The sequence below is a fragment of the Bidens hawaiensis genome, unplaced genomic scaffold (assembly GCF_021521415.1).
Source record: "Bidens hawaiensis isolate Kalapana, Puna unplaced genomic scaffold, B.hawaiensis_p1.1 tig00015443_1, whole genome shotgun sequence".
Taxonomy (NCBI): Eukaryota; Viridiplantae; Streptophyta; class Magnoliopsida; order Asterales; family Asteraceae; genus Bidens; species Bidens hawaiensis.
In genome coordinates this window covers 95,929-225,954 of record NW_027492375.1, presented here as the reverse complement: position 1 = coordinate 225,954, position 130,026 = coordinate 95,929, and the positions used below count along the sequence as shown (strand labels likewise).

General features: G+C 38.1%; 8 protein-coding genes, 1 long non-coding RNA gene and 2 pseudogenes across 12 annotated transcripts; 3 read left to right on the top strand and 8 right to left on the bottom strand.

Moving 5' to 3' along the window:
• Nucleotides 1–7,416: 7,416 nt before the first annotated feature.
• LOC143549096 (peptidyl-prolyl cis-trans isomerase CYP21-4-like) lies at nucleotides 7,417–11,316 on the top strand. The gene is made up of 7 exons (XM_077040091.1): nucleotides 7,417–7,615; nucleotides 7,727–7,766; nucleotides 7,946–7,996; nucleotides 8,124–8,209; nucleotides 10,714–10,851; nucleotides 10,929–11,079; nucleotides 11,156–11,316. Exons 1-7 carry the CDS (start codon nucleotides 7,464–7,466, stop codon nucleotides 11,240–11,242), a joined length of 705 nt encoding a protein of 234 aa, XP_076896206.1. The 5' UTR covers nucleotides 7,417–7,463; the 3' UTR covers nucleotides 11,243–11,316.
• A 40,570-nt stretch (nucleotides 11,317–51,886) lies between these two features.
• Nucleotides 51,887–52,164, bottom strand: LOC143549095 (uncharacterized). Its single transcript, XR_013138080.1, has 2 exons — nucleotides 52,069–52,164; nucleotides 51,887–51,978 (listed from the first exon to the last, which is right to left on the bottom strand). It is a non-coding gene; the product is annotated as an uncharacterized LOC143549095 (long non-coding RNA).
• A 4-nt stretch (nucleotides 52,165–52,168) lies between these two features.
• On the bottom strand, nucleotides 52,169–53,345 carry LOC143549113 (eukaryotic translation initiation factor 3 subunit B-like). Its single transcript, XM_077040102.1, has 4 exons — nucleotides 53,152–53,345; nucleotides 52,553–52,790; nucleotides 52,317–52,467; nucleotides 52,169–52,197 (listed from the first exon to the last, which is right to left on the bottom strand). Exons 1-4 carry the CDS (start codon nucleotides 53,271–53,273, stop codon nucleotides 52,169–52,171), a joined length of 540 nt encoding a protein of 179 aa, XP_076896217.1. The 5' UTR covers nucleotides 53,274–53,345.
• A 16,462-nt stretch (nucleotides 53,346–69,807) lies between these two features.
• On the bottom strand, nucleotides 69,808–73,185 carry LOC143549094 (flowering time control protein FCA-like). Its single transcript, XM_077040090.1, has 12 exons — nucleotides 72,964–73,185; nucleotides 72,400–72,458; nucleotides 71,893–71,971; nucleotides 71,551–71,633; nucleotides 71,405–71,462; nucleotides 71,166–71,236; nucleotides 71,015–71,081; nucleotides 70,805–70,884; nucleotides 70,659–70,723; nucleotides 70,523–70,583; nucleotides 70,281–70,412; nucleotides 69,808–70,173 (listed from the first exon to the last, which is right to left on the bottom strand). The coding sequence occupies exons 1-12, from the start codon at nucleotides 73,166–73,168 to the stop codon at nucleotides 70,090–70,092; spliced, it is 1,044 nt and encodes a 347-aa protein (XP_076896205.1). The 5' UTR covers nucleotides 73,169–73,185; the 3' UTR covers nucleotides 69,808–70,089.
• A 3,608-nt stretch (nucleotides 73,186–76,793) lies between these two features.
• LOC143549093 (uncharacterized) lies at nucleotides 76,794–80,200 on the top strand. Of its 2 annotated transcripts, XM_077040088.1 has the most exons (5): nucleotides 76,794–76,845; nucleotides 78,088–78,396; nucleotides 78,486–78,903; nucleotides 79,122–79,399; nucleotides 79,849–80,200. In XM_077040088.1, exons 2-5 carry the CDS (start codon nucleotides 78,088–78,090, stop codon nucleotides 80,185–80,187), a joined length of 1,344 nt encoding a protein of 447 aa, XP_076896203.1. In that variant the 5' UTR covers nucleotides 76,794–76,845; the 3' UTR covers nucleotides 80,188–80,200. The 2 variants fall into 2 exon arrangements, with proteins under 2 accessions (XP_076896203.1, XP_076896204.1); XM_077040089.1 differs by lacking the exon at nucleotides 76,794–76,845 and having other exon boundaries at nucleotides 78,053–78,396.
• Nucleotides 80,201–80,888: 688 nt separating this feature from the next.
• Nucleotides 80,889–86,299, bottom strand: LOC143549092 (long chain acyl-CoA synthetase 1-like). Its single transcript, XM_077040087.1, has 18 exons — nucleotides 86,051–86,299; nucleotides 85,674–85,763; nucleotides 85,023–85,079; nucleotides 84,451–84,499; nucleotides 84,294–84,370; nucleotides 84,186–84,225; nucleotides 83,672–83,766; nucleotides 83,350–83,517; nucleotides 83,169–83,279; nucleotides 82,998–83,085; nucleotides 82,841–82,907; nucleotides 82,680–82,755; nucleotides 82,468–82,585; nucleotides 82,014–82,259; nucleotides 81,767–81,906; nucleotides 81,432–81,614; nucleotides 81,231–81,350; nucleotides 80,889–80,998 (listed from the first exon to the last, which is right to left on the bottom strand). Exons 1-18 carry the CDS (start codon nucleotides 86,255–86,257, stop codon nucleotides 80,951–80,953), a joined length of 1,980 nt encoding a protein of 659 aa, XP_076896202.1. The 5' UTR covers nucleotides 86,258–86,299; the 3' UTR covers nucleotides 80,889–80,950.
• Nucleotides 86,300–91,407: 5,108 nt separating this feature from the next.
• On the bottom strand, nucleotides 91,408–97,762 carry LOC143549111 (uncharacterized). The gene is made up of 8 exons (XM_077040101.1): nucleotides 97,310–97,762; nucleotides 95,987–96,397; nucleotides 94,805–95,083; nucleotides 94,410–94,649; nucleotides 93,459–93,816; nucleotides 93,123–93,343; nucleotides 92,909–93,035; nucleotides 91,408–92,375 (listed from the first exon to the last, which is right to left on the bottom strand). The coding sequence occupies exons 1-8, from the start codon at nucleotides 97,760–97,762 to the stop codon at nucleotides 91,408–91,410; spliced, it is 3,057 nt and encodes a 1,018-aa protein (XP_076896216.1).
• A 1,997-nt stretch (nucleotides 97,763–99,759) lies between these two features.
• Nucleotides 99,760–101,481, bottom strand: LOC143549110 (uncharacterized; annotated as a pseudogene). Its single transcript, XR_013138082.1, has 5 exons — nucleotides 101,266–101,481; nucleotides 101,074–101,195; nucleotides 100,113–100,302; nucleotides 99,978–100,029; nucleotides 99,760–99,895 (listed from the first exon to the last, which is right to left on the bottom strand). The product of XR_013138082.1 is annotated as an uncharacterized LOC143549110 (transcript).
• A 4,643-nt stretch (nucleotides 101,482–106,124) lies between these two features.
• Nucleotides 106,125–108,584, bottom strand: LOC143549120 (shaggy-related protein kinase alpha-like). Its single transcript, XM_077040109.1, has 11 exons — nucleotides 108,425–108,584; nucleotides 108,222–108,314; nucleotides 107,782–108,114; nucleotides 107,618–107,692; nucleotides 107,398–107,454; nucleotides 107,167–107,307; nucleotides 107,029–107,079; nucleotides 106,847–106,942; nucleotides 106,691–106,774; nucleotides 106,511–106,613; nucleotides 106,125–106,404 (listed from the first exon to the last, which is right to left on the bottom strand). The coding sequence occupies exons 1-11, from the start codon at nucleotides 108,539–108,541 to the stop codon at nucleotides 106,322–106,324; spliced, it is 1,233 nt and encodes a 410-aa protein (XP_076896224.1). The 5' UTR covers nucleotides 108,542–108,584; the 3' UTR covers nucleotides 106,125–106,321.
• A 5,859-nt stretch (nucleotides 108,585–114,443) lies between these two features.
• LOC143549090 (putative protein phosphatase 2C 2) lies at nucleotides 114,444–116,288 on the top strand (annotated as a pseudogene). The gene is made up of 3 exons (XR_013138079.1): nucleotides 114,444–114,587; nucleotides 115,067–115,278; nucleotides 115,747–116,288. The product of XR_013138079.1 is annotated as a putative protein phosphatase 2C 2 (transcript).
• Nucleotides 116,289–116,484: 196 nt separating this feature from the next.
• Nucleotides 116,485–120,083, bottom strand: LOC143549109 (uncharacterized). The gene is made up of 7 exons (XM_077040100.1): nucleotides 119,880–120,083; nucleotides 119,703–119,802; nucleotides 117,037–117,132; nucleotides 116,917–116,969; nucleotides 116,788–116,836; nucleotides 116,651–116,698; nucleotides 116,485–116,574 (listed from the first exon to the last, which is right to left on the bottom strand). Exons 1-7 carry the CDS (start codon nucleotides 119,897–119,899, stop codon nucleotides 116,485–116,487), a joined length of 456 nt encoding a protein of 151 aa, XP_076896215.1. The 5' UTR covers nucleotides 119,900–120,083.
• Nucleotides 120,084–130,026: the final 9,943 nt, after the last annotated feature.

Sequence of the window (130,026 nt, the reverse complement as noted above, 5' to 3'; positions counted from 1 at the left end):
AATAAACTTGTTTATTAAGCGGCTTGTAATAGAGTTTGTTTTATTAAATGTGTATTTGTTTTATTAATCTCAACTATTATTTTTGGTCGTTGCTGATCTCAAGTAATAAATTGACTGATAACGATACCACATTTGATCATATTTGTTCCTAACGGTCCATGATTAATAAAATTTTAATGCCGCTAACTGTTGGTAGCCCAAAAAACACATTTTTTTTTCTGGAAAACTCAACATTTTCGTCCATAACATGTTTGTAACCTTAGATCGGATCTTTAAGAACTTTTTTCTTTTAAAACCCTCCAATTATTGAGGTTGCAATAACCCTAGAACCATTGTCGGATTCGGTTGGCGGTACTCAAGTGATGGTGGTGGTGTTCAGGTTGAGTTTTCTGACAAAAAATGCGTCTTTTCCGGCCAAATGCATTTTTCCGGCGACCTGCAAGTAACGAGGTTAAGATTATGTTAGTCATCGACCGTTGGAAACAAATACGTTAAAATATGGGACCGTCAGCAGTCAGCTCGTTAGTTGGGACCCCCAACGATCAAAAGATGATATTTGGGATTAAAGGGACTTAACACATGCACATTGGCCAAAACTTATTAAAGTGTCAGATTACCAAAATATGCTTGGAATGCCTTAGGGGCCTTTTTTTTTTTTCACAATATGTAGTTAATAATATTCTATACTGCAAACTAATTCAAAATTAAAGAAAGCAACTCACTTTAATAGTCTAACCCCATTTGTAATTTCTTTCACAAAACCGAAGGATTAAACCCCAATAACCAGAAATAACCCACATCCCATACCAATATCCCACGCAGGCATTTTTCAACAGGACAGAGGGGGACTAACAAAGCTTAGCTGGCGGCTGACGGTGGAGAAGGACCGATAGCTTTGGCTGGATGTCATAGAATGAATCCCATAACAAGGGCCACTACTTGTATCATGAATCCGGCCGATATGCCTAGCCCAAGATACCTTAATTGTATATAGTTTGTTTTTGAAAAAAAGGCAAGTATGAACACGAAGCTCCCCCGAAATGTCATGATCACCACTGTAAGCACTGCATTACTTTGGTGTAAAATTTTGGGTTCATTACTCCTAAAGTAATGCAGGGTTTACGAAGGTGATCATGGCGTTTTTGGGGAGATTCATGTTCATACTCATCAAAAAGAGAAAATATGCACTAAAGGTATATCTTGTGCTAAGTATTTCCACCGATTCATGATACTAGTAGTGGCCGTTAAGGGATTCTTCTAGGATATACTACAAAAGTTCCCTGTCCTCCTCCACCACCAATCGCCAGCTGAGCTCTGTGAGTCACCCTGCTGTCCTTTTGAAAATGCATGCGTGGGAAATTGGGATGGGATGTGGGGCATTTCTGGTTATTGGAGTTTCGTCCTTCGGTTTTGTGAAAGAAATTGCAAAATAGGGTAAGATTATTAAAGTGAGTCGCTTGTTAAATTTTGAATTAGTATGTAGTTTAGAATATTATTAACTACATATTGTGAAAAAAAAAAGCCCCTAGTCTCTTGACCTGGTAAATAAGGAAGAACAACAAACAATCCGTTAATCATACAATATATATAGAATATAATATATATAGGATACCTGTTATCTTAAAAAATACCATATTCTGGAATTATCCTGACTATATTGCTTGTTAAAAATACTGAAAATCCAAGGAAAACAAAGTTCATAGACACCTTAGTCTTCACTATTGCTCATTTTGTTTTATGATTATATATTAAAATTCTATCTGCTTTGAAAAGAAAAACTACGTGTCACATATACACGTGCATTTGAGTCAAGTGCACATGTGCTAGCTTGTTTTTTTATTCGTTTTGTTTTGCTTTGGTTCTTTTTTTTTTTTAATATTGCACATGCATGATGCATCACTTTAAAATTAATGAAAACAATCAATCAATCAATCAATCATACTCAGTAAAATTCCACCGACAGCAGAGCTATAGGTAGGGTCTGGGGAGGGTGGGATGTAGGCACACCGTACCTCTATCCAAAGGAATAAAGAGGTGGCTTCCAGAGAGACCCTCGGCTCTAAGAACATGTGTATGAAGCAAAAAAAGGAAATCAAAGTTTAACAGTTATATAAAAAACTACTACTAATTATAATAATATTAATAAAAAGGTCACAGTTTAACCGCAATATAAAAGCTAATAATAATAATAATAAAATATGTAAGGGAAATACCATTATGGTATGTGAACTAAATAAGTTAAGTCTAAGCCCTAAGGTATTCAATTCTCTCTAAAAATCCTTAACTTTAATTCTACTTCTCCACGAATTCCTATCCTCAACCATGTCCTCGGAGAGGTTTAGGTCTATCAAATCATGTCTAATCCTCTCATCCCAAGTCAATTTCGGTCGTCCTCTACCCCTCCTCCCCTCTATAGTAATGTTTTCTACGGATCTAACAGGATTCGTCGTCTGTTTTCATTAAAATTAATGAAAACAACATATCTAAATAGGAATACTATGGTTGAAAAAACAATTTTGCATAGTACAAGATCAGAGTATGAGCAAAGATTCATCAATGTGGTTTCAAATTTCAAATTTCAAATTTAACCCTATTGAACTACAAAACAGCTTGTTGGCATCTGGTAACATATTACACTAACAAATTACAAAATATCCCTATAAACCAAGTCGATTGATATTAGAAAGGAATTGGTAATTTAGGTTCGGGTTTTAGGTCTTAATGGAGAATACCCATTTTTTTGCTCATCCTACAACGTTGTACTAATTAAATCATTAATTATTTTGTTTAAATCTAACGTCTCATTGCATAATGCCATAATGTGGATGCAAATGGATATTTGATGGGAAGCTTACATAATAAAACAAAGGCTGCCATAAAACATTTGTTGGGTATCTTGTGACTGATGTTTACCAAAACTACTAAATAAAGTTTTGTTGCCGAACTAACTACTTCCAAAGATCAATTTGGAGCTGACACTCTATTGAAGTACTACTAAAATAATGTTGTTTGTTTTATTCAAGTCATATAGAGATAATTTTGCAATTATTATATTAAACCGCCGCAATCGGATGAGTATAAAAAATATGTCAATTGATGCATACACACATACACTAATTTCAACCAACTATATTTTGGCTAGAACCTTTTTTTACCCGAAAATAATTGATGTTTTTTTATAAGGATCCGTTTTGACACGAACTCATTTTGCTTAGAATTTACGTTGACTCGATTCAATATAATTTTTTTTAAATGGACTATTTTGACCTCGATTCATTTTGTTAGAATCTGTTTTCTCCCAAAGCTCACTAGTACCAAGCAAATTTGCGTTGCTTTGATCATGAGCTGTATATGTTTTTAAATATGTTAATTCTTTTATATTGCATGCAATACGACTATCACAGCTGTATTCCACCTTGACGAGTTAATGTCTTCAATTCAGTTTCGGTATCGTAACGAAACTCGTAACTCATACCAATCAACTTTCCTTTTCAAGATATGATATTTACTTTATGCAGGAAACATTTGGATTAGAGGTGCATAAAAAACCCCAACTCTGGAACCAGACCCCAAAAAAACCCGAAACTGGGTTTTTTACTATTCGAACCCGTATCCGACTCTACTCGTAAGGTAATTGATAGGTATGCATTTCAATACGAAAACCCGTATCCGAAACCGGGCCCGATTTATACCAGTTAATACCTAAAAATCAGAACCGGTTCCATACCCGGAGCCACGCTTTCCAATACATGAAACCGGTTTTTTTTCGAGTGTAGATCGGGTTTTCCATACCCTGAAAATACCTAAAAAATACCCAAAATTAGCCAAAAAGTACCTAAAAAAAGTGCAGCCCTTTAAAAACCTAAAAAATACCCGAAAATAAGGTTTTATCAATACCTGGAAATAGGTATTCAAATACTCGGTTTTAGAATACTCGCTTCTATACCCAACCCAGGCTGAACCTAACGCATAGTATATAGTTTTTAAGGACAATACTTGGACCCGAACCCGCCCCGGGTATGACCAAATAGCCAATACCTGGTCATACCCGTACCCGGAACAAGGTATTAGAAAAGGGTCATACTAGGGACACCCACCACACCCATTAACATGTCGCGTATAGAGCTATACAAACCCAACCAAATTTGTCTTATTATGTTTTTTTTTTCTTTTTTTCTTTGTTTTCTTTTCTTTTGTTATTATTATTGTTATTTATCATTATTATTAATATTATTTATTTATTATTCGAAATTTGGCAAAAGGCGTTCGTTCTAGGCTTCTATACTTCGACACGGTTAGACTGGCGCCGCCGAATCGTTGGTTAAGCGTACTCGCTCACGAGCACCTGGTTGCAGAAACATACGGATGTGTGTTAGTCAACCTACACGGCAGTGACATCAAATCTTATTTCCCGTTGAGAGTCGGTCCTGACTTGATTCCGAAGCCAATGGTTATAGGCATCGCTAATTGGGGAGGTATATATCAAACTGGAAGGGGATTTCCCAATACCGACGCCGGACCGTAATTGGGAAAGAAACGCGGAACCAACAACGTTTGAACGAGTACAAACAGATAAGCCAGTCCTGGTTCAGGACAGCCCCTACGATACATCTAGATACCTCGTCGTAATAGCATTTGTATCAACGTATATGTATACACACACACACATATTTATATAAGACAATATATCAATGTATATATATAGATGATGCACACACAGATACATTGAAATTTGTTTGACAATGTTGGTTTGACAATAATACAAATAACAATGCTTTTCTCCTCCCATGCTATTAATTTTTCCAAATAATAATAATAATAATTAGTAATAATAATAAATAATAAATAATGATAATAACTAATAACAATGATAAATAAATAATAATAATATATTAGGCCCCTAAGGGGCAGACGCCTCCTTATAAGGGGCCTAATACGCCGCATATAGAGCTATACGCGGCGTATTATGCCCCTTACAAGGACCCTCATTATTGTTATTATTTTTAAATTTCAAACACCCCTTCCGAGCATCGACCCTATCGATGAATATTTATGCTTGTCGGATTGTTGGGATGATGGTCACTTACCATTTGCCTTCACTTTCATCTTCCACACGCCACTAATAATCAGAAAACAAAACGCCGCCGTTTTACCGGATCCAGTCTGCGCACACGCCATCAAGTCACGTCCAGCCAACACCACCGGAATCGCGTACGTGTCAAAGAAATTGAATGTTGGTTTGACAATGTTTATAAAAAGATGTAGGGAGCTTAACATAAAGAGATGACTTCATAGAAAGCTTAAGAGCATTAAGTTACTAATTTAAAATGTTGAGGCAAGTTGCTATAATAGTATTATACATATATTGAAAGTTTGTTTAATAATATCAATTTTCCTAAATAAGCCCTGCAACTGAACGCTACCGTTAGCGGAAACCACAGATCCAAGATATTCAAACTAACCAAACTAATATCTCAATCTGGTGCTAGTTATGTTGGAGCAATGACCGAAATTATATCTTATGCCTAAATGCATATATTATCAAAAAGATATTGATTTGACCTTTTGTGTTCTAGTTACTTATTTACATTTGTGTTGCTATAGTTCCCTGCATGCTCTACTTTTACTAGCCACCACTAAAAAACTTCTCGTTTGAATCTTCCTCAAGAAGCTTTCATTCCTTAACCAGCCATCACAAAACAAAAAAATAAACAGACGGTCGTGATATTGTGTCATATTGTTCAATATGAAGCATATTAGCATCTTCTAAAATTTTCAACTTACTCGATATGAAGCGAGTGTACACACCACTTAAACAAGACAAAACTTTCAGGTTTCCATGTACTTACACCGGTTCTTAATATTATCTTTCAACACCGAACCTACAAAACCCCCCATGCTAAACATAAAAACAATACTAAACTTAAGTTTAAGCTTAGTGACAACAAATATGTGTTAAAGTGAAGACAACTATGGTTGGTGGTGGTGGCCGACGGTCAAGACAGTTGGAGTTTGAAGAAATCGAGAGGAGTTTCGAGATGCCGATAACGAAAGCAGCCAAAAAATTGAAAGTTCGTTTTGGCAAAGTCAATTTTCCCAAATAAGCCCTGCAACTGATTCAAGATGCCGATATCGAAAGCAGCCAAGAAATTGAAAGTTCGTTTGGAAATGTCAATTTTCCCAAATAAGCCCTGCAACCGAACGTCCTTTGCCAAATTTCAAATAATAATAATAAATAAATAAATAATATTAATAATAATAATAATGATAAATAACAATAATAATAACAAAAGAAAAGAAAAAAAGAAAAAAAAAACATAATAAGACAAACGATTTGTGCAACTCTACTTTGGATCGTTGAGCAAGAGCCAGCCCAAGTTTTAGGGTCCGTATGGGCCCAATTCTAATTTCTAAACACGAGCGTACGGAGTGTGTCAATGAAGATATCGTTAACTCGTAATTGAACTCAGATCGCATGTCTGTTTTCTGTTAGAAACCTAACCACACACATCCAAATCGCTATTTTCAAACCCTCCGATCGATCTCTAATAATCTCTTCGCTACAGCACGATTTCATCCAGGTAATAATAATATCTAGGGTTTCATATTTTAATTTTTCAAATTAGGCTTGCGAATCTGTCAACTGTTTGAAATTGAGAACATAATTTCACCTGATTACGTAACGGACCGGCCTAGCTTCGTAGTTCGTACTGTATGCTGCTTACTTTGTAAATTAACCTGACGTATATCCTTTGCTTTGATTGCTAAAGATCTGTTATGTTACAGTTTGGGCAAAATATGGAGATCTCGTAATTTAGATATTAGAATCTTGGTTTGATTATTTGTTATGGTGATTATCGACTTATATATTGTGTAAACAACACCTGGCTTGCTCGACTAAGCTTGTTCTGACTTACGAGAGATTCAGCTCGAGCTCAGCTTGTTTCGAGCTCTTTTTCTAAAGCTCGAGCTCGGCTCGTTTATTATTTATTAATTAATATATATAAGTTTTTAATTATTTTTGTATATTTTGAGAAATACCTTAACAAGCCTAAGCGCACTGTCTTTATTAATTTATTTATATAAGTTTTTGATTATTTTTGTATATTTTTGAGAAATACCTTAACAAGCCTAAGCGCACTGCTCGAGCTCGTGTGCAGTACCTTAAACGAGCCAAGACTCAGCTTGAGCTCGTTAAAACAGAGTTAAAATTTATCAATACACTAGGCTCGATGAGTCTAAACGACCTTCACTTCTGGCTCGATAACTAAACTAGCTTTATGTAAGGCTTGGCTCGTTTCAAGCTTTTTATCGATTAAATTCGAGTAGCTTGGCTTGTTTGCAACCCTATTATTGGGGATTTTGTTAACTTATGCTTAGGTGTTGATTGAGATCTTCATTTTGTGCAGGTGTGTGTTGAATAACTGTGATAGTTTGCGTGAGGTTGAATTTATAAAGGTTTGATGGCGCGTATTAAACCGCAAGCTTTGTTACAGCAAAGCAAAAAGAAGAAAGCACCTAGAAGTATCAGTGTCTCCACAATTGCATTGTACAGTGTAGTTGCTGTTGTTATGGTGTTTTTCCTCTTTGCTACATACAGGCACTGGTCTCAAAGGTTTGTTGATACGGTTTGCTTATAAATATTGCAAAAAACCAGGTCTTTGTCGTATGTATAGTTGTATACAATAAGTGCTTAACTAACGAGTGACATGTATGTTACCTATAGGTCGATAATTCCGACAGAGGAAGGAACATCAAACTTTCAGGTACACGTGTCAGCTCATTCTGTTGTTTTCGTTTGTTTAATGACATTTATTTCGTGTTAATTGTTAAATATGGGAAAGTAGCGTTGTAAGTTTATAACATCTTTATGAGTAATGCAATTCGTTGATATGCTGTTCTACTAATTATATAAGCCAAAATTCGTTTCGTTTATCTGCCACAGGTTGAAGAGGAATTTCAAGAATCAAAGAAATCTGACGTTCCTAGATACGCGGTAAGTTTTAGTATTTTTTTTCAAGTGTTACAGATATTTGGCTTTTATTCATCTTAATTGTTGTGGTTTTGATAGTTTAGTATCTTGTTGTCTATCGTTGTTTGTTTTGACATACTTTTGTATCCAGATTTTTAATACCTCTATTGGTTTGATTACCGTGGAGCTTCACAAGGAAGGTTCACCTGAAATTGTGGATGAATTTATTGAAGCCTGGTGAGTGTTGTTATTACCTTAATACCTTATATTGCTTATTATAGACACTAGTGAGTACTTTAAAGTTTAAATCTTTGCATTGAAATGCTTGTGTTTGTGCTCTAAAAATGAATTTTTGATAAATGTTATGAATGAATATTTTAAACTAGTGTTTTACTTGGCGCGTTGCGCCGGGCAGGTCAGTAAAACTCGGACGGTGATAAATCCAAGTGTTGAGGCGTTAATTTAACGCGAATTCGGTCGGTTTCGGTTACGTGCCTTATGATACTGAAACTAAAAGCAAAAATAAAACAAAACAAAAAAATGAAAATTGAGGTGGACCAATGAGGTGGTGTCGGTAGGTAAAACTCGGGCATTGGTAAAACCGAGTGCTGTCAATCCCGGACGTTAGGTGGGTGAGTCTACTCAAATTCAGTTGGTTTCCGTCACGTTCGTTACAGTACCAAAACTACATAAAAAAACAAACACAAAATTGTCATTCGGTCGGTTTCTGTTATGTTCATTACGGTACTAGAACTAAAATAAAACGTGGTGAATCTGCGCGAATTCGGTCGGTTCTGTCATGTTTGTTACAGTACCGGAACTAAAACAGAAAAAAATGGCATCCGGTATGTTTTCATTACGTTCATTACGTTACCGGAAGTAAAACGAAAACAAAAAAAAACACAATTCAAAATGTCTTGACCAATATGGTGCCGCTAAGTGGCCCAATTGAGACTTAGGTGGTGTTTGTTTTTTTACAAAAGATCTTCCTGGCCTCTTTTGTCTGCAGCGCGCAGACCACGCGCAGATATTGCCCTCTGCAGACTGTTTGTTTTTTCGAAGACGTTTCATTAAAAAACGTCTGCGCGCCCTCTTCTTGGTGCAGATTTGGACCATAGTCTTCCAACCTCTTCTAAACTCGTTATTTCCATCAGATATCAATTAAGTTATTAAGTTTTTGTTAATTGATTTGTTCAATCGAGTTGTTAATTGATTAGTTTTTTTCTTTTTTGTTCAATTATAATTTTGCATAATTGTTCAAGTATTATTAGTTTTTAATTGAAAAAAGTTTGTAGAAAGTTAAGGATTATAAAAAGTCTATAGAAAGTTTTTGTTGAAAAAGGTTTGTTGAAAGTTTAGGTTTATGTCATCGGCTTGTGAGTTGTTTTAAGCTCGAGTTTTGGCTCGTTTCATTCGTTTGTATGAACTATCTACTTTCGAAAACAATTGAAGAAACTTTTGGAGGAAAAAACATTCATGTGGAAAATTGTTTATGTAAGTTTTATAATTTGCTAGTTCAGAGGTATAAAATTTGGATTTATATTTTTAATTGTTGCCGAATAATTTGCGTTTTTGGTATAGAAGCTTATATTGAAAGTTTTAGTAGTCTGCAGACGTTAAAAAACAAACAGTCTTCTTCTTGCAGAGTGCAAAGGTTTGGTCCACCTCTTATGCTACAGATGTCTGCAGATGTGGTCCGCAGACTGCAGACATTTTACCTCTGAAAAAACAAACAGCACCTTAGCGAGTTAGCGGTTCCAAAGTTCCCAATTGTATTATATAATAATTACAAAATTTCAGTTTATGTGTTTTTAAGTAAAAAATATTTGACGTAACTTGTAATAAATATTCATTGATATAATTTAAACATCCTAAGAACTTAGTTTTAAACACTGCGCCTAAGGTCCGAGGCGATTGGAAGAACACCTCAGGCTCTTGAGGCAACACTTGATGCACTCGTGGTTCAAAGGTGGTCAAGTTTAGCGTCTCAAGGAGTATGATATGTAAAAATAACCGAAAGGATGAATTGCTTGATTAAAAGGTTAATATGTAAAAGAGATGAGAGAGATGCAACTTTTGGTTGTACATAGAGCAACGCCTCGCATACGTTAGGCTCTCGCCTCGGCTTTGGGTTTAAAACCAAGATAACCGCAAGACTTGCTATAACATTATTACATACAACGATAATTTAAAATTATTAACTACTTTAAATATCATTATATAAGTCAATTGATTACTGAATATTAGCCGATACGATACAATATTACAATTCTTGCTTTTTTATTGGGATGCTTTTAAGAAGGCCAGAAGGAATGCAATTAAAGCCTAATTGACCCTTGCATATTTAATTTAACAAATAAAGAAACCGCTCTTAAAGTAACCTTGTCATTTATGTAGACATTCAATTCTCAATGCTATGCAACCATATTGTACTTCTAAAGGTGCTGAATTGAAATTTCAGAATTGTATCCGGGCTGTTACGTGTTCAGTATACAAAAGATGTTTGCTATTATATTTCTAGTTGTTAATGATGTAACAGTATATCATATATTCGTTGATATGATTTAAACATCACTAACAACTTATGATATGCAAAACCTCTATCATTGAGACACTTGATATATGAGTATAACACATGTCAGGTTGATGAACCTGGCATTTGATCAAACTTGTGGTAGGCAAAGAAAATCGACGGTTATTTTTCCAGATAAAATTTTGAAGTTATGAAATTTGTTTTGCAGCCAGAAGGGGCACTTTAAAGGGATGCTATTTCAACGTGTAGTGAAACATTTTGTAATCCAAGGAGGTGACTCTGAAAATCAAGCAGTTATAGAGGACTGGACTTCTAGAGAGAAGCACTACAATCAGCTTGACAAAAGGTTTATTTTCAAAAATATAATTTAGTCAGTAGCATTTTTTATTATTTGTATGTTTATCTGTTTAATTTTCCATCCAGACTAAAGCATGAAGCGTTTATGCTTGGTACATCAAATACGAAACATGAAAAAGAAGGATTTGATATTTTCATTACAACAGCACCAATTCCAGATCTAAATGCGAAGCTTAATGTATTTGGACACGTTATTAAGGGGGAAGATATTGTTCAGGTAAATTTAATATTTTGGTTTATCATGTTTATTCATTTTATAAGTTAAAATGCAAATAAGCAATTCCCTTATCTAGGAAATCGAGGAGGTGGACACAGATGAACATTACAGACCTAAATCTCGAATTGGGATAATTGACGTCACACTGAAACAGAAGATTTAAGGCTTTTGGTTTATTTGCATGTCGCATACCTGAAAAGTGTTTTTTGAATTTGTTTTTGTGTGGGAGACAGAGCTGAGAGTTAACCGGTTGTTGTTTTGGTTGTGCAACCAATGGACATAATGTTTGTGTATGTGTTTGTTCTGCACACAGTGCAGAACTTATGATAGTAAGTTGGTTTAATTAGAGTTTTTAGGTCAATACAATTGTCTTGGTATTTGTCATTAGTTTCATATGTTTTTTTGTTGTTTTGGTCCTTTTGGATGATGATACTAACTTGGTGGCTGCTTTCTATTGTTTTGAGCTTTTCTAGCACTAAGTTTTAGAACAGAAACCCATTCTTGATGTTTCATAGGATCAAATCCATGCTTGTATTCTTTTGTTTTCTATAAAATGACAGCAGGCGCATATTTCAATCATTTGTGTTAATCTGTAATTCGAGTTTCAGTGGAAGCGGCATCCCTATCTTCCGGGATAGAGGAAATGTTTGGCCCCATCTCACCCTCTTTGGATCCTGCGCAGTTTACGGTTTTAACAGTCAGTAATTAGACTAGTAGTGGTGGGTCTAAAAAAATTCTTACAGGTGTCATGTGGCACGTGTCCAGCATTGCTCCTTCCCTTCTAATGTTACAAAAACTTTTACATCAGAAACATAGCTGCCAAGTGCTGACAATTAGGAGATTCAAACAATGCTCACATCAACTATGCTTCCATCTCTGTTCCTATCCTTCATCCTTTTGCAAATAGATGTTGTCAAAGGGCTTTAGGCAAAATATATATTCATCTCATTATGTGCTCATTATATATATTATATACTTTACACGCCCAGGATGGTTACATTTGTGAAGACAATAGGTGTGTTCCGGATCAGAATGTTGTTTTTTTGTTGCAATGACAGTTGGAAAGGAACACCCCGATATCCCTTGTGATGGTGACTGGTGAGTACACTTCTTGCTAGGGGTGTTCACGGTCTGGTTTGAACGGTTTTTGAGTTAAACCGTGACCAAACCGTTAGTACCGGTTTTTGGAAATTGAAAACCGAAACCGAACCGTCAACAATCAAAACCGAACCGTTACTAATGGTTTGGTCCGGTTCGGTTTCACGGTTTAAAGTTTTAAACCTGTTATGTCTTTATAATAAAAACCCACAAAAGATAAAATAAAATATTATCCAAAATGCATAGAAGAATCTTGTTATAAAAGCATACTACCCGTTTATAATTATATGAATCTCATCATTCAAATAAAAGAAATAAAGTATAAAAACAACTATCTTATGAAATAAATTAAAAACACAAGTCTTAAGTTAATATTTAATAACTACAGATTGTGGTATGCTACTACACTTTGAAGCTAAAAATAGATTTAGCCTATATTCATATTAATTAATCGAATCAAATATTAAATATAGATAACTAAATATTGTTGGACTCGGTATGCCCAAGACACATACTATAATTGATGTGGCTAGTATGTCATGATCCAAGTCGGGTCATACCCAATAACAAACTAGAAAAACGCCAATAATATTTGTTTATATATGATATGATTATGATAAATAAATATTAACACTTGAGTTATTTGGAAATGGTTTTTAAATATAATGTACTTGTGTAATAAATAAATCATATGGATGATTTATATTTTATAAGAGAACATTACATAGTATTATTTAAGTTGGTTAAATAACAATATGTAAACCTAATTAACCTTGCATGTTTCTTAAGTTGTGTAACTTTTAAATATTGAAAGTTAACATAACTATTTATAACAAGTTTTATGTTATAAAATAATTTTTTGAATTTGGACAAGGTGGAGAGAGGGTGCCCCCCCCCCCCCACCTCCCTTCTCTTTCTCCTTATTATAAACTTGTTAGTGGAGACATGCAAATGATTTTATTGGTTCCATGGATGGTGTTATATTTGAAAGACTATTTGTTTCTTTCTTTCATTTTTTCTCTTAACATAACACAAATATACAACACAAGAACACTAGAGGAAAAATCCTCTGCACACTCTCCATCTCTTTTCTCTTTTGGACGGCCAAGAATAAGAACAAGAACAAGGAAGAGTTGTCAAGTGTTACCAAATCCTAGCTACAAGTGGTGTTTGTTGGAAAGCTTGGGGTATGCTAGCTTGAGGAGCTTCATATTCAAGTTCTTGCCTTCTTCATCATCATCTCCTTCCTCTTCCTTGGATTTGAAAGGTAGCTTTAACATGCATGGACTTATAGTGACGTGCATGTGTTTAATAGTATGTATTTCGTATATGGATCCGGGCTGGGTTTTGCATGTGTAAAATATGTTTTACACATATGAAATTAACAAGATTTAAAACTAATTTCCGCTGCGTTTTTCATAAAATTGAGATTTTATGACTTTGATAATCTTGTTAAAACCCAACAAATATATGCATTATAAAATATATAACAAAAACTAAAATATATCATCCAATCCTACGGTCCGGTCCGGTTTTATTCGAACGGTTTTTTGTATAAACCGTAAACCAAACCGTTCATTACGGTTTGAAAATTTTCAAACCGACCGACCGAAAGTTAAAAACAAAAACCAACCACGAAACCAAACCGACGACCGGTTTGGGCGGTTTCACGGTTTAAAACCGAACCATGAACACCCCTACTTCTTGCTGCAAATCTGGTGATGTTGCCAACATTACTACTTTTGCAGAGGTCGTTGGTAAGCAACATCCCAACATCCCTTGTTTGTGACGGGGAGTACACTTCCAGCTGCAAAACAGGGGATGTTGCAGTTGCCAACATAACTACTTATGCATCGGTTGTTGGTCCGTAACTCAGTAAGGGTGCTGTGAAAAAAAAGGCGCCTCGTGTTGTTTCAGTGATTAACTAGTCCTTGATCACGTGATCAAAAAGTTGGTTTTGAGTATAACTAACTAAGAACAGTCAAAAACCCCTTATTGAAAAACGAGTACTAGGTGACAGAGACAACAAATACATATTTTTTTCGAAACGTAAAAAGGAGCTAACCTATTAGATTGGCGGTGTAGTCAAAGATCAAATTGTGTTAAAATACCATTTTTGTATCTGGTGATACTCGTTTTAACAGCATGACTTACGTGGGTTTATAGTTATGCTTTTTTTTTTCTTTTAATGGCACTAATCTAGTTCCACTCTACTCCAAGCTAAATCAACTTCACACGTTAATTGAGGCACGAACCCAACACCTCTTGGTTGAGAAGCATACACCTCTGCCATTAGGCTACTGTAATAGTGGTTGTAGTTGATAGCTACTTTTTTTTTTTGAAACATAAAAAAAAAGGTGATGATTCTCTCTTGATTTAACACCCCAATTTGATTTGTACCGATTTATGCTTACTATTTAATGAAATTAATACTTAAAATAAAATTGTTTATTAGGTGGATAATTTATTTATAGAAATTGTATACTTGACATCCTATGTGAATAACCTAGTTAAATGATATGTGGAAAAAATATGTTGCTTTAATAGTATAGTAAGATATGAGAAATATAAGTATTAAAAGGTCATAAATGTTGAAGTTAACGAGTCAAAACTCTAAATAGTCAAAGTGGCATACAAGGGTTATTGAAAATTCATAGAATGAGTGATAGGGGAACATATATTTGTGTGGTAACCGGTAAGGAGTAGTTTCATATTAAAACGGTGAGAGCTCAAATCCTATAACATGTAGGTTAGATGATTTTAGTTAATAGGATAGATTAGTTGCCGATAAAAAATAAGATGAAGCTAAACAGTCACCTTCATGCCGATTTGATGTTTATGTAAATTGATCTTTTAAATTCTATTTAATTTATTTTCAATAAAAATGTTTTATGCTATAGTACCATTTCTGTATTTTGTGTTAAAATTTAAAAGATAACAAAAAATAAGAATTATATTTAAAAATTTTAAATGTTAATAATTTATTAAAAAAACAGTTTTTCTTATCATAAGTTCATAAGAGTATTAATGTGTAAAAATATAAAAAACTTATGTCGTGTTAATTCGGGTAATTTTATATTTATCCTGTAATTCTATCATTAAATATAATGAGATGAACCTTCATTTTTTTAAATTTACCTTACGTTGTCTTCATTTACATAAAGTAATATATATGATCCCAAGTTGAAAATTTCTGGCTGTTTTAGTTATTACTAAGAGTAAAGCGCTATTTTCGTTCTTATGGTTTGGCAAATAATGCAAATTTAGTCTAAAAAGTTTATTTTTCGCATATGGACCATCCACGTTTCTCAATTATTGCCAAATCACTAACGCTGTTAAATTCAATCGTTAAGTCGGTAGACATGTCTTTTCACTTTTTCTTTATTATATGAGTAAAGTGCCAAAATCGTCCCTAAGGTTTGGTCACATTTGCAAATTTCATACAAACATATTTTTTTCCCAATTAAACTCTCGATGTTTCCCAAATCGTTGTCAATTTCGTTCAAATTGTTAGCTCGGTCTAAATTTAATAAAAATAACACTTTATTATTACTAATGATGTGATAAGCTCGATTGACTATAATCCTAGGCTCCTAGTACGAGGAGAGTAAAAAGATATTTGGTAGTTACAACTTACAATAATATAATCCTAGGTAGGCTAAAGATGCCTTCTACGTAGCATGCATGTCTTTTATCTTATCCAAATTCATTTACATAAATTAAGAAAGCATAACCATAACCATAACCATAACCATAACCATAACCATAACCATAACCATAACCATAACCATGTTTCATGTTTAAGTTGGAGTTGAGTTGGTAGCTAGCCTACCCAATAATCACGGAATTAACAAAATACCTACCCCATGTGACAACTTATTTTAGTACTAGGTTAGAGCCCGTATTTTATACGATTGAAAATATAATAAAAATAAAAAATTATTATATGTAATATTTAAATTTAGTTATTTCATATATTAATTTTTATTTATGACTTTTTTAATAAGCTTTTGATATAAAACAAAATGTTGGTGTTAGATTTATTTTAAAATAAAATATTCATATCGATATTGTTATATTAAGTATTGTGTGTATAAAGATGATATTTATGACAAAATGTTGTTCAGATTTAAAAGCTAAATTTACAAAGACTAAGATTTCGTTGTAAAAGAAAATACATAAAAATATATTATATTTTAAAGTGAAAAGAGAAATGATGAACAATCTTAAATGATTGTGTTTAAGAGATATTAGAAGACAACATGTTAAGTAAAAAATTTTAACACAATTACCACTTTAGTAGGGTTGGTAAGCACATTTTGTTTGAAGCAGAGGTCATGAGTTCAAAACCCATATCACACAATAATTTATTTTTTAAAATTTTATAAAGCATTAGGGGTCATATGCTATGATATAATAGGAGATGGTGCCATGACATCTACTTGGCATCCTATATGGAATGTTTGGTTGGATGATATGTGTACAACTTGTTTTGCTTTAATAGTATAGTAGTTAGATTTGATTAATTTATGTATTTGTAACCTAATTATTCAAAAGTTATCACTGAAAGCATTTGATTTTTCTAACAGCGTTTGGAATCATTCCTAATACTTGTATGAGCCATTTCAGAGACGGAATGTCAACCGTTCATACTGATTTTGAAGCTTTAGGCCTGACTCACATAAGCACTCGATCAAGGAGGAAATCCACCAATGCGAGTTTTACCCCCTATTGAGCCATGTTTTGAACCTGAAACATTAAGATCTCAAGCCTTAACTATCAATGTAACTAAATTTAACTCGGTTAGTTTTATGTTGATTGACGGGGAAGAAATAGTAGAAAATTTAAAACGACAAAATACTACTAATCTAAAGCTCTAGCTAAAACTATCAATTTAATTGTGAAAACACGCTTAAACATATTTAAAGCTAGTGTTGTTATTTTATAGTTCTAGAGGTGTCAAAACTTTAATCCAAGAAAATATATATGTTACTATATAGTTTTCTACCAAACGTTGATTAACTTGATACTTTCGTTAACTTGATACAAACAAATTATATTTGATACTTTGACAGTTTGGTTAACTCGTAACGTTATTTGAGAATTTGAATAACATATTATTCAAAACTCTAACAAAGTAGGATTTAGGATACTAAGATTCTTTTTTAACGAACAACGAATAAAGTCTGGCTATTGGGGGTAATCCAAAGATAAAAGATGACCCCATATGCCTGCGATCGCAGGCAACACTGGATAGCCAAGCCCCCATCTCTTTTTCTAGAGATACCCGCTGCCTGAAGGATCACAGTGATAAAACCGAGTTGAAATCGGATTAAATTTGAGATCTTACGGTTTCCAGCCCAAATCTTTACCTCCCTCTGCCTGGTCATCCTCAACAATTTTTACCCCCTCTTATTGTATATGTTTTTTTTAAAAGAGTTACATATTTAATTATTTTTTTAATGGCTTTAAAACTCGTTTTGAATTAAATCATTTTAAATAGTTTTCTACTTTTCTTAACATATCAAATTGTAATTTATTTGCTAATTTTCATATCCTAATTTTTGGATTTTAGTAACTTAGTTATTCAAATCTTAAAAGTTTTGAATTTTGTTATATTAGCTAAATCTTTAATTTTTAAATTTTAAAAAATTTAAAGCATATTATTCAACCGATGAGATATAGAGTTCTAATCTAGTTTTTTTAATATTGAAGAAACACTAACCGGACCCCGGACAGATTACTGGTAACCTGGGGGTTGGATAGCTGTTTCCCACGAGGGGTTAGACCCTTGGAAGATGGTTCTTCTGATAACCTGCAAAACAGACACCGTGAGCTCGTCACTGAGAAGGGGGGGGTTCCTCCTTGTGACCACCCTTCGGCGTGAGAATCAGACTAGATTGCTCTTTAAATATAAAAGTATATTAAGAGATTGCTAGAGCAGATATCAGGTATAATATGATGATAATGTGATAAGATATGATAAGATCAGATGGTCATACCATTTGGGGTATTTATAGCCGAAGGTAGGTTTCCAAGGAAGTATGGCCGGCTGCTACAGTGTTCCTGTTCATCAACAGTAGCCTACGCACGTGCCCTGCTGGTAGTTGGTGGGTAGGCAGCGGCTGATAGTGACCAGGCCTGCTGTGTACTATTCCCTTTCCACCAACTGCCGGCTACGCACGTGGTATGACAGTAGTTGGTGAGTAGGCAGCGGCTAATAGTGATACAGTACAGGAGCATGCTGCTCGCCATACTGTACCAGTGAGCTGTCGTATCTCTGATCAGATCTTTCGCCCATACCTCGTCAGGTACAGTAAAAGATCCTTCAGTATACGGACTGGCTTATTTGGGCGGGAGTATTCCCCCTCCCGCCTCTGTGCGGGATTGCTCCCGGCTTGGCTCATTCCTTCAGGTGACACTGAATGATCGAGAGCTAAGTGCCTGGTGCGTGTAGCCATGCTGCGCGGGTGGCCTTCCCTAATGGCTTGTATCCGAGGCTGCGGGGACAGGCGGAGTCCTTCACCATTGGGAGGCATTTCCTGCGGGACCAGCTTGCGTACTGAGCGTAAGGACGTCACGTCTCTGAGCATGGTTGGTCATGCGGATCCAGTTGGTCTCTGCGCAGACGTCCCTGTTTAAGGTGAGTCTTGCGGGTCCAACTGGGCTCTGCTGGGACCTACCTCTTCAAGTCCCCCCAGTCCAATGTTCTTCTCATGCGTGTTTAATAAAGTGAGGTGAACTTTTGGACTTAAGCAAAGGGTTTTGAAAAGGGTTTTGTAAGGTTTTCCATGGGGATTCTTTCCGCGGAAGTCCTTGTCACTTGCAGAAATGCCCGAGTTTCCTGCTTGGTCTTTGGGTATGATGCGGGTAGGTCTGTAACCTCCTCGCAAGTCAGGAGCATTGAGTCCCAGTTGTATGTATTTTCCATGAGGTTTTGGTAGTTTTGAACATAGTGATCAATTATGTTAAAACCACCAATTCCATTCTGGAGCTTCAAACAACGTAGTTCTCGACGTTCCTGCTATGCGGGGATGTTATTTCCGTTTCCGCAAGCATTGCCCAGAAGATCCTTCCTGGTTTCAATTCCCAGCGGAGCGCTAGGTATGTGAAGGGTTTTGCCTTAACACTGTACCAGCGCTCGTCTTACGGTTACTTTACTTCCAAGGTATTCCTGGCGTCAATTCCCTGCGGGTGCTAGGTATGTGAAGGGTTTTGCCTTAACACTGTACCCGCAGCCGTCTTATAGTTACTTGGTTGCCGAGGTACTTGGCTTCAATTCCCTGCGGGTGCTAGGTATGTGAAGGGTTTTGCCTTAACACTGTACCCGCATCCGTCTTTCGGTTACTTGTTCACCAAGGTTTACTTGGCGTCAATTCCCTGCGGGTGCTAGGTATGTGAAGGGTTTTGCCTTTACACTGTACCCGCATCCGTCTTACGGTTACTTATTTGCCAAGGTTCTTGACTTCAATTCCCTGCGGGTGCTAGGTATGTGAAGGGTTTTGCCTTTACACTGTACCCGCATCCGTCTTACGGTTACTTGTTTGCCAAGGGGTAAGGGGTATTTTCCCGCTTACTTTTTAATATTTTCGAATTTTTGAATTTTAAAATTCGAAGAGTTGGTGAAAAGATAAGAACAGTCCAAACCTCTGAAACGTCGTGCGACGGTTTCTTCTGACTGTGTCAGGACGTGCAGGAAGTTATGGTGACGTGACAGAACATGGTCATTCCAGTCGCTTTTTCAGGCGCGTGGGCGCGATTTTTCGGGCGCGTGGCCGCGAAATTACTGGCATACGTCCTTTCAACAGCTGTTGCCAGCTTGCTTTTTGCCACGTGTCATAGTTTCATTGCACATTCGATTTCTCTCTCCTCCGCATTAAATTCACCGCATTAATTGCGATTACTATATAAAGGGGGAGAGGGTTATTTTGCAATTCACACTTTTCACTCTTCTCTTCATCTTTAAGGCGATTTCCGGCGAATACTCCTTTATTCAATCGAGCATTCTCTCGAAATCGTTCTCTTCTTTCTCTGCAAGATGTCTTCTCGTGATGCTGAAGCTATAGCTGACGACAGGGGTACTGCTGGCGAGTGCCAGTGTGCTCTGCCCGGCGATCAGTACCGGTATGTTGTCAGGAAGTTCATGCTCGATCATCTCGAGCATGAGTTTCCTGAATCCCACCAGACCGTGTACGATGCCCCCAGAGGCAAGATCGGGGTTTATGCTGCATTTTTTGTCTATGGGAATCTTAGATTCCCATTGACAAAATTTGTTTACCGTGTCCTTGAGAGGCACGGTGTTCATTTGACCGAGCTGCACCCCATGGCGATCGCCAAGATTCGCCATTTTGAGTGGGTGTGCCGGATTTTGGGCATCGAGCCCCATGTGGACCGCCTGATGACCTTCTATACCTGGAGGTGCATCCAGGGGTGGTACACCTTGACGACCCGTATTAAGGGTCTGAAGATTTGCGACACCGAGCGCAGTCTTCGCGCGTGGAAGCAGGAATTCTTCTACATTTCTGCCCGCGCCATCCCCCTTGCCATGAAGTTTAAAAATGGCCAAGCGATACCGAGCCTTCACGCCCCCAACTACCAGGAGGCGGAATGGTTTTCGAAGATATCCCGGATCCAATCTCCGGTTTACCGGTTTGCGGAGTCCGGGATGGTCATGTTAGGGATGAGCCGGGTGTGGAAGGATGCGTCTCAGGTTCCCATCCTTCTCGAATACGGTTTGAACTCTATTCCCTATGGTATGTCTTGTCTTTCTTTTTGATACGCGTTTGTCTTCTAACTGTTTATTCTTTCAGAAGGAAATGATTTGGAGTCGCTTCTGTACCCTCGGGAAACCGACGGTCCTGCGCGGATGGGTACTCGTGCTCTGGACGAGGGCGAGTTGCCCATCCTGGAGCAAACGGCGGATCGGTTTGTGGAGGTCTATCCGCTGGGCCACGAGATCCTGAGCCACCGGCGGCCAGGTAAGGCGATATTCTTTCCTCAATCCCTCAATGCTGTACCCGCTGCTGGAATTCCTGACCCGTCTTCTTCTGAGGAATCCTCAGATGCTCCTCCGTTGGTGCGGAAGAAGAAGGCTGCTGCCGGCGTGAAGGGGAAGGAGAAGGCCTCCACAGCTGATCCAGTGGTTCTATCTGACTCGGAGTCAGATAGTGAAGAAGTGGCGGGGAAGCCCGGTGGTGAGAAGACCACTGCTCCGGAGGCTACGACCGTTACCTCCGGAGAACCAACGAAGACGACGGTGACCGGTACCAAGAGGCCGGCTCCATCGGGTTCCTCCCCGCCCGTCCGTACGTTCAGGGTCAAGAAAACCCGTAAGTACAATCATAATGTCTGTAGATTTATCACTTCATAAATTTATCCAACACTCTCCTCTTTGTGCAGGCGTGGATGTTGACGCATTCCGGGGTGAAGCGCAGAGGAGTACCCTTCCGCCAATGACGGTAGGCTTGGTCAGCCTACCTGAGGCGTCGACCCAGGTGACCGCGCCTGCTTCCGCTGGTTCAGTTGCTCCTGAGCCGACTGTTCCAGCTGAGATGACGTCCCCGCCGGCCGTGAGTGCGATTTTTACAGCATCCTTCACAGAGCCGGCGGTTACTGCTGCTGCTGACTACGAGGCGGCGACCACGGCGGCGACCACAACGGCGACCACGGCGGCTGCCACCATGCCCGCGCCACCGGCACCGATGGCCGGATCATCAGGTACGCGCAGGGCTTCCCGCCGATCTTTGCCACCTTCCCGTCTGCCTGACCTGTTGGATGGATTTCCTTTAGGTTCAGGTGATGGGTTTGGCGGCTATCGGCCTGTCATTGACCCTACAGGTGCGTGGGGTTCCTTTCTTTTTCCCTTGTTTTTTATCATCTTTTCCTTACTGCCTTTGTTTCTTTTGCAGTGTCGGATTCCAATGAAGTGTATGTTCCGCGATGGAACATACGCCGAGGAACAACCCTTCGTACCCCTGTGGAGTGCGTGGACTGGGCTCGCCACGCTGCTCCTCATGGTGCGTTGGGGGAAGCCATGGCTAGCTACCAGGAGGGTAGGCTAACCAATGAGCTTCGGGTTCTCCAAGCCCGGATGCAGCCGCGCGTCGAGCTGCTTTGTCGTGAAAACGACAAGTTGAAAGCAGCTCGCGCCAAGGACGTATCTGAGGCGCGTGCTCTTCGGGAGGAGAACCAACAGCTGGCGGCAGCTGCCGCCAACAAGGAGAAGGCCTTCAAGGCCCTCGAGGTTGAAGTTCAGGCGCGCCTAGAGGCCCGCTCCAAGGCTGCCCAAGCTGTGAATGAACAGCTTCGGCTGGCCAGGGAGACTGCGCGAAACGCAACCGAGAGGGCTGCCAAGGCTGAAGCCGTTGCTGAGCCTTTGCGTGTGGAGAATGAGGAGCTCAAGGCCAAATTAGAGGCTCTCCAACGCGCTCATGATGCCTTGGCAATGGAAGATGCCAAGAAACTCCAGGAAATCCTGGACCAGAGGGGGGTGCTTGACCACACCGAGCGGAAACTTAAGGGCGTCGAAGAGGCTGCCGCAAAGGAAGTTTTACTTGCCAACCTTAACAAGAGCGAAGCCGAACGCGCCCATAACGAAGCTCAAGCTGCCCTCCAATGGCTTCTTCGAGAAGCGTTGCCTCAGATATGTTTAGTTTTATCTTCACGCTTTTCTTTTGTAAGAAAAGGTTCTAATACTTGTGTTTTCTTTGTAGGTTGTGCGTCGGGTCTTTTCAGAGACCTCTTACGATGATGCTATGACCGCAGCCCTCAACGCTTCTCATGAGGATGGGGAAAAGGCCGGCTTCCTGCTTGGTCTAGGGTTTGTTGAGAAAGGCGTCCCGCCTTCCAACTTCCCTTTGTTCGATGTGGATACCGAAGCCATTTATGACCAAGCATTGAACCAATACGCCGCCTTCCCGCATCCAGTGGTGGAAAAGGTGGACGAAGTAGCTGCTGCTGATGATAGGTTAGCTGTCCTCAAAGCGTTCCTCGAACCACCCCGTTCTTCTGACGGAGCGGGTCCAAGTGGAAGCGGCCCTGAAGCTTGATCCTGAAGATCCCTTCCCATTGCTAAGATAGACTTGTATAGTTTTATTCTTTTAGGCGGGTAGTTACCCGGCCATTCTTGTAATATATTCTTGAAATATTAATCTTTTTGCGTATAAGATTTATTTCCTTCTTTGGGTTCCTTGCTTTATAAACTTATGACTTGCATACTTAGTTTAAATTAGCAATTTTCCAAGTGTTTAGAATAAGAACCTTTGAACGTGGTTGATAATGGGTTAAAGTTTCGCTCCCTCCTTCGTGATTGTGCGGGTAGAACCGTCACTTGCACTTGGTAGGATGGCTAAACTTTAACCTTCATCTGACCTGCGTGTAGGTTTTCCTTTTCGAAATTTCTAAAGCATTAAGATAAGTTAACCTTTGAATGTGGTTGATAATGGATTAAAGTTTTCGCTTCCTCTTTCGTGATTGTGCGGGTAAAACCGTCACTTGCACTTAGTAGGATGGCAAAACTTTACCCTTATCTGACCTGCGTGTAGGTTTTCCTCACCTTTTGAGGATAAGTTAACCTTTGAACGTGGTTGATAACAGGAAGTCTTGCTTCCTCTTTCGTGATTGTGCGGGTAGAACCGTCACTTGCACTTAGTAGGATGGCAAAACTTTACCCTTATCTGACCTGCGTGTAGGTTTTCCTCACCTTTTGAGGATAAGTTAACCTTTGAACGTGGTTGATAACAGGAAGTCTTGCTTCCTCTTTCGTGATTGTGCGGGTAGAACCGTCACTTGCACTTAGTAGGATGGCAAAACTTTACCCTTATCTGACCTGCGTGAAGGTTTGTCACGTTATTGGGTTCGTGCGGGTAGGACCGCCTTCCCATGCAATGACTTCACGTAATTATGCGGTGAAAACCGGCATATTAGTGTTCAGAAAAGTATAAATGTAAAATCATCAGCTTCGATGTTCTTAAAGAGAATCATTTCCATTAGAAGTGGCTCTTGGCCTTTTCTTTACAAATTGGAATTGATTTACATGCACTGTGTAAATGAGCTCCCTTCCATGTTGGGATGGGAGTGCCATCGAGCCGATACGCACCTGGTTCGGGATCTCGTTCTTTACGCAGCATGTAGTCTCGATTTTGAAGCTGGAATTGATTCGTGTTTTCCCCAGCTGAGGTTCTATACGCACCCGCCTGCTCAGCCTTTATTGTGCCACGAGGTGCGCGAGCGTCCCATCTCTGACAAATGCTTCGACCATGTCCTTTACGTCTATGCATTCTTCAGTATTGTGGCCTTTTGTCTTGTGGAAGTCACAATATTTGCTCCGATCAGCATCGTGACGATGTCGGATTATTGGAGGCTTTGGCCATGGGAGCTCTTCAGTGGCGAATATCTCAGTGACGCTTTTGGTGAGTGGCGTCCATCTGGAGTTCCGGTGCGACTGTACATTATCCCTTCCGCCCACTCGATGTTGCAAGCCGGATGAGGTGTCAAAGTTTACCCTTGACTGCCAAATGCCTAGCTTCCGTTTTTTATTTAGTCTGGCGGTGAGGACGTTGTCTTCTCTCGTCTTCTGAGTGTAGAGGTTTGTGCTCTGTGGGAGATCTCTACCCAGTTGCTTCTCTGTTTCCGCATAGCGTTTTGCTGCTGTCATGATGCCATCCCATGTGGATGGCATGCCATCTTTACCCGTTAGGGTGCGGATGAGCTCTGGGTCATGTGCGCCCTGGATGAAGGCAGCGCGAACAAGATCTTCGCTGATATTGCCCAAACTTAGCTTCTTTGAGTTGAAGCGAGTGATGAAGTTTGGCAGAGATTCATCTTCCTCTCGTATGCATTTGAGGATTGTCCATTGCTCCTCGGTATACTTCCGTTGCTGGCTGAAGTGTTGGCTAAACTTCTGTTGGAAGTCTGCCCAGTCGTAGATGTGGTTGACCGGTAGACGATCGAACCAAGCTCTAGCAGCCCCAACAAGCGTCATTTGGAACATGTAGCACCACGTGGGTTCCGTCCAATTGCTGACGGTTGCCCCCGCTATGAACCTGTTCAAATGATCGTCTGGATCAGATAAACCGTCATATGTGCCTATGTTAGGCATTTGTTTGGCACTCTTTGGGGCGATTGCTTCCGCAATGTCCCTTGCAAACTTGGACGTTCCTGCATTCACAACGTTTGGTCTGAACGTTTTGGAGAAGTCTCGTGGACTTCCACCTATGCTTTTTGGTTTGAAGGCTTGTCCAAAATGCCTTTTCGGTTGGGATTCCGTTTCCTTACGCTTCCCTTTTGCCCTATGGCGAGGGTTCGCGTCGGAGTCGGATTCCTCCGAGTCATCCTCCCAGTATTCGAATTCGTCGACCTGTTGCACGGAACGCAAGCGTTCGTCCAACTCAGCCTGGAATTCCTTTTGTCGTGCCTCCGCCCATGCCTTAACTTCATCGAGAGTCTGGCGGGGGAGTCTTCGTTTCTCAAACTGGGTATCGGTGGATCCCAGTAGGCGATCATTTACTGCACTTGCCCCAGCTTTGGTAAGTGGGGTAGTGTTCGTAAAATTTACTTCACTTGCCCCGGCTTCGGTAGCCGGGGTAGTGTTCGTAAAAACTGTGTTGCCGGTATTCCTCCCAGTAGCTGGGGTTGTGGTTACCGGAATTTCTCTAACCATCTTTGTAAAAGTTTGAAAACACTGGAGAAAATTGTAGTTCTAGCTTTATGCACGGATGGCGCCAATGAAGAAACACTAACCGGACCCCGGACAGATTACTGGTAACCTGGGGGTTGGATAGCTGTTTCCCACGAGGGGTTAGACCCTTGGAAGATGGTTCTTCTGATAACCTGCAAAACAGACACCGTGAGCTCGTCACTGAGAAGGGGGGGGTTCCTCCTTGTGACCACCCTCCGGCGTGAGAATCAGACTAGATTGCTCTTTAAATATAAAAGTATATTAAGAGATTGCTAGAGCAGATATCAGGTATAATATGATGATAATGTGATAAGATATGATAAGATCAGATGGTCATACCATTTGGGGTATTTATAGCCGAATGTAGGTTTCCAAGGAGGTATGGCCGGCTGCTACAGTGTTCCTGTTCATCAACAGTAGCCTACGCACGTGCCCTGCTGGTAGTTGGTGGGTAGGCAGCGGCTGATAGTGACCAGGCCTGCTGTGTACTATTCCCTTTCCACCAACTGCCGGCTACGCACGTGGTATGACAGTAGTTGGTGAGTAGGCAACGGCTAATAGTGATACAGTACAGGAGCATGCTGCTCGCCATACTGTACCAGTGAGCTGTCGTATCTCTGATCAGATCTTTCGCCCATACCTCGTCAGGTACAGTAAAAGATCCTTCAGTATACGGACTGGCTTATTTGGGCGGGAGTATTCCCCCTCCCGCCTCTGTGCGGGATTGCTCCCGGCTTGGCTCATTCCTTCAGGTGACACTGAATGATCGAGAGCTAAGTGCCTGGTGCGTGTAGCCATGCTGCGCGGGTGGCCTTCCCTAATGGCTTGTATCCGAGGCTGCGGGGACAGGCGGAGTCCTTCACCATTGGGAGGCATTTCCTGCGGGACCAGCTTGCGTACTGCGCGTAAGGACGTCACGTCTCTGAGCATGGTTGGTCCTGCGGATCCAGTTGGTCTCTGCGCAGACGTCCCTGTTTAAGGTGAGTCTTGCGGGTCCAACTGGGCTCTGCTGGGACCTACCTCTTCAAATATAAAGGGATTGCTTATCATGCTTCTAAATGAGAAGGTTTCATTCACAATTTTTATTTTAACGAATAGGATAGAATTCATCCTTCGAGTGTCTGGCGGTATAATTGATATAGGAGTGGGTTTGTGATTTTGCGGCATCTCTAACCTAGTCCACTGTCTTGTCTCTCGTTGAGCAAACTCGACGGCCATCGACACCAAGAACCGTCGTTGGGCCACGCTTTTTTGGCCAATCACGGGCCACATCTCACGAACAAAATAAAGCAACCGGTTGTGATGAATGGTGCATTAGTTTGAAACTTTGAATTACCTTTGAGTCACAAGGAATGTGGCCATATGGTAGAACAAACTCAAAATTATGTGAAGGGGGCGCCAGCCACTATGAATTTGGTGATAGTATAGTGGTACCGTGATTGAGAATGGCTGGCATGATATGGTATTTGGCGATAGTATAGTGGTAGAGGTGAGAGACAGGGTGACATGGTACGGTGCGTGGCAACTGAATAAACTCAAGACGACCATGCCATGTCACCCTGTCTCAACCCTGGTACCATTACACCATCGCTATTGGGGGCCGCTTCAATGACACCGTCAATCCTTTAACAGGCATGAATATTGAAGGTGAGATGGGGGTTTCAATACTTTAACCGGTTACGCTTTCTTTATTTATTTCTGTTTTGTAAAACTAAAACATAAGATTAACAATTTAAAAGACGTCCATAAACTAGTGGTGGAGTGATAAGGGGCAGGCTTGGTATTTCATGTAATCCAGGTTTGATTCATGCCTTCATCATTTAATTTCGATGACGCCTTATAACCTTATAATGATGGGAGACAATGCAAGTATGCGGCAATCATTAGTTTGATCCTTGAACCGAACGGGTTTTATCTCACCGCACTATCATGCCTTCGGGTGAGTGTTCACGAACGTCGGCCCTAAGTGGGGGCACTTCTCGGTTCGAAGATATACTCGTTCCAGTGCGGTGTGTTTAGCCAATAACCTATTTGGATGAGTCATTTACCCTAAAAAAAAGCAATTTAGAAGGCGGAAAGTTTTACAAATGTGAAAGAATAACTAAGAGAAGGTTCCGGTGGCAGAATAACTAGAAAACTCAAAAACCGCGTTAAAATCCTCGCATGTGCTCTTGGTAGATTTTGCGGGATTTGGGATAATCTTTACACGTGCCTCCTATTCATTGGCCTAAACCCAACGACGTCTGACGCCCCTTTTATTATTCATCATTGCTTTCATATATCAAAATAAAAATAAAAGAAAATTTAAATATTTAAATTTATTTAGTTTGTAAAAGTCGAATATGGAAGAAAATTTTCAAAGTAAGCTTTCATATGTAAACTGTTGGAATTATGGATCGGTTTGGGTAAGTCAATATGGTCAATCGGGTTATGACCCGTGAGAGTTACACCGTGGGGTAACAAACTATTAACCCGTTTAAGTTAGTTAACCGGGTTAGATACTTTAACGAGATGAAATTACATGGAGCGGGCTTTGGAGCAAGAAGTAGACTTGTTGGCCCATTGGGTTTATAACTAACTAAGTTAGTTAAACATAATTAGAGGTTATATAAACACTTGTTATTGACATAACCTTAACCCTAAACTAATCAACAAGTCCATCTCCTTTCTTCCTCCACCCCATCGCCGGCCAACCTGCACCACCGCTGCTGCCCGACCACCGGCGCTGTCCAGCCACCGTCACCGACGCCAGCAGTCGCTGCCCGTCGTCGCTCACAGCCGCCGCCGCCGCTGTCCGGATACCACCACCACTGATTGGTCGTTGGATCTCGTTGTGTCACTTAGCTCGGTTCGTTAGCCTTCGGTGTCTCAACCGGTTAATTATTAACTGAGGTAAACTTAAATATATTGTTAGTTTATAATTATATATATCTAATGTTTTGTCTCGTACTCGTATTGTTTGTAATCGGATCCTGTCGGGTTTTGTTTTCGGTGCTGATTAACATATATTTTCCGCTGCGTATATTAATTAATGTAATTAATTATTATTTGTCACGTTTATTGAACCGGATTTAATAAACGAAATTTTAACTGACCACCATTGAAACCCAACAGTGGTATCAGAGCTTTGCTTACAACATATGAGTCGAATCCGGTACTTTCACCGGTTCTACATCATAAACTTCAAGGTAGTTGACGTTTTTTATCTAGATAAAATATTAGGGCAATTTTAGTTTGGTCAAAATTTTATTTATTTTATTTGACCAAAATATTGCCCGACTTATTTTTCGTTGAATATGTAAATCTGGCCCGACCTTGTTTGTTTGGTTGAATGATTTTATTTTGGCCATATGGATGGTTCAAAAGTTGTATTTAGTTTTCGGTTTTATTTTATGGTTTTTTTTGCCACCTTGATGGTTCAAAATTGTAATAAAGTTTTTCATTACTTGTATTAGTGTAATTTTGTAGAAGAAGACCCGAAGAAAACCGAGGACGAGGACGAGCTCATGGAGTTCTTGAAGTCAGTGGGAGTTACCAAAGATGACAGGATGCACCAAGAGTCCATCCTTGTGGTTGTTTTGTGTTGTGACTGTAACATTTGTCACTTTTCAAACCCGAAACCCGACCCGGTTATATATATATAATATATATATTATATATATATATATGGATCATGCGAGAAGTGATATTATAGCGAGAAGTGCGAGAAGTCGATCTCAACCATTGATTATCTCTGATTTGTTCAATGCATTAATTCCTCTAATTACTCCTACAATATTCTCTACATTAATTATTGTAGAAAGTTACAAATTTGAATTATCTATTACCTACATATAAAAAAATGTATATAAATGTGAATTGTATTAAATTGATCACATACACAAGTAACATAATAATCTATACATAGCGCATTTTCAATTATACAAATTGTTAGTTATTTTTATTTTTATCAAAATGTAACTTGTATTTACCAACACAACTTATTTTCTCCTACACTAATTTTGTTTCTTTTATTTTCACCAACACATAACTAATATTTACCTACACATATATCGTATTCACCTACATAGCTTGCTAGTTTATTTTTGTTTTCACCCACATATAAATAATATTCATCTACACATAACTCGTATTTGCCTACACATAAAAGATAGATTATAGAATAATTAAAATTATAAAAAAAAAAATATGATGTGTTCCTACATTGCGAATATTTTATAATTTTAGGTTAATACTATAATTGTATGCGATATCATGAATAAGGTTTGTTTGTGTAGGTTAATATTCTGATATGTGTGGTAAATATAAATGGGTAGGCTATAACATGAAGTAAATTTGTATATGAAGGTTATTATTGTGATTTGTATAGGTTAACATGAACTAGTTATGTGCACGTATATAAATATTGTGATCTGCGTAGGTGATAACATGAACTAGTTTTATATGTGTAGGTTAATATTATGATTTATGTAGGTATTTCTTTTTATGATGGTTAATATATTTATATTTTTATAGTATGAGTATGATGATTTTGTTTTATGAATTGTTTAAAGATTAAATCAAATTAAAAAATAAAAATAAATGTATAATCATTTGTAACTTAACATTAATTAGTATTAATTACCAAAAGAAACTCCTAATCTTTTTACTAATATACTTCTACAATTAAATAATCCGAAATTAAAAAGAAAACTAATGACTGGTCAGAATCTCTTCTCACACTAAAAACACTTATGAAATGAACCCAATCCTATATATATATATATAGAAACACACACGAGTACATAAAGTGTGGAATGGTTATTTAGAATTTTCAAATTTATTTTGCTTATAGAATAAATGCATCATAATTTATTTGCTTATAAGTTAAAGGGTTAATTTTGTAAGTAACAGGTTTTATAATTATACAAAGTGTAAGGTCCATTTTGTAATCTTCTAAAAGTTGATTTGAAGATTCATCATTACATCACGTTTTCTTTTCCGGCGACTAATCCGGCCACCGTCTCGTCTTTTCCGGCAAGCATTAAACGTTAAGTTAACTACCGAATCAATCAATTAATTACACCATTTAACTCGGGATCTTTTATCGAACTTGGCGCCACGATTTATGAAACTTAATTTCGTGTTATTAACCTCAATTAATCGACCATAAAATTATGGGATTTACCAAATATATATGTATATACACACACAGAACCCTATTAATTATGACTAATCGATTCTTTTTAAACCTAACCCTCCATCGCTCTCTTTTCTGTCACTCAAAATCATCCTCTCTGTGCCAATTTCTTACGTCGCCGCTACCGTTAGAACTCCGACCAAGCTCCGCCAACTCTCGACCCGAGCGCCGTTCGAGGTAAGAGTTATATCTTTCTATTCGTTTCTGTTGTCCAATTAAAAGCCCCAATTTAATTGTAATCCGTATCTATCAAGAACGAATTTTGAGGCTTAAAGATTTTGTGGTTTAAAAGGTTAATATGGAGAAGATGATGACCTGCATGTTTCCAACGTTTCATATATAGTTTCCTTTTCCCTTAATATTTTTAGGTCTACTACCAAAATATTACTCTATTATTTATAAAGACAAGTTGCCTTACTCTAATCTATTACTATGGATTAAAAAGAAATGAAAAATCTAAATATTCCGTTAGTTTCTTTCTAGATCAGAGCAATTGTAGTATGAGTTTTATAATAATAATAATAATAACAAAATTAATGATAATTAAAAGTATTATAAACATGACTCTTTTTTTTTCAATTGTTAACTCCGTATTAATAATACGTATCACAAACTCAAACTCACATTTTCAAATCATTTAATTATTTTAGTTTTTCAATTATTATACGTGGTCTTGTTATTTAAAAGTGATTATAACTTAACTAGTTCAAATAAAAAAAATGAAAAAAAAATCAATTCTATATTATGTCTTTTATAAATAGTTACTAAAAGGCTTCCTAAGAAAACATGGGTTCGGACACATAAACGTTTCGAATTTTAAGAACCCTTGCCTTTCAACCAATGCTAGAAGGAAATTAAATCGCAATAATAATTGTAGGTTTTCGCAACATTTTCTTCTCGCACAAGGATTCCTTTCGGTTTATCCCTTTTCGTCATTTAAGCATATAGCAACTTCATCATACGAACCAATTACTAGTTCATATTTCGAGGTGAGTTCTTCACAACCCCATTTTTAACGCTTTATAATGTTTTGGGGTGTAGCACATCACAAATTTTTCTTTCGTTAGTTATGCGCATGTTTACAAACCGATTCACTTATATCGTACATGTTAATATTATTCGTGCATATTGTTTATGATTATACGTGAGCTTGCTTGCAACATGTTTATTATTTTTATGGTGGAAGTTACGCAAACGCATACACATAGTGGGAGGGTCCGATGGGACGTATCCGCGTCGTCTAACGTTACGACTTCGATTGTTTACGTAAGGTGGTTCTCATTTCCCCGACTTCAACGGCTTCGGCTAAATGAACGGGAGGACGACACTATTTGATTTCATTTACTTTAAGCTTGAATATTTATTGCATGACGATCGTTGAATCGCGAGTTTTATATATATGTATACGCAAAAACTTATGAAAACTGACCAACATTATTGTTGACAAAATTATTATTATTTTCAACGTGCTACAGGATAAGATGATGTGCAAGGAATGAAGATAACTAATTTGGACTTTAGTATTATTTAAATAAGTTGTCTTCTTTTTATCAATGTATTGTTATTCGATTGATGCAAATGTGTACTTGTGATTATTTGAAATGAAATAAATATATTGTCACGTTAATAGTGTTACGAGCTTATGAGCAATCTTTAATGTACCGCCCCGGCGTATAATCTTGCCAATCTTTAACGTACCGCCCCGGCGTATAATCTGCCTAAGGTCGGGGTGTTCTGTTTGCTATTTTGGTTGCTTGCTTGATTATAATAGATTATAATACCACCAACCTAATACCAAATATATTAAAATAAATTAACCAATCAAGTTTTGCAAAATTAAACTAAATTTAATTTTCCATAACTAATAACTTAATAGGTAAAATTATTAACTTAAAATTGGTTGGTATTATCGCGACAAACTTAGTTTTAATAGGTTATATAAAACTAAGTATCCTGAGAGATGAAATGGTTCATTAAGTTGTCTCGACCAATAAAGTAAAATTAGACTTTTAATCTATTCGTTAATATTTAAAATTGATCCCAATTTAAATCAATAGTCTATGCCATCATACTATAAGTCACACTTGAGGCATACTGCGAAACTTCAAGTGTTTGGAGCTACAACACCGCACTTGATTTCTAGCCTATCCCTTCAAGGTGAAAGAGTTTCGTTGACACATCCGGCCCTTCCACAAGTGACTATACTAGGGCGACTATTACTTTACTCTCTTGTTACGTGCTACAGCTTTCTGGAGACTAAGGTGGGCATAGATGAGGCTAAACGTATCTACTAAGGCAAATGTTGTCTTAATAGGCCTCATAAACGAGAGTTGTGTTCTATCCACAATTGGCAATCGTTGTTTGTCTGCCTAACCACTTACTAATGTTATGTGCTATGATGTTCGGGTATTTTGTATATATATTAGTGTGTTAATTATGTAGTTTTGTTTAGTATATTGTTAGAACTTTGGTACTTCATACGTGCTTTTGTATTTCAGGTTATTGATCGTTAAAGATGCTAAATTGGAGACTTGTACGAGCATGGAATGATATCTCGGGAATACCGGAGCATAAGTTGAAATCTTGGGAAGTGTTAGAAGGATTCGGGAAGAGTTTAGATGAGAAACCTAAAGCCAATGCTAAAACTGAACAAGATGGGTTGACGAAAAGCGACCAAGAAGTAAAACGAGCATATCCTGGGCTAGAAAATGATTTACGGAACCCATAATATATGAATTTTGGGTTTCTCGACGAGAGGAATCCAACAATGAGGTCATATTCCATCGCATAGCGCGATGGTATGGGTATAGGGTCATCGCGCTACGCGACAGGCCTAAAAGACGGGGAAAAACGGGTTTGGCCTATATCTTCTATTTTATGAACCCTAATGAGGGGGAACGACTTCCAGCCATTTTGGGACGACAAGGGGCGATTCCGGGAGCCCTGGATCACCTCCGATCACCTCGGGATTCGTAGTTCATCATCCTGAATCAATAGCCGAAGACTAATCGAAGATCATGAGCGGCTGAATCCTCTTTAGTCATTCCCGGGATGTAAAGTTTGTAATTTTTCAGTATTTTCTTCATGTATTAGAACAACTAATTGTAATTGTCTTTTGTTAATCTATGAATATTTATGTTTAGTATTGCTGTGCATTCAGTCGGTTTAGGTTTTTGTCGATCAGAACAATTAGTTTGCCGATTGCTATAATAATTGCTCGTAGGGTTGTGTTGACTAGTTAATTACAAGAAAGCATACAATTGCCCTTAGTTGAGTCACACTGGCAGGGACCGTTTGATAACCAGTGCCGTGTGTTAGCGATTGTGGATGCCTACGGTTTAGCTTGTTAAACAATCTTTAGTTGACTTAGGATAATTAATCTGTTAGGTTGCATGAGAATACTGTTAATTGCTTACTTGGATTCCCGGGTGTGATTTGTTTTGTTTGATAGAATTTTTGCTTAAGTTAGTTGTTTACTATTAAACCAATCCAATTGCTAGTGTGATCAGCACTTTTGACAAATCTTCATAATTGTTTCTTTATAATTGTTTTGTAAATATAGTTAAATAAACGAACAAACGTATGACATTGACCACATGCTCCTCTGGATTCGATACCTGACTTACCCTGTCTATAGGTAAAATTAGGTTTTTGCATGATCGGTACGACACGGTCATCATGCTACAGCTGCCATTAGTAACTGGAAGTCAGATTCTCAAGTTTCTATTTACTAATGTCATTGGGTCATTAATAATAGGATTAAAACATCGAAAATACTAATAAAATTTACTTTTGCTTAATTGAACAGATGTCTACTGATAATAACTCCTCATTCACCCTCAAGGCTATCCTTGAGAAAGAAAAGTTGAATGACACAAACTTTCTTGAGTGGCACCGCAATTTGGGACTTGTTCTCAAGATGGCAAAGAAACACTATGTTCTCGATGGACCTGTTCCAACCGAGCCTGAAAACAACACTGCTGATGCAGGATGGTTCTTGACAAACATATGGACGACTCTGCTAAAGTCGCCTGTATCATGCTAGCCACCATGTCTTACGAGCTTGCTAAAGGCTTGGAAGATTTTGGTGCCTATGAGATGCTTGAGCAACTCAAGGGCATGTTCCAGAAACAAGCCCGTCAAGAACGCCATGACACCATGAAGCAGCTCATCAGTTGCAGAATGGAACAGGGATCACCTGTTAGTGCGCATGTCGTCAAGATGAAAGGGTACATCGAACAACTAAGGAAACTTGATTATCCCATGTCAGATGAAATGTTAGCGAATTTCATCCTGAACTCTCTTCCCAGCTCTTACGACCAGTTCGTAATGAATTTCAATATGAATGGTTGGGTGAAGACAGTTCCGGAGCTTCATGGAATGCTCAAGACGGCTGGGATGAGTATTCCCGCTAAAACCAATCAAGTTCTTATGGTTCGATCTGCTGGTGTCGTCAAGCATAAACCCAAGAACCGGTGTGACATCTGCCCCGATCCGACCCGACCCAGGTACCCGTTTCCCTTATCCGATCTCTTTCTTTTGTGATTTAATATTTATTTATACTTATATTTTACTTTTAATAATAATAATATATTTTCCTTCCCGCCTCTTTCTCTCTCTTTCTTTCCGCCGTCCCGTCCCTCTTCTTCTCTCTTTCCGCCTTCTTTTCCCTCTTGTCGCCGTCCCGCCCTTAAGCCTTGTTTCCCTCATTTTCTCCTTACTCGTTGCTTGTCCTTTGGTTCTTCCCGCCTAAGGTTGTCTGCGCAGCTCCACGCGCCAGACTCCTTACAAGGAAGCCTGCGTGAAGACCAGTTGTTCCTGCGATACGCGAGGCGAACTGTTCTCGCAGCGCGCTAAGAATTGTAGTTCTTCTCGCAGCGCGCTAAGAACGGTAGTCCTTCCCGCGACGCGCTAAGAATTGTAGTTCTTCTCGCAGCGCGCTAAGAACGGTAGTTCTTCCCGCGACGCGCTAAGAATTGTAGTTCTTCTCGCAGCGCGCTAAGAATGGTAGTTCTTTCCGCGACGCGCTAAGAATTGTAGTTCTTCTCGCAGCGCGCTAAGAATGGTAGTTCTTCCCGCGGCGCGCTAAGGATAATAGTCCCTCCCGCGGCGCGCTAAGGATCGTTCTGTCTGCCTTCGCCCTCGCGCGTGCGCTCGAGCTTTCTCGCGCTGTCTTGTGTCCTTTCTTCTGTTTTGTTTGCTTTTGATATCTTATCTTTTGAGCCGTTGACCTAATCTGCTTTATGTCTAAAAAAGCCACTTTTGGCGCAGCATGCGCACCAACCCCATTGGTTGGCAGAAAAAGTGACTGACATTATCTTTTGAGATCTGCTTTTCCATGCCTGACCAGTACCTTTATCTGACCCGCCCATGCCTGTTTACTGTTCCCTGTCAGCTTTATCTTGCCCCCTGCAGCTGCCATATCTTTTGATATCTTTTGCTTTTGGAATCTTTTGCTTTTTGAGATCTTTTCCCCTTTTTCTAGGGATTGTGTTCCCTAGGGTTTCTCTATAAATAATAATGTTATTTTTCCTAACACTACACACACAAAACACTTAATCTCTCCTGTTCTCTCTTGCTCCTTGCTCTCTCTGCCGTCCTCCTCTCTGCCTCCGTCTTCCTTCCTGTTCTGCCCTGCTTTTCCGGTAATATATGTTATATATAATAATTTACTTATTAATTATGCTAACTTATAATCAAGACTTAAAACCAATCATTAAAACAATAATCTTATTTATAGGTTAACTTGTGCTTGTTTAAAGTTGGTTCTTGCTTTATCTTACACCGCATCGTTTATCAAGTGAGTAATCTCGTACCTAATCCCTTTTTATTTTTAATGTTTTGGGATGTTCATGTGTTCGTACAAACTTAGAGTCTTAAACTTGTTTATGAACTTTAGTCGCGCAGTATCCCATGTGTTGAGGACGTTTACTTGGCTGTTTATTTGTATGTGTGTATCATTAACCGCTTTGTTCGGCCTATTCCGAAGTTTTCATGGATCCATTAGATGAACACGGGAGACCTATCGTTTACGGTTTTCTTTGTTTACACTTGCACAGATGTTTTCTTGTTTTTGTGCTCATTTGGGAGCACGGATTGAACTATGAGCTATGATCTATTTAGGCTTGATCACAATCTGATTACACCCTTGTTAAACACCAGACATACACGTGTTGCGCGCATATTTATTGTTATCTATGTATTGTATTAAACTTGATTTCTCACCAACACGCAAGTGTTTGACGTTTTATTTTAACACATGTTCAGGTTTGCAGTAGCTGTTTTGGAGCTTGAGGACACGTAGGAAGTTTTCTTTATTTTGGACCTAGATTAAAATGTATCAAGACAAGTTATTGCTGTTCGAATATTATGATTTATAATATATTGATTTATGATGATTTATGTTATCTTGTTTACTTTGCGCGTGCGCGAATGAATGTATTTATTAAATATTGACACCCAATAGTGTCACGAGCAATGAAACAATATGTGGCGCCCCGGGCTTAGCTGGTTATTACCGGCGCTTCATTTCGAACTTCTCGAAGATCGCTTTGCCTTTAACAGCTTTAACGCACAAAGGTAAACCGTATATTTGGGGCTCGAAGCAAGAAGAAGCCTTTCTGACGCTCAAGCGTTTGTTGTGTGAAGCTCCTGTCCTTGCGCTACCTGAGGGTAATGATGATTTTGTCGTGTACTGCGATGCCTCCAACCAAGGTCTCGGTTGTGTTCTTATGCAACGAGGCAAGGTTATCGCTTACGCATCGAGACAACTCAAGGTTCACGAGAAGAATTATACAACTCACGATCTCGAACTTGGTGCAGTTGTTTTTGCCTTGAAAATCTGGAGACACTACCTTTATGGTACTAAGTGTATCCTCTACACTGACCATAAAAGCCTTCAGCATATCTTTGATCAAAAGGAACTTAACATGAGACAACGCCGATGGAACGAACTCATCAGCGATTACGATTGTGAGATCCGGTATCATCCTGGTAAGGCTAATGTGGTAGCCGATGCGCTCAGCCGAAAACCCTGCCAGCTTAACTGTATCTTGCCGCGCACGCAGCTTCACTTCGCGCCGATCCAAAGCAACCTTGAATCGCGCATTCGTGACGCGCAGCGCGCATCCATCAGTAATGGTAACCTTCGCGCCGAGTTAGCGTGTGGCGCGGAAGCACATTTTGTGCCTAATCTGAGTGGAATTCTCTGCTATCTCAATCGCATCTGGATTCCCTTTGATGAGAATCTTCGCGCTGATATCCTGAGTGAAGCGCACAAATCTCGGTATTCTATTCATCCCGGCGCTGATAAGATGTACAAGGATTTGCGCATTACTTATTGGTGGCCCGGTATGAAAAAGGATATTGCTATGTTCGTAGCTAAATGCCTGACTTGTTCTAAGGTAAAAGCTGAACATCAACGCCCATCTGGTTTGCTCGAACAACCGGAAATTCCTACGTGGAAATGGGAATGTGTAGCGATAGACTTCATTACCAAGTTACCTTTGACAACAAGCAAACATGATAGCATTTGGGTAATAGTGGATCGATTGACTAAGTCTGCTCACTTCCTGCCCATTCGTGAAAACTACCGTGTTGAGCAACTCGCGCAGCTTTATGTCAAGGAAATTGTCTGCCGCCATGGTACTCCTTTGAGCATCATATCCGATCGCGATGGCCGTTTTATATCTCGCTTTTGGAAATCTCTCCAATCTGCGCTAGGAACTCGCTTGGACATGAGTACGGCATATCATCCTCAGACTGACGGTCAGTCTGAGCGAACTATTCAAACTCTTGAGGATATGCTCCGATCTTGTGTTCTTGATTTTGGAGGTAATTGGGATTCGCACCTGCCTTTGATCGAGTTCTCTTATAATAACAGCTATCATTCCAGTATCGGTATGGCCCCATTTGAAGCACTTTACGGTCGTAAGTGCCGCTCCCCGATTTGTTGGAGCGAAGTGGGAGAAGCTCAAATCACAGGACCCGAACTAGTTCAAGAGACAACCGATAAAATCGCCAAGATCCGTGATCATCTGCTGACTGCCAGAAGCCGACAGAAGAGTTACGCAGATCGCAGGCGAAAGCCTCTCGAATTTCAAGTTGGTGATCTTGTTCTCCTCAAAGTGTCGCCCTGGAAGGGTGTTGTCCGCTTTGGGAAGAAAGGTAAGCTTGCTCCTCGATATGTTGGACCATTTAAGATTCTCGCGCGTGTAGGAAAAGTTGCCTACAGACTTGACCTGCCGCCCGCGCTCAGTAATGTGCATCCAACGTTCCATGTATCCAATCTCAAGAAGTGTTTAGCTGACGAGAACCTTCACATTCCACTTGATGAAGTTCAAGTTGATGAATCCATGCATTTCGTTGAGAAGCCTGTTGAGATTATGGATCGCGAGGTTAAGCAAACCAAGCGCAGTCGCATCCCTATCGTGAAAGTTCGCTGGGAGTCCAAGCGCGGAGCCGAGTTTACATGGGAAAGGGAAGATCAAATGAAGATCAAGTACCCGCACCTGTTCTCTGCGCAACCTACTTCGAGATAAATTTCGGGACGAAATTTCTTAAAGTAGGGGAGACTGTGACATCTGCCCCGATCCGACCCGACCCAGGTACCCGTTTCCCTTATCCGATCTCTTTCTTTTGTGATTTAATATTTATTTATACTTATATTTTACTTTTAATAATAATATATTTTCCTTCCCGCCTCTTTCTCTCTCTTTCTTTCCGCCGTCCCGTCCCTCTTCTTCTCTCTTTCCGCCTTCTTTTCCCTCTTGTCGCCGTCCCGCCCTTAAGCCTTGTTTCCCTCATTTTCTCCTTACTCGTTGCTTGTCCTTTGGTTCTTCCCGCCTAAGGTTGTCTGCGCAGCTCCACGCGCCAGACTCCTTACAAGGAAGCCTGCGTGAAGACCAGTTGTTCCTGCGATACGCGAGGCGAACTGTTCTCGCAGCGCGCTAAGAATTGTAGTTCTTCTCGCAGCGCGCTAAGAACGGTAGCCCTTCCCGCGACGCGCTAAGAATTGTAGTTCTTCTCGCAGCGCGCTAAGAACGGTAGTTCTTCCCGCGACGCGCTAAGAATTGTAGTTCTTCTCGCAGCGCGCTAAGAATGGTAGTTCTTCCCGCGACGCGCTAAGAATTGTAGTTCTTCTCGCAGCGCGCTAAGAATGGTAGTTCTTCCCGCGGCGCGCTAAGGATAATAGTCCTTCCCGCGGCGCGCTAAGGATCGTTCTGTCTGCCTTCGCCCTCGCGCGTGCGCTCGAGCTTTCTCGCGCTGTCTTGTGTCCTTTCTTCTGTTTTGTTTGCTTTTGATATCTTATCTTTTGAGCCGTTGACCTAATCTGCTTTATGTCTAAAAAAGCCACTTTTGGCGCAGCATGCGCACCAACCCCATTGGTTGGCAGAAAAAGTGACTGACATTATCTTTTGAGATCTGCTTTTCCATGCCTGACCAGTACCTTTATCTGACCCGCCCATGCCTGTTTACTGTTCCCTGTCAGCTTTATCTTGCCCCCTGCAGCTGCCATATCTTTTGATATCTTTTGCTTTTGGAATCTTTTGCTTTTTGAGATCTTTTCCCCTTTTTCTAGGGATTGTGTTCCCTAGGGTTTCTCTATAAATAATAATGTTATTTTTCCTAACACTACACACACAAAACACTTAATCTCTCCTGTTCTCTCTTGCTCCTTGCTCTCTCTGCCGTCCTCCTCTCTGCCTCCGTCTTCCTTCCTGTTCTGCCCTGCTTTTTCGGTAATATATGTTATATATAATAATTTACTTATTAATTATGCTAACTTATAATCAAGACTTAAAACCAATCATTAAAACAATAATCTTATTTATAGGTTAACTTGTGCTTGTTTAAAGTTGGTTCTTGCTTTATCTTACACCGCATCGTTTATCAAGTGAGTAATCTCGTACCTAATCCCTTTTTATTTTTAATGTTTTGGGATGTTCATGTGTTCGTACAAACTTAGAGTCTTAAACTTGTTTATGAACTTTAGTCGCGCAGTATCCCATGTGTTGAGGACGTTTACTTGGCTGTTTATTTGTATGTGTGTATCATTAACCGCTTTGTTCGGCCTATTCCGAAGTTTTCATGGATCCATTAGATGAACACGGGAGACCTATCGTTTACGGTTTTCTTTGTTTACACTTGCACAGATGTTTTCTTGTTTTTGTGCTCATTTGGGAGCACGGATTGAACTATGAGCTATGATCTATTTAGGCTTGATCACAATCTGATTACACCCTTGTTAAACACCAGACATACACGTGTTGCGCGCAGATTTATTGTTATCTATGTATTGTATTAAACTTGATTTCTCACCAACACGCAAGTGTTTGACGTTTTATTTTAACACATGTTCAGGTTTGCAGTAGCTGTTTTGGAGCTTGAGGACACGTAGGAAGTTTTCTTTATTTTGGACCTAGATTAAAATGTATCAAGACAAGTTATTGCTGTTCGAATATTATGATTTATAATATATTGATTTATGATGATTTATGTTATCTTGTTTACTTTGCGCGTGCGCGAATGAATGTATTTATTAAATATTGACACCCAATAGTGTCACGAGTAATGAAACAATATGTGGCGCCCCGATGTATAATCCGCCTTTGGTCGGGGTGTTACAACCGGGGTCATAACGGTAAAGGCAAGAAGAAGGTTACTGTTGCTGCCAGGTCTGCCACCAACACTAACAAAGGTGTTGCAAAGGTACCACCGCCGCCTCCTGATGAGCGCCAGTGCTACAAGCAACAAAATAGGACACTTGAAACGTAACTGTCCCGACTACCTTGCTGAGCTGAAAAGGCAGAGGACCAATGGTGAAAGCTCCTCTAAAGGTATTTCTATTTACGTTATTGAACTTTTCACTGTCTCTAGCAACACATGGGTATTTGATACCGGATGTGGTTACCACATCGTTAATGTCTTGCAGGAGCCTGAAAACTGGAAGAAGCTGAAACAAGGCATCATGGAACTCATCGTTGGTGATGGGAAGAGAGTCCCAGTTCTTGCAACTGGCACATATCGTTTTGCTTGTCCGTCTGGCCTTGTAGTTACTTTGGATAACTGTTTGTTTGCACCTGGTTTGACCAGAAACATTATTTCAGTTTCTTTATTATTTGAACAAGGATTTAAGTACGTTTTTAATAGTAATGCTATTTCTGCTTACTTGAATGATATCTTTTATTTTGAGAAACCTCGAAATGGTATCTATGAGGTTGATGTTCAAATAAACAATAATGTATATAATCTTTCTAAACGTATCAAATCTGGCATCAATGATACATTTCTATGGCATTGCCCACTTGGCCACATAAGCAAGGCATGAGTCAAGAGACTTCAATCCGAAGGGATTCTTGAATCTACAGGACCGGACTCTTTTGATGACTGCGAATCTTGTTTAGCTGGTAAACTAACCAAAGGCTCATTCACTCATAAGAATGAACGAGCAAAGGATCTGCTGGGAATCATACATATTGATGTATGCGGTCCTTTCATAACGATGTCTAGGAATCATGAAAGATACTTCGTTTCTTTTATTGACGATTACAGACGATGTGCCTATGTGTATCTCATGAAACACAAGCATGAAACCTTTGAAAAGTTCAAAGAGTTTCAAAACGAAATGGAAAACCAACTCGGGAAAACTATTAAAATGCTTCGATCAGATCGAGGCGGAGAGTATCTCAGCTCAGAATTCATACATTATCTGAAAGAGCGTGGAATTGTTTCACAGCTCACTCCACCCGGCACACCCCAACACAATGGCGTGAGCGAGAGAAGAAATCGAACCTTGCTAAACATGGTCCGATCAACGATGTGTAGAACTAACTTGTCTCACTCCTTTTGGAGCTTTGCCCATTTGACCACCGCCCGCATTGTTAATCTGGATCCAACTAGAAAGGTAAGCAAAACCCCATATGAGATATGGCATGGGCGAAAACCCAATTTGTCTTTCCTTAGAGTATGGGGATGTGATGCTTATGTCACTAGTGATTCTGACGATAAGGTCGATCCTCGCGGCGTAAAAGTTGTTTTTGTCGGATACTATAACCAAAGCGGATATTATTTCTTCCATCCTGATACAAATGTGATTTCTATCAAAAGAAAGGGCCACTTTCTCGAGAAGGAAATTCTCGATCGAGGAACTGGAGATAATATTGTCGATCTTGAATAAATTCAAGAACTACAAACTACCGTTGAGGAAGTTGGAACGTCTGATCAACAAGTTGTTGTTGCTGATACATCGGACATGAATACAAGCGTTCGCAGAAGTAATAGGACTCGCGTACCAAACTCTAAATACCTACGGCGTCTAGATGGTCCCGAGGTCTTCTTAGTAGCCGAGTCAAGCGACGAACCTACTAATTACAATCTGCTATCTTAGATCCGGAATCTGAGAGATGGCAAGATCCCATGAACGCCGAGATGCAATCTATACGTGACAATCAAGTCTGGAACTTGGTTGAGCTACCCCCGAGTGTCGGGCAGTAGGGAGCAAGTGGATTTTCAAGAAGAAAACCGACATGCATGGAAATGTGTAGACTTATAAAGCACGGCTAGTCGTGAAAGGTTTTACTCAAACTCAAGGTATTGACTATGATGAAACCTTCTCGCCCGTTGCTATGACTAAGTCGTTAAGGATATTACTTGCCATAGCCGCGCACTATAACTACGAGATATGGCAAATGGATGTCAAAACTACTTTTCTTAATAGACATCTTTCTGAAGATGTCTATATGGTTCAGCCTGAAGGTTTTGTCAATCCTAAATATCCTAACAGGGTGTGCAAACTGAATAAGTCCATTTATGGACTTAAACAGGCATCTCGCAGCTGGAATCTTCATTTTGATGAGAAAATCAAAGAGTTTGGTTTTATCAAAAATGAAGATGAGCCTTGTGTTTACAGAAAGGCTAGTGGGAGCACTATATCATTCCTCATCCTGTATGTGGATGATATACTGATCATTGGAAACAACATCCCTGTGCTTAAGGAAGTTAAGAACTGGTTGGGATCTTGTTTCGCAGTGAAAGATCTTGGTGAAGCTGCTTATATTATAGGAATTAAGATCTTCCGAGATAGGTCTAAGCGGCTTCTAGGGCTAAGTCAAAGTGCATATATAGACAAAGTAATGGCACGCTTCTCTATGGAAAACTCCAAGAAAGGAGCTCTCCCCATGGCTAAAGGAACCATGTTGAACAAATCGCAATCTCCGGCAACGGACATTGAAACTAAGCACATGCAAGCGATTCCATATGCTTCAGCGATTTGTTCTATCATGTATGCTATGTTATGTACTAGACCTGACGTCTCCTATGCACTGAGCATGACTAGTCATTTTCAGCAGAACCCTGGCATTGCCCACTGGACTGCTGTAAAGAACATTCTAAGGTACCTGAAAAGGACGAAAGACATGTTCTTAGTGTTTGGAGGAGTGGAAGAAGAACTCACTATAAGGTGTTACACTGATGCTAGCTTCCAGACTGACCGAGATGATTCTCGCTCACAATCAGGATATGTACACTCTCAATGGAGGAGCTGTTTACTGGAAAAGCTCCAAGCAGAGAGCTGTTTACTGGAAAAGCTCCAAGCAGAGTGTGGTGGCGGATTCTACCACCGAATCAGAATACATAGCTGCATCAGATGCTGCTAAAGAGGCTGCTTGGATGAAGAAGTTTATCGCTGATCTCGATGTGGTTCCAAGTATTCATAAACCAATCGAGGTGTTCTGTTATAACACAGGTGCTATTGCTCAGGCCAAAGAGCCCAGGTCTCATCACAGAGCCAAGCACATTTTAAGGAAGTTCCATCTCATTCGGGAAATAATGAAACGAGGAGACATCATAATAAGCAAAGTAGACACAGATCAAAACCTAGCTGACCTATTCACTAAACCGATGACTCAGGACAAGCATGATCATCACAGAGATGCTATCGGTTTTAGATTAGCTAGTAGTTTATTTTGATTTAGTATTTGGATGTGTGAACATTTCAAAAAGTTATACTTTAAGTTCTCTTTTGATTTAATGGTTAAATGCAAATGTTGAATGATATAACTGTGTTCGTTTTAATACGTTTAATCCGTGAATATTGTATTCTAGATTATCCGTATTCGGTCAGACTCGTGGGAACGACTCTGAATTAAGACTATTCTGACTTTGGACTCAAGGAGTTGACTTCCAAACTCACAGACCTCATTATGAATGACGTTGGATGTAACTCGCATCAAATCATCTTCATGGATCTTAGTCATAAGATGTTTTGATACTGGTATACTCATTTAGTATCCTTAGACCTGAGATATATATTAGAACTTTTGTTTACTAAAGGTTATTCTTTGATCAATGTCAATCGCTGTCGCGTAACTGCCAGCCAAAAAGGCATTGGTTGGGAATGATCTCAAGTTCAGTGGGAGTTGTATGTATTCAAGATGGGATTCTGTACTCTTACATGATATGTAACAGTTAGACATCTTGGCGCCCTCGTTGATTCAAACTGGTAAAATGTGAGGCCTCACCCAAACTAACTGTGTGTTTGATTGGACCACTTTGATTCTTGATCGAGAACTATAATGATTGAACGCCATATGAGATTGAACCTGATCCTTGTCTCATTGTTCAATTGATGTCTTATACAGAAAGGATAGATGACAACGATTACCATAAATTCGCTATCTTGCAATAGTGTATTCCAAGATTATTTTGGTTAATGAATTTAAAATGTTATAACCTGTTGGGGACAGCTATGTGTAGCTAGAGCAACGTTGGCTGTCAGTATTGAGTAACTTAACTAGAAACCGTCCAAGTGGGAGACTGTTGGAATTATGGACCGGTTCGGGTAAGTCAATACGGCCAACCGGGTTATGCCCCGTGAGAGTTACATCATGAGGTAACGAACTATTAACCCGCTTAAGTTAGTTAACCGGGTTAGATACTTTAACGTGATGAAATTACATGGAGCGGGCTTTGGAGCAAGAAGTGGACTTGTTAACCCATTGGGTTTATAACTAACTAAGTTAGTTAAACCTAATTAGAGGTTATATAAACACATGATGTTATTGACATAACCTTAACCCTAAACTAATCAACAAGTCCATCTCCTTTCTTCTTCCACCCCATCGCCGGCCAACCTGCACCACCGCCGCTGCCCGACCACCGGTGCTGTCCAGCCACCGCCGTCGCCACCGACGCCAGCCGTCGCCGCTCACAGCCGCTGCTGTCCGGATACCACCACCACTGCCGTTGCCATCGTGCACCGCCACTGATTGGTCGTTGGATCTCGTTGTGTCACCTAGCTCGGTTCGTTAGCCTTCGGTGTCTCAATCGGTTAATTATTAACCAGGTAAACTTAAATATATTGTTAGTTTATAATTATATATTTAATGTTTTGTCTTATACTCGTATTGTTTGTAATCGGATCCTGTTGGGTTTTGTTTTCGGTGCTGATTAACATATATTTTCTGTTGCGTATATTAATTAATGTAATTAATTATTATTTGTCACGTTTATTGAACCGGATTTAATAAACGAAATTTTAACTGATTACCACTGAAACCCAACATAAACATCAAAGTTTAAGTAAAAGAAACATATATCTGTAACCAGTAAAAGTGCATCAACGAGTCACTCCAATACCTTTTGTTTTCATGTAAATTTTGAAGGTTACTGTATTGGACAAGTGATAATCTAGTTTTAGATGACGTCAGAGGTGATCCGAGCTAGTTTCACACTCCCACAAGCTTAAACCATTTTACATATCCGGACCTACTTACATAATTGGGCCATGTTACATTGTTACATATTCGAATCTACGACATCTGTTTAAGTTGTAGGGCAATAATCACGAAAGATCCCTCACACAATCATTAATGTTGACGTAAGCTACACTAAACCAAGTGTACGGTGAACAATCTTAGCTCACGTTTGCCAACAAGAAGCATTTATGACGAAAATTGTTCTAACCGTAGCCTTTATAATTAAATACGATAGTACCCCTCAAAGTGCATGCATCTTGCAAATTTATTTCTCCTTTAATATATACTAAATAGTAAATACACATTCTCATGCTAGGCAGCTAGAGTCTGGTCCGAAAACAAATTTCATGACAAGAGGCATCCCTGTCTTGTAGGTCGAATCCTAGAGACACCAATCCAACGTGTTTCAACAATTGCATACTAGGTTCTTTACTCAATTATTTGTGGTAAGCTTGTCGATCAATATATAATATATAGTTTGAGACTTTGAGTTGACTACATTGTTAATTCATTAATGTTTTGTATATGCAAAAGGTTTAGTTCCATAAACCTTTAACATACTCACGCGAGATAAGCCGATACTCACGCGAGATAAACCGACTCACATGAGATGATAATAAAATAACTTACAATATGCTAATCATTGTTATGTATTTAAACATGACTTGGTAAACTCATTTATTAATAAAAGTTAGATGATTTGGTAAGTTGTAAACACATTAAACATGTAATTGGCTTGTTGTAAATGAGTTTGTAGATTAACCTTATAAAATACATTTTCTATTTTCTCTAAACTTAAATTGAGGTGTGAGCCAATATGCCTTATTAAACAGTTCAAACAAGTTACGTATCAACCTAATTAACCACCATCTAGTTATACTATATATAAAAGTATACCTAATGCTACAGTAGAGGTAAATCAGTGGCTGTCATATGGTAGTCACTAAGTATCTTTTTTTTTTTAATATTTTGAAATTTGTTTTTGTATTTATTGAATTGAAACTAATAATACTAACAAAAATGGAAGCTGTGTTGTTGTAAACTGTAGGACCCGAGTTCGAATTTTCATTTAGTTGGTTTTTGGTGTGTTTTTTTTGTTTTTGTTTTCTTTGAATAGAAATAGATTTTATATTTCTAGATTTCATACTAAATCAACCTAAGGAAAAATAAAATGATATGATGATAAAATTATTATAATGTATTATGTTTTATGTGTGTTTGTGTTCAAACTTCAAACCTTCAATCGACGCAGCACGCTGGGGGTAGCCTCTAGTTATGATAATCTCACAAGCAAATTTTATATTATTTTATTGTTCTTTTCTGAAAGCAATTGAGGAGAATTATATTTTGTTTGTTGAGATCTTTGTGTCTCCTCGGGATCGTACAAAAGAGAAAAGCTAACTTCATCACTGGCTTTTCTTTCCGCTTTTCTTTTTCTTTCTCTCTATTTCAAACTTCTTTTTCTTTAATATTACTTGAGAAGTTTCAACTACTAATTTAATTTTACAAAGTGTTATAAAAACTTAAGCAGTTCTGGATTAGATATGTATTCGATCCTCTTTTATCATGGAGCGTTTTAAGTAGGGGGTGAATCACTAGTAGAAAAATGCTTTTTAGATGCGGTGAAATTGATTTTTAGACGCGGTCAAAAAATGGTGAAGCAAAAGCTAGCTTGGTTTTAGATGCGGTTTTGGAAACAGCGTCAAATGCACACTAAACCGCGTCAAAAAAGGGTGTAGCATTTTCTATTAATCATCTTTAGACGCGGTTTTGAAACCTCTCAAAAGAATATTTAACATTTAGAAAAATGAATTGCAATTTAGTGCCAAATCCATATTTAACCTGCCAAATCTATTTCGTTGCAGAATTTTAGCAATCCAAATCCACCAAAAATTACAAAATGAACCAAAATGCATTAAATCTAGAATTTTGCAATATAAGCTCATCAAAATACAGTTTTCTACAAGATAGAACCTATTACAAACTATACTAAAATCTGTTCAGCTATATACAAATCAAGAGTACAAATACTCATTTAAGTGAATGCCTAAGTTAGTAAATCTTGGGAGAAAACAGGAGATATTTAAAAACGCATGTCTGCGCAAGAAAAAAAATTATATTATATAAAATGTCAATATTAAGGGTGTTCATTATTTGAATCACACTTGAAGAAATAGAAATTCGCCCACTCACATTAAAGATAAAGCCTTTAGTGTTTTGCATATGATCAAACGGCCAGTAGTATCTACCAGCCCAAAAGCGTGAGAGTGAATACTTGAGATGATCGCTTGCAACTGCATGAGTCTGTATTAAATGCACAAGCAACTTCTTGATATCAATAAGCTTACCAAACATAAAAGCAGTATAACATGGTGTAACCTGTGTTTCAAGCTCCCTTGTTGGTCAAGTAACAACGCAAGTCCCATTCCAAGAAGCAAAGTGAGCATTATATAACAACTCAAGTTTAGAACCTGCTGTCACTTGAACAAAGCATGCACTTACAACATATAATGACTTCTACATATAAGTAATAGACAGATTAAAAACAAGAAAAGTATATAAGATCTAAGCCTTACCACCTGTAGCCAAGAAAACACCCTTCAACCACTAATATTTCGAAGCTTTCAATAATGTTGTTGCCACATACGAGAACAATGACAGAAGATCAACACTACATAACAAACTACAATAAAGTTAGTTAAATATACAATGTACCTAAACAAAAAAAAAACCTAAAATTTGTTAACCAGCTGTATTGACTGTCACTAAGCAAAGCGAAATACATACAATATATAATAAATTGCATACACCTAAGAAAAAAAGGGAATTTAACGAATGAAGTCGCCATATCAATTAAACTGACCGTAAACATATATAATCTGAAACATCAATTGACCCGTTTATAAACTGTCCTTAACAACAGAGGCGTGGGTAATAGCAAAATGAAAGGCTTCTTGTCCTTCATACATACATACATACATACATACATACATACATACATACATACATACATACATATATATATATATATATATATATAAACACATCATATTTCTGTATGCATATAGATTGGGTTTGCATAGAGGAATATGCAAATGAGCATATCACAAGTACCATAAAAAATAACTTACGAAAGACTGGTTAATCGCGTGAAATAAAAGTCAGTTTGGTTCAAGCATTTTATCGAGTAGGTGGTGTGTGTCTTCAAAACCCACCTTTATACAGCACAACAAGAACCTGTGATTAGGACCAGAAACAAATATAACAAAATCCACTTTTGAAATGTATAACTGATGCTTGAATGAACAATTTAACTAGAAAAGCCTAACCATCGATAATCACCACTGTAGCCTATTCGAGAAGCATCACCATAGCAGTCCTTCTTCTTCAATTGTGGTTCCTCATGCTTGCCCTCATCCATAGAGATTGTATAGAAATAGAGATCGGTGAACTGAACTGGAGTGGTGGGCATGAATTATCAGAACTTAATGAACTTTTGACAAACCTAGTCACAAAATCGAAAACCCTAAAACCGATTTGGGAAAATCAAAACAAAATTAGGTTAACCCAAAATTAGGCAATAAGGGGAAAACACACATGAGGAAGTAAATTGGGGAACAAACGATGATGAAGTTTACCTTTTGGAGATGGAAACAACTAGATGTTCTTCAAAATTGCTCCTAAAGTAATGAATGAAGGTGATATGGCGGGATTTTGGAGATGGTTAAGGTTATGAGAAGATGATAAAAGAAAACTGATCTATGCAGTTAGGGGGTGTTTGGTACAGAGAATGGAATTGTAGAGAAATGGAATTGCAGAGAAAGGGAATTGGTCTGGAGAATGAGAATTGACTGTTCTGTTTGGTAGTACAGAGATTTCAGTAGAGAAATATAGCTGAGAATCATTTCTCTTGTTTGGTACATAGAAAATAAACAGATAATTATATCAACTTTATCATTAACACAAGTATTTTTTTCATAAAAATTATTTATTAAAAAATAAAAAACATATAAAAAGATGCATAAATTCCAACCAAAATATGCATTGATCAAACCAATTCACATACAAAATATAGTTTTTAAGCAAAAAACATCAACCATAGTTAAAACCAATTCACATACAAAACATACTTCAACCATACACAACTATCCCATTGACCCATCGGTATACAACTCGACCATCTCAATTTTCTCTTCTATTGTCAACGCAAGAAAAGAACGTCCTAGATCCACATCTTTACCAATCAAATGAGCTGCTTTGAACCGTTTTTTCGTAGTGATACCTGGTAAAGCTTTCAACTTATCACTAACCTTTTCATAGATTTCACGAGCCTCCATACCTTCTTTGCTAAGTTGTTCACCCACCATCTCCCCAAATCGAAGCAAAACTTCCTTGATATCTTTGCAAGACTCTCGATATATCTCATCTGCATCCGTGCTTCTACCTCTTTTGCGCTTGCTTGTTACACTTCCTGTTTGTCCTTCAGATCTATCAACATTTGGAACGGCTTCATCAACAAAATCAAAGTCTTCAATATCAACAGGTGAGCTTTTTTGCGTCTCTTGAACAACATCTTCTTCTCCAAGGTCAACTGCTTTACTACCAGTAGCTCTATCCTTACCGAATATGGTACACAATTTGTCATAGAAAGGAAATGACTTGTCACGAAAATTCACAGCACCTTTGTGAGACTACAAGACAATTACAAATAAATTAGACTAAAATTTTAAATGTTATATAATAGTTTTTGTATACTTTATTTGAAGAATAATATTATTTTTCATCTATATAATATATTTTTAATTTTTTATTTAAGTGCGCTTTTTTTCCTTAGACCCTCGCTTTTTTTGCACATTGTACATTTGATAACTATGATATATAGCCTTACATATACAACCCATTTACAAATAAACTGGTTGAAACTTCCACCAAATATAACATCATACAAAACTATATAGAGCAGAAAACTTTCTTACATGAGTATCGCGAGGGTTGCTTGGTTCATGGCTGCTATATGTAACCAGATATTTCTCACCAGGAGAGAAATCAATGAATTTAACCTGCGGATGAGCATATCGCATCAGACGGTTAAATGTAGTAGCACCGCCCCAAACAGCAGCACCTTGGCGGTGAACCGTGGCTAAGTAGGTCCCTAACGGAGACCACTGCACAAAACTTTCAGTCCAGAACTGCAGACAAATACAATTCAACATAATCAGAATCCTTTCACAGAGTAAAATAAGTTAATTAAGATACCAAGACAAAGTATTTTTATTTACCGGGCGTTTGTAAACAGGATCAGCCTTCACTTGTCTTGCATCATTTCACAGAACCTCCGTATCTGATCCAGCACGGATAACAAACTGATCTCTACCTTTCTCACCAGTAAGCCAGCGTTGCAGATTCTCCTGCATTAATACACAACGACATTATCATCATTATTAAGTTGCAAGCTATCTTACTAACATTTTATAATAGCCAAAAAAGGCCATAAACAAAAATCAAGTTTCACGCTTCACCCAAAAACCAACCCCTGGTGTATAAGGCTTAATCTCCGGAGGAGCCCACTTGTCTGGGACATTCATAAATTTGTCGATTTCATCAATCATGTTGACAGCAAAAATGTGTGCTCTGTCTAGTCTGTATCCATTCGTCTTTTCCTTAGCAAGTTCAGCTTCCTACAAGAAGATACAGCCACAAAGCAATGAAAGAGATTTATTTAAAACTTGATAAAAATATAACTAGATTTTTTATTGTCAATACCTGTGGAGTATTGTACTCAATGAAGCAATAACCTAGGGTTTTACCGGTGTCTTCATCAACAGGCATCCAAAGCCCATTTTCCTTAATAACTCCAATTTGGCTGTAGATTTTACGAACCACACCTTCAAGCTTATCATACTTTTCTCTAGGCACAACTGGCAAATTATCCACAACAATAATACTCCCAAATCCAGCATCAAACTCCAACTGATCCCCCTCATTTAGATCCTCATCATCACTAAAATATTCAAACACACAATAAAGATACAAATTAATAACCAAAACAAAACACTGATATTCAAAACTCATCATACTAATAATCACTTGTGTACATAAGCATCAAACATGCTTACAACGAATACTCAAATTCAAAACAAAAACACACAAAATAAATCATCATTAAGCAATTAAATACTCCATATGCATACATGTAACCACTTAAATTAGGATTTGCAGCTAATAACCTCTAAAAACACCAACAAATCAATTAGCGGCAAACTATTAGGGTTTTAACGGCCGTCATCATCAATTATTACAATTTCAACACAATACGTACATAAATCAGTGTATGTATCAACGGTTGGTTAATTTATAACTACCTAATGATGCCGCAGTCTTCACCGGGAGGGAGGCGGATGGAGTTCCAATCAACTGCAGATAAATCGATGTTCAAACGAGCGGCTTCAGCTCTTATTGCTTCCATTGACATTACTTCCGCCATGATTTCTACAGGTACCGTAGATCGAAGAAAGGTTATAGTCGGCCGTTGTTTTATCTGATTGATTTAGCGAAAAGGTTATTGAAGGAATAGGTGAATGTTGCAACCGATTGGTGAGTGACTGTCGAGATAACGATTAACAGGAGGCAATTGTGTTGCGGTGCTATCCTTGCTGAAGGAGGAAAATGGGAGAAATGAAAAGGAGGAAATCAATTCTCCGCTTTTTTTAGAGAAACAAAATCAGAGAAATGGAAATGGTTTATTTCCATTTCTCACCTCTTTCTTTCATAAACAAACAAGAGAATTCTTTCCAATTCCATTTCTCACCCCTCAATTCCCTCTACCAAACACCCCCTTAGGGTTAAGGAATAAGAAATCATAGAGTTAGACGTGGTTTTTAAAAACTGCTGCAAAAGTTATAATCTAAATCTTTAGAGGCAGTTATAAATCTTCAAACCCAGTTTGTTGGCATCTTATTAACAAGTTTAAAGAGAAAAACATTTTTAGACGCGGTTTTGGAATAGCACCGTGTCAAAAAAAGAAACCCAACCGCATCAACAGTTCATTTTTCTACTAGTGAATATAGAAGTTTTACATTTCTAATGTGACTTAGCTAGAGTAAATTGTGTTGGGTTTGCAAACTTAATTTGTATTTGTAGTTTTAATTTTAATTTATATTAAATAGATGAGCTTAAAGTTAGATTAATATCAATATGTTATTTTTAATTAGTAAAATATAAAAATCTCACACATGATGATAATAAACTTATGTCATAGTCAGTCACTGCTAATGTGTTTTCGAATTGAGTTAAGGAGAAAAAGGAAATGAATCATTTCTTCTCATTTCTTTTCATATTTATTTTCCTTCCTTCTTTCCTTTTCATCTAATTCTTTTCAATTTGAAATTAAAAAGAAAACAAACCCAATCATTTTGTTCTTCATTTTCCTCATCTTTTCTTTCCTTTCTGAGTTCCACTTATGGGGAGAAAGGAAGTGAAAGAATATATAAAGTGTGTTCTTGAGATTTTTATGGAGAGAAATATAATTTTGATGTGTTACAGAGATTCATTTAACAGAAGAAAAGAAAGGAAAGAAAAGAAAAGAAAAGTAGTGTGGAGTAAAATGAGATGGATATATTTCCTTTCAATTTGGAAGGAATTGAAATGAATCGAAAGAGAAAAGAACGGAAGGGAGGGGAAGAAAAAGGAAAATGATTATTTTTCTTTCCTTTCTTGAGTTAAACGAACTTGGGAATACAACATAAAAGAGTAAAATGAGATGGATATATTTCCTTTTAATTTGGAAGGAATTGAAATGAATAGAAAGAGACAAGAACGGAAAGGGAAGGGAAAGGAAGGGAAGAGAAAGGAAAATGATTATTTTCCTTTCCTTTATTGAGTTAAATGAATTCGGGAACACAACGTTAATGAAACTCGGAAACATATATTTCATTGTTTCTTTCTCTTTTCTTTCTTTAATGAAACTCGGGAACACAGCACTCCACATCAATCTCTCTACTTCCTTTATTTCCTTTAATGAGACTCGGAAACACAACGTTAATGTCGTTCCTAGGGCTGCCTCCGAGAAGAAACGAAAAAAGAAGGGCCCGGGACATAAAAAACAAAATACCCTAAAATATAAACTCAAAAAATATAATATGATACGAAAATATAACATACTAAAAACAACGTTTGTTTGGTTGGTAAAATATAGGTGTTGCAGCGGCGAGTTGACGTGAATTTGGGTGGTATCGACCACGTTTATTATGGTACCAAAACAAAACCCAAAAACTAATTTCGTCAAGTTAACATATTTAGAAATAAACAATAAATAAATAAAAACACGGACGTCGGGGCAATAAGTTGACGCGAATTTGATTGGTATAGACATGCTCATTATTAGTAACGGAAGTAAACCTAAATAATAATTTCATTAAATTATCATATTTAAAAAAAAAAAGAAAAAGAAAGCCATACCGTAACATTCGTTACTTTTCTAACCCGAAAACTCGATCCATTTTAAATTTTCAGCTTTGTTATATATATATGGCAGAGATAATTTAAGAACCTTAATGAGTTTTAAGATTTAAAAACCTCATTTTTAACCACACATTTAATTAAACAGGTTAGATTATGTGGTTTAAATTAAATATTTAAATCTGTTAAAAATTTAAGTGGGAGAGACAATAAAGATGTACAATGATTAACATTAATTTAAACGTCCATTACACCTATGTAAAAAGTCGATTCGGTGCGCAAAAAATGTTGTAATTTTTTTACGACATATAACATGCATATATTATATATATATGTAAAAAGAATTCAAAGAAAAAATTTATTACGTTAAATTTTTTTGAGTTCTTAAAAATTTAAAGTGAATCTAAAAAAATCAGCGCTACATACCTATATATATTATTTTTCGTTCAAACAGGAAAGAAAAGAATAAAAAGTAGAGATGGCAGGGTGGCAAATACGACCACAACTTTTGCACAAATCCCTACAGAATGACGTTGCTGTAAAAACCCTAATATGCATTCACATACACCTATAAACATTTGCTATTTAGTCCCTAAACAAATAGCTTCTTTACAATCTATCTTTTTGATTTCACATTATTAAACGGATTTGGTATTTCCTCTCACACTAATCAAGTAATCATAGATTTTCTACTTTTAACGCATACCATATTAATTCTATGAGTTATTTTGCATAGCGTTCGTATCATCAAAACTAACTACATTTTCATTTCTATAAAACATGTTTCAGTATAATTTTGTCATATAATAGTTCTAAAACTTATAAATAAAACATAAAAAGTTGCACAACCCAATTCATGATATTAAATCTTGACATTTAGAGCCGTCTTTAAAAATCTCTTAAGGCACGTTCGTTTCACATAATGAAATGGAATTAGAATGGAATTTGCATAGGATTTGAAATTGTTAGGAATTGGATTTGAAATCTGAACATTTTAATAGGGAATTAGAATTTGAAGGATTAATTGAAATCCAATTTCATTCTTGATGTATTCGTTTGAAAAATGAATTGGAATCGAGTTATTATTTTTTTTAACGAGGATAACGACAGAAACATTTTAGTTTTTTGAGATTTTTTGTTTTTTATTTATATTTTGCGTTATGATTATTTTTTATTTATTGAATCTTTTAGGGTTTTTCTATTATAATCAAAAACCCCTCAAAAAAATATTCAAAAATAATAATAAAAAAATTCATAACTCAAAATATAAATCGAAAACAAAAAAAATAAAAAAACTAAAATGTTTTATTCGTTGTTCTCGTTAAAATAAATAAATAAATAAAACCTCGAGAAAAGATTCCAAAGAATTCACTTGAAATCCTCCATATTTTGGAAGGATTTAGAATCCCTTTATTTAAAGGAATTTGAAGGAATTGAATTTCAATTCCAATTCCTTGACAACCGAACACACCAAAATGAATTAAGATTCCAATCCAACGAAACGAACACGACATGTCATGGGATTTTAATTTTAATTCTTTTGAATTCTCACGAATTTTGTGAAACAAACGCGCCCTAAAGGGCCCGAAGCGAGTAAAAAATGCCCCATAAAATCATGTTTTTTAACTAGCGATAAATAATTTGACAGTTTTACTAATTGGGTTGCAATTCTAAAACCCAATACAAACCAAAACAAAAAGATAATAATAAACAAGTTATAAAAATAACTCATATAAAACACATTTTTTTAATATAACCAAAAAAAAACTCATGGAAATTGAATTGAAGACCTTTGGTGGCCTAGCACTCTTCCATTGCAACACGAATTCATTTTGTAGGTTTTTATTTTAAAACAAAATTTTTATATAAAAATTATTTTCAACAAATATGGGTCTTTCAAAAGACTGGACCTGGCCGGGTCATTCACCCTTCTCACCCTCTCTATGAGCGGGGCCCTACTGAGACTTGTCTAAAATGCATCTATTTGTGAGAATACAAAATTAATGACTGGTTACGTTTTAATTTTATCAAGTGACACTCAACTTTCTCACGTAAAAATTTTTATATAATCTTATTTGACAAATTTAAGGTGTCAGGAATAATAACTTCAAACATTCTTTTTGTAAGATATATGCAATTGAGACAAATGTATGAACTTTAATATAGCAAAATTTGGTTCGAAGACTTTCATATTTGATTAAAGGTGTTTAAAGACTTTAACATGACAAATAATTAGAGATTTGTTTACAAAAGAACCAGAAGGTATAGTGGTATCTTTACTATCTTGTAACATTACTTTTTATATCATATTTACTTTTTATGAAATAAAAAGTATTTGTTTTACTAAAGTAAAATAACTATTGTTAGGAATTTTCATACGGAATGTATACATTTTTGTATCATTACTTGTATAAATACACGAAATGCTACATTATATATGACAGTAAAGTAAAGTTAAAAGTTACAAGATGAACATAAAAGACACTAAATTTGTTATAAACAACATATAATAAAATAATAAAAGAGGAGGGTGTTCATGTATATATACACATAGTTAAGGGATAATTTTCATGAAAAGACAAGAAGTGATGAAACTGACTCCTTGGAGGTCGGTCTAGGTTAGATAGAGCTACAAGTTACCGTTCTTTCTTATCTATCTATCTATCTATGAGTCTGAGTCAGAGTCAAAGTCAGTGATTGCATTAAATACGCCCACCGGCTCCTGTCTGTTGTCCGTACTTGATTCACCGACTACTTCCGGTCAACCTTTCACACCAAGCCTCCTTCATACTTCATATTACCACCATCTTTGTTCCTTCTTATTCATTCCAAATTCACCACACAGATTATTATTATTATACACCAAAGATTTGTTCTTTTTAACCATGGACACCAAAGAGTTGATGACCATGATGTTAAACATGGAGAATAATAATAATAATCATAGCCCATATAATTATCATCAACTTGCTGGTGATGTTGATCAGAAGAGTGCTACTTCATTAGGGTTTATGGAGTTATTGGGCTTTCAAGATTACTATCCTTCTTCTATCTTTGACACCATGACGTCAGCTGCTGATCATCATCACTTGAGCCAAGGTGATAATAATAATAATAATAATAATCATAATAATAATCATAATCATAATGTTGGTGTTGATCATAATATTCACAAAGAGGTGGAAGGTGAAGAAGAATCATCAGTGGTGTTAAATGGACAGCCATCTTCACCAAACTCTTGTTCAATCTCCTCACCTGCTAGTCATCATCATCATCAACTACACAGCAAGTCTGTTGAACAGTAAGCACCCCTGCATAATTACTTGTTTTAAATTTGAATACAATTTTTTAGAATATATAAAAGATTTAACATTACCTGTTAGCTAGGTATTGTGTATTATTAATTTAAGTGTTTTTATATATATGGGAGTACTTGTAAGGAGAATGATTATAATAAATATATACAAACCTAGCTAATTCAAATCATTCTTGATAATGTAATCTGTCTAGGCAGGACATGTATCTCTATTACTATGGATTTCATAAAATGAAGTAGTTTTAATGGTGGTGTTATCATTATCCATTTTTTAGTGACGACTCTAGTATATATTTAAAAAAAGAAAGAAATATATTTGTCCATTTTCCAAGGTTTGAAAGGAGTGTGGAAACGCATTACAACTCTTGAATGTTTTGATCATGTAAAGATTGTACAATAAATTCTGACTAATATATATTGCTAAATATATACTAACAGAATGAATGCATGTAAAATTCGAATTCGCAGCATTGAAGAAAACAAAACAATGGGTGGAGACGAAAAGGAAAAGGAAAGAAAAAGAACCAAGATTTGCATTCATGACAAGAACCGAGATTGATCATCTAGACGACGGATACAGATGGCGAAAGTATGGCCAAAAAGCCATCAAGAACAGCCATTTCCCAAGGTATATATTAATCAATATGGTTTGGATATGATGAAACACTAAGTGACCCAGGGCAGATTACGGATAATATGGGGGTTAAGTAATGTTTCCCACGAGGGGTTAGACCCGGCAAAGATGGTTCTTCTGATAACCTGCAAAACAGACACCGTGAGCTCGTCACTGAGAAGGGGGGGGGGGGGGTTCCTCCTTGTGACCACCCTCCGGCGTGAGAATCAGACTAGATTGCTCTTTAAATATAAATGTATTTTAAGAGATTGCTAGAGCAGATATCAGGTATAATATGTAATACGAGATAATATATGATGATAATGTGATAAGATCATACCATTTGGGGTATTTATAGCCGAATGTAGGTTTCCAAGGAGGTGTAGCCGGCTGAATAGTATTCCTGTTCTACCAACTGTGGCCTACGCACGTGCCATGCTGTTAGTTGGTGGGTAGGCAGCGGCTGACAGTGAGCAGGCCTGCTGTGTACTATTCCTTTTCCACCAACTGCCGGCTATGCACGTGGTATGACAGGAGTTGGTGAGTAGGCAGCGGCTAATAGTGACATACAGTACAAGAGCATGCTGCTCGCCATACTGTTGTCAATGAGCTGTCGTATCTTTGGTCAGATCTTTTGCCCATACCTCGTCAGGTACAGTAAAAGATCTTCCCGTATCGTACGGACTGGCTTATTCGGGCGGGAGTATTCCCCCTCCCGCCTTTGTGCGGGATTGTTCCCGGCTTTGCTCATTCCTTCATGTGACAACTGAATTATTGAGAGCTAAGTGCCTTGTGCGTGTAGCCTTGCTGCGCGGGTGGCCTTCCCTGATGGCTTGTATCCGCAGCTGCGGGAACAGGCAGAGTACTTCACCATTGGGAGGCATTTCCTGCGGGAACAGCTTACGTACTACGCGTAAGGACGTCACGTCTCTGAGCATGGTGGGTCCTGCGGATCCAGTTGGTTTCTGCGCAGAAGTCTCTCTTCAAGGTGAGTCTTGCGGGTCCAACTGGGCTCTGCTGGGACCTACCTCTTCAAGTCCCCCCAGTCCAATGTTCTTCTCATGAATGTTTAATAAAGTGAGGTGAACTTTTGGACTTAAGCAAAGGGTTTTGAAAAGGGTTTAGTTTTAAGGTTTTCCATGGGGATTCTTCCCGCGGAAGTCCTTATGTCACTTGCAGAAATTCCCGACTTTCCTGCTTGATCTTTGGGTATGATGCGGGTAGGTCTGTAATCTCCTCGCAAGTCATGAGCGTTGAGTCCCACTTGTGTGGATTCTCCATGAGGTTTTGGTAGTTTTGAACATAGTGATCAATTATGTTTAAACCACCAATTCCATCTTGGAGCTTCAAACAATGTAGTTCTCGACGTTCCCGCTATGCGGGGATGTTATTCCCGTTTCCGCAAGCATTGCCCAGAAGATCCTTCTTGGTTTCAATTCCCTGCGGAGCGCTAGGTATGTGAAGGGTTTTGCCTTAACACTGTACCCGCGCTCGTCTTACGGTTACTTTACTTCCAAGGTATTCCTGGCGTCAATTCCCTGTGGGTGCAAGGTATGTGAAGGGTTTTGCCTTAACACTGTACCCGCACCCGTCTTATGGTTGGTTGCCAAGGTATTCCTGGCGTCAATTCCCTGCGGGTGCTAGGTATGTGAAGGGTTTTGCCTTAACACTGTACCCGCACCCGTCTTATTGTTACTTGGTTGCCGAGGTATTCTTGGCTTCAATTCCCTGCAGGTGCTAAGTATGTGAAGGGTTTTGCCTTAACACTGTACCCGCACCTGTCTTACAGTTACTTGGTTGCCAAGGTAAGAGGTATTTTCCCGCTTACTTTTGAATCTTTTTGAATTTTGAAATTCGAAGAGTTGGTGAAAGGATAAGAACAGTCCAAACCTCTGAAACGTTGTGCGACGGTTTCTCAGGCGCGTGGGCGCGATTTTTCCAGACGCTTTTTCAGGCGTCTGGAGGCTGGGGTGTCCAAACCTCTGAAAAGTACCTGGTCATTCCAGACGCTTTTTCAGGCGCGTGGGCGCGATTTTTCGGGCGCGTGGCCGCGAAATTAATGGTACGCGTCCTTTCAACAGCTGTTGCCAGCTTGCTTTTTGCCACGTGTCATAGTTTCATTGCACCTTCGATTTCTCTCTCTTCCGAATTAATTTCATCGCATTAATTGCGATTAGTATATAAAGGGGGAGAGGGTTCTTTGTAATCCACACTTTCACTTTTCTCTTCATCTTCAAAACGATTTCCGGCGAATACTCACCTTTCCAGTCGAGCATTCTCTTGAAATCGTTTTCTTCTTTCATCTGCAAGATGTCTTCTCACGATCTCGAAGCTACAGCCCAGGAGGCTGGGGTGTTCGCCGATGACAAGAGTACTGCTGGCGAGTGCCAGTGTGCTCTGCCTGTCGATCTGTATCAGTACATCGTCAGGAAGTTCATGCTCGAGTCTCTCGAGCCTGAGTTTCCTGAACCCCATCAGACGGTGTATGATGCCCCCAGAGGCAAGATCGGGGTATATGCTGCATTCTTTGTCTATGGGAATCTTAGGTTCTTGTTGACAAAGTTTGTGTACCGTGTCCTAGAGAGGCACAGTGTACACCTGACCGAGGTGCACCCGATGGCGATTGCGAAGATTCGCCACTTCGAGTGGGTGTGCCGGATTCTGGGCATTGAGCCCTATGTCGACCGCCAGATGACCTTCTACTCTTGGAGGTGCATCCAGGGGTGGTATACGCTGATAACCCGGATTAAGGGTTTGAAGATTTGCGCAACCGAGGGCAGTCTTCGTTCGTGGAAGCGGGAGTTCTTCTACATCTCCGCTCGCGCCATCCCCCTTGCCATGAAATTCAAGAATGGGCAAGCACTTCCCAGCCTTCACGCCTCCAACTACCAGGAGGCGGAATGGTTCTCGAAGATATCCCGAGTCCAATCTCCGGTTTACCGGTTTGCGGAGTCCGGGATGGTGATGCTCGGGATGAGCCGGGTGTGGAAGGATGCGGATGCGCAAAAGATTCCAATCGTCATTGAATACGGTTCGAACTCTGTTCCTTACGGTATGCTCTGTTTCTTTTTGTTGATTTAGAATCTCTTCTAACTTCTTTCCTGTTTATTTCAGAGGGGAACGACTTGCAGTCGCTCCTGTATCCGCGGGAGGCTGACAGTCTCGCTCGGATGGGTACTCGTGCTCTAGATGAGAACGAGTTGCCCATCCTTGAACAAACGGCGGATCGGTTCGTGGAGGTCTACCCGCTAGGCCACGAGATCCTGAGCGCTAGGCGGCCAGGTAAGGCGTTATTCAACCCTCGACCCCTCAATGTTGAAACCTCTGCTGGAATTCCTCTAATCTTATGTTCTGATGAGGAATCCGCAGATGGTCCTCCGTTGGTGCGGAAGAAGAAGGCGGCCGGCGGGAAGGGAAAGGAGAAGGTGGCCTCCACTGCCGATCCGGTGCCTCGGTCTGATTCAGAGGCCGAGAGCAAGGAGGTGACGGGGAACCCGGGTGGTGATAGGACCACTGCTCCGGAGGCTGCGACTGTCACCTCCGGAGAGCCCCGGATGACGACGGTGAGCGGCGCAAAAAGGCCGGCTCCATCGGGTTCGTCCCCGCCTGTCCGCACTTTCAGGCTCAAGAAAACCCGTAAGTACAAACTTTATTTTTAACTTCATAGCTTAATATCATTAACACTTATCTTCTTTGTGCTGGCGTGGATGTTAACGCAATCCAGGGTGGAGCGGGGAGGAGTACCTCCGGACCCATGACGGTAGGTTTGGTCAGCCTACCTGAGGCGACGACCCAGGCGGCTGTGCCTGCGCCTGCTTCCGCTGGTTCAGTTGCTCACTCCGTTGAGCCGACTGTTCCAGCTGTGATGACATCACCGCCGGCTGTCAGTGCCATTTTTACCGCATCTTTCACTGAGCGGGCGGTTATTTTTTCTGCGCATTCCGCAGCGGCGACCACGGTTGTGAGTTCACCTCTGGTGAGTTCACCTCCGTTGGTTTCTACCGCGGCGGCCTCCATGCCTCAGACGTCGGCAGCTACAGCCGATACTTCAGGTATGCATGGGGCTTATCGCCAACCTCTGCCTCCTTCCCATCTGCCTGACCTATTGGATGGATTTCCCTTGGGTTCAGGTGATGGGTTCGGCGGCTATCGGCCTGTTGTTGACCCTACAGGTGCGTAGGGTTCTTTTGGCCATTTTCATATTTTTATAATCTTTTCCTAACTGCTTTATGTTTTCTGCAGTGTCGGATTCCAATGAAGTGTATGTTCCACGATGGAACATCCGCCGAGGAACAACCCTTCGCACACCTGTGGAGTGCGTGGAATGGGCTCGTCACGCAGCTCCCAGTGGTGCGTTGGGGGAAGCCATGGCTAGCTACCAGGAGGGTAGGCTAACCAATGAGCTTCGGGTTCTCCTGGCCCGGATGCAGCCGCGCGTCGAGCTGCTTTGTCGTGAAAACGACAAGTTAAAAGCAGCTCGCCTTCAAGAAGTAGCTCGGGCGCGGGCTGTCCGGAAGGAGAACGTAAGGCTTACCGCAGTGGCTGCGGAAAAGGAGAAGGCCTTCAAGGCCCTCGAGGTTGAAGTTCAGGCCCGGCTCGAGGCCCATTCCAAGGCTGCCCAAGCTGTTAACGAACAGCTTCGGCTGGGTAAGGAAACTGCAAGGAACGCAACCGAGAGGGCCACCAAGGCTGAAGCTGTTGCTAAGCCTTTACGCGTGGAGAATGAGGAGCTTAAAGCCAAATTAGAGGCTCTCCAGCAGGCTCATGATGCCTTGGCGATGGAAGATGCCAAAAAGCTCCAAGAGATCTTGGACCAGAGGGGGGTGCTTGACCACACTGAGCGGAAGCTAAAGGGCGTCGAAGAGGCTGCGGCTAAAGAAGTGTTGCTTGCCAACCTCAACCAAAGTGAAGCCGAACGCGCCCGTAACGAAGCTCAAGCTGCCCTCCAGGAGGCTCTGGTTGCCATGGAATGGCTTCTTCGAGAAGCGTTGTCTCAGGTATGTTTAGCTTCATGTCTTCACGCTTTTCTTTGTAAATAGAAAAGGTTTTGATACTTGTATATTTTCTATTTTGTAGGTTGTGCATCGGGTCTTCGCGGATACGTCTTATGACGATGCTATGAGCGCAGCCCTCAACGCTTCTCATGAAGATGGGGAAAAGGCCGGCTTCCTGCTTGGTCTAGGGTTCGTTGAGAAAGGCATCCCGCCTTCCAACTTCCCTTTATTTGATGTGGATACTGAAGCTGTATACGACCAAGCAGTGAATCAGTATGCCGCCTTCCCGCATCCGGTGGTGGAGAAGGTGAACGAAGTTGCTGCTGCTGATGATGGGCTAGCTATCCTTAAAGCTTTCCTTGAACTACCACGCTCTACTGATGGTGCTGGTCCAAGTGGAAGTGGCCCTGAAGCTTGATCCTGAAGATCCCTTCCCACTGCTAGGATAGGTTTAGCTTGTATAGATTTATATTCTTGTAGGCGGGTAGTTACCCGGCCATTCTTGTAATGAATATTATGAAATATAAATCTTTGTGCGGGTAAGACCGCTATTTTCACTGGATTCCTTGCTTTATAAACGTTATATGACTTGCATACTTTAGTTTAAATTAGCAATTTTCCAAGTGTTTAGAATAAGTTAACCTTTGAACGTGGTAGATAATAGGTTGAAGTTTTGCTTCCTCTTTCGTGATTGTGCGGGTAGGACCGTCACTTGCACTTAGTAGGATGGCTAAACTTTACCTACATCTGACCTGCGTGAAGGTTTGCCGTTTTTTGGGTTTATGCGGGTTTTGCCGCCTTCCCCACGCAACGACTTTCCACGCAATTATGCGGTGAAAACCGGCATATCCGTGTTGAATAAATTAACCGTTCGACGCGCGGTTGTTAATAGGTAAGTGTTCAGTTTCCTCTATCATGATTCATGCGGATAGACCGGCAATTTCATTTAGTGGGATGACTGAACTTTACCCTTCAACTGACCTGCGTGAAGGTTTGCCGTTTTTTGGGTTTATGCGGGTTTTGCCGCCTTCCCCACGCAACGACTTTCCACGCAATTATGCGGTGAAAACCGGCATATCCGTGTTGAATAACCGTTCGACGCGCGGTTGTTAATAGGTTAGTGTTCAGTTTCCTCTATCATGATTCATGCGGATAGACCGGCACTTTCATTTAGTGGGATGACTGAACTTTACCCTTCAACTGACCTGCGTGAAGGTTTGCCGTTTTTTGGGTTTATGCGGGTTTTGCCGCCTTCCCCACGTAACGACTTTCCACGCAATTATGCGGTGAAAACCGGCATATCCGTGTTGAATAAATTAACCGTTCGACGCGCGGTTGTTAATAGGTTAGTGTTCAGTTTCCTCTATCATGATTCATGCGGATAGACCGGCACTTTCATTTAATGGGATGACTGAACTTTACCCTTCAACTGACCTGCGTGAAGGTTTGCCGTTTTTTGGGTTTATGCGGGTTTTGCCGCCTTCCCACGCAACGACTTTCCACGCAATTATGCGGTGAAAACCGGCATATCCGTGTTGGAAGTTCATAAAAGTATAAATGTAAAATCATCAGCGTCAATGTTCTAAGGAGAATCATTTCCATTAGAAGTGGCTCTGGCCTTTACTTTACAAATTTGGAATTGATCTACATGCAAACTGTGTAATTGAGCTCCCTTCCATGTTGTTGGGATGGGAGTGCCATCGAGCCGATATGCACCTGGTTCGGGATCTCGTTGTTTGCGCAGTATGTAGTCTCCAACATTGAAGCTGCAATTTTATTCGTGTTTTCCCCAACTGGGGTTCTACACGCATCAGCCTGCTCAGCGTTCATTGCGCCACGAGGTGCGCGAGCGTCCCATCTCTGACAAATGCTTCGACCATGTCCTTTACGTCTATGCATTCTTCAGTGTTGTGGCCTTTTGTTCTGTGAAAGTCACAGTATTTGCTCAGATCAGCATTGTGACGATGTCGGATTATTGGAGCCTTTGGCCATGGGAGCTCCTCAGTGACGAATATCTCGGTGACGCTTTTGGTGAGTGGCGTCCATCTGGAGTTCTTGTTTGACTGTACGTTATCCCTTCCGCCTAACCGATGTTGCAAGCCGGATGAGGTGTCAAAGTTTACCCTTGACTGCCAAATGCCTAGCTTCCGCTTTTTGTTTAGTCGGGCGGTAAGGACGTTGTCTTCTCTTGTTTTCTGGGTGTAAAGGTTTGTGCTCTGTGGGAGATCTCTACCCAGTTGCTTCTCCGTTTCCGCAAAGCGTTTTGTTGCTGTCATGATGGCATCCCATGTGGATGGCATGCCATCTTTACCCGTTAAGGTGCGGATGAGCTCTGGGTCGTTCGCGCCCTGGATGAAAGCAGCGCGAACAAGATCTTCGCTAATATTACCCAAACTTAGCTTCTTTGAGTTGAAGCGAGTGATGAAGTTTGGCAAAGATTCATCTTCCTCTCGAATGCATTTGAGGATTGTCCATTGTTTCTCGGTATACTTTCTTTGCTGGCTGAAGTGTTGACTAAACTTTTGCTGGAAGTCTTCCCAACCGTAGATGTGGTGGACCGGTAGACGATCGAACCACGCTCTAGCAGCCCCAACAAGCGTCATTTGGAACATGTAACACCACGTAGGTTCCGTCCAACTACTGACGGTTGCCCCCACTATGAATCTGTTCAAATGATCGTCTGGGTCAGATATACCATCATATGTGCCTATGTTGGACATTTGTTTGGCACTTTTTGGGGCAATTGCTTCCGCAATGTCCCTTGCAAATTTGGACGTTCCGGCATTTGCAACAGTTGGTCTAAATGTTTTGGAGAAGTCACGTGGGCTTCCACCTGGGTTTTTTGGTTTGAAGGCTTCCCCAAAACGCCTTCTCGGTTGGGAGTCCGTTTCTTTACGCTTCCCTTTCGCCTTATGACGAGGGTTTGCGTCTCTATCGGATTCCTCCGAATCATCGTCCAAGTATTCTTCGAATTCGTCAGCCTGTTGGACGGAACGCAAGCGTTCGTCCAACTCAGCTTGGAATTCCTTCTGACGTGCCTCCGCCCATGCCTTAACTTCATCGAGTGTTTGGCGGGGGAGCCTTGTTCGTTTCTCTAACTGGGTATCGGTGAATCCCAGTGAGCGATTACTGCACTTGCCCCAGCTTGGGTAACTGGGGTAGTGTTCGTAAAATTTACTTCACTTGCCCCGGCTTGGGTAACCGGGGTAGTGTTTGTAAAGACTGTGTAGCCGGTATTCCCCCCAGTAGCTGGGGTTGTGGTTACCGGAGTTTCTTTAACCATCTTTCCAGAAGTTTGAAAAAACTGAAAAGAAATGTTATAGCTTTTATGCACGGATGGCGCCAATGAAGAAACACTAAGTGACCCGGGGGCAGATTACGGATAATCTGGGGGTTAAGTAATGTTTCCCACGAGGGGTTAGACCCGGCAAAGATGGTTCTTCTGATAACCTGCAAAACAGACACCGTGAGCTCGTCACTGAGAAGGGGGGGTTCCTCCTTGTGACCACCCTCCGGCGTGAGAATCAGACTAGATTGCTCTTTAAATATAAATGTATTTTAAGAGATTGCTAGAGCAGATATCAGGTATAATATGTAATACGAGATAGTATATGATGATAATGTGATAAGATCATACCATTTGGGGTATTTATAGCCGAAGGTAGGTTTCCAAGGAGGTGTAGCCGGCTGAATAGTATTCTTGTTCTACCAACTGTGGCCTACGCACGTGCCATGCTGGTAGTTGGTGGGTAGGCAGCGGCTGACAGTGAGCAGGCCTGCTGTGTACTATTCCTTTTCCACCAACTGCCGGCTATGCACGTGGTATGACAGGAGTTGGTGAGTAGGCAGCGGCTAATAGTGACATACAGTACAAGAGCATGCTGCTCGCCATACTGTTGTCAATGAGCTGTCGTATCTTTGGTCAGATCTTTTGCCCATACCTCGTCAGGTACAGTAAAAGATCTTCCCGTATCGTACGGACTGGCTTATTTGGGCGGGAGTATTCCCCCTCCCGCCTTTGTGCGGGATTGTTCCCGGCTTTGCTCATTCCTTCAGGTGACAACTGAATTATTGAGAGCTAAGTGCCTTGTGCTTGTAGCCTTGCTGCGCGGGTGGCCTTCCCTGATGGCTTGTATCCGCAGCCGCGGGAACAGGCAGAGTACTTCACCATTGGGAGTCATTTCCTGCGGGAACAGCTTGCGTACTGCGCGTAAGGACGTCACGTCTCTGAGCATGGTGGGTCCTGCGGATCCAGTTGGTTTCTGCGCAGACGTCTCTCTTCAAGGTGAGTCTTGCGGGTCCAACTGGGCTCTGCTGGGACCTACCTCTTCAGGTTAGGTAATCAATATGGTTTAGTTAGAATATGTTTGTTTAGTTACTTATTTGTTTAGTTTTAACTAATTAGAATAATTGATTTGCAGGAGTTATTACAAGTGCACAAATGCATCATGCAATGTGAAGAAGAGAGTGGAAAGATGTATGGGTGATCCATCTTACATTATTACCACCTATGAAGGCAAACACAGCCATCCAGTTATACATAGGTCTCCACCACTACTTACTCCCCCCCTTTAATCACCTCATCACCAACTCGGCCGCCACCATCGCCATCGGTAGTCTGCCTATTGTGCCAAAAGTAGAACAAGGAGGGCTTCTTCAAGATATGCTGCCTTGTTATAACAACTGATCGATCAACATCCATGCATCATCTTTTATCTCTAGTCTGCATGGTTAATGCTAACTATTTTATATACTATACCTCATGAGTCTAGCTTTAGTTATAACTTCTGTTTAATCGTGTGTGTAAATGGGAATGGTGACATATCCTTTTACCTTTCTGGTTGGATTTCAGTTTATATCTTTAGTATGTTGAATCTTATGTTTTTTTTTTTTTTTTTTTTTTTTTTGTATCGATGGAGGTTATTTTACCTCCGTAGTTTGAAAGTTGAGTCGGTTACAGCTTTGTCTACTTTTTATCCTTAAAATTTATCATTCAATAACGTATAATTCTTCTTTCACCCACAAACAAAACGTTGTCTATGACCAACATCTCTTTGTGTGCGGTTGCTATAACCCCCAAATCCATGTGAGATCGTAATTGCTTTCCGTTTAGGGCACTAGAGGCGTATCACGTATGCTAAAACTGAGAAAGCCGCATGCCACCTAATCATTTACCATGGGTTTCAAAACTACCCAAATGCATACCGGGTGGTGTTTTGCATGCAAAAACTACCGAAGTGCCACAACAACCCAATCACATTCCAAGCCGAAACCATTTTTGATCAGGTAGTAAAAACCGAAATTGGAAACCAAATCAAACCGAATTGAGCTAATAAGTTGATTCAGAAATGCTCCCTACAATAAAGGACTTGAAGCCATAAACATAAGCCTGATTGTAGAGCCATGCTGCCGGTACGATCTGGACCAGTAGGTGTGAATGTACATTTAGAGCAAAAACATGATGTTCATGTGTCATTAGGCACTAAAAGATCTTTTACTTGCATTTGTCCTCTCATATTCGGTCTCCATTCAATGAATGTCCAATCAGCAGCTTTTTAGTCAGGCAAATAGGCATGTGCAAAACAAACATATTCTTCTTAAATTGTACCATTTTCCAGTTCCCATTATATCAATACCAAACATTATTCTTTCTCTCACACACCAAACTTGTTTTAACACATGTTATCCTATAATAATACTACCTTAAGCAAGCTAAACTTGGTGTTTGGGATTTAAGACAATGATACTTGTTTTGATTAATTATCATTTGTGAGTGAGTTGTTTTGTAAGAAACAGTCCAAAAACACCCCTTAAATCATGATCACATCCAACACCAAACCATATCATCATCCCATCACCCAAATTTGCATAATATAAACTTATACAAACAACAAAAGAAAACTACATGGATCTTGCAAATTCATGATACCCATGTAGGATTAGACTGCTGGTTCCAATTCTCAAGTTGTTGCTCATAGAAGCTGTATTCCTCGGGTTTCTCCCACTGATGGCCAAAGTTAAATGATAATAACAACAACAACAACAATAATAATAATAAGTTATATTGGCATTTAGAAGGCTGAAAAGTGTGTAAAAGTGGAAAAATCTTACCAGGCTTTCACATGTTACACAATTATAGTAATATGCATTGCCATCTGGACATATATGCTCACTCCAATCACAATCAGGTGGATCTTCCATTTCCATACATGTAGGCACAGAACAAGTGCTAGAAACTGAAGACTACACGAATATAATTTTTTTTATAAATAAATTGAGGTTGTATTTTCCACTCAACTATTGTTTTATGACAATAAACATGAAAGTAAACATGCACAGCTGATGACACTAACCATTTGTGAACTATTCGGTAGTGAGGTTTGAGCCACTGGGTCATTAAAAAGCGGTGGATATCTGCAGCATAAAAAAATTATGATAAATCAATCTTTTATAGAATAACTTTTAATTCTGGTTAGTTTAAATAATCACCTGTTATCCCAAAATTTTGGCTTCTTAGGTTCTGCAAACCGGACAACCAACGGCTGCTCACAGCCCTAAATGTAATAAAAGATATTGTAAAAAACAAATATCATTAATCAGAGTTGTTATCTAGTGCATAATTATGTGGGACATACATTCATCACGTATTTTCCATTTAGACCATTAATTGCATCAGCTGCCATCACGTTATGAGAGAGTGTGACGAACCCTGAGCCTTAGCATCAACATGAACAATTAGAAAACATCATATAATGCGTTTATAAATGTCATTCAAAAAGGATTGACATGTGTGCATATGCAAAGGGGAAATATTTAAAAGTTTCGAATTGCTGCAAATGACTAACCTCGGGAACGCCTCTGCTCGTCATAAATAATGTAGACATCTTCAACAAAACCATAAGGGGAAAATATCTGAAAGTTATTATAGCTTATATAACAATCATAAAGCAATTGGATCATACACTATTTCGATTACAAGTTTATTGTGAAACATACTTCTGCAATCTCAGTTTTTGAAGCATACTTGTTCAAGAAATCAACGAAAACTTTATTTGTCTTTGGAAACCCTATCATACAGATAAAGAGAGAAATTATGAGAATCAAAATGCCACAAATTTCTAGCGAGTAAAGTTCCAAAATAGGTTAACATCTTGGTCAATCATAATTTTTTTTAAGTATTCCAAGAAAAAATAATATTAAATATATGAGGGAAGTATGCAATAATATGAAGTTACCTGGACCTGGACGTTCTTGTTTCTTTGTGGCATATTTAACTTCAATGGGGCGCGCTCTCTGAAATAATATGAACAATACATTAATATTTTTATAGCTAAAATTGAAGGAAAGGTTCAGTCTTAATCTCCAGCATAGTTGAACTTACTCCAGGGAAAGTATATTGATTATTTAATGCTTTTATAGCTTGTGAAGCATCCTCCATGTTTGCATATTTAACAAAACAACAGTCTGGAGATACAGTTAAAACTGTTAGAATGTATGGTCGGATGTCAAGTAAGAAAATTTCAAAGATGAGCAGCAAATTTGCCCTTTTAATTCTGTTAAGTGGAAAATAGTGGTCTTTTAGAAGGTAAGTGACAAATTTGCAATTTTGATGTATTTTAGATGACAAATTTGCCCTTTTAGCCGTTTACCTAAGAGAGGGGAGCTTATTGTGGAAAGCAGAGATTATTTGTCAAAACATATCATAGTAAAAAGCATACTTTACCTTGCTGTTGGAGATTTTTTAACTGCTTGAAAAGAATAACTTCAACGATGGTTCCATGCTTACCAAATAAGGAACGGATCTGATAAAGATACAAGCAAACTTTGATGATGAGAACACACTAGTTACTATTACATGGTGATAATGATAGAATAAACATTGACGAAAATGATAGCACACAGAAAATTAAATAATGCATTTCATTACACAAACACAATATTCATGAGAACGAGTGATGCCAAGATGCATTTACTGCTCCGAGGGGTAACGGAATGCTCCAATGTAAGTCACTCAAATATCAAGTTTTATGCAGTACACAATTATTATTTTTCTCTTGAAAAAAAAAAGTATGTAAAGAGGGGAATTCGCAGATATACACAAGTCATCCTGATCACTGGTGATGCAGATTGTAACAAATATATGAGTTGTCTAAGAATATATCATCATATCCCTATGCAACTATCATCGAACTAGAAGACCACAATTTGATGTTAACTGTAAATAACTTACATCTTCTTCAGTGACTTCTCTTGGAACACCACTAACATAAAGCTTGGTATCAGAGCATTCTGATAAGAAAAAAAAAACTTTAGCAACAAAAGGCGAACCTCTATCAACTTGGGGTGTAAATGAGCTGAGCCCGAGCTCGACTATGCTCATTTTGACTTACAAGAGCTGGAGCTTGGCTCGTTTCGAGCTCTTTTCCTAAAGCTTGAGCTCGGCTGGTGAGTTGGTTTTTCAAGCCTGGGCTTTGCTCGCTTATTACTTATTGATTAATTAATTAATTTGTATATGTTATTAATTAGTTTTATACACTTTGAAAAAAAAAACCTTAGGCGAGCCAATGCTCGGCTTGAGCTCGTGTAGTACCTTAAACGAGTCAAAACTCGGGTCAATAACTAAACGAGCTCAAAAGTTAAAAGGATGAAATTAAAAATACACAAGACTCATCGAGTCTAATTCCTAAACGAGCTTCCCATACAAGGCTCAAGCTAGGGCACGACAACTAAACAAGCTTTATTCAATTGAGCAACAAAACCCTAGGTAATTCCTGTATGTTCATAGATTACGAACCATTAACAACAGAGTGAGAGAATTGTCTCTTTCGACCCGAGAATGCGGTTCCATTGTTGTATCCAAACGACTCATTCGGTTCACCACCAGCATCATGGTAGTTGTTTTGGAATCTCCGGTGGTTATTAAAGAATCCGCCGCCGTGGTGGTACGGCGGAGGACCGGAGTTGTCGTAGGACCAAGCAGAATTGCTGTGTTGATCCATTGATACAATGATGAAACCCTAACGATGGATTTGATAATTGTATATTTGTATTATATTATTATTAGAATGTTTGGGTTTGACTACGGCGTTGAGTGATTCTGGCGTTCGGTTTTATTCTGGTTTTGATTAGCACGAGTTGTTTGTAAAGGGGAAGTTGAAGTGTTCACTTGACCCTTGGACTAACTTGCTAAATGCTTTGATTTCCTGAATCATGAGTCACGTTTATGTTTTCGAATGTTAGTTCGGCTTCAGTGTTAGTAACTTCTTGTTGACGAGTCGTTAGGTCGGTCATGTTATTAATGAGTTGTGGCACGTGAGTTGCTACTGAGTTGTAAGAAGTTATTGTGATAAGGCCGGTTTGTAGATTTTAAAGGTCATGTGTATAGCAGGGAAATGCAAATTTGGGCCCTCCTAGAATAATAAGGAATATATAATATATGTGTGTGTGTGTTAATTGTTGTATAATAGGTATACATTAGTAAAATTTTTAATTAATTTATATATGTTATGTGTATAAGTAGGAAAAAAATAATTTTGGGCCGTCTTGGATCGGCCATATGGTGTTGCCAAGACGTGGTTATCAGTGACAAGTTATTGTTGGGCATGGGTTATTGTTGATGTGATTTATAGGTTTGCTGTCACAACTGATAATTACTTGGTGTTGATAAGTTACTATTGATGGCACTTAGTAGCACAAACTATTGATTCGGAGTCAACAACCGTAACTTGTTGATGATGTGTGGCTGGGTCGGCTTGGTTACTATTAAGTTGTGACGCATGGGCTGCTATTGAGACGTAGAATGTTTTACTGATTCGATCGCTCATGAGTTACTATTGATGCAAGTTACCATTGATTGATGGATTTTTTGGTTGGTGTGGGTTACTACTAAAGGCCCACTTGGTGAGTTGGTGCGTTTAGTGAGAGAAATTGATTATGACGCTCTATATCAATAAATTTTTGTTACTTGTTGGTTATTGTTAAGCCCAACTAGAATTTTCGACCCCGTGCGATTCTGCGGGGTGAAACCGTCAAAAAACCATAGTATTTTGACCCACGCGTATTGTGGTGGGACCGTAATAATTTTAAAATAAAATTGTCAACTCAAGGCTCAGTACGATATCATACGTTGCTACGCCAAAAAGAAAGTATCATCATAGCCATAACACGAATCCCAAAAGGTATAATCACGATCGGCTTAGGTCCACACCATGGCTACTACATAAGTCGCCACACCAAAGTGCGAATCATCATTACAACCATAAACGAATTTATTCAGAGTTGTAATGAAGTGGTGTTTGTTTCATATTGACAACCGAATCCAATCAATTTTGTATTACTCGTTAGAACAAATTCAAAGTCATTGTGACAACCATTATGCCATGATTCTGGTAAAAAAAATATTCAAATTAATAACTAAAGTGTGAGGTCATGAATCCTAACACCAAAGGGGAGTCCTACATTACTTTATCTCGTCTATGGAAGCTTATGAAACTTTGTGATTTTCAATACTTATGAGTAATTAGTGTTTTCTAACATATTGCAAGTAGTAATCAAAAGGGGACATGTTTTTGCTTGATGAATAATCCCAAATCAAAAAGCCATTTGATCAGAAAAGAATGTCTATCAAACTGAAATTAGTTATTAGGGTCAAATTGTCAAAAACAAAAATCACCAAACACAAATTGGGCAAACGAATATCAATTAAATCAAGGCACAACTCTTAACGAACAACTATTGTTATGGAACAAATAAACGAATAACTAATTAAATATTATCTTAAGCTGATGCTAGAAGAATTAAGTGAGCTAATTGATGTAAGCATCCTGCTACATCAACCACGTACCCATGATGTAAGGACGCCTCAAAACACATTAACCACCCACATATGCATTAGATGTTTTATTATGGTTGATGGTCGTCAAGCTGCAACAAGTATCGCAAGAGCCACCATCAGCGCAAACATCTAAAGTCGGCGGGAAAAATAAGAGAGGTTTTACATCGTATGAGCAGCAACAAACGATGGTCACAGGCTCTGCCGTAGATTGCAACCTTCACTGCCAAAAAACTTGTCGCCGACCAGACCACCACCACACCACCGTCTCGTCGCCTAGGATTCAGAAATCTAGGTCCATGGAAGATTGAAACGGAACCCGACAACAATAGAAATCAATACCATGGATGACCGTGGTAGGTCATGCCGATTGGTGATCGGAGCCAAGCGTTTGGTCAGAGAAAACAGGATAGAGCAAAGCGTACAACTCTAATAGCAGCGTACAATTTTCACTTCACAATGTACAACCTCTTATGCAATAGAAAGTTGCAAATTGTATATATATATATATATAATTTCTTCAACTTGAGTAGAGCGACTTAAGTTACAATTCGTTGTAACTGCTGAAATATATTAGATATTATAATAGAATTTTCATCGTCATTAAAGCATCTTAAATGTTGTTCATTTACAATTAAAAATGATGAGTAGATTCAATTGGTTTAACTATTATTCAAATGAATCAAATATATTATACATTTTTTTTAAACCATGAAACTTGAACTCTCACTGTTTAAAAACAAAAAACCTTAGCCAACAACTTGGGTACCTATATGCCAAAGGTCATTTAGTGAGAGAGAATTATGCAAAGCGTGATTGTTATGGGCTTAAGCAAATCAATATGGATTGTTGGCATCTCGTCTATAAATGCTTACTCAAGTATTTAGGGTAATTTCAATCACTGTTACCAAAGATATGTGAAAAAGCCATCTCAGGTTATTATAAAATTTGTAAATTTCACAACACCCCATTTTGATTGTAATTTAACATTGTTTATACGTAAAAACCAACACTGGAAAATAGTAAAAAAAAAGTAAGAAGGTCGCCAAAGCATGAGCCCTAACACTTAAAGGGCTTTTTGGTGCATATTATCATTTATCATAATATATTTCTTATGGGTGAGCATAAAACCGATTTAACTGAATTGAAACTTATTTAACCAAAAAAGTGAATCGAAGCTTCAACCGACGGTTTATTTTTTGAATAACAAATTTTTCAATTCGGTTTTGGTCAACATTTTCTAATAGTTGAAACTAACCAAACCGAACCGATTAGCCAATACTTTTATCCATAACAATCATCTTCTTCTAACAATATTATGTTCCAATACTTCAAAATAATATTTATCCAGCTTTCTTTCACCATTGTATTCTTGATCTTGGATATTTCATTCCATTGGTAGCGTATATTAGTTCTTTTCAGGGCCTTTAAATTACATTCATTCTCTTATACAGTGACTTTGACAGTTAGCGATTCATCTGTTAAAACTTAAAACCAAGTTCATAGGTAATCATTTATGTATATTTTGAAACTAATATGCATAATCTAATTGTTTATAATATTTATGATTTTGTTTTTAGTAAAATTCTTAACAACAAAAATTTAGTCCGTGTTAAAATGTTAGGTTTAGCGGTTAATTAATCGAACCTAACCGATTAACCGAAACCTAACAATTATATGTGTTTAGTTACGGCTTCGGGTATCGCCTTTAATCAAACCAAGCCGAACCAAGCCGAGCCGTCCGCACCCGATATATTTCTACCACACCATGGGTAGGTTCTCTGGTTAACGAACCCTACCTACTCTGCTATTTGTTGCTGTAACCGCTCCTGTTCTTATCTTCCGGTAACTTATCGTACGATGTCATATATTTCCGTTTTTTCAGATTATAAACTCGATTTTTAGGGCTTTGATGTACGCAAAACTGTTTCTTTGAATTTAATCCTGATTTTTGTACATATTTTATGAAGTCTGTGCATTAATTAATTACAGTGGATCGAGCTTTGGTGACACGATGATGATGATTATTGTTAAATTCTTTAATTTGGATTATAGCATACAATGCATGAATGCATACTGCCTGTTTCTTTATGTTACTCACTAATTAAGTTGTAATATATAGTTTTGTTTTTTACTTTTCTGCATTAGGGCTAATTACTTAGTTTTTAATTCACTAGTCATTTTCTTATATGCTATTATCTATAAATTGCAATGAAGTTTTATGTGTGAAATTGCTGGAACTGTAGCTTTATTAGTAGGTTAGGTGTTTAGGTCTATTTGTATGCTTGTCGTGATATATTATTACAGGCGCGCATCTTAACAGGAATTGATATGATCAAACAACAAGATCGGTAGATGACTTAATGTTTTGCATCGACACAATACATATACTTGTTGAGAACGGTGTTAACTGTTCCATGGTTGTTCAACAATCGGATGCGTGTTTTAACTTTAAACGACACACGGGCTTAATAACAAGTCTAGGCCCACTACAACACTTGGCCCAACATAAAATAATAAGTTTAAGATAAGCAGCCCACGAATTAACATAATCATCAGGAGATTAAACATCCAATAGCGCAGGCATGCTTGCTTGAGTGATAGAAATATTGCTGTTTTGTGGGTGAAAGGTTTCAGGAGCTGAATGTAGTGTTTTGGTGATTCTTGTGTTGCTTATAAGTAATAATGCAAGTAGTTCTTTAATTTTCTAGGTTTGTGTTTCCCTAGCATGATGTCGCAATCTGACTGGAAATGCTTATACGTATGTAAGTGAACTAGTGCACTACTTTAATTGTCCCATACACCAATCTTTTGTTTCACGCTTTATTTTTCGTGTCATGATACGGCTTTTTACTGTTTTTTTTAATGAATTGAATTATTGATGTAACCGAGTAGCTGGCGTCGATAATTGTTGTGCCTGGGGGCGTGCATATACGCATTGCCATGTATTTCTTACGAATCTTTGTTATCCTTACAATATTGAGTTCTATAAACTCTCATACTAACTTGTTTGTTGTTAATATTAATGATGTGATATTGATGACATGTGTGCTTATCAGGGACCAATAATTTTTTGAGAATTGAAAGATGGCTAATAGAGAAGATTTAGACATTGATGACGATGATGATTTCAGTCAACTTTACAAAGAATACACTGGTCCTTCAAGAGCTAATACAACTGGTCCACCCGACACCACAAAAACAAATAAACGGTCTCATGCCGGTTCAGATGAAGAAGAGGAAGCCCTGGACCCAAATGCTGTTCCCACTGATTTTACTAGTCGGGATGCTAAGTTTTGGGAGGCAAAGTCTAAAGCTACTGAGAGGAATTGGAAAAAACAAAAAGAAGAAGAAATGATATGTAAAATATGTGGAGAATCTGGTCACTTTACTCAGGTATGAAACCATGAATATCATAATCTTTACAATTGATTTGGGTTATTGTTTCATCTTCAATTTTGCTTTTATTTTCTTGATCATCGCAGGGTTGTCCATCAACTCTTGGAGCTAATCGCAAATCTCAAGATTTCTTTGAACGGGTTCCTGCAAGAGATCCTCAAGTTAAAGCGCTCTTTCCTGAAAGTGTTGTACGCAAAATTGAAAAAGATATTGGGTGCAAAGTCAAAGTCGAGGAAAAATTTATAATTGTTAGTGGAAAAGATAGGCTGACCTTAGCCAAAGGTGTAGATGCTGTTCACAAAATTAAAAATGAGGGTGACAAAAAAGTTGGTTCCAGCTCAAATATGACTAGATCCAGGTCACCAGAAGGCAGAAGTCTGGTTAGCTCCAGAATGGGTCGGTCTGATTCTCAAAGGTCTAATCCTAGCACTAGAAATTCTTCACGTTATAACCTGAGGTTTACGTGTGAAGATTTGCAGAAGTTACCAAGAGGGTCCCCAAAAGGTAGGGACTGCATGCTTGTAGTTTAAGAAATGTCTCGTGCTATAGAACAATGTTGTTTATTGCTGTGATTTGCAGCAAGAGGTAAGTTGTTATGCTCAAGAATAATGTGTTGGATTCTGAAGTAAATTTCTGGGTGGGTCTTGACTTGGATGTTATTACTGAACGCATATCCAGACTTGTTGAATTGAATTGTTTAACGCACTCTTCATTTGGTGAAGCTTATGGGAATGATGGTGCCCGAGCTCGGTCAACACATTCAAACTCTCCTGCCCACCCTCCTTACAGTGGTGGTGCACATGGTTCATATGATGGTCACAGAAGTAAAGCATGGGATGCTGACAAGCGTGGACCCGATTTGCAATCCAGCAGTAAAGGAGACTATTCTACTTTCCCACAAGCATTAGAGGAATTACATTTGGAATATAACAGAAATGCAATGGAGATCGCAAAAATTCGAGATAAGGAAGAAGATGAAGAAAACAACAGGCATCGTGAGGTAAATATAATTTAATTTTGTGCGTGTGCGCGCATATATATTTGTAATAATTTCATAGGCATTCTTTGTGAAAACTACGCTTGTAAATAAACCGATACGAAAGGGGCATGCTCTCATTCGTTCGTTCAGTATTGACCGAACAAGCGATCGAATTTGAACAATTAAACGAACGGGTTTTTTTTGTTCAGTTGTCCGTGTTCGTTCGTTAAGAAGAGTGTGTTCGTATATGTTTGTTAATAGTATGAACGAATGATGCGTGAATGTAAACGAATGAACATGATTGAACATAGATGAATGAACACCGATTTTAGTCATGTAAACATAAGGATCTTTTTGTAAGTTTTGAAATTTCCAGGGATTTGCGTGCAAATTCAGCAAAAGCCCATAAGTTTTTTTCAACAATTGCCAAATTTTTATAAAAGCTTTGTCACATGTTTTGTGTATTTTAGACTGTAAGAGAAATGAGAGAAAATTACATGACGAGATTTGGTATGATGCGATCAATGCATGCAAAGCAGTGGGAAGAGTTTCTTCAAGTGGATGCTCAAAGGCGGCAACAAAGTGAGATGCGGCATATGGCGGCTTCAGGATTTGGTGGTTATGATTATAAACAATCTGAATATGTAAATCCTGCTGGGAATCCTTATGGTGGTGGCAATATGCCAGCGGATGCAAGGGTAAGTTATCCAAATATTGATAATTATCCTTCATCGAGATCGTATGAGAGTTATGGCGACTTTCAAAGCCAAAGGCATGAAAGCTACGGGAATGCATACAATAGATATTAAATCATGTGTATCAACACTGGTGAGTTGACTTAATCATCAAATTTTATAAGCATATGAGCTGATTTGCATTGACCTGATTCAATCATTGGTCCCATGGCGCAGTGGCCTGCTTGCTATACCCTGAAAAACAAGCCCTATAGTCAAGGATAAAGGACCAGATGGAGTTTGGCTGAATAGGGGAAAACCGAGCACGTTTAAGGTAAGTATAGCAATTTTTCTGTGTTTTTTTTTTATTTTTTTATTTTTTTTATGCTGGACTAGGTGCTAAAACTATGTTCTGTTTGTTTGGGGATAAATGTCATAGCTACTCATTATGAATCTTAGATTTAAAGTTGTATCAGTCAAGTAGATGTTCATTGTTTTTGGTCGTTTGTGGGTAACCTAGAAGCCGAAATCTGGTTTTCCTTTTCAAATTGTTCAACTTGTATCTAAAATGCTTAACTTTGTTTAGATTTTTATCTTAAAAAATGATTATCATTTTACTAATATAGCTTTCGTCATTGTTTTAAACATGAATACAAAATTACAAATACCGGTTCTCAATTTAATCCATTTTATTTCGTTTTAAGTAGATGCTAAAGTGTCACATTTCTAACATATTTGACTTACTCGATCATTATCTCTGTATTGAAAAGTGATCAACGTAGTATCTGTTCTTGTAAGTTTTAACCACAGCGTAGTATCATAGAACATACTTTTCTAAAAGACCTTACATATGATTGCTACAAAAGAAATATATCAAGACAACGTTGGACATGATAGTTTAGGATTTGTTTCCGCCTAAATTCCTGTAAACTTCCTCAATTTGAACCTGCAAAATTAAACCATATAAAATTGAATTTATAGTTTTATACTGGTTAATACATAATTAAATTTATGCAGAGAACTATGATAATGCACTTGAATTTAATATTTTGAATGTGATATACGAGACAGTATGCAATTACTTTCTCTTTCTCACTATGCGGTTCTTACAGTTCTTTATTTAAAATTGGTTATGTATTGAACGTGTCAAACGAATATGCATTAGGTTTTGATTTTACCTTGTAATAGTTAAACAATCTCTCTCTTTTCTTCTTCATTGTTGGTGTCAGAAAGCCCTTATCCCCTTCAAATGTTTCGGCTTCAATGATCACACCCTTGATTGTTTCAAAACCTCTCAACTAGTTTCACAAAAAACAAAACGACAGTTTAAACACTCAAATCTTTATTAGAAAATGTAAAAACTGTAAGCAGGGCAGTACCTTGTTTCTTTCTGCAGTAGATTTGAGTTCAGAGATAGCATAGTCCTGTAGCTGAGTCAACTTACATAGCTCAGAGAAGTTAGTCTTATACCCATTTTGATGCGCCCATTTTTCTGCATGATCACGGTTCACTACCACCACCGCCACCAGCGATTTCTTGAAACTATCTCCGTATACCCAAATCTAACCACATAATATATAATCATCAGTAACCCGAAGAAGTTAATCATGTTTGACACACCAGCTAATTATAAAGATATGTTTCGGGTCAATTGGACTCGTATAAAAAAAACATTTTGATCAGAACCCATTTTGACCGGTAGAATGGTAATTACATCTTCAACAATGGGAGTAATGAGATAAAGTTTCTCCAAATGCTCAAGTGCAACATACTCTCCTTGTGACAGTTTAATAAGATGTTTCTTCCTGTCAATTATTTTCAATGTTCCATTTGGTAACATCTCTCCAATGTCACCTGATTATTCATATTATAAACATATTAAATATTTAAATCTCAAATTGTCAACACAAGCAACAAATATTTAAACCAACTAGATTTAAAAAAAAAAAAGCAGCTTTAACCTGTATGAAACCACCCATCTGTCATCACCGCATTGGTCAACTCTGGATTCTTGTAGTATCCTGCAAAAGGAGCTTTTCCCTTAATACATATTTCGCCACGTGGCGGATCTGCCAACGGGTCATAGCCCATGTCGGGAACTTCCTCTAGACGTAGCTCAGTGTATACAAAGGGCGAACCAACGGTCCCAACCATGCTCATTTGGTCTGGAAATGCAACCGTCGCTAAACCGCAAGTTTCTGTCAACCCTGTTTATAAGTAATGGATCAAAACGGTAACACAACCCAAATCAAGGGACTAATCTTTAAAAATGATAAGTGAGAGGCTAACTGTGAAAAAAAGTCATTCGACCCGTTTTATACGCAACACAGCCTAAATCGGCCCATTCATAAGTAAACGTGTGGAAATTGTCACCTATGGTGTTATGTATAGATTATAACATGAAGATGCAATTACCATAGCCTTGTAATACAAAAGCGCAGGACGTGACCCTCAAGAACTCTTCCACCTCCGGGCTTAATGGAGCTCCTCCAGACACTATAAGCCGAATCCGACCACCCAATTTGTTCTTAATCTAAACAAACAAAATTTTCTATTTAATCTTAATATATTTAATTTAATGTGACAATATAATAAGGAATATAATGTCTCTGAGTCTAGACAGGAACCTTGCTGAAAGCCAGCATATCTGCAAAAGGTGATGCATTTTTCTGCTTATAACCAGCTTGTAACCATCTAAGTTTGCTGCATAAAATTTGCATCATAAAAGACATTAAATCCACAAGAAACAAAAAAGAATGATTAATATGTAAGTGAAGCGATTAAGTACTAGTTGTATAGAATGTCAAATATTTTCCTTCTCCTTGGGTTAAGTTCTTCGAGTCCTTTCAGCACGCCTGTAAAACCAAAGAATCATCAAGAAAACTGTAAAAAATATTGACTGATTACATAGGACACCTAAATGATATATTCTAAGTTCCTGAGACCTTCATAAATTCGTTCTAAAACGCGAGGCACTCCCGCTAAAAATGTTGGTTTTAGCTCCATTATATCATCTCTTATAGCATTTATGTCCTTCAAAATGTAACAACCAGCATATAGTTAACATGTTAAAGGCTTCAAATATACAAATTGTCAAATGAAGATGTGAATGTTACCCCGTGGAAGAAGCCAACAGAAGCGCCTTTGCGAAAATAGTATTCTTCGATCATACGATCGAGGATGTGGGCGAGAGGCAGGAAGGATAGGTAAACATCATTCTCGGTCATCTATGATTATACATATCGGTTAGTTGGTTCCAGAGTCAATAAAAGTCAAAGAAGAAGGTTTAGTAAGTGCCTTGTCCTCAAACTGTTCCATGAAAAGATCAACCCCATTTATATTTGTTGTAGCATTTTCATGAGTCAAGATAACACCTTTTGGATCTCCATTGGTGCCACTCGTGTACATAATTGTACATATGTCGGACGGTTCAGGTGTTTGCAGCTCTGATGGATTCTTGCTTCCCTGCTCAACATTCATGCAGTTAATGTTTTAACATAATGGCGGGTCATAAACACAATATTACCTACTATCCAGTATTATTAATATTAATATAGTCCTAACACTAATTTTTGCGTTTAGTCGAATAATATGCAGAGACTGAAGATGAAGGTTAAACCATATCAAGGAAGTCATTCCATGAGAACGATTTTACTCCGATGGAATCCGCCATTTCCCTTTCCTTGTCCTCCATTGAAGTGAAACAAACAATCACTGCAATCACAATAATAAAAAATTATTGGATACTATATATATTATTACAAGATCAAGGATTTTGTACATTTTTTAATTCAAGCATAGTATTTCCAATATATATATATATATATATATTTAAATTGATGTTTTTATGTTGTGTGAGTACAACATTGCTTGGTTCTAGCTTTATAACAGTGCGTTCAAGTGTCCAGCTCTTTTTGTTGTTTTGTACTGAGTTTTGATTACGCATGTATCATTCATACACATAGTGCGTCCTCGTTACAACATGTATTTATCGTCAAGAGCTCACGTAACTACTCGAATGCAATTACCTTGCCGTTGAGTACACACGTCACGTTATGATGACTTCTTACACTTTTTAAGATTTTGACTATTTTTCTAAGAAGTAGGCAGTAAATTATAGTAAAATTTCTCACCCTTTAGCCGTCTGGTATGTGTACAATCTGGATCCAGTAGCTGTAAAAACAACTCAAAAATTAGTTACTGGTATAAAATGAATAAGAAGTTATTTATTAAGCTCTCACTTGTTTAACTTTTTTATCTTGGACAAAAACAATATCAACTTCAGCATGCTCCAAGATAAAATTTACAGCCCCAGCCCCTGTTTAATTAAAGGGAAACAAGGTTAATCTACAAGAGGTTAGTCTTATTGAAAATTATTTAAAAAAAAAAGTGATTTACCTAAGGTGTCATATAGGGGTACACAAATGAGGCTCTGCGCATTGCAAGCCTACATCACAAAATATAATATTAAGATGGTAATAGGAGATTAAAAATAATCAAAGTGAAGAAAAGAACTAGAAGTCGATGTTAATTTATTTATTTTTTAATTTTAGTTGCATCATATTTTTATAAATTTATATTTTTCTATACTATAAAACCGATAATTTTGTTATTTGAAACTTAACTTTAGTATTGCTATATGTTTAAAAAAAAGACATATTTTTATAAATACTTATGTGTCTAAATTAGTTAGAACAATGCGTTTAAAGTTTAAACCAATTATAAAAATGTGTCTAACCGAAAAGAGTGTGTTCAAGTTGTCAAAACCTGACACATGAACAAACTGTATAAATATAATGATGTATTCAAAGTTTCAAACCATTGCGATAGTGCATTCAAAACCAATTATAATTGAATAGGTGTCACATCTTGAATATGATTTAAATGTAGAACACATTTTACTCATGAACATATTTGTATTTTATAAATGTATAAACTTTATGATGTAATTAACGTAGATGAAAACTTACCTCCATTGCTACAATCCACTGAGGGCAATTTGATCCATAAATTCCGACTTTACATCCCTATCACATGTACATAAAATATTTATATTTTGGTGATGCATATATGGTTTGTTGTCTGATAATTTTCATGTGTAATAAATTGTTATGATATACGACATTTTTTCAAGATAATTTCTACGATTAAAAATGAGTTGTCCAAGTTGTGATTGGACAACGATTTTTTTAATTTAAAAAATAAAAACTCAAAACTCCTTCCTCTCATGGACCACCTTCTATAGGCCTCCATGGCACTTGCGCCACGCTTCTTCTCCACCCTCAGCTCCTTGCAGCCAAATTGAAGCAGTAAGGGGGATTTAGGATTAAAGGCGGGTGTTACAAGGGTCATTTATGGTCCATTTTCACGTGGGAGGTGAGGACAGAATAGAAGAGGGTCAAGAGGGTCCATTGACCTCTGGTCTCCAAAATTTTTCCATTTAATATGTATAAACTTTTAGTTTTTTTTTAAACATATATGAGACTGTTAGCCTCCGAATAAAAAAGTCCTGGTTTCGCCATTAAAGGAAGCAACATGAGAAGCCGAGAAGGATGGCCAGAAGGGATTTGCCGGAAAACGACACTGACACCTAGTATGTATACATGAAGCTATATGCTTACAGGTTGGAGCCCAGAAGCTCTAATAGCATATGCAACATGCAAAACCTCCTCATATATAGCCTTGTAAGTTTTCCAAACGTATGGGCCCCACTGAAAGACAATACAAATAAACAGCATACCTTCAATAAAACAAACATCAAAGCGGTGAATAATATTTTTGTGTATAGATCAATAACTTAGAAAACATCTACAATGAAAAGAATAATAACAAAACTAACCAAACTAATAATAATAATAAAACGTTAATAAATATCATAATATTTAAACTAGCAGTAGAATAATAAGTAACAAACAAAATTAAAAATAAATGATAAATTAAAAAACAATAACTATAACAGATGATAAATTCGGCTAACGGAGGAAAATAAAATCCGTACCTTGCCATCTACGAGCTCACGCCATCCAAGCATCCTATTGTTAGGATACTTTTGAACAGAAGAGCTAAAGACATCCCATGTAGTCTTGAAATGAGAATCAATAGGTGGGAAAGAATGTTCCGAAAGAAGATTCCGGTAAACCGGACCGACAGAGGGGTCACCTTTTCTTCCATTGTCCGCCTTCACAGCAAACTGAAGCTTATCCATGGCTGATTAATTTATGCTTTGGTCACTACAAGTTGGACCCCTATTCTGTGGTGTTTTGAAAGCAAGCAAGGTGATGGATGGTTGTATATATATCTTAGAATTTATTTTCACTTATGTCAATAAATGAGGCAAGTAGATATTAAATGTGATTATTCAGTAGTAGTTTCAAGTTTTTTGAAGATCCAAATGTGGCAATAAATTTCTTATGATATTTTCTTTCTTTTTGTTTTTTTTTTAAATTCGTGCTTCAGTATATTAAGAGTGTATGTCACGCAGACAGTGGGCTAGCTTTAACAAACTGATCACACCATTTAACTATCACGTTATCACGTTGTGATTTAACTATCTTTAAATAAAAGAAAAAGAAAGAAATGTGTGTTTTTGCACGTGATTGGTGGAGAGAAGTGGACCCCACCCATCCTACGTGTGAGAGGACGTTAAGGGCATGGCGCCCAAAGATGATGGCGGTGTTGTGGTTTGGCAGATGAAATTTCGTTAAAGTGTGGGTGAGGTGGTAGGGGCGCTAGTTGTGTCACCCCATAATGCATAGCCTAAATGTAATCCTGTCTTCTCTCTTTTTTTACTTGCACCCTTTCAACTTGTTATATTAGTAATATCACCTCCTTTTCATAATAAAATAAAAAAGAAAACATTTCATTTGATGTATTCATGGATATGAAATAATAGAAAATTTAGGGAGTGAATTTAGAAATGAAATATTGTTCATCTCTTTTCACACTAAAGGAACAATAATAACTCTTTGATATAATGTTTTGAAGGGAACATGGAGCTAATTAGGTAACTTTAGCAAACATTTCATTTATTTTTACATTTATTTATAGTCTGTAAGGATAGAAGTAAATGCTGTCTTTATCGTCTCATCACATGTACCATGTATTTACTGCTCTCATTAAACAATAAGCCTTTGATTGGCCCCATGCCCAACTACACTCTACCGATTTAGCTATAGGATCTTCAATGGTATCTTTTTCAGTAACAAATTTCTTTGCTTTTGGACAATGAAATTTCAATAAAAGCTATCCTATATTGGTAAGGTGGTTTGGACGTAGAATAAGAGCTAACGGCTCAATTATCTTAGAGTTTAATATTTAGTCGTTAAAAAAAATCATTAAAACAATAACTAGGTGTAAATATTTTTGTTTTAATAAGTTTGACCAAGAATAATATTGTTACCAAGGGTTTTTAAATTCTCTATACCAAAATCAGTCTGTTGGAAAACAAAAACCGAACTAAACTAGACCATACGAAATTTTTGGTTGATTTGATTTGGATTTATTGGGATCTTAAATAAAAAATCTAAAAGATGATGAGGAATATGAAAGAAAAAAAAAAGCAAAATTTAAATATTAATTCCGTATATTATATGTATATTAAAAACTAAAATCTTCATCACTCACTAAATTTACTACTCATGAAATGTACAATTTCTTTTGCATCATATGCAACTTATGAACTTATGTATGCATCATGTTAGTGACACATGCCATGCAATGGAAACAGAAATAGGAGTATAGGGCCACCGATCATAATTCACCAAACAATAGAAAAGGTAAAAAATATAGGGGGGGGGGGGGGGGGGGGGGCTCCATCTATTTTGTTAGGATTCACATCACAGTTAATATAGGGAGTTTTGCTCAATAAAATATCTTATTATTGCTTTTAAAATTTATGAGTGTTTTTAGATTTTTGTTTTAATATACCGAGAAAAATGTAAATATCAATTACTATTACATTTTTAAAATTTTTTTTCAAAGTTTTAAATTCCTTTCTTATGCTACTTTATCGTTTTGATTTGTTTATTATTTTCTACATTTTACGTTATTTACCGTTTCAACTTGGTATTATTCTTTATGTGTTACGATTCGGTCTAATTTTTGTGAGTTAATATGTGTGCGTGATTCACTGTTTTTAGTCTAATTTTTGTTTGGTCTAACGGTCTCGTCGCAGCTCAGGTCTTAAAAACTAGTTTTTTTAATTTCTCTTCATCTCATAAGAAACGTATTATTAATTAATATATAAAACAATGGGAAAGTTAACGTACAAATTAAATTGACGTACTAACTGTGAGAACCAAATATCGTAATTATATACACAATTAGTGTAATTATGTAATTACACTATGTTGTAAATACAGTACACTATAATCACTCTATGTTATATATATAACTACACTACTTAATTTGCATGTTTTGCACGTTAATTTAATTTGTATTTGATTCAAACCCTATAAATCAAAGTATAAAATTATCACTATGTTTTTTTCTTTCTTTTGGGTTATCTAGATTCTCTTCATGACTTCATCTCATTAGAATTGTATTAATTAATATATAAAATAATTCAAAGTATAAAATTATGGAGAAAGTTAAGATACAAATAAAATTAACATGAATTGTGAGAATCAAGTAGTGTTGGTATATAAGTATTACAATTAGATACTATATGGGGAAAGTGAATATGGGGCTGTTAAGCATGTAAGGTTATATGCGAAACCATTCAAAATTACGTAGTTTTGTTAAAAAAAATCCTTCCAAACTTTAATTCCTTCATAAATCTTTTTAAAATTTGTCAAAAAAATTGAATATCTACCTCCATCTAAAATCATTGTCTCCAACATATCTGTTGATTCAGTTGTCATCTACAAAATCAAAACCAATTAATATCGATCCCCATTTGAAAGATTGACCACGGAGTATTATTTTGATTTCCTCATTTTCCCATTTGATGATCAGTAATTAGCTTTTGATTAAAGGACATGTTTTGAAATTACTACAATGTATTTAAACAATGGTTTGTTTATTATTAGGTTTAAAATGCTAGATTTGATGAAGCTTTTCATTATCATTTTTTTTATTTAATTAAAATGGGAAAGTTAATTTTAGTTGACCAAACTTATTTTAAGGAATTAAAGTTCTGATTTTTTTTTATATATGTTTAGATAATCAACATGTCTTTCTACCATTTGCCTTTGATACATTTGGTTTTCTGGCTCCAGATGCTGTGAAATTTTTGAGTAGGGTTCAGCGCGTCGTACACGGAACCTCTTCAGCTTCTAGGTCCCAAAGCTTCGTTTTTAGCAGGATTGGCTTTGCTGTTCAAAAGGGGGTTGCGGCGCAGCTTGTTGCCCGTTTGCCTGCCACTTTATTGTAATCGTTTTATAGTAAATTATATGTAAAGTTTAGATGATTTTTAACAAAACTACGTCGTTTTGGATGGTTTCATGCTTAACAGCCCGTATTCACTTTCCCCATTATAATTATGTAATTACATCATAGTGTAATTTTAATTAAATTACATTATATTGTATATATAATTATACTATTTTATTCTCAGAGTTTGCATGTTAATTATATTTGTATTTGATCCAAACCCTAAAATTATTACTATTTTTTTTTTGAGTTATCTAGATAGTGAAGTATGCTGAGGTGTTGGCAAAGTATGTGAAAAGGGCTGAAAGCTAAGGGGGTGTTTGGGATTCCTTATTTTGGTATCCTTATAACTTTTTCATAAGTCATAAGTTATAAAGTTGTAACTTATGGAACTTTTCTCCTCATATCATAAGCAATTCCAATCACCTTTTAACTTTTTAAAAAGTTAATAAATCATAAGTTGGTGAAGATAAGCAATCCCAAACACCTCCTAAATGTGGTTATTTTTTCTCTATATGCAAGGAGGATTAATTTCACGCGTTGAAAAACAAGTACATACTTGATTTTTCATTTAATATAGTGTCAATCAAAATTTAACTTACATAGTTTTTATATACGTAATTTTTTTTTACAAAATAATCATTCATAAAATTAAGATTTTTATAGTTTTGTTATATTTGCTGAAAAATTCGCCGTGTTATATGGTATGTTGTGATATTGATTATAACGTTGTCGAAAGAGGTTTATCACAATGTTAATTACAACGATGACTCTAACCATCTACATAACAGTGTATCCAACTTGTAGAATGGCGCGCTTAAGTTTTTTGAGTTGATTTTTTTAATAAGTTTTGTTAGCATATATTCAAACCTCCCTAATCAATCCTTATATCTTGATTTCCAAGAATAAAACAAAAGAACAAGGTCTACATAGTGCAAGTCTAAAAAGCATCCATAGATAATATAGCATTTCGGTTACCTTGCTCAATTGCAAAGCCACAAAACACATAACATAATAATCATGTTATTTTCATTAATGATTGAAGAAGTCATAATCCAGTTTTATGAAATAACGGTTGATAAAGACGACTAATGGAGAGAAAACAACGATCTTGTGGCAAATGTATAGAGTATCGTCGGCGAGAATTTGACACGGTTATTCAAGGTTTGATGGACATGAAAGAAGAGAAACATACAATATGTTATCGGTAAATTAGAGGGCAAATGTCTGGTTTAGAGTAAGACAAAATATTGTGCTGCCTCCTTATTTGAAAACATTAACAAACTCCTTGGCACAATGGTGTCTAACTATGTCCGGCAAGGGCACCCACGTGTAACCCTTTACAACGATGTGTTAGCCTCATGTCCTCGTTGCCATATTTTTATGTTTTCCATCGACACGTTTACTCTTCTAAGGACACCTGTTATATCCTTGCGTGCACGCGCGCGTTAACCGTACATTTGTTTTGAGCAACACAGACCAAACATCTATATCTGGTCCAACACCCCAACTCATGCACCTTGTCTAGTCCATTCCCAGTAAATGGCAAATGCTGATGTTCTAATCATAATTAATAACCTTTTCACTTTGGAAAACCACACTAAAAGCATATCATGTTGTAAGTTGTAACCTACATTTCCCAACATACATTGGTAACACAACCTGTGTGTAGCATATATTCATTACATTATACATGTATGTTTCAGTGCAGACAGAACCCATGTTTCTAGTCCATCCCATGTGACCCATGACATCATCCATTTCCAGCAAATTACTTCATTCTGTCCATCCAAAGAGAACACCTAAACTCGCATAATCAAATAAATTTTGGTCCAAATCAACTTCAAGTTAATTCCTTTGGCAATGAAGTTCATCAACCAGTCAGTTGTAAATGGTTAAATAAATATATGCATGGTTTTTACAACTCACATTCCCATGAAAACATCAGCAACAAAAAAATCTATCCAATAATCATATGTTGTTTTACACAAATGGGGCTTTTGTCAACTTATCAAACTCTGCACCAATTTCTTTAATTACTTGTTTAGTTTCCTCCATTGCACCAAGTTCTGAAATGATCTTTTCCTTTTTAACCAATTTAAGTGTCTTTATTTCCTCCAATTCCCTAATTTGTCTATTCATTTTTTCAATCTCCTCCTCGGTTATCTTATCTTGTATGTTACGTTCTTCCAATTCCTCAGCGATCCCTTTTGACCGTTCAACAAATTTCTCGTGTTTGTCCTTCATTGAAAGGAGTGTGGTTAACCGCTGTCTTAGCACCTCAACAGCAAACCCGTTGTCTTCAAGTTCTGCTAGTGTTTCCAAACGGTCCTCGATTACTCTTCTTGGATCATCAAATTTCAGGCTGTAAGCCTGGTCAAATGTGGTTGCAAAGTTAACCATGGCGGCAATGGCTAAGCCTTCTCGAGCGCCCTCTTTAACTCCGTCCAGCAAAGGACGGAAGTGTGGTTTCTGTGGAAGCTTCCGGAAGGCTTCCATTGATTCCGGTGTTTTCCAAAGAGCCATGCTTTTGATAAATGGCAAGTTTCCTAAATCCAATAGTCCCACACTTGCCCTTGATGTTGATTCCTCCGCAGTTGCCTCTACAGATAGATTCAATTGTTGATTAGAAGTAGTTACCGGAGAATGATTTCCTTCACACCGTCTTAAAATCGGCTGATCAACAGGCACGGTGTCCAGGGATTTCCCAACAGAAGCTTCTGGATTTGTTGTTGAATCCTTCTCCAAGCTCCCATCTGCTTTTTCTTTAGATGCATGTTGATTAGAAATAGTTACTGGAGAATGTTTTCCTTCACCCCGTCTTAAAATCGGTTGATCAACAGGCACGGTGTCCAGGGATTTCCCAAAAGAAGCTTCTGGATTTGTTGTTGAATCCTTCTCCAAGCTCCCATCTGCTTTTTCTTTAGATGCATCTTCGGAAACTGCAGAAACTGTTGAAACCAAATCAACACATTCGAATTACTCAGACTCCGCCCATATAAAACACCATTATTTAAAAAACATATGGACTAGGGGTATAAACAAGCCAAACTACAAGTTCGAGCCAGAGCCCAAGCTTCACTCATAGAGTTCGAGCTGGCTTACGAGCCTAAACAAGCATGTTATTGACATAACTTTTATTTAGCATTAATATAAAAATTAGCTAAATATATGCTATATATATATATATATATATTACCCATTAAGTATGTATAAAAAAATAATTAAAAGCCTAAATAAATTAATTAATTAATAATAAACTAGCTGGGATGGAGCTTGAAAAACTACTCACAAACCAAGCTAAATTTTTAGAAATAAAGCTCAAACGAGCCAAGCTAGAGCTTATGCAAGCTCAGGCTTGGCTTGTTTACACCCCTAAATGAGACAAACAAGCTGTGCCTGAGTTGGTGGATCATGATTGCACAATTATAATGGAATGTGATCCACCAAATTACCAAAACATATCAGGAAGTCACTAGTGTACCTTGAGCTGGTAATTCAGTGTTTATATCACTGATTGCCCGACGCTTTACTCGTTTTCCTTTCCTTGATGAGTTCTTTTTTGTTTTCCTTTTAAGAGCAACAGATGCAGCATCCCCTTCACTTCCCTCCTAATAAAAACATAAAATATATTCCAATTTAAAAGCAGGTAACAACAATTAGTGTTTTCTTGCTAGTTATTATAATAATTTTCTCACCTGATCAACCACTGTTGATGGTGCCAATGGACCGTCTGGCTGATTCGTGTCAGTTTCAGCGACATTTGAAGTTTTTTCACCAAGCGGCTTCTGAACAATCTTCCCTTCTGATACTGTCATCGCGTTACACTGCAAATCCAAGATAGGAGGGAGATTTTTGGTAGCATCTTTTTTTCCTACAAGTTCTTGGGTTCTTGTTCTGAGCAAGTCGATTTCTGATCCTGAAAAGTGCTTTCACCTTGAGTGCTTAAAATAAACAACCATATATGTGTATAAAAGGTTTTTAAGTAAACAAATTTAAAAATATACAGAAAACCAGGATTCAATTAATCACACCCTTTGTCGAAGCTTGCAAGCTTTTAAGCTCTTTGCTTAATCCCCCCTTCTTTCTTTTAGAACCTTTTGTTGAAGCTTTCATTTCGGTATTTCTTTCTCTTTTCTCTTGGTCGGTCATTTCACTCACTTCAGAGTCAAGGTTCTCAGATTGACCACCAGAAAGTTGTTTCTTTTTTGTACTTGAATCAGCATTAACAATTTCATCACTTGGTGAGGTCTCACCATTGCTATCGACATTTTTTTGTGTTTTTCCTTTCACTATTGATGTTGCAACAGGAGGCTGTTTACCAATGGTAGGTGTTGTCTGCTCAATCTGATTATCTATCAAAGAATCAGTTGTCCCCACAGCCGTGTCACCCTTCACAGAATTAATGTTCACATGATTATAATAAAACAGCGTGCAAAAGAAAATTAAAACTTGAGACGCCACAAAGCAGATCTAAGTTCAATGCATAAGCATACACACACACGTGCGCGCGTATAGGAGGGTTCTACATTGAAGACAGCTTTTCTGCAGATATAGAACAAACAAAACAGAACATTCATTTTTTAATTTAAACATTATATTACAAGGAAATGGTTAAAATACAATGTTACTCATTTCTTTTAACATTCTAGATAAATACATAAACAAAATTCGTTTATTTATAGAACCTACACATGTGTAGGTAATGTTTGAATGTGAGAGAAAACACGCGCAAACAAATTAATTTAATGGTTTTTTTTATGTATATAAACATAGACATTTGTATGTAACAAGTAAAAGTTTTTATAGAAATATGAACCATTAATAGAAAAGTAAACGATTTAGGTTTGTTCATTATGTTCACGCAATAATATGGTCTTCTGTAATGAACCTCTCACTATGCGTGTATGTGTGTATGAGAAGTCAACTTCCCGCCTTGAACACTAAATGAAGGGATAAACAAAACCAATCAATATTTAACTCACCGCTTTCTTTTCGTGAGAAAGATTCTCAGTTTCACTAGAGGCTTGGTCAGTCATTCCATTCACTTCAGAGTCAAAGCCTTCAGATTGACCATCAGATGGGGGCATCTTTTTTTTACTTGAATCAGCATTCATAATTTCATCGTTTGGTGAGGTCTTATGTCTCTTCAATATTATTGTTGGATTCAAAGGCTGTGGCTGTTTACCTATCAAGGAATGAGTTGTCCTCACAGCCGTGCCACCCTTCACACAATTAATATTCACATGATTATAGCAAATCAGTTTGCATAATATATACAAAAATGAGAAGTCAATCCCCCCCCCCCCTTTTCTCTCTCTCCCCTTGAACACTAACTGAAGGGATAAAACATATATTGCTCATTTGATATTCAACTCACCACTTTCTTTCCATGCGAAAGATCCTCAGTTTTACTAGCGGCTTGGTCAGTCGTTCCACTCACTTCAGAGTCAACACCCTTAGATTGACCATCAGATTGGTGTTTCTTTTTTTTACTTGAATCAACCTTCATTACGTCATCGCCTGGTGAGGCCTTATCATTGCTATCAAGATCTTGTATTTTTCTCTTCATTACTGATGTTGCAACAGGCGACTCTTTACCGGTGACAGGGGTTGCCTGCTCAATCTGAGTATCTGTTGTTCTCAAAGCCGTGTCATCCTTCAAAGAATTAAAGCTCACAATATTATAACAATATATTGCACAAAGTGAAAACTAAAACCATAGAGCCCACGAAGAAGATCCAAGTTCAATGCATAGTAACTAGTTTAGATACAATCCTGAAGCCACTCAGTTTTATCTTGCCTGTATTCTATAAAAAAACTGAGCAAAACACCTAACGGGTAATGCCAACCTAAGTAGCACGGGAACAGGTACGGGACCATGATACGGGGACGTTACGGGTACGGGAAACGGCAAAAATCCAAGATACGGGTACGGCAACGATACGGCAAAAAAGAATATAAAAAAATACAAGTATATTAAACAAAGTCCAATATATATATATATATATATATATATATATATATATATATATATTGTTTAAGAATTGAATACGTTAGTTAAAAACTTAAAATGTAGGGCTACAAATGAAATATATAAACCTAGAGAGACTAGATTAAAGAAAAAATACCTTTTTATGTAAAAGTTTAAATGTTTTAGGGATTAGATTCATACAAGTGAAACATAAAAGGGCTAAATGTTAAAAAACCTAAACTTAGTTTAAACCTAAAAACCTAAAAAAAGTTATCTGCCGTCACATTCACAGCCTATATGTTCTTCATTCTTCTTCCTACTGCTCCGGCGCTGGAATCCGCCGGAATCTCAGTTTCGGAAACTTCGAACACGCCGTACCCAAAGCCCAGATACGTATTACATCCCGTCCCTAATTTTTGGAAACGGCCGGGAAACGTTTCGGCGGCGTTTCCGTCCCCAGCGCGTCCCCGGACAGGGACTCCACCTCCTTTGGCGTTTCGGTGCAACATAGATGCCAACTTATTTGTTTGAAACGTTTAGCTTAGGCAACCAAATATAGCACCCATAATTAATTTATAATATGAATACCTGAGAAGTGTTGAACCATTTTCCCCCTTTCCACTCCATATGTGGCCTAACTTTTGAGTAAATAAATTCTCGTGCGTTTTTTGTATGTTTAAAAAACACATTATACCTATTATCAGGAAGTACTTCGGTAATTACTCCACACCACCACCCAAAATCATAATAAACATCAACCTTTTCCGACACACCAAAATTCTTATCCTTTAGATAAGGCGGCGAGGGTCGTATATGATGGCAATCTACTGTAGTGTGAATAATTGCCTCGTTACCAGCTCCCGGCTGATACTCAACTAGAAAAGTAGAGTTGCCTGAGTTTTTTAGAACAGTTGCAGGAAACCAAACATCCCGCAGACGTTCTTTCTCAAAAGACACCTCTACTTTCTTTCCCACAGTAAACATCCATCCCGTCGTTTCCTTCCAATAATTAAAAAAAAACTAAATCAGAAGCATTAAAGCAAAAATTAGCATCATTAAATATACAACAAATATACCTCTTAAATTACAAAACTATTATACCAAGATCAAAATGAAAGCATGCAAAAAAAGCTGTAAACAAAACTGTAACCAATCGAACAAGGTCTTGTTCATATTTGTTACCAAGCTTTTATCGGACAAGCGAACAGTTCACGAATACCTAACTGAACGAAACTTCTTGTCCGTGTTCGTTCATTAAGGAAATGAACTTGTTCTCGATCGGTTCACGAACACAAACTAAGACAAGCAATGTTCTATTTGATTTGGCTAACCGAGAATGGTCATTGTCAACGGCTCACTCTGGCTACCAAATTTGTGATGGTATTTTCTATAACATTCATATTCGTATGCTAATTCTACATAAAAATTATTAACATAATACGCAGTTTCGCCTAAATCTATATTAAAAGATTAGAAAAGTCATTAAAAAATATATAAAAAACTTTAATGAACAAATATAAGCAAACATAAACGGGCACATTATCAAACATTCACAACACAGCCTCTATTTTTGTCCGTTCATTAGTCAATCGAAAGAAATTCCTTGTTCATGTTCGTTCAATTTAAAACAAACAAACAGTTCACAAACAGTCCGCCGAATGTTCGATTCATTTAAAACCATACATACACATAAACCGATAAAACAGTGCGGGAACTTTCAAAACTCCGACAAGGCACTAAAAACAACACAAATTATCAAGCAACTCAAAACGGATTGTCACAATTAGCCCTAATACTTACTGTATAGTGAAGAAATCAAACAATCCCCAAAACATACATGATTTTAAACAATAACTCAATAAGTCAATAACAAACCCTAACATTGCAGTCTATTAATATAATAACAACTACCTGCTTCTTCCGTTCGATCCACCTACCACTGATCCACTCCTTATGCATCCGTAACTCCTCACACCGAAACCGAACCTCACCGGGCGGGTTCTCGAACGAAACAACGTAATTCTCAGCATCAACAACACCAGTAACCACACCGGTCCACCATCCGTCTCTATAAAACGCGTCCACGAGATCATTAACCTGAAAACTGACCGGACCGGTGTCGTGAGCCGGTGCAGGTCTGACGTAAGCAACGTTGGCGTACTCTCGCAGCCGGTTGGACGAACCGGCTTCGGATAGAAGGTTGTGGTACTCGACGTAGACAAGGCTGTTGCGGGTGGTGTGACTGGACGGCGGGGGGTAGATTACGGTGGCGGTGTACCAGGCGCCGTCGTTGGAGCCGGGTTTGTGTGAGCTGACTTCGACTTGTGAGCCTTTGGTCAGGAAGGAGGTGGAGCTGATGGCCATGGTGATGGTGATTGGTACAGACAAACCCTAGGTTGGTGATTCACTGATTTATATTGGTTTGGTATTGGGTGTTCAAGCTGCCATTGTATCATATCATACTATCATTTTATTATAATAATCATATTACCATATTATATTCTATCTATGATCTATATATCATAATGGTGAGTTACGGTTAATTGTGATTTTAAGCTATTAAGGGAAGATATTCACTACTTCACTAACAGAAAGTTACTCAAGGAATTTCTTATCTTATGAAATAGTTTTGTCACTTTGTGAATGTTGTTTTTTTTTAAGTTTAAGTGAATATAAATGTTAGTTTTCTGAAACTTATAACTGGAAAAGGAAATTATCGCTCAATGTTGGCCACTTGGCCAAGATTTAAACGTGACTTTTTCTTTCTAAAAATGAAAATTTATTAACTTTAAGGGGGTTTCGTTTCACGTAATGAAATAGAATTAGAATTTATATAGGATTTAGAATTGAGAAGAATTGGACGTGGAATTAGAACATTTCAAAAGTAATTAGAATCCAATTTCATTCTTGATTTGTGTAGTTTGACAAATGAATTGGAATCTATCACCATGAATACCACCGAATACCACCGCATCTCCAGCCAACTCCACCGCACCCAGGTCAAGAACTCGGGTCGCGTTAGGGTCAACATTCTGGTCGCATTCGACTCGACCACCGAGTCTACGGTCCGGGTCTACGTTTCATGTCTCATCGGGTCTATGGTCCGGGTATATGTTCAGGTCGAGGTCACAATCTGGGCCTACATCCATGTCGCATCCAGGCCAACGTTCCGAATCGAAGGTTTGGTCGCATACGAGTCGACGGTCGGTAATGTGTTTGGGTCATGTTCTCGTCGACGGTACGGGTCACATTCGGTTCGATAGTCGAATCGAAAGTGGACCGTCGAATCGAACACGCTTAGACTCGAAGCGCTGAACCGAACGCGAACTAACACGGAAAGTTGAACCGAAGTGACCTGGTTCGAAGCGTCGAACTGAACTGACCCAAAGCGTCAAACTGAACACAAACTGACCCGAAGCATCGACTTGAATGAGAACTGGCAAAGATCGTCGAACTGAACACTTTTGACGCGGAACGTTAAACCGAACGCAAACTGACCCAGAGTGTTGAACCAAAGCGAAAGCGTCGAACCAAAGGTGAACTGACCTGGGGAGTCGAAACAAAGGCGAACTGACCCAGGGCGTCGAACATAAGTGAAATAACTGGAGGGGCGTCGAACCGAAGGCGAATGGACCTGGGGGGTCGAACAGACCTAGAGCACCAACCCACGTGCGAATACACCCGAACACGATCATGTTAATCGACTGATCGAAAATTCCAATGAATTTCCTTGAATTCCTCTACATTTTGGAAGGATTTGGAATTCCTTTAGTTAAAGGAATTTGAATGAATTAAATTTCATTTCTAATTCTTGTACAGCCGAACACATCAAAATAAAATTAAGGTTAATGGAGTTAAAATTCTAACTACAAAGAAACGAATACCTTAAGGAATGAAAATCAATTCCAATTCCATACAAATTCCATTCCAGCAAAACGACCACGCTAAATGAATATGATGAGACAATTTAAAAGACTTTGGTTATTATTTGGGTGATTTGCTTTATATTTTTAAAAGTAATAACTTCTTTTTCTTCATTCTCTTCATCACATGTTTTCTTGATTCTTGACTTTCCACCATGCTAACTTAATGTCACAATGTCACCTCCAACATTATGTTTGGAGTTTCTTTACTTTGGTTACCAGCCTCTATATCTTGAAGTGGAAATATGCTCCACATGATACCCAATTAAAAAGAATCATATTTATATTTACAAATCTTTCAAGCTTTCTTTTGTCCTTTACTTAAATTACAAAATATTCAAAAATAAAATACATTGTTGAGGTTAAGAGTTATCTTTTGAACCTAAGACACATATCCAATCACAAAAAACACCACATTCTGAATGTAATCTTGGCTTGTTTGAGGCTTCATAATCTAGAGATGCATTCACCTTTCCGCCATTGCATTCGTTACAACCGTCATGAGCCACCGCGATAATGCAATCAAGAACGGCGTGTAGGTGAAATAACAAGTGAGAGTCCAAGTTACTAGACCCTGTATCAATAACAAAAGCAACAAATCTCATAATACCAACTGGTTCAAGTGGTTATTAATGTGGATTAAATTTACAACTTACCTGGCCCAAAATCTCAACATTAGCCTGGGGATAGTACCATAGGTGGAATAATCTGGATACAAAACAAACCATAATCACTATAACTATAAATATAAATATATTGATTCAGCGAAAGAGGTGGTTGAAGTCGCTTACTTCATTACAGGAATCTCGGCAAGCGGGCAGACCAGACCAACTATGCAAGCCAGAGCGAACCCCAGCCGAGACCGGGTCCAGAGCTAACCACATCAGCTCAGCACCAGCAAACAGTATGTAGGCTTCCACGTTGTCCGCAACTCCAGCTTTGTACAGCTCAGCACTTAGATCCAAGAACACCACCAACGCTCTGCACCCGCTATCACATCAACAATGGTTTATAACTGTGAAAGTAACGAACTACATATTTACAGAATACTGTATGATTAAATGAAACGATAGGGAAACTCAATACATACACATGAAATAAAGCGAATGATGCACGATAAACACCAAGAAAACTAATACTGGTATCCGCAACCCGAGAAACTGTTAACCCGAACCCAAATTCAAGCTACCCTAATAGTTCTAATTCGGTTTGGTTAGTCCTTTCTGGTTTACGGTCAAAAATTCGTTCTGCGTTTTATACCCTAATAGTGCGCATTCATGCATTCATTCATTTAGTAATCATTCGAATCTTTGATTGACATTCCATTGGTTTCAAGTTTTACTTCTAAGTTCTAATTGCTTAATTATTCTACTAATCTACTAATCTTACACTTTTCAATTTCCCTTCAACGACAATTCTACACATTTTTGTTCGATCGAGTTCAAGTTCATTCGATTCAATAGGTTTTGTTCAATCAATTTATGCTTAGTTCTACCGCTTTTTTGTTCGATCGTATCCATCTATGTCCTCAATAGCGGTCAAATAACTATTTATTTATTTTATTTATATTTTTAGTTTTTTAGTTTTCTAAGCCAGATACTCGAAACCCGATAAAACCAGGGAGAGATTAGCATCAGGTAGGTTGATGCTAATCTCTCCCGCGTTTTATCGGGTTTCGACAATCTAATATATTGGATTCAACAATAACAAACAACTCAAGGTGTGATTGAAATTAGTGTTAGCGATACTGACAAAAGGGAAGCAAGGACTTTGGGGAAACCATCCTGGGGAAGATCATCGGATGAGAATTTATGATCGAGATAAAGTTGAAGCAGGCCAACAATGGCGTAAAACGATCCAAGCAATGGATGAACCTGCAATGCAACCATCATTTTGAATGAAAATTATAAAATATTTTTTTTTTTTAAATAAATAAATAGAGACCCAGATGTTGGTGTGAAGAGGTCCGATATTGATGGAACCGTTTTGATAAACGACAAGATTAAGGTTGGAGTGGATGCCGTCCAGGAGGAAGCCGCAGCCGAACAGGGCCACAGAAACTGACGGCCATATGTTCAGCTGTGTTTGACTGCTGCAACATGTGACTGGCTTCCGGCTGTGGCGTGTTTGGCTGAATTTGGCAGAGGCTTTTCTGGCCATGTAAAAACTAAGGGACCAAATCCTTCCTGGCTCACACCCCCACTGATTTTCTTATTAGTTCAAAAAGTTTACTCACGAAATTCAGAAATTAAATATTTAGTTTTCACTGATTACTAAACCACACTAGGGGTGTTCAATTTTTTATTTTTTTTTTTAAAAGGCGACTTGACTTTGTTGCATATCAAGAAAAATGTACAGGATAATATACCCAGCTGCAAGTTATCCTTACGAGCCGAACTTGTGAAAGAAAGCCATTCCCATGTTATCTGAATAAAATTTTCGAGCATGCCATGCCAAATAAGTCAAATTCATAAGTTACACAATTAACTAGTCTAATAGTACATCATCTCATGTCAGTATTAATTTTACAAAGTAGCATTTAAGCAAAAACTTGACATGCAAGACTCTAAATATAGACTAGTTCTAAGGCCAAATTGTATAGTGTATCAAGTGATACTTTAATAAATACTTCATATATACCCAATTGGAATAGCAAACAAGCATTCCATGTCCAGTAAACAAGCTTATTGGACATTGAATACTTGTTAACTAATCCATTATTGGGGTGTAAACGAGCCAGGCCGCTCGCAAGCCACTCGAGATCAGCTCACAGAAAAAACTCCGAATCTAGCCAAGCTTAAATGAACGAGCCCAAGTTCGAGCCTAAAAACCAGTTTGCTTAATAAACGAGCCCAAGCTTTGTTTATTGAGCTCAAGCGGGCCCAAGAGCCTAAACGAGCCTATTACTTATATAACTTTTATTAAGTATACTTGATATATATTTATCTAATAATAATAATTATTATTATTATTATTATTATTTTATATATAAAATTTTTGATAAAAATAATGAAAAACCATATTGTGTTATGTATAAAATTATAATTAAAAAAATACATGCATACTTATTATAAATATATAAAAAAAATAACTAATAAATAGTAAACGAGCCAAGCTCAAGCTTTAGAAATGAAGCTCGAAATAAGCCAAGCTCGAGCTTCTATAAGTTAAACGAGCTAAGCTCAAGCTTGGCTAGCTAGGCTTGATAACACCCCTCATAAACTGTAAGCACTAAATAAAGCTAAAATCATCAACAAATTACCTTGTCATTTTAGGGTTGATGGCGTCTTTCATCACCGGCTGAAATTTTAATTGGGATACGCTCGTCTTTTAAATCGGAGAAAACCTCATCTAAGGCGATGCCAGTGAACACTCGCCGGAAGGCACAATAGTGCGGTTAGATAAAACCCGTTAAGTTCAAGAATCGATTAGTGATCGCTGCCTACTCGCCTAGTCTCCTATCATAACCGGCCGAAACTAAATAGTGGGAGGCGGTAATCAAACTTGGGTCGTATGACATGTTTCTCCCTTACCACTTCACTACCAGCTCATTGATGGATAGCGGCTTCAAAATAAAATAAACTTTCTATTTATATTTATGATAATTATATAATTTTATCTTATCCGTTAACCAAAGTTTATTTTTGTAGCTAAAAGAAACATATTTCATTGTAGTAATTTAGTTTTTTTTTTCTATTTAATGGCTATGCATTATTTTGTTCAAGTGACTATTTTGATAGAAAAAAAAAGTTGGTTAACTCGGCTAGCTTGATAATTTTTATATATTTTAATTATCTTCTTACAGTTTGACAGTTGTGGTCTGTATAACTTTAGTTGGTAACTTAGTGGAGGCTATTACTTTAAGAATAGATGTTATATGCGATTAAAGATTTATGAGTTGTCGGATTATTTATTTTTTTCTCTCAAAATTTCTTTTTTTGTACAAGAGATCAAGAAGAACAAAAGAATGATTAACACCAAACAAATTAGTCCATCAAAATTATATAAATTGGATCCAGTTTTTTTATGACCTGGTAATTACTAATAAGCTTACATTAGAAAATAAGGCTTCCGCCAATGAACTACGACCACAAACACGAATATATCCAAATTTGGTTGTTTTCTATGGAACAACGATAGATCAACAAAATGCAAGGGCGAGGTGAGGGTGTCGGTAGTTGTTAAGAGAGGAAAACGAAGCCTTTTCGTGTAGAACACCCCCTCCCCCATTATTAGTATGTTAGAAGGTCTTTTTCCAAGAAGTGTATAACAAGTTTAGTTTGGTTTTCTTTTTTACAAAAGGGAGATGAAAACATAATAGAGACCATTTCGAGATGGTCAATCTCTTAGTAGACCTATAGAGTGAACTACGCTATAAGAATAAGAAAGAAGAGAGGATTCAACCAAATAACATTCTTACTGATTAATTAAAGAAAACAGAATATTAAATATGGATAAACAACTATCACAAAGTTTATACGAATCCAAAAGCTAGTAAATAGGAATTATAAATTAAAGTTATCATCCAAATTACTTGCACCACACTTCAAGAGATACCTTAATCTTGATAACAAAGAGGTTTGTGGATCGCATCCAAACGGGGTGGTTGTGGGTCGGCAAATGCAGTGATTCGTGCGTATCAATGACCGGATCGTATCAAAACATTTTAAAAGGCAAACCTAAGACCTCAAAAGGAAATTTGAAGAAAAAAAAGGGAAAATATACACCATCTTAATATATATACACACACACTAGTTTTTTTCCCGTATTACGAGGGTTGTTTAAATTTTTCGTTTATAATATTATGAATGTATTTTTTTGGATTTTAGTTTATTTATTGTAAGAAGTTAATAATATACTTGAACCTATTTTGATTAGTTTATGTTGGGTTATGTTCTTTTTTAATGAGACGTTGAATAAATTATCTACTTTTTTTTATATTTATTTGTTTATGTTCATTTGTTATAATTTGTATATGTTTTGTGAAACTTTTCATTTAAATTAAACTTAAAAGAAAAAAAGAATCGGTAATGTAACTAAATCCATATTAAGAAATTAAACTAGGATTTGATTACGAGGTTTGTTTTACATTTATGTTTCTAATATTTATATATTTTTTTGTATTTTAACTTTATTTATTGTAAGAAAATTAATAATATAATTAGGGTTGATGATGAAATGGTTTCACAAATAAATGAGATGTTATAACTCGTTTAAAAGCTATCTGGATTTGATGAAACCTATGGCCCGCTTATTTTTTTTACTATAAAATTGTTTCATAATTTTAAATAATATCTTTTTGTTAAAAAAATCGGATATTAATTTTTAGTATATCCCTATTTTAACGAATTTTCATATCAAATATTTGGCGAGATTAATTTTTAATATAATGACCTGTTTAATGGCTATCTGGGTTTGGGAAGACCCATACTCGTGAATTCGAGTCAAATGCATGAGAAACCACCATTTACAAATAAATCAATTTGGTGGATTGAGAGAAAATAAGGAGGTTTTGTTTATATATATTTAAGAAAATAATAAATTTCAAATGTTTTTAGTAGGATTGGGTTTGCTATCTAAAAAAGGATTGTAGCGCAGTTTGTTACCCGCTTACCTGCCACTTCATTATAAATCGTTTGGATGTTTTATAATGACCTAACAGGAAATATTTGTCTAACACTTAAAAGATTAATGAAAAGATTGTGACTTCTAGTTCCAATAAATTATATTAGACATCATTAAACAAGCAACAAAGTTACATGGAATGACAATCCATGGTTGTCCAACGCCTTTAGACTGAATCAAAGAAACTTACTTTAATTAAACAAATTAGGTGACCAAATTTCTTTGCCCCACAATATAGTCCCAACCTCCAATAACTTTCATAGTTACAAATTTACTTCAACAAACATAAAGCATAAGCTAGCAGTGCATAAATATACACACACTAGTGTCATCTTTCTTCATGGCATCATTGGTGTTGCTACTGACAGCTCTTGTAAAACACCATCATCTTTCCATCCCTCCGGTTACTGAGCACGACTACAACAAGAAGCCTGGAAAAACCAAGTTTTCATGCCACGATGTCGATACCGATTATGAAGACTTGTTTGTGTGGAAAAGTATGGATCATAATTGCATCTGGCCTGCATAGCAATCAAGTGTCCTATAGTAATGGAAATGATATTTATAATTATATATAATAATAGTCATTGTAGGGCAACAGGGGTGATTAGCAATTTAGCATATTGCAGATAATAAGTGGATCACAAAAAATGTGACTCCCAACTGTAGAAGTTATGAGGCCATGAGCCGTTGTTACGTTATGGCAAACCGCCCAACTTATTATGAAAATGTGTTAGTTTTTCTCCCAATTGAAGAACGTCGGTTTTTATTTTTCCTGTCATTTATTGTGAAAATGTTTTAGTTGTTAATTCACTTAATTTTGTGCATCAAACCTCACTTGTACCGCCCACCATGAATTGATGATACCAAATCAAATTGTTAAGGAGCTTTCCTATGAACTTAATAAATCAGTTTTAAAGCTGCCATTTTTTTAGCTCATCGTCTAGCTGACCCAAATATGAGTCCGCTAGTTCACGGAACAATGAATATCGACATACTAACATATACCTACCCCCTCTGTATATTCTCAATGACTCAGATGAGATTTATAACATTTTCATATATACAAAAATTTTGGTGACTTCAACTCAGATATACAAAGTATTCACACATTACATATCAGAATAATTGTGATCACAAAGTTGTAATAGCACGCGCAATAAAAGGTTGACTTCAACTCAGATAAACAAGTTGTTACACTGAACATATAATATATGGTTACATTTACGTTTTGCATTTCACAAGGGTGAGCTCGCGTATTCATACGAGTCTACACTTATATTTTGTTCTGGTCTGTTTTACAAATAACTTCTAGGCAGTAGGCACGCAACTACAAGGAACAAATGAACAAACATAATTCATTATTTTCTTACTTTCACAAACCAAGGAATGCGCAATGCTTTCTTGCATACTCTGGGACCAACTTTGTAACCATCTCCACAGCCACCCCTTTAAGCTCTATAACAACAAAAAACAAACGCCAAAATTACAGCCTTTTCAGTATAAATATAAAACAAACCAATCGGAATTCACACCGCCAGTTCGGTTTTTATCTTTTAACTACCATGAGGCTTGAAATTGAAAAGTGGTGGAAGAACACGTCCGTTTGGCAGCCGAGTAGCAGGATCACGCAACTCATCAAAGAATGGATGAATCATTGCCTCCAACTGTTAAAAAGTTACTCATTATTCAAATGAACAAAAATACAGAGTTCCAAAATTCCACTTTTTATAAAAATACTCACAGCAGTGCTTCGAAGGTTTGGCGAGTATTGCAGGAGCCTTGAAACAAGATCAACAGCTTCTGGAGGCATGCGCTTGTGGAAGATCTGAAAAGGAGTTGTGATTTGTAAACCCCAAATGTAATTCTGAAAGTTTGTAATCAAATGTTTGTTAATTACCTTATGCCACGGGTGAGCTTTTATCTGAGGAAACTTGTATTCTGTGTAGTTAGGGTTCATACACTTGATTTCTTCCCTTGTTGGAGTACCCAAAACCTATGAACAAACAACTAGCCATTGAATCAGTACCATTTGATGTTGCAAGGCAGCATATGTGTCAAATTTCAATCATTTGCAAGTACCTTTATGATCTCCACTAGCTGATCAACTCCACTTTCACCAGGAAAAAGAGGCTGAAAGGACAAAAGATATATTTGTTAGATCATACAACCTCTTTAAATCCAAAAAATAAAGAGAAAAAAGAAGCAAATTTCGCCTACTTGTCCAAGCAGCAATTCTGCTAAAACACATCCAGCAGACCAGATATCTATTGCTGTTGTATACTCAGTAGCCCCAAAAATTAGTTCAGGTGCGCGATAATATCTTGAACAAATGTAAGAAATGTTTGGCTCTCCTTTTACCTATCAAAATGGTAAGACCATATAGTAAGATAATGCAACATAATATCAACATATAAAACAAATAACTATTAAATAGGGATTGATACGAACCAAAACTTTAGCGCTTCCAAAATCACATAGCTTGACCTGATGGGTATGTGGGTTTACCTGTCAAAAAGAACATAAACACTTCAGTAAATAATCTTTATTCATCAACATCAAATTTATCATTGAACAAATAATACGTTAACTAATAACTGACACGTATCAGTGTTAATCAAGAAATATCAACAGATATACAAAAACTGCACATCAATGTAGAAATGCCTACCAGTAAATTTTGAGGTTTGATATCCCTGTGACACACTCCAATGCTACCATGAATGTAGGCCAGGGCTCTAAATATCTGCAGCATAACCAAACAAAAATTAGATATTTCAATAAAATGTCATCCACTAAGAATGGTGAATTCAACATTAAAAATGATAACGTTACCTGGTAACTGTATAGTTTGACATAGATCATCAGCATCCTTTGGTTCATCTTATTGTTGTGTCTAATCATTCGATGAATAGTTTCAGGAACATACTCTAACACAAGGTTAAGATAAAGTTCTTCCTTTTCTGTTGTTGAAAAGAAACAATGTTTCAATGCAACCACATTTGGGTGATCCAACACACGCATTGTTTGTAGCTCCCGGTTTTTGTATCTCTTGTCTTGAAGAACCTTTTTAATAGCCACAGCTTCTCCAGTTTCCAAACACTTGGCCTGAAACACAACTCCAAATGATCCATGCCCGACAACACGCTCCGCCATGTAACTAATCGTCTGAAACAAATTAAAAACAATCGAATCATTAAGCAACACGTGGATACTAAAACAACAGTCACAAAGAAATAATCCGCATAATCAAACCATCAAAGACTCAAATTCACCTGTTTTGGCTGACCGCTTTTACCGCCAATGGTTGTCACAATTATATGCCCTGTCTCTGTGCCATTACCATCAACTATTGCAGGCTCCATTTCCTATTGGTAACAAAACTAATGTTAGTCGAATGATGATAACTTGATTAAAATTAGTGGAATGATGACATAATTTGATATATATGAATACGACGAGGTCACAACTCACTAACCCTGTCATCTCTAATCTTCATGTCATTCATCTCATCAGGCAACTTTTCAGTAGCACATTCGCTTCCACTAGGTTCTCTTACTTCAGCTGCAGGTGGCACCACACCTGCAGAAGCCATCAATGTGGTAATTAAATTAAGGCAAAATGCTTCTCAAGCTTTATACTATTATCTGCAAACAAACAGATGTATAAACTTTATCATTAATAACCTAAAAAACCGAAAAAAAAAAGAAACAAAAAAAACACCACCACAAATCACTTGACTATGCATATAGAGGTTTAACAAATGCAGAAAATTTATCATTAATAACCTAACAAAATAAAATAAAAATTAAAAGAAAAACACAAAACACTTGACTATGCATACAGATGTTTCCGATTCGACCGAAATTGAATCGAAACATCTCGAAACGAAAACACAGCTTACATTTATCAATCCGATTACATACAGCATCAATTATTAAAATCAAAAACTACAGGAGTTAACAAATTGTTAGGTAAATGAGTATATCGGTCAATATACAACAGATCTCATACAATTTGATAACAAATCATCAAAAATTTGAATCCTGAAACCAGTAGAATCAAAGTGCTGATAAAAGCTAGGGATCTGGAACAATAATCATAAGGATTCAACAATAAACGCTAGGTATAATATCAATTGAGATTAACAGGAACAAAAAGAGTGATAAGATTAAGTAGGTACCGATTGATGAAATTGAGAGCAGGTATAAGAAAATTGAAAAGTAAACTGGTGTTGGTGTATGAATTAGGACTTAATAATAACTAATAATAATACAAACAGACATTGGGAAGAAGAAGAAGAAGATGACTATTTCTCTCTCATCTGTCTTTTTGACCATTCAAACTTTAGTTTTATAAAATTATTAATAATAAAGTTTGATTGTAAAAGTGTTGATTTAATCCACCAGTCTCAATTTCTGCTCATCACATTTACTTTTAAAGGTATCGGGGTGATACAAAGGATTATATGAGTATGTGGTTTTTACTAAAGTTTTATATCACTACACTATCGTGTTTTTGAGCGAGTGTTCAATGGTGTTGGACTTAAATGAGGGTTTTTCTCATATCGAAAAGCGAGTGTATCACGATTTGGTGAATTTAGGTAGTAGCCGATTTGAAGGATTCGTTGATCGTTCAAAAAAATTGAGAATTTATGATCCTCATGTTTGAAACGTGACTGTTATGGGTTTTCTCTCGGTTATGGGTTTTCTAATTGATGGTGACTAGGTCTGTTCAAAAAGCTCGTGGCACGACGCTCGGGCTCATGGCTCGCTCGATAAAGCTCGAATAAAAGTATAAAACTAGCTAAAAAAAAACTTGATTTGAAACAACTTGAGCTGAGCTGGCTCATTTTTGTAAAAGAGCCAAAATCGACCATGGCTCGGCTCGTTGTCTCGTTTAACTTCAAAATCGAGCTCAAGCCTAGCTGAGCTTCTTCTTTAATTTTCAAACTCAAGCTCAAAACCACACTGACTTGACTCATAAACAACCCTAATGGTGACTAATATGGACGGTTAACATCTCGTTTCAGTAGAGTTTAACAAGTATTGGGGTAGTTTAAAGTGGTGTTAAAAAAATAATAATAAAGTTTGATTGAAAGAAAGTGATGTTATTAATTGGTCAAAAATGATGGTCCACATGCATTCAACCTTTTACCACATCGGAATCATACAATTTAATGTGTTGATTAAGATGTAAACCCATATTTTATTTTATTTTTTATTTATATTCATTTGAGTTGTTCAAGTCCGACCTGTAAATACTCATACTATATGGTATGCGTTTAAGTAGGAAGAGGACCACGGTATTATTATTTTGTAATAAATTTATACCATCATTCAAAATAGATTGAAGTTGTCATTAAGTATAAGTGTGACATCATATATGTATGATTATCTATTGTTTTTGAGTTTCTGAAAATAAAATTATGGGTTAAATAAAGTTTTGAAATGATTTATTAAGTTTGTAAATCATACTTATGGAGAATTGTTACTATATTGTTAGTTAGCAATAATGCAATACACTTGACCATCTTTTTCATATAAAACATAAGTAATGACTTGTGTTTGACGTTATTGTAATTAAAAGTATTTGTATTGAACAAAATTAGTAACCGGTTATTATAGATATTTGACGAATAGAATTAGATTTTATATGCATAATTGCATATGTTGTATTTGGGTGAATTTAAGAATACCAAATCTATCGATTATAATTTTTCAAGTTCTATTGAAACTTGAGCTATCGCTCACAATTATTATATTGAGTAGGTCCATTAACATTGTGTGTAATACATTCAATATTATAGAAACACAATGGTATGATTTGCGGTGGTATTCTTAGGGTTTAACACTCATAATAATAAAAGTATTATAGTACTAATAATTTTAAAATAATAATAATAATAATAAAGATAAAGATAACGCTATCAGGTATTAGAAAACAGTTTATCCTTCAAATTGTGAAGATAACATGATTATAAATAAACGTCCTATTTGAAAATAGAGTTAGAGAATATATGAGTTGCCATTCTAAGAACAACAAATAAAGTTTGCATATAGATGAGAGTATGTAAGGAAATCACGATACATAGACATTGTTCCATCTCAAACTCAATCGTCGTCATTTGTCTGAGGATGTCCCATGTTACGTACAATGGTGAAGTTTAGGCTAAATCATAGAAGTGACCAAAAGTATTTATGGGTGATCTTACTTAATAACTATAAAGTTTTTGAAAGAAATCGTGAAATTTTATACTACTAAGTGAAACCCGATTCTACTAAAAACAAAGTTTTAGGTCTTAGAAGCTGAAATTTTACTTTGCACGACCCGATGAAACTATGTTCAGAAATTCCACAGCTTTTGGAGCTAGAATTCCAAATGTATCAAATGCAAAAGGAGATGAAGACGTGTTGATAATCTAAACAAGCTTTCTCACGTTTAGCCACTTTGTCTGATTCTGCCTTCAACATGGCCTCGCCTGCAACGAATGCATTGTTCCTAAGCCTAACAAAATTGCAATAGTAGGCACACATGTAAGGTTCACACAAGCGTGTTTTCCATGCCAACCCAAATATGATAATATTGGTTCGCCGAAGAACAAACCCTCCTTCAAGCGGATCGATTAGAAAGTTCACGGCGGCCTCTTTTTTAGTAGCAATTCATGCCCGTTTAAGAACATCACATAGAGCATCCATGACCAAATCATGTATGTATTTAAACCCGGGAAGCTCTTTGCAATGGATAGCATGATCGCCAAATGAATCCAAACAAGCTTTGCGGCAAACTGGGTAGGACTCACCAAGCGAAAACATAGGGATTTCTAATTTTGGTAGGGGGGAGCACGTTTGTGTTTACAGGGATTTCTAAATGATCAAAACATTACAATAGACACCTTCATATAGGAATTTAATTTATGCCAAAACTTTGAAATTACAAACGATAAAAAGAAATGACAAATATAATGGTAAATGACAACTTAAATGATAGTGACACAAAAAAACTTAACTTATTTTTAAAAGGTTTTGACTGCTATGAATTTTGCATGAAAAGTCTATTTGGTGAAATTGAAAACCTGAATGATGGATCTTGGCTGACAGCTAGGCCAAACCTCCTACGACGTTTTCCACAAAGACTGGCTCATCAAGACCCTTCAGTTGATTGCTAACAGGCCCCGTAATTCCGCTCGTAGCCCAAGTTACACATATTTTAAGTTGGGCCCTTTCGACCCTATTTACCCCTATCAAGTTGGTTCATATAAGAGTTTGCCAACTCTTGTATCAGTTTTGGCAGTTTTATCACGTGAAAATTGTTTATAAGAGTCCATTAATTGGTTCATGACGAGATTTGGCCGTTCCATCACGTGAAAATTGTTTGTAGGTATGGAGTATTATTTAAAAAAAAAAGTTAAAATGTTATAGAATTATAACAAAAAGAGCGTATGCTTTGTGTGATTGTGTAAAAAAAATTAGAAAAAATTGTGTTAATTTATAGGTTTTAAAAAGAAACCGTTTAATTGTTTTTTTAGTTTATCAAACGGTCATATAATCATTGATCATGTATGACTATTAACCAACGAATATATCCCTCATCACACAAAGGGCTGACAATGGTGTAGCCAACCAATTCGACGCAACTCCATACATGCCTGATGCCCTCAAAAACCCTAATAAAATTTAAATAAAAAATCATAAGAACTACAGCAAGTAGTTTTTTATTGTTCTAATCAAATGTACATAGAGAAAAAATAAAAAGGTTGTGTGTTATACTTGGTACATGAGTTACTATACATATATCGCATCCAATTGTCACACGGGCCGTATAAATAACAGAAAAAGGTCATACAAGTCATATAGTCTTGGCCTAGTATTTTGTGTGTTGACACGTCAGTTGCTTCTTTGCCATTCTAGAACACAAACTCATGCATCTCGTGTAAACATTATGACCCATATGATTAGCCACTATAACAAATTAACACTCATACGCAAGGGTGAAGCTCTTTGGAGCAGTTTTTTGGGTTAGTAGAGTAAAATTTGTGATTTTTCCTGAAAATTGCTATCGGTATTAATCGTGGTCATCCCCGAGCAATGTTTTAAAAACCGGTTGTTTACACGTACCGAATTGGGCTAAAAAATGGTACAGCCGGTTGAACCGGGTTATACCGGGAGGTTCAACCGGTTAAATAGTTTACCTTATAATTTCCTATAAATACAACTTTAACTCCAAAAATAATCCGAAAGTAAACGATTTCATAACAAAAAATAATCAAAAAGTCTATCCATATTAAAAAAATAACACAAAAGCACTCAATTTTAAAAAAAAGAGTCCTAAAGCCTACACGTTTGAATATTAGTTGTTAGGTTAAAAATAATTTTGATAAAATATGGGACGCAAATATCAAAAATTTCTAGGACATAAAACCGGTTTGCCGGTAAAAACCGGTATTTTAGAAAAAACCGACGGTACGATGTTTTAGCAAACCGGCCAAAAATACCGGACTCAAAATACCAGCCTGCTGTTCCAAAATCTGGTTTAACCGGCCGGTTTGAACCGGTTTTTAAAACACTGCCCCCGAGGTATTTTTCCAAAAAGCTAAAGTCACCACTGATATATATATATATATATATATATATATAATTCCACATCGTTTGATTTTTTTATAAAACCTTGTAGTTTTTATAAACATAAGTTACAAAATAGTAGTCGAATAATAAAAAAACTTTGTTTTTATAAAACTCAAAATTGTAGGGGTCTATTTGTAAAAATAAAAACTTGTTTAAACAACAACATAAAAAACGAGGATTGATTAGAGTTTTAATTTTGGAAACTAATAAACATGTTCCCTCACCTAACTTGCTCCTTGTTACCACCGGAAACCACCAGCCATTGCCATCCGCCGTCCACCGCCTACCCCCGTTGCCATTGCCATAAAAATAGATACATAGATGTCATATTGTTTAATCCGATCCTAACCGAATCACCGAAACGAACCGAATTGTCGATCTAAAATTTTTGAGTCTGTGACTTCAGTCACTCCCGGGACAAAGCCCAAGCTTCGCCACTGCTCATTGTACGCCTCATACGTTGTGTCAGTAAGTAATAATTTAGACTAGAATATTAAACAGAAAGCCGACAGCGACGAGCCCGCGAATGGTAATGCGGTTTGAGAAATATAAAACGCGTCCAACGACTTGTCTTTTGTTTTTTTATTATATATACAAATACAAATACAACCAAAAAGTCAAAATAATATATATACTACATATATATATATAATTCAAACACCCTGTCACACCATTTGATGGGTGATTTGATTTGATTCGATTGGATTCGTTAAACAAGAAAATGATAAACGAAGCATCAGCAAAGGTGATGGCAGAAGACATTGCCAACCACACTCCTCATCTCGTAATTACTCATTCTTTCTATTTCTTTTATTATCACATCTGGATTTGTAGTTTGTTGTTTGTATTCATAGCATGAATTGACAGGAATCCGTTGATATGGAAGGTTTTCCGAGTATTAGATCAGGGAGCTATGCGGATATCGGGCCTCGAAGATACATGGAAGATGAACATATAAGGATAGATGACTTGTCTGCATATTTGAGTTCTCTTCCAAATCCTAGTGCCTTTTATGGAGTACGCGTAACCAATATGGGTCGAGTCCAGCCTTATTTCTCATGCTCGAGGTCGAGCTTGGCCATTTCAAGCTTTGTTTCAAAAGCTCGAGTTCAGCTTATTAGTAGTTTTAAAGCTTAAGTTCAGCTTGACTTTTCTATTATTTATTAACTATATTTATTGTTATAACTTTTATATATATGTAATACAAATCATTCACTTATTTTTATCATAATTTTTCATATATTAATAATTGTTATAAAAATAAGTATTAATATACTAAATATAAATAAATTATATAACTAATAGGCTTGCGAGCTGGCTCGAGCTCGACAATAAAGTCAGGACCAGGCTCCTCTATTAAAACAAACTTATTTTTAGGCTCGAGTTCGTTTAAGCTCATTTTGGTTTGAGCTTTTAGCTAGCCGATCTCAAATAGTTCACGAGCAACTTTGCTCATTGCACATACTGACACTCTACCTTAACCGTTGATGTTGCAGGTTTTTGATGGTCATGGAGGACCTGAAGCAGCAGCTTACATCAAGGATAACATGAAACGCTTATTTCTTCAAAATCCGCAAATATCTCAAACAGATGAAGTTGAGGTTTCTCTCCGGAAGGCGTTTCTTTCAGCTGATTTAGCTTTGGCCGAAGAAGCTACCGTTAGCACCTCTTCTAGGACTACTGCATTGATAGCTCTACTCTTAGAAAGGTAGATTCATTCTCATAGTTGAGCCGATCATTGAGATTATTGCTTTTAAATGTTAAATGTATAGCCAAATTGAAATTTAAATATTCAAACTATTACTAATATTTGTCAATGAAAATGTGAGAGCCATTAGTCAAACTGGCAGTTAATTTTAAACAAAATTTGAAACTAGAAATAAACAAAATATAGAACTTGAAGTAGAGAAAAAAATATAAAAAAAAGTTTGAACCGGTCAACCCACTTTGAAAAGTTATGTAGACAGTTTTGGTCTCTGGTCTGATTATGAGAACAATGGTTTCAGTCAATTATCTATCTGATTATTATATCCTCCAGCTGTAAAATTGTTACTTTATGTTTGGATATAAACACCTGGTTTTAATTATCTCGTTTAATAATCACCATGTCCTACAACTAGTTATCTTATTCAAGACGCAACGCCAAACACCCGATAAACGTTCATTTTTTGTGCAGGCGTCTTGTGGTAGCAAATGCAGGCGACTGTCGAGCTGTTCTTTGCAGAAAAGGCAAAGCAATTAACATGTCACAAGACCACAGACCAACTCATCCATCAGAACGAAAGCGTGTAGAGGAGCTTGGCAGGTTTGTGGATGATGGATATCTTAACGGTGTTCTTTCAGTATCCCGGGCTTTAGGTGACTGGGATATGAAGTTACCTCGGGGGTCAGCATCACCATTAACCTCAGAGCCAGAAATTCAGCAAATAATCCTCACTGAGGAAGACAAGTTCCTGATAATCGGGTGTGACGGGATTTGGGATGTCATTTCAAGTCAACAAGCGGTCAAACTTGTGAGCCCGTGGCTTACGCCATCATGATGACCCTGAACAGTGTGCTAAAGATCTTGTTAGGGAGGCCCTACGTCTTGGCACGTATGATAATCTCACAGTCATAGTTGTTTGTTTTAATGCCAAAGACCATCAAAGAGACACAACACCATGACACACAGGATGTTGTAGCATTTCTGCACAGGCATTGTACAGTTTCAAGGGTTTGCTCCATAAATAAATGTTTTAAAATTTCGTGTATCATCGTAGATAAATGAGAGATGAGTTTTTTGTTGTATGTACATAAGCCGAATAACATTTCATGTTCCTGCCTTAATTTGTAAAGATTAGCCCAGTTTATGGTCAAACCGACATAATAAAATGTGATCTTACTTTATATTATACTGATAATATAGAGTAAGAACTCAGGCTGAATCCGGGTGGTATGACTTAGCATAATTTGCAAATCTTTCCAAGCCGCGCCCGAGCAAGTTTTGAAGGAACGGTTGTAACGCCTGACAGTTGGAATTAACGAAAAGTTGGTTAGATCAACACAAGTATATGATAAGATGCCAAAAAGAAAGTACTTACAGATGCCACAGGGGACAGTAATTGAGGTACTTCATATGAAACTGTAAGCTATAAAAAGGAAAATTCGATTATAGCCTTATATAAAAAGTAAGAATGTGATTAAAACAATAAATTGGATTTTGGGTAACGAGCCTTACTTCAACTAAACATGATGAAGAACCTTTAGGAAAAAACCGGACTGCTCCTCTGTAAAATAAAAAAGAAAAAACAAGCACTTCATTAATAATTTACCAAAAATAAGTATGATAAATTTAGCAATGATATACCTGTTGGGAAGACCTTCTAAGGATCTCCAGTGGATTTTTTGATTTGGGATTGGCTGTAAGATTCAACAGTGTGAGATTAAGATATAAAAGATACAAGGGGTGGCTTTTACTTGCTGTTACCTGCATGTTGCGAGCAAGCCATGAGAATTCAAGATCTTGTCCAAATGCTTTATATTTGAGAGACCACCGTGATAAGTCGGGTTTGTCTTCTAATATCTGAAGACAATAGATTCCACTGTTTAAACAACTAGTCTGGTGCCCGCGCGATGCAGCGGTGTATACGCAAACACAGCCGGTGTTAGTACGTTTGTAACCTCGCAACGGCACGTGCGTAACCTGACGGTGGTATGCATTTAACGTGGCATCGGGCGTGTAACCGGTGCCAGTAAGCACGCACATAACGCTTATACGCGAGCAATCCGATATGTATAAACAATGTCAATCACGTAAATGTTGCTTGAACGCACGCAACCGGTGGCGACAATCAAGACGCAAAGATGAAATGTATAGTAATTTCAAATAAACTGCTTTATAACCCAATCCGTTTTGACGGACGTGTTCCGACCCGAAACCCGTTTTGACATGACCCATTTCGATCTAAGCCCATCCCAACCCTTTTTTGTATTAATTTGTTCCAACCCTAACTCGCTTCGACATCATTAGCCAAACCAGCCCAACCTGTTGCCGGTAATAACTGGTAATCACGTAACATGCTAGTTTTTTTAAAGTTTAATAAACTATAGCGATACTATACTCAAATTAAAGATAATAAAATGCTCGTTTTTATGGTGTAATTTATTAGAAAAAATATTAACGTGTGAAAAAGTTATGGCCGTTAAAAAGTCGTTGGGGATGGTGGTTTAGAATGAGGAGAAAATGTGTAACTATTTAATAAATTAACAAAACTTGATTGAAGTTGAAGGACCATAATTGTAAATTATTTTTAATTGTGTAAAGACTATATTACCCCTACATTTTTAAAATTCTATGCATTGTTACTTGTACAATATGCAACAAAAGTGGTAGCTCTTAAAATTTAAGAGGTCCCTCACTCCTATATTACATATAGTATATAGATATATAGATATATAGATATAGATTTTTAATAAATACTGTAGATGTCAAAGGAGGTTAACTTAAAAGAGCTATATCTTTCTGCTATTTCCACATTCCATTTTGTTTCATAATATCTGATGGTGAACATCACCAAATGTTGTCTATTTTGAATTTTGATTTATTAACGTGCTGTCAAATTCCTAGATTCGAGTAAATCATGGAGTATGGGTAGATATTTAAATACAGCATGAGACAAATTAGATGACAAATAGCAAAAATGCTTTATTTGGTGTTAGTGATGAGTCAAAGGCTTATAGATTATTTGATATCATCATCAAGAAAAACTTTATCAGGCAAATTTTTTTGATGGCGAATCAACTTAAAGAGCATTAATGATCTTTATTAACAAATTCCAACAATTTTTGAAGGAGAATAGTTACAACAAAAGCACAACGAGCTCAATCGCATGCAAATCCAACCATACAAGAACAAAGGATGCTACTCCTAGTTCACTTATCAATTAACAACTTGTGTTTATCAAGCAATATGGTGGGATAAAATCTTGTGCAGTTTTATGTCTCCAGATTATTGTGACAGCATTTGAACAGTTGAACTCAAAGAAACCTCTTTTTCATGAAAGAAGCAAATATGCACAAATGAGACTGTATTTTTAGAAAATCTTCCAAAAGATGAATCGAGGAGATTTAAATGAAAAAGAAACTACAGATTGTAGTTTCTACCAAATGTGAAATCCCATTGCTTTTTGAATAAGAACATATGCTTCTGTATATAATTAGAAAATGCATTTTCACAGAAAGCGTTGAGTGCATTAAAGATTACAAATCCGTGCATCGTTTTAGGTACAACACTCGTTGACATTTCTGAAAGAGATGTGTTTCACTTAACACAAGATGGTGAATCCGCTATGCAGTCTACGAAGCTTAATGCTCTAAGGCCAGAAATGACAGTGGCATGATTGTAAATAACTTCAACATTCAGTGGCCTGAATGATTGCATCCGGTAATACAGAGAATCACATATGAATGTAAAATTGCCATACTTACTTAGACTGCTAAACTTATATATACTTAGATGCCAAGCTTAAAAACATAGATGCCAAGTTTCCACATATTGAGAAAATACCAAGAATGCCATGATGGTTTATAAGCCAACAAAAATGCATAGATAAGCATTACACCAAAAGTGTCATAATAAGTATTCTGCCAACTCCCCAAGTAGTAAGCCAATATCAAACTTATGCTAAAAAGTTTAACTCAATGTCATCTAGATTTATACCCGAATAAATAGCCCTCTGATTATACTCTAATGATGCCATGGGTATGCTAGCTGTTACGTCTATAATTTAAGTTTGTTTAACAAATGATGTCATTCAACATAAGCCACATATCGAACTATGCTAGTAGTAGAATTGATGTAAAATCTTCTTTCTGTTTCTTTGTATACTTATGAAAATTAAGGTTCTTAAGAGCACTCTCCATGTATGTTACTGACTTTTGAAGTATGTGTCAAATCGATCGATCCGTGATCTTTGTTGGCATTAAAATTTGGATTTTATATGAGGCTTGTATAGATGAACATATATATTCACATAGAGAACTACGAATAATACTTGATAGGATCTTATAATATAACAATAGTAAGTGGTTAAAACTTAACACTAGCAAGCAATTAAGTAACAGTAACGGAGTGAAAGCAGTATTAATTGGCACCTTAACAGATGAAATGAAGGGCATCCATCGAGGAATAGCTTCCCTATCAAGGTAACAATTATAAGCAACCGAAATTGGCACATCAATTTCCATTTTAACCCTGCAGCAGCATAAATCATCAACAGAATTATAAAAATAAAACTGAAATTAACAGCAGAACTAATAAGATTTCAGTACGTGCAGTCCTGCCATTCCATGAGAACAGTGGATCGTCTAGGTTTAAAATTGGTTCTAATGTTACGTCCATGAATATGATTGATTGACCGTCGGCCGGTGAATGAGGAAGATAGGGAGGACGGTAGTAGTGAGAGTTTGGATGTAATGGTTCTGGTTGTTGTGCGGGGTTTAATGGTGGAGACGGAGAAGACGGCAGCGGACGACGACATTAGACCACCGGGAGACTGACTGACTGACTGACTGTTTGGGGCTCATCGAAAGTCTGTGGTGGTGGATGTTCTTTATTGGACTCTGTTGGCTAGTCCACGTACACTTCATCGCCCCTTAACTTAATTATTATTTCAAATATACATGTGTTAGTTAGAAGGGTGCTGGTTAAAAAATGAAAATGAAAATGAAAAAAACCTTACTAATGGGTAATGATTTCACTCCTTCTATGTAAATAAAATAATATTTAAATTATAAAAAATAGTTAATAATAAATAAAATGATTGATAATATGATTGGTTGAAAAGGGATAAAACCACCTACCTGGTTGAAAAATTCATCACCACAAAATAAGCCACAAGGACAGCGCCGCCTTCTCAAACCTCCGTAGTGATGCTTGGACTTCATTGAGGTGCCATGTCATGGGGAAAACGCCTCGTAACTGGTAGACTAAAACAATATATTTTGGATACTATTTTCAAAACCGGACCGAACTACTTTAATTTTATCTTTTTATTACATTTTTTGACATAATGCCAATAATAATCCTTATTTAATTGTTTTATAATATTTTTCGTTTAACAAAAAACCCCTATTATGACACCTTATTGTAATTAACGGCATATGAATTTAGATTGGCTCATGTATGCATCGATCAAGAGTTATAGCACCCGTGGTCGTGGGTTTGTGTCTCACGGATGACGCTAATGAAAAAACATCAAACAAAACACAAAGTCAAGATTGATATTCCCACAGGGTGAGGTGGTTCTGAAAGCCAAGAATCTGAGCGAATAACCTGAATCTATAAAACTAACAAAGTCGTTAGCCTCGTTATAAGAGGACCAGGGAGTATGAATGAGAGTCCATAAATTGGAATCCTCTTACCTGCTGGAGATGGTTCTGCCTCTTCACTGCGTTAAATCTTAAAAACAATATTTACATCAACCGCCTCCTCATATAACAACACCATCTTGTTCAAAGAAATCAATTCATTTGCAAAATTTAAGTGACACGAACCTAATCGTTAATCAAATGGCCTGATAAAATAGATGGAAACCGGATAGAAAATAGAGAGAACATAGACTAATTCATTATCAATAAACTAAACCGCTAACCCACTAACTATTAAACTAACTAGACCCACGAAAGAAGTTAAGGTAATGGATGAGATCAACTAAACATCCCATGTTCACAAATTCCGATAGTGCATGGCGGCACGGTAGAGTTAGGCACATATCATTAAGCTTTGAGTCAAATTCGATATGTTCACATCATTTAGAACCTGTCTCGTTGGTCTGTATATCTAAGAGGACCATAAGTGTTCAATGGTAAAGCTGAAGGGTTGTTTGGTGCAAATAAGAAGCCTCCCAACGAACTCCCAAGTCCCAAGTATATAAGAGAGTATGCTTTGAGAGAGAGGATCAAGATCAATCATTTTGTGAGGTTTGTTCATAGTTTTCTTAATAATATCGTGTTTTCTAACTCCATGACGTAATCTTATGTATACACTTAGATCTTAATATATGGTTTCTCTGACTCATAGTGTTGATGCGTTGTTAAGTCACATATCCTTAGTTAGGGTTTATAATCAATGTTGAGTTCTCGTATTTTGTTACTTGGTGTTGTAATTAGTACAATTGTAATATGTAGGTGTATACTGAAATTCTTTCAAGCATTTTAATGCATTTTAATGATCATCTTTGAAGAAACGTGGATCGACTCACTGGTAGACGATCAACTTTCCTCGGGTATGAGTATGCTATTTCACCGATGGTTCTCCGGAGTATGAATTCTTCCACCTACAAAACGAGCAGCACCGTGAACTTACCCCTCAGAAAGGGACAGAGGGGTCCTCTTTGGGGTAACCCTCCGGTGTGAGAATAAGAGATTGTAGGAGAAGATAATAATAATCTGAGAGTAAGGAATTGGAATGTATTTTCTTGCTTACCTCCCCTTGTGAAGGTGGTGTGGTATTTATAGTGCTAGGGTTTCCAATGATTGGACTCAGATCCCATTAGGGCCTTTTTGGCCTCCTCCTATCGCTTTGCGCCACGTGTCCTTAGGACACCTGGTGCTTTTTCATTGATTATTCTCTGACCCAGGTATTTCACCTGACCCATGTGCAATCACGTGGTAGCACATGGGTTTTGCTGAGTTGTCCACCTTTCATTGGCAGCTGTCAACATCAGCATATTCTTATTCCCTAAAGGATACCTTCTGGAAGGTTGTCTGACGAGCACAATCAAGGTTGTCCTTATCCTGATTTGGATAAGGACGAGGTTGATTATGTGCATGTGTGATATGCGCCTATCCTGAGGATGCGCGAGGTCTTCTCTTTATTCTCACGCGCAGATGTTTCATGCGCAGATGTGATATGCGCAAGCATATGTAATATGCACCACGCGCAGATGTGATATGCGTGAGCATATATGATGCGTGAGCATGTGATATGCGCCACGCGCAGGTGCGCCACGCGCAGATGTGATATGCGTGAGCATATATGGTGCGTGAGCATGTGATACGCGTGGGCATATGTGATGCGTGAGCATATATGATATGCGTGAGCATATGTGATGCGTGAGCATATGTGATATGTGTGAGCATATGTGATATGCGCCATGCGCATAGGTTTTGGCTTTGTGTCTTCATGATATCTTGATTTCAAGCCTCTTGTCCATATCTTGTGGGTTGACCCGCCCCGCTCGATGTTAAGGCGGGTACATACCTCTTCAAGCCCCCCCAGTCTAATGTGTGTCTTGTCTCGCGCGAGCGAGGTAAGATAGATATTAGACTTAATAGTTTTCTCTTTTAATAGGGTTTTGTCTTTTCCTTTTTTATTTCTCATCGTTGCGCGAAATTCTATCCTTTTGGTTGAAATGAATCGTCCATGTACGTGGTTGGTTGGTGCTGACATGCGTCAGAGATGGAGACATGTGTCAGACTTTTCGCGTGCTCGAGGTGCTACAGTTGCCTTTCATGTCCCCTCACACAGTGTCAGGAACACGTGTCGCGCTCGTGTTGGCCTGCACCTGCGAGTGGGGGCGCGTGAACTCTGATTAGTACCTGTTTCGTTCCCTTTCATGTCCCCTCACACAGTGTCAGGAACACGTGTCGCGCTCGCGTTGGCCTGCACCAGCGAGTGGGGGCGCGTGAACTCTGATCAGTACCTGTTTCTCTCTCTCCTGGGCCTATAAAAGCAAGCCTTTTGAGTTATTATTCTTCAACTTCATTGTTATTTCAGAGCTTTTTCTTTCCTTCCATTTTTATTCCGATTAAGGGCCTGTCTTTTGCTTCCAGACTTCCGTTCTTGAAGTAACCTCTGTTTGATTCACAGTTGTATGTCTGATAACCCAGACACCACAATCTCCCCCAGCAAACGCCGTGTAAAATCATTAGTCATGTCCACTTTGAAGAAGACCGGCAAGGGAAAACGGGCTGCCGAGGCCTCGTCGGAGGAGGTGGGGAAGGGCAAGACAGTGAAGAGGTGGGATGAGATTCCCTGCAGATTGAGACAGTCTGATTTCGACAGTCTCATCGCCTCTCAGGGTTTTCTCCCTGAGTACGGCTGTCTGCTCCCGGCGGCCGGGCAAACGGCGGCATATCCGCCCACCGGCTATATCTCCTTATACTGCCATTTTTTCACTCACTGCAACCTTCGTCTCCCGATGACAAGGTTTATGGGTGCGCTGCTTCAATTTCATGGGATTCACATATCCCAAGTCCATCCTTTTGGACTTGTGCGCATAACTCATTTTGAGTTCATGTGCAAAGCTCAGCGCAAGGAGCCCACCCATCGGCGCTTTCAATATTTTTATAAGCCAAAAATCCAAGATTCTTGGTTCTCATTCGTTCCTCGCAGTCAGAAGGTCAAGTGCTGCACTGTTTTCTTCAAAAGCCTTCATGACTGGTCTGAGAAATTTTTTTATATTAAGGCTGGTGTGATTCCCATCCGCATGACCATGCGCGCGATCACTTCTGCGCCCGCGGATGTGAATGTTCTTAAGAACCCAACTGGCGCATGGGTTAATAAGTTGACTGCTGAACCATCCCCCGCCAAGAATATTTGCGAGGAGGCGCTGGTGGGGGTTGGTATGAGCAGGAGGTGGACCGACAGCGCGACTGAGCCTGTTATCCAAGTTGATGGCTTATGTGAGTTATTAGCTCATTGCATTATTTCTGCGCGAATATAATTCGTTTTGCTGATATCATTTGTCTTGTTTTATGCAGTAAGCAAGGAGTACGTCCACGCCGCCTACGATGAGCATATGAAGGGTGGCTCTGTCGCGCTGGGCGCTGGGGAAGTTGGTTTCCCCGATCGCTTCGATGATATGTTCATCCCTGTTGATTTGGGATTTTGCTTTGACAGCGATGCGCCTGGTAGGCCTTTGTACTTATGCTTATGCCTTTAGAATACCAAATTTGGTTAACATTTCTGTTGCACGTATTGTAGATGCGCTCGAGAACTATGAGCTGGAGCTCGCGGAAGAAGAGGTGGAGGAGGAAGCTGAGGTGCCACAACTCAAGCGTAAAGCTAAAGGGAAAACTGGCGCAGGGGCCAGTAAAAAACAGAAGAAAAATGATGCCCCTGTTGCTCAGGATCCTCCTACTCAAGCGAAGGGACTTGATAAAACCAAGGAGTTTACCTCCAAGTTTTCCTTGTCTTCTTTGCCTCAAGGTGTGGGCAGTCCTCCTGTCCACACGAGGTATGGTGCCGCCACCTCCTCCCTTCGCGCGGCGGAAAAGGGAAGCGGCGCTGCGCCTGCTGTTTCCTCTTCAACAGGTATACTTTGTTTATACTTTATGGTTTATGAGCGCGATTCCAATAGAGTTATTAATGAATCTTTGCTCACTCAAATGTTTGTAGAGCCGGCGACCTTGGTGGATCAACCTCAGGCGCAACAAGGTACCGAGGCTGCGCCGAAGGTTGCTTTGAAGTCCCCTGTTTTACCCTCGAAAAGGGGGAAAATGAACTTCATGGCGATGTTTAACTCGCGAACGGCGGTGCGCCCAGGTATATATTGCGCTTTTATTTTCTGACTTTTTTCTTTTAGATCAAGTCATGAATCATTTCTCTTTGTTGGTTTTTTCATAGGAATTATAGCTGGCACACAAGCTGCTGGCGGCACTGCTGGCGCCGGCGCCAGCGCCGTCGGTTCTGCTCATGCTCCTACAAGCACTGAATCTCCCCTCATTGGGATTACTAAGGAGCAGGAGGCTGTTTTACGCGCTGATCTAGCGGCGTCGAGACCTCCCTCACCTCCTCCTGCGCGCCCTCCTCGCGAGACTGGTTTTGATTTTTCCAGGTCGCAGGAGAAATGACCTGTTACAGAGGATGATGAGGAGGTCAATTTTGAAGACTCCGATGGTGGCCGCGCAAGCCCTGTAGCGCCACGAGATTTCGTGGCGCAGCCTTCTCGTGGGGCTGGCGCTGACTTTTCTGCTTGCTCTCCGCAGGTATAAGTTCATTTTGCTCCGCTGCGCGGACTTTCATATTAGTGTTTAGATGACTAGAACGTTGCTTTGTGTTTGCAGGAAGCCGATCACATATACCGCCCGAGATGGAATATTACTGAGGATAGCTCATTTCAGTCCATGGTTGTGTGTGAAGACTTCTGGGCTCACTCTGTGCCTCCAGCTGAAAGGAGGTTTCAGGAGGACCGCGCTCGCGTGGACTTGCTCAATGACCATCTTTTTGCTGGGTCTGCGTTCTTTGCTGCCTCCCAAGAGCTTCACTATGATTATGTAAAGGTGCGTGATGCTCTTTCGGAGGCCAAGCAAGAGGCTAAGGTATCTGCTTGGAATCTTTCTGACGCTCGAGAGAGAGCTGAGAGACTCCAAGCAGAACTCAGCGAGAACCGAGCAAGTGCCAACGCTGCCTTCGTGAAGCGCGGGCATGAGCTGCAGGCTGCGCGGGAGAAGCTGCAGGCAGCAGAGGCGGATGCGGCCAAGTACGCGCGGCGAGTGCGCGATTTGGAGCTTGATGCAGAGGCGCGTGATCAAACTCTTGTGCAGGCTATCACTGACAAATCTTTATTAGAGAGTGAGGTTGCGCGCCTGAAGAAAGAGCTTGAGGCCGCGCGGGCAGAGAAGGATGAAGCCCTGGCGATGGCAGCGTCTGGCCAAGAAGAGCTCGATGCTGCGCGAGCGGAAAGGAATGAGGCCTTGGCGGCAGCAACGTCCGACAGAGAAGAGCTCAAACAGACCAAGGAAACTGTTGAGTTGTTAAACTCTCAGATTCCTGCTCTTGAGACGTCTGTTTCTTTCCTCGCGCAGGATCGCCAATGGCTAGTCTCACTGGGTATGACTCGTTGCGCTTATGCGATGAAATACTCAGACGAGTTTCAGACCCTTGTGATGGATTGCAACGCTGCCTCGCGCTTGGTGGGTCGAGCTGAAGGGTTTAAGGATGGCTGTGAATATAGCATGCTAAAGAAGAACCCATCCGACTACCCTTATCAGCTCGACGTTGTCTGCGCTGACATGGCCGAGGTGGGGGAGAAGTATTTGAATACTCCCATTCCCATCCTTGAGCAGGTATTTTAACCTTAATGAGTTTACCTTGACTTATTTTCCTAGTCTTTTTGTACTCATACTTTTCCTTATGATTTGCAGATAGCCTCGCTTGCTGATCAGCCCGATCTCGGCGCTCTAAAGAAATTACTTGACGAGTGTGAAGGGACTGGTGGCGGCGATGATGGCGCGGGCAATGCTGCCTCTGCTAGCGGCTCTGGCGTGGCCAAAGGACCCGCTCTTGACACTATCGTGATAGAAGACGACTCCATTCAAGACGAACAGCTTGACTATGGTCAGTTTGGAGATGACGAGGAGCGGGCTGCGCCAGATGCTGAGGGAGGTGATGATGAGGGCGATGAAGAGGCTGACGTCGATATAGAGACTTGAGAAGCCCTTCATGTTTTTTTTTTTTTTTTTTTTTTTTTTTTGCAGTTAGTATCTCATCATTTTGTAAATTTGTAAACTTCTATGTTTTGGAATGAAATTTTGTTTTTCCCTTATTCGCATCTTGCGCATTCCCCATTCATCTCTTTATATTGCATGTTTGCTTGTTGAATATAAGATATGCTTGCACGTTGAAATTTGAACAAGGTTGTAAGGAAATTATTTTACTTAATCCTTGTCATATTTTAAGTGATTTTGCAATATCCTGACTAAGCTGACACGTGCCTTGGCGTTTCATTATTCCTCTTTTATGCGACGTTATCGCGCATTTATTATAGGGAATTATGAGTTTTTTAGTCTTTACGTGTCAGTATGTGTTACTCTGATATCCATTACAATTCCATGCGCGACCTCGACCTGAGACCTTAACAACTATGTTTTGGCATGTGCTTTGCCTTAGTTGTGCTTAGGTATTTTTATGGTCTAGCTGCGCAGCATGTAGGATGGATCTTGTGAGTGATTTGAGCTAAGGCTCGTATTATTAGGCTAAGGCCCTGAGCTAAGGCTCATATTATTGGGCTAAGGCCCTGACGTTTTAGAGTTAAAACTCGTTAACGCGTTTGAGCTTGAAGCTCGCGCATGTATGTTTTACTTCGTTTTATTTTTTGTTTTGATGTCAATACAATATTGTCATATTGCACAAAATTAATAAAGGGAAGTGTGAAACATGTATGCAGAAGGTAATAGAACACACATTAAGAGAAAATAGCGCTTATCATTATTCATATTGGCTTAAAAAGCCTTGATTACAAACTTGACAATTTTTACATGAAACATTTTCTAAGCTGTGCTGCGTTCCATGCGCGCGGGATCTTCTTTCCATTCAAATCTTTTAAAGTGTATGCGCCTTTTCCCAATTCTTCCGAGACTTGATAAGGTCCCTCCCAGTTGGGGGACATTTTTCCCGGAGGTATTGCGCGGCTAGCTTCATTGTTTCGAAGGACAAAATCGTTCTTCTTGAAGTGGCATTCTTTCACGCGTTGATTGTAATATTTTTCTAGTCTTTTCTTGTATTTGGCTTCACTGATGATAGCCGCCTCTCTGCGCCCTTCAAGTAAGTTGAGATCCAACCTCCTTTCGCGCTCGTTATCAATCTTGTTCATCATGAGCACTCTATGGGATGGGCATCCAATCTCTGCTGGAATTATAGCCTCCGTTCCATAGGTTAGGCTGAACGGGGATTCGCCATTGCTGGTTTTGCTTAATGTCCTGTGCGCCCACAGGACATTAGGTAGCTCCTCGACCCATGAATGGGATTCTCCCTCCAACCTTTTCTTCAGCCCATTCAGCAAGCTTTGGTTCGCGCGCTCCACTTGGCCATTCCCCTGAGGGTGGTATACTGAAGTGAAGATTTGGTTGATGCGCAATTCTTTGAGCCAGCTAGATATCTTCCTGTCAGTGAATTGTTTGCCATTGTCGCTCACAATTTCCATGGGCAGGCCAAAACGGCATATGATGTGGCTCCAAATAAATTGCTTCATCGCCTCGGCTGTGATTTTTGCTAGTGGCTTGGCTTCAACCCATTTTGTGAAATAGTCTACTGCCACTACCAAAAACTTTACTCGCCCCTGCGCTTGTGGTAAGGGACCCACAATATCGATTGCCCATTTGTGGAAAGGCCATGTGGATGTCACTGGAATCAGGTTGTTCTTTGGCCGCATGGTGTTTGGCGCATAGCTCTGACACGCCTTGCATTTTTGGATCTCTTTTAACGCGTCCAAGTACATGCCTGGCCAATAGTAACCTGCGTTCATTGCGTTGGCCACCACCATGCGCAGGCCAGCATGTATTCCACAGATTCCTTCGTGTATCTCTCTGATCACATAGCTTGCTTCCTCGGCATCCAGGCACTTCATGAGCGGTCCAAGATAAGAGCGTCAATATAATGTACCATCAAGCAGTTCGTAGTTCTGCGACTTGTGTCTTATCTTCCTCGCCTGCGCGCGATCGTCCGGTACCTTTCCCTCCTTCAAGAATTCCATTAATGGAGTTATCCATGATGAAGGTGTCGTATGAATTACAAGGACAGACTTCGCTCCCACCGACGGGTTGCTCATTACCTCCACCCTGACATCTTTGCCAAAGTGATCGAAGCTGGTTGATGCCATCTTGCTCAGCGCGTCGGCGGACTTGTTTTCACTGCGCGGAATATGTATGATTCTGAAGAAGTCGAATTGCTCGGTGAGCTTCTTTGCCTGCTCTAAATACAGAGGCATAGTGTTCTCCTTGGCATCATAAAGGCCATTGACCTGTGCTGCTACCAAGTATGAATCAACATGGGCCTCTAGCTTTTTAATTCCGAACTTGTGCGCGATGCGCAGGCCAGCCAGCAGGGCTTCATACTCAGCTTCATTGTTGGTGCTCTTGAAATCCAACCTGATTGCGTAAGTATATTCATGATTTTCTGGATCCACCAGTTTGAGGCCTGCGCCGGACCCCTCGTTGTTTGAAGCTCCATCAGTGAATAATCTCCAAACATTTTCTTCGTTATTGGCCTGCGGAGGGTCTACTTCGCGCTGAGCCTCTTCAATTTTTCCTTCTGGGATTTCTGCGATGAAATCAGCTAAGACTTGTCCCTTTATTGCTGGACGGGGCTTATAGGCGATCGTGTGCTCTCCTAATTCCAGCGCCCATTTTGTCAGCCTTCCTGAGAGCGCGGGACGCCTCAAGACTTGCTAGATGTTGTAACCAGTCAGGACTTCAATAGGATGACCATTGAAATATCTGTGAAGCTTGCGCGACGCATGCGTTAGTGATAAAACTAACTTTTCCATGATGGAGTAGCGCGTCTCAGGATCTGTCAGCACCCGACTTACATAATAGATTGGTGTTTGGATTCCCTTGCGATCCACCAACAACACTGCGCCAATGGCGCGCTCTCCTGCTGACAGGTACAACGTTAAAGTTTCACCAGGAAGTGGAGCTGTGAGCGCGGGCAGATTTATCAGACATTCTTTTATCTCATTGAAAGCTTGCTCGGCCT

Bases quoted from the DNA above. Each gene is read 5' to 3' on its own strand.
- LOC143549096 (XM_077040091.1), top strand. From the start codon at position 7,464: ATGGCGCGTATTAAACCGCAAGCTTTGTTACAGCAAAGCAAAAAGAAG. The intron at 7,616-7,726 runs GTTTGTTGATAC...TGTTACCTATAG, and splicing joins TACAGGCACTGGTCTCAAAG to GTCGATAATTCCGACAGAGG. The intron at 10,852-10,928 runs GTTTATTTTCAA...TTTTCCATCCAG, and splicing joins TACAATCAGCTTGACAAAAG to ACTAAAGCATGAAGCGTTTA.
- LOC143549113 (XM_077040102.1), bottom strand. From the start codon at position 53,273: ATGGCGGAAGTAATGTCAATGGAAGCAATAAGAGCTGAAGCCGCTCGT. The intron at 52,468-52,552 runs GTATTGACAATA...ATCTTCTTGTAG, and splicing joins TTGAGTACAATACTCCACAG to GAAGCTGAACTTGCTAAGGA. The intron at 52,198-52,316 runs GTTTTTGGGTGA...GTATTAATGCAG, and splicing joins GCCTTATACACCAGGGGTTG to GAGAATCTGCAACGCTGGCT.
- LOC143549094 (XM_077040090.1), bottom strand. From the start codon at position 73,168: ATGGATCAACACAGCAATTCTGCTTGGTCCTACGACAACTCCGGTCCT. The intron at 72,459-72,963 runs GTTCGTAATCTA...TTTTCTTATCAG, and splicing joins CTCTCACTCTGTTGTTAATG to AATGCTCTGATACCAAGCTT. The intron at 70,584-70,658 runs GTGATTATTTAA...TTTATGCTGCAG, and splicing joins CCAAAATTTTGGGATAACAG to ATATCCACCGCTTTTTAATG.
- LOC143549093 (XM_077040088.1), top strand. From the start codon at position 78,088: ATGGCTAATAGAGAAGATTTAGACATTGATGACGATGATGATTTCAGT. The intron at 78,904-79,121 runs GTAGGGACTGCA...CATTTGGTGAAG, and splicing joins ACCAAGAGGGTCCCCAAAAG to CTTATGGGAATGATGGTGCC. The intron at 79,400-79,848 runs GTAAATATAATT...TGTGTATTTTAG, and splicing joins AAAACAACAGGCATCGTGAG to ACTGTAAGAGAAATGAGAGA.
- LOC143549092 (XM_077040087.1), bottom strand. From the start codon at position 86,257: ATGGATAAGCTTCAGTTTGCTGTGAAGGCGGACAATGGAAGAAAAGGT. The intron at 85,764-86,050 runs GTACGGATTTTA...ATTGTCTTTCAG, and splicing joins GTGAGCTCGTAGATGGCAAG to TGGGGCCCATACGTTTGGAA. The intron at 83,086-83,168 runs GTAACATTCACA...TACATTTTGAAG, and splicing joins CTGTTGGCTTCTTCCACGGG to GACATAAATGCTATAAGAGA.
- LOC143549111 (XM_077040101.1), bottom strand. From the start codon at position 97,762: ATGGCCATCAGCTCCACCTCCTTCCTGACCAAAGGCTCACAAGTCGAA. The intron at 96,398-97,309 runs GTAGTTGTTATT...AATTATTGGAAG, and splicing joins GGATCGAACGGAAGAAGCAG to GAAACGACGGGATGGATGTT. The intron at 92,376-92,908 runs GTACACTAGTGA...TGGTTTCAACAG, and splicing joins CACTGAATTACCAGCTCAAG to TTTCTGCAGTTTCCGAAGAT.
- LOC143549120 (XM_077040109.1), bottom strand. From the start codon at position 108,541: ATGGCTTCTGCAGGTGTGGTGCCACCTGCAGCTGAAGTAAGAGAACCT. The intron at 107,308-107,397 runs GTTCGTATCAAT...CCATTTTGATAG, and splicing joins TTGGAAGCGCTAAAGTTTTG to GTAAAAGGAGAGCCAAACAT. The intron at 106,775-106,846 runs GTAATTAACAAA...ACTCCTTTTCAG, and splicing joins AAGCTCACCCGTGGCATAAG to ATCTTCCACAAGCGCATGCC.
- LOC143549109 (XM_077040100.1), bottom strand. From the start codon at position 119,899: ATGGAATGGCAGGACTGCAC. The intron at 117,133-119,702 runs GTGCCAATTAAT...TATTGTCTTCAG, and splicing joins CCTTCATTTCATCTGTTAAG to ATATTAGAAGACAAACCCGA. The intron at 116,575-116,650 runs GTAAGTACTTTC...TCCAACTGTCAG, and splicing joins TACTGTCCCCTGTGGCATCT to GCGTTACAACCGTTCCTTCA.